Source organism: Amblyomma maculatum, chromosome 3 (genome assembly GCF_055883805.1).
Source record: "Amblyomma maculatum isolate TAMU_Amacu chromosome 3, ASM5588380v1, whole genome shotgun sequence".
Classification (NCBI taxonomy): domain Eukaryota; kingdom Metazoa; phylum Arthropoda; class Arachnida; order Ixodida; family Ixodidae; genus Amblyomma; species Amblyomma maculatum.
The window spans coordinates 22,908,277-23,052,455 of NC_139346.1; the positions used below are offsets into that span (position 1 = coordinate 22,908,277).

Below are 144,179 nucleotides of genomic sequence, written 5' to 3' on the forward strand. Positions count from 1 at the left end.
AACTACTGAAAAATTGTACTCCTGAAGGCGCAAGGCCCAACATCCAAGGCGGCCAGTAGGGTCTTTGAGTGTAGAAAGCCAACACAGTGCGTGGTGGTCAGTGACTACTGTGAATGGCCGCCCATACAAGTAAGGGCGGAACTTTGTAATGGCCCAAACTAGGGCTAAGCACTCACGTTCAGTGATGGAATAATTTTGTTCGGCCGCAGAGAGGAGTCGGCTGGCATAGGCGATGACGCGGGGTAACCCGAGCTGACGTTGTGCGAGAACGGCACCAATTCCATGACCACTTGCGTCGGTGCGCACTTCTGTGGGCGCTGACGGATGGAAGTGAGCCAACACTGGCGGACCGGTGAGGTGGGCAATAAGAGCGACGAAGGCGGCCGATTGTTCGTGGCCCCAGGTAAAGGAGACCTCTTTTTTCAGAAGCTGCGTGAGCGGACGGGCTATTTCTGCGAAGTTTGGAACAAATCGCCGGCAATATGAGCAAAGACCGAGGAAGCTACGCACGTCGCTGCTAGATTTCGGTTTAGGGAAATCCCTTACAGCGCGAATTTTGTCGGGATCCGGCTGGATGCCATGGGTGTTGACTAAATGCCCTAGGACCTTGAGTTCCCGGCGACCAAAGGTACACTTCTTGGAGTTCAACTGAAGGCCAGCTCGTCGGAAGACGCCAAGAATAGCCGAAACACGATGGAGGTGGCCTTCAAAGGTTGATGAAAATACGATGACGTCATCGAGGTAGCACAGACATGTGGTCCATTTGAGCCCGCGTAATAGAGAGTCCATCATACGCTCGAATGTCGCAGGGGCATTACATAAGCCGAAAGGCATCACCTTGAATTGGTAGAGGCCATCCGGGGTGACAAAAGCCGTCTTTTCACGATCTCTTTTGTCAACAGAGATCTGCCAATATCCAGAACGGCGATCGATGGAGGAGAAGTAGTTAGCACCATGCAGGCAGTCGAGAGCGTCATCGATCCTTGGAAGAGGGTACACGTCTTTCTTTGTTATCTTGTTTAGGTGTCGATAATCAACGCAAAACCTCCAGCTGTTGTCTTTCTTTTTGACGAGTACTACCGGAAACGCCCAGGGGCTGCTCGACGGCTCAATAATGTTGCTTGCCAACATTTTCTCTACTTCGTCCTGAATGATCCTGCGTTCGGAAAGAGCAACTCTGTAAGGCCGTCGATGAATAAGGTCGGGCATCTCCAGTATCAATACGATGTGTGACGACGGACGTTTGGCCCAGGGATCCGTGACCGAAATCAAAAATGTCGCTGAATGACCGCAAAAGGCCGGCAAGGGCGCTAGCATATTCGGGACGCAGGTCAGAGGCAACCATGGCAGAGGCACCTCCACCAAGGTGTTACGGGGTAGTTCAGCTTGTAGCAGAGGGCGGACACCGAAGACAAGGCTTTCCAACGGACGTTCTCTGTAGGCACCAGCCGATGCTGTTGAACGTCGTCTTCTCTCCAAAAACTCACGAGAGTCTTCTTCTTCTTTCCTTATGCGTATGCGTTCTTCTTTCCTTATGCGTTGCACCGCCTAATGTGACAATATATATGAACGTAACGCTAACCCACAACTTAACTGCCTAAGAAAGCATACAGCTGCAGTTAAAGGTGGGCTATCCCACCTACTTTGTCATGCGGGCACTTCCGAGAGCTAGCGCCACGGTATGTCTTCGCGCCCAATAGCAGGAATCAGCGGCGTTTAGTAGCAATATTTGCTTCACAGGAAAGGAAAGGTGGAATATCTGTCACACGTGTTCTGTGAACACCTGACCGCACCGTAAGGGAAGGGAGGAAGGTGGGAGTGAAAGCGGAGAGAAATGGTTGGTTGGTTGGTTTGTGGGGTTTAACGTCCCAAAGCAACTCAGGCTATGAGAGACGCCGTAGTGGAGGACTCCGGTAATTTCGACCACCTGGGGTTCTTTAACGTGCACTGACATCGCACAGCACACGGGCGCCTTGCCTTTCGCCTCCATCGAAAAGCTGGGTGCCGTAGTGGAGGGCTCAAGAGTAATTTCGACCGTCTGTGGATCTTGCACGACATATCACAGCACACGGACGCCTCTTCGTTTCGCCTCCATCGAAACGTAGCCGCCGGTGATCGGTACTCCGGCACAGTAGTCTGGCATCTTAACCACTGCACCACTGCGACGGGAATCAGCGGCGTTTCAAATTGGTTTACAGGAAAGAAAAGGCGCAACATGTCACAATTTTCCGTGGAAAAAAAAAGTGTTGTGACTGTAAGAAGAAGGAAAAGAAAATGCACGGGGCTGCTACTGGCTCTGTAACTGAGCCACTTCCACTGCCTCGTGTGGACAGAAGAGAAAATAAAAGAAAAAGGAGGAGAGAAAGACGCATGTCACAACAGCCGTTGTCCACCGCTGAAGCGGTGGCGTGGGTGCAATGACGGCCTAAAGCAGATGAAAATTCAGTGGCAGGCTAGCCACCGCCGCAAGCAGCGTTGACCTACCAGTCCCAGCCCCGTAGGGTCAGGAACAGCCACCCTTCACCCCCTCAATTTTCCGCGGACACCTTAACCGAGCCGTAAGGAAGAGGAAGGTGGGAGCGAAAAAAGAGAGAAATAGATGCCGTAGTGGAAGGCTTCGGACTATCGCTTTCGCCTCGCGGTACTTTAGTGGTCCAAAGTGCTCGCTATAATTTTTATTCGCTTTTTTACGCTCCTCTTGACAGAGTACAAGGACATCTTGAGGAACTTCGCTACATTTACACTGCATCAAAGCAAGTACAGAAATAATAATAATCCTACGTAGTTGTGGCTCGGGAGCAACTTTGTTATAATTTTTTGCAGGCATTTACCTAGAGACACGGGGAGTGCGATTTGTTTAAAAAGTACGCATAAAAGCTGTTTTAATGACCGGAACATTAGCAGAAGATATATCCCAAGTGCAATTTTAATGATTCAATATGAACACAGAAAAACAATATTTCATATTTCCGGGCACCTGCGCCAGCTGCCCCAGAGCCTTCAACCCCTCTCACATATGGGGAACTATTACAATACTTCAAATTAGAAAGGAAACGATACGCAGAACCACACAAAGACCTCAGCAGACAGGAGGCAGTAACCTGGAGGAACATGCAGGCTATAGACATTGTCGTGACGCTGGGGCTAAGTCGACCCGGACTTCACTTGGTAGCGTGCAGAGACTCCGGGTTGAAGAAGGATTGAATCTTCGAAGTTGGTAAAATATATACAAGCAGGTTTAATGGCACTTTGAGAAAACTTATTTACATGAAAAAGAAGGGTATATCAGCAAAATGGCAAGCGTTAAGAGTTCATAGCGAGAAGCGTCTGGATGAGCCGTTTACCCAGGGCTGAGAGCCTCATTTCGTGCTCTGCAACATCCTTAAAACCTCCCCATGTCCAGCCCCTCTCTGAAGATGCTGACCAACCAGTTCCAGGGCACGCCCCTCAGATATCGGCATCCAATCGAACACATCACTGCACTGATGGTCTGATGCACTGACTGGTCCGGTATTGTTTCGTCGGGCGTGGTCACTTGTTGGCGGGTAGAGCTTGGGAACGGCGAGGAGGTGCATTTCTATTCTTCTGCAAAGATCCGATATGGTGGTTCCGGCAAGTGGATTTCCTTCTCAGAAACCCAAGTGTACGTGCGCGCCACAAATACTGCTCCCAGCATTGTCCCTTTCCAGCAATTGCAAATCTTTCCTGCATTCCCGGGAAATCCTCTAATGGCCATATTCGTCATGCTCCTCTGTAAGTCAGCGGACGTGTCATTCCGATCGTCTTTTTTGGACAATAGGCATTCCTCACTTGACAATAGCGCTTCTCGACAGGAAGGGTGAACAGTTGAACAAAAGCATTTCCGGCTATTTCCCACAGGGCGACATTTCTTTGTATTTTTCTTGACGTTCCCTTGACAGGGCCAATTTGGCATTTGCAGGGTCGCGACAAAGCAAAGCAGGCTCACACAAAAAGATTCATGGGAACAGGCTCACTTAGAGCCCTTGCACCAACAGCACATATCCACAGCACATATCCATGCCCACAGGCGAACAATAGTACGCGCAAGTGCGGACCATGCACGGTCATAACAACATTCCCAAACCTAGCAAACTACCACAAAACCTGGCGCGAAAATTTCAAAAATACCACATGCACTGCATGCGGTGAAGTCTCGGACATCCTTCACATGATATGGAACTGCAAAGAGCAGTTAGAGAGATATAAAGCTCGAGCACTCAGCCAAGCGGAGTGGGAGGCAGAGCTGGCCCACACGGGTCTCTCTGAGCAGCGCAACCTGCTCACCAGGGCCCGGGAGGCAGCCCAAGCCAATGGTATCCTGGACTGAGGCCACCACCCACAATTTCGTTAACCAATTAAAGTTTACTCTCTCTCTCTCTTATTTATATTTGAAAGTCAACTTGTTCTTTCGACTTGTGGGGTATGGAGAAACCATTCAAAAGTGCTCGCAAACAAATACACGCTCAAACAGCAAAAACCTCATCTGCAAATCTGCCTTAATCCTTACGAGTTAACAAGAGGCCCAAAATGAACTCATTTGTTCACTGATCATCTTTTGAAAAGCTGCAAGGGCTTTGGAATATGCAATAACTATCAGGGTGTCTAGCAAACCACCATTTCAAAATCCTTGACTTTTCCAGGCTTTCCCTGATTATTTCAGGTCAAATTCCCTGACGAATGAAGAAGCTCAATAATGTAGCTGCTGATCATAATGAGCATAGACGAATAATTCCCAACAAAAAGCTATTTATTAATAATATTCTTCAATTTAAAATAGTGAAAGGCTGTTATTAGTATTAATGGCGGGTAAAAACGTCGCCAGTTTACTTAAAATTAAAAGCGCACTGATATCAGTCTCAGTAGAGCTCTTTGATACTAACAGTTGCAAAATTTCCTATAGGCCCCGTGTATAAACAAACGGCAGTTTTGATTTATCAAAATTCGAGTGTATATGGGTGCCTCGATGCAAGGCTCACTTACTAGGAAGAATTTTCGCTACTGCAAGTCTTCAACTAATTTTATTTTCCAGCTGATAGCGCATTTATCAACAATCTGAACGTTTGCAACTTAGATGCAGCTTCCTTCAATGGCCGCGGACGGCGGCACTATTGTTGTGAGGGCATGGGTGAGGACTTAAAGGGACAGAACACTGGCCAAAATATGTTATGAGATTATGGTGGAGATGAAAAGATCTTGCCTCATATAGTACAAACCGAGCACTACAATATCAAAGAAAAGAGGCTTTACAATTCTAATTTGCCATTGAAAATCGCATAAAAACAACAGAGGCGCTATCTAGCGGAGAAGCCCTAGTACTTTCAATGTAGCCCCCACGTGACTACATGTCAGCAAAATATCGCCGATTTTTGTAACTGCACATTCTTCTTTTTTCTTCTAGGAGTGCTTGCCATAATTGTTATATTTTGCACTCTCTCCAGTGCGTCCTTAAATAAAAACCACCCCTGCTTTCCCACCGCGGGGATGCTTTCAGGTTTTGCCACTATATGGTGCCACAGTGTTTGCCACTTCATGAATGAAGCTATGACAGCCACTAAAACTTTCGTCGACGAGGGCGCACATTATTGTTCCGTAACAGCATTGAGTGTGAAACTGCAAAGGACGTACTGTATGCACAAAAATGTCTGATTACTTTCTGGCGAGTGAAAGATATATTTGTTTTGGGTACATCTTTTTCTTTCGACCACCAGTTGTCATCGCGGTCGCTGCTCATGGTTACCAGCATCGGACTACATAAAAAAGGGCGCACGCATTGATCGAAAAATTCCCGGTAAAAATTATCTACAGCGTTTATATCAAAACCGTTATGGAATCCAACATTTTAGACATACATCTCTCCACTGCGGCGAAAAAAAAATCGAGACCTAAATTCCAGTGTTCTGTCCCTTTAAGGCTGAGAAAAGGCTGGGCGGAAGTTGGGCAAGGCGTCCGGCATTGAACAGGACTGAGGTAATTGAGACAAACTTTAATAACGAGGCATGGTGCCCCACTACTCAGCTTCACGTCTCCGTGCCAAAGAACATGTTCAACTGACACTCGCACACACACACTACACTAGGCTTGGCCGCTTGGCCTCGGTGGAGCTGTAAGCGGTAGAGGGCGCCAGTGGTGAGTCACTCACATCCGGCCCCTCTCAGTTAGACCAAGTCCCTTTGGTCAAGCAATGAAATGTGCCGTGAGGTGCTCACTGGGAGAGGGAGTATTCGTTCAAGCGCCCGGGTGGCCGATGTTGTCCAAATGGCATGCAGATCCACATGAAAGTGGCATGGTGGGTAATAAAAGCAGTTTTTGCTCTGTCTTCTTCACAGAAACGAACCTGCCAGTAAGCAAACTTGAGGTCAAGGTAGGCAAAGTACAACGAGCCAGCAATATCATCCATGATGTCATCCGCATGTGGAAGGGGCTGAACAAGTCACTGTCATCTTGTTTAGAGGCACACAGTTAACACAGAGGCGCTTTTTAGTACCTCTGCTAACAACCACTGCAGGGAATGCCCAAGGTCCTGAGGCTGGGAGAACGATGCCTTGGCGAAGATGTGTGCTTGTTTGATCCTCTAGGAAACGATGGTCTGAAGCAAAATAGTGGTAAGGGGATCGACTATATGGCACGGCATCAGGAAGAAGGTCAATGGCATGTTCCACACCTTCATACAGACCCAAGCCATCCTCTCCACGAGCGAATACTTCAGCACGTTTCGACAGGAGGCTTGTAATTTCTTGTTGCTCAGGCACTTGTAAGTGGCTACCAATCTGTGCGGTGGGGAAGAATAAATCAATGCAAACCTCAACTGTTGGGGAAGCAGCTTGCTTGGATTCTGAGGTGTGGCGGCAAGTGTTTGAAATACCTTCTTGGCAAGACAATGCTGCCCACAAGGACTGGTCTGGTCCAAGAAGAGGCAATCGTTGTAGGCCTGCTGGGCTGTAGTGGCCGGGCACACAGTGGTCAAAAGCTGACCCTTGAAGAAGAACAGCATTTGACATTCTAGGCAACAGTCGTTCATTGCACAGCACACTAGTGTTTGTAGGGGAATGGCGGATTTCAGTAGGCATGGGTGGTTGAAATACTAACCATGCGTGGCTTGAAGAAAACCAGTCTTCATCCAAGTGGTACAGGATTAATGACAAGGGCAGCTGCTTCAACCAAACCAGTGATGGGCCCAACAGAAATCTTCGAGCAGACGGTACCAGCAGGAATCACTGATGTTCCTCCTCCGACGACTAAGGGAGCTCTTGTCCAGGGCAGGAGGGGCAAGGAGCTGACTAGGTGGCGTGAAATTAGTGTTACTTTAGATCCACTGTCAGGAAATGCGTCGACTTAGCCAATCCTGGCAATAATGGCACTGACAAGGGCACACTGAACCAGTGATCCATCAAGGGTCTCGGAAGGGCTGCTGTGGAGAGCTGGGGAAGGATGCGCGGTAGACTTTGAAGCAGTGGATTTTGATGGGCACTTGGATGCGAGATGTCCTTTTTGACGGCACTGAAAACACACAGCGTCCACCAGGTTCTGGCCAGGGCGGTAGGCAAGGGCACTGTGCTTAGTGGAGATATTGTGGTAGCGAGCATCTCGTTGGTCTGGCGGGAGAGCTGAAATGCGCTATGGCTGGTCGGTTCTGTCTGACCAAGACTGGGAGTTTATGCACTCTGTGCTGCATTGTGGCGCTTGTGGCCTGGGTATTGGTACCATGGCACCTGAACTCTCTGTGCGCGTGAGTCGAAGAGATGAATGGCTTAATGTCTGGTCAAGTTTAGTAGCTATTTCCATATTGTTTGCCGATGATTGTGTCTTGTACAGTGTCATAGACAGTGCTTCACAACAAACTGTGTTGAATGAAAGCCTTTGTAAACTTGCGGACTGGTGTGAGGAGAGCGGTATGAAGATTAATTTTGCAAAAACTGTACCTATGTCAATAACAAGAAGAAGCCCCTTGGTTACAACTATCACATACAGGATCAGTTTATTAATTCTGTTTCAGCTGTTAAATATCTAGGGTTAACGATTACAGACAGCCTCAAATGGGACACCCACATTGACAATATTACCACGAAGACATTCAATAAGCTTTGTTTTCTTCGCCGAAAATTAAAAGGTGCTACTCGTGGCGTCAAACTTGAAGCATACCGCTCTCTAGTCAGACCAGTTCTCGAGTATGCCTCGGTAGTTTGGGACCCATGCTATAATGGAGATATTATCAAACTAGAGCGCATCCAGCGTCTTTCAGCCAGATTTATTTTTTCTGATTACCGTTCAACATCTTCGGTCTCTAACATGCTGAGTCAGCTTAAGCTAGAACCCCTTAAAGTATGCCGTCAGGTGTCTAGGCTGAAATTCTTTCACATGCTGTATAACAACAAGTCTGGTTTGTCACGTGATACCTATATTTTTGCTGCACCCCAGAGAACTAGTAGACTGAACCACTCCAAAGTAGTAAGCCCATATTTCGCCAGGACCAAACTTTACCAGAATTCATACTTTCCCCTCACAACACATCAATGGAACCGTTTGCCGCAATTTATTGTTGAATGCACCATTGGAAATATGTTTGCTGAACTGTTATTGCAGAACATGTAACCCCTCTCCTGCTTGGGCAACGCTGCTGCCTGCAGTATTTGGAAATAAATAAAATAAATATGCTGCGACTGTGGCTGGACGTTGCGCAGCAATGGTGATAGCCATATTTGCGTCGGCAATGCCTTGAAGGGCATACTCGATGCACTGAGGGTCGGTTAGGGTGACTGGGCAACCAGATATTAGCTTGAACTTCGCCAGAGAATAGTTAACAAGGCTCTCTCTATGCGTTTGCATGCGGCAAGTAACTGCCTGTTGCCACTGCAGAATGTGAACTTGTCACTGAACTGCTCTAGAAAGGCCTGCCTGAAACTCTTCCATGTTGGGCATTGGAAGCCAATGACGGATTTCCAATCAGATGCGACTCCACAAAGCTTTTCCAGGGCGACGGCGAGAAGTGTTGACGGTTCCGATGTAGTCAGTTTTCGCATACGCTCCAATTCTTCAATCCAGTGAGACACTGATATGCTGTCGTCACCACTGTATGTTGAAAGAGAAGCGGACAAATCTGGCAGAGTAGTGACTTGAACCGGGGCTGCAGGGCGCTGTGACACGTGGAGGAGTTGCTGGAGTAAACCCGTGAGCAACTCTGCTGTTTGGGCTGCATCGAGACTCATCAAAAGCGGCGCAAGGTCGGGGCGCTGGGTGGCTGTGGCAGAGTCCGGAGTAAGCAAATGGGGTGGCGTTGTGCGGTTGTCGGCGAGAAGGCGATTTATGGTGTCTTTCTTCGATCCGGCAGCGCCGAGATTTCGGCAAGCCAGCTCTTCACAAAGGTAATCTGCAGTAAAGCCCGCGAGGTCCTCCGGCGTAGCCTCGTTCCAGTTCACGAGGGGCATGGCGATTCACGGTGCAGCACAACAAGCGAAGCGGCGAAAGACGAGCAGTGCGAAGAGTTCATGCTGAGCGAGCGAGCTACTCACTCTATCAGCCGGGCAGCACAAGCAACAAAGAGGCAAGACGTCTCAGGCGAAAAGGGCGAAAGGCTTCATGGGGCGGGGAGGCGGCAATATGGCGGGCGGGAGAAGCGAACGGGACAAAGAGGAAGGCGGGTTATTTCGTGCGGGCGAGTGGGGACGTTTCCGGCACGGCTCGAGGTCGACTGCGCCAGTTGTGAGGGCATGGGTCAGGACATAAGGCTGGGCAGAAGTTGGGCGAGGCGTACGGCATTGAACAGGGCTCAGGTAATGGAGACAAACTTTATTAACGAGGCATGGTGCCCCACTACTCAGCTTCACATCTCCGCACCGAAGAACGCATTCAACTGACACTCTCACGCACACACCACACTAGGCTTGGCCGCTTGGCTTTGGTGCAGCTGTAAGCGGTAGGTGACACCAGCGGTGAGTTGCTCACAATATACATAGGCACGGCCGGTCTCGAGGGAGAGCGCGCTAAGCACGAAGGAGATTCCTCGAGACTGGCCGTGCCTATGTATATAATAGTGGCGGCACCTGCGGCCATTAAAAGAAACTGCATCTAAGTTGCAAACTTTCAGATTGTTGATAAATGCGCAATCAGCTGGGAAATAAAATTAGTTGGAAGACTTGTAGTAGCAAAAATTCTTAAAGATAACAGCCGTTGAGTTAATTAAGCAAGAGACGTGAGTCAGAACAGTCGAAAATGGTCAAAATCACATTTTTGGAACGATTATCCTTTCAAGCACCTGCACTCAAATTATTAACGCTGAATTTGGTCAGAAAATGCGATAAAATCTTTCAAAACGTCACGGCAGGCACGAAATGCCCTCCGCAAAAAAGGAATTTTGTTCGAACTTCCTGTTGCATTCGGCCGATCGCCGCCATCTTGGGCTTGGTTTAAAACTTTTCTTTGTACGCAATTTGCCTTATCTCAAAATGGCTTCGCTCAAGCAGACTGGCTGCGCGCGCCAGTTTTCCAAAGGCCGATTATGGTACTGGAATAGTACTGTAATTGCAGCTATTAACGGTGACGTATTGTGAACGGTTAGTCCAGAATTCTTCTATCCATTAAGTTTCCAGAGGGGAGGTTCAAGTATGAAAGTTGTAGTAGTAAGCGTTTGTGAGAAACCTTGTCGAACGATTTTGCATAGTCCACAAAAATAGCATCGGTCTACAGGTTAGGGTCAAGATTAGCATGTATATCATGAATAAAAGTGGCCATCTGTGTTTTGCATGAAAAGCCATTTCGAAAACCGTGTTGCCCAGGATAAAAAGTTGTGACAGTTGAGGAAGCTCATGACACTGGAGTAGATGACGTGTTCCAAGAGTTTGCATGACACGCTAGTAAGGGAAATAGGATGGTAGATAAGTGGTGAATTTTGTTTACCCAATTTGGAGACTGGAATGACCTTACCGCTTTTCCAATCCTGTGGTAGTTGACCTGACAAGAGTGACTGTGAAAAAGTCCGCATAAAAATGGCACACAAATATCCTTTGTATTTTTCAAAAGCTTTCAGTTAATAATTGTCAATACTAGCTGAAGATGAAAGTTTCATAGTTTCAATTAGGGAAGAAATGCCATATGATAAGAATACAGCAGGTGGCATAGCATGACTTATAATTGAGGATGGTGCTGAAAATGATGATGATATTTCAGTTTCTTACATAAATACGGATGAGAAAGCAGATTTAAATATAGTAGTGCACTCAGCATCAGTGAAAACTGTGCCTGACTCATCTGTAAGGGTCATTTCTGGCACCTGATGCGGATTGATAACTTGCCAGAGCTTTCTGGGGTTACTTGTGAGCATATTCGGCAAGTCCAAGTGAAAAAAAAAAGGTATGCTTGGCTTTAGAAATAGCAGCGAGATATGATCTATCAGCTTCGTGATATTTTACCCACGCAGTATGTGTTCCCTGAGACTTGGCTGAAAGGTAAAGGCGCTTTTTTTTTGTTCTCCAAATGTTTCAGTGTCTTAGTAAACCATGGCTTTTGTGAATTAGAGCAAAAACTAATTTAAAACTAATTTGGGGGATGAATCTGTTGGTTAGACTTTTCTCCAGGAATAAAACCATGATGAAAAGACTTGAAAAAAACAAAAACGCATTTGTTCATTTTTTATGGCATTGTAATTTTGTTTGTCGTAAAGACAAATTGTTTCATATTTGCAGCACCGGTTTGGCGTAAGGACAAGGCTAACGTGAATTACTTTGTGATCGCTTGCGGGTAGGTTGCGGCATAAAATGTGGTACTAAGGGCCAGAGTTACAAAAATGTGTGCAGCTGAGTCATGTGTAAGAAGCCCCAAACTGCGAGCATAAATGTTCTTCTTTATCCATAACTGGAAATGAGAGTCATTAATTGGTGCAAGTCCTGCCTTTAGAAGAATGGTGTTGCATACAAGCACTCACTAAAATAATTGTACGTTTCATAAAGGAGTCCAACCTGATCTATCCCAAAAGCGGTAGCAGATGCAAGGGGCCGAAAATGTGCGAAAGTCAGCTCTTTGCTCAAATCTCCATTCAGAGAGAGAGAGTTGTCATGAAGCGAGAGGCACACCACTGGGAACACTTGGTGTTGATCGGCACTTGTCACGAATCAACGAAATCGCCAGTCACCAGTGCGAATGCGGCTTAACACCGATCGCAGGCTTCTTGAGACAGGCAGGTGACCTTTGCTGGGGTAACGACCTTTACCATGCAAGGGCCAAATTCTCGGGTTGTTCCACCTTGGTGGCGAACCTCCCCCACCAGCACAAGATCGCCATCAACATCATAGAAGTTGACTCTCGCCGCCGAAAGATGTGCGAGGAGGTTTGAGTACCTCCCTCAGCAGAGGGTGGTACCTTGGGTGATCTCGTGCCCCACTGATTGGACTGTACAGATTGAACTTTGTTTCCCCAGCTAGAGAACTGAGGATAAACGACCGTATTTAAGTGGCAGAAATTATCTCCACCGAGAGCTCCGGTTTTCTTTAACTTGTACATATTCCACCATGTAAAAAGTTGTATAAAAACGTTTCTTCTTTACTTCTCCTCCCTGGCTGCTCTTGCTACGTCATCTCAGCTCCTCATGGCCCCGCTGCGGTGAAGCCTAGGCCCCCGATCACATCAACTGGTGACAGCAATATGGCGAGTGCTTTACTTTTTTTGGGAACCTGCCAGGTTGATAACTCTTACAATTCTATGAAAAGTTTTACCAGAACCTGTGGATTATTCTTCTGCATGTTCTTGTTAAAGCATTTCACATACCTATATTCACCTGATGTGGCTAGAATAAATCATTAAATCATCACGTGATGCACCAACGAACCAAAAGAATGAATGTTCACAGCAGTAGTTTTTGCAGCGCTACCTTGTGCCGATCAGAACAAATGTTCTACCAAAGAAGCAGTGAAATGAGAAAAGTCACATAGGCAGGGGACAGGGCTACAGGTACTACGGCTGCAAAATCATTTATTTATCTATAGTGACCACATCAGGAAGTACCACATCCAAATGTACTATAAAACAAGAATTTATTAGCTGCAACCTCTGTGCGAAATTTGAGCCCAATAAAGGAAAAGGCCAAAAAAATTTGTTCATCGATTCAGTGAGTTGCCAAAATGGCCAGAGTTGCTAACTCCTACTCGGGCTTTCGTACTAAGATGAGAAGGTGAGATCAAAATGCAGCCTTCCAGGACCCTTGGATCCTGAGTTAGCCAAGCTACACCTAGGCCATACACGCACATTCCTACAGTACAATTAAAATGGGGCTTTAAAATATGCGTCACTTGTGGCCACTTGGGCAACATACATCAGTCTTCCTCACAAGAGTGCCCCCAGCAGGTTACAGCGAGAAGACAGTGACGCCAAATATGCCTCAAGATAAACTACATCAAACTAGGGCTTTCGTGCTTCATACTAGGTTTGACCGTGTTAAACTTCAGTAATATTTTACTGGTAAATGTTCGAAGGACATAACTTGGCCAGGTCAACATCAAGCCTTCAAAAGTTCCAAATGCCCCAGAGCAAAGAAGAAACAGTTTTCACAGTGTGTTGTTTATTCAATGCATTCTCAAAAACAGCACTGGCAATCAAAAAATTGTTTGTATGAAGTGGTGTGAAATTTGCTGCTCATTCTGCAGCAACTAAGCACAATGACTGCATTCAACAATAAACCTCATTTCACTCACTGTATCATCTGGGACCTTCCTGCAGCTGACTAAATGATACTGGATGTGCCGATAAGGATCTTCCATTTTCTGAATGAGTGGAAAGGGCCTAAAATTGTGGCCATGAGGTCTACAGCAGAACATGGTAAATTGCAAGCCAGCCAGACCATGTAGAATACTCAAAGTGGCTTCTCACATGATCCATAATTCAAGGAAAACTAATAAAAATGCAAACATGAAATGTTAGCCATTTTTGGCGCAGTTCATTACTGTAGCTGGCGCCTTTAACTCCTCCTGCAGCAGCAGCTTGCCGAGATCGCTGCGCCAATTCCAGTCCTGACATCCGAAAAACATGGTCAACGCACCTCAGTGATTCACAAAGCTTTGTGCTGTGCACTGTTGCGTTTATATACCTGGATGTTCTTGACACACGTGAGGGTAGCAGCTAAGGTCCAATGAGCAGGGATAGTGGCGCATCATACAGAACTTTTCATTCGACACACTCTGCGGTCGAACAAAATGGAAACAAAGCACGCCTACACAAATCTGGGCCTGAGCGATATGCACGAAACAGCAGTTTGCAGTGCTCAGGCTGCATGTCTAGACACTGCTGTCGCCAGCCACTTGGGCTGTGACAAACGCGGGCCCACGCTCTGAGTGATCAGAGATCAGTGTTTGGCTGATAACGTCTCTTTCCTAACTATACCTGACATATCCCAGTTATGGCACCTGTAAGCATAGTCAGGTGGCACATCAAAAAGCTCTGTGGGTCCCCTGAAAAATATTTCAGTCCCTCCAAGATGCATGTTGCAGCTCAAGCTTGACCTACTTGGCAAACTTGGTCTCAGCTTGGCGGTACTCTAGGTCACCGCCAGCACAGTCTGAGCATGCCTATCACTGACAAATGAAGCTCAGACACCAGTCAAGTGCGGGTGGTCACCTTGACTGCCGTAACATTGCCATAATGGCCACTGATGCCTACGCAATAGTGTGTGAAGCAGGACGATTAAGTGCTGCGCTGCTTAATGTTGCCGCTGTAAGGAGTGCACAATGCTGTATTATAAGTTAACTCCCGTGCAGCAACCCAGATACTCAATTCACCAAGCTGGTACAAGGTACCATTTCGAATTATAGACTAAAATTTATGTTAGAATCCACGGTGCCACAAAAATGCTATCAAGTACAGTTGAACTCGGTTATATCGAACCCGGATATATCGAATTTTGGTTATATCGAACTCACGGAATATCCCCTTGAAAATCCCATGTAAAAGTATAGGAAAGTCGCGTCATATATCGAACTTAATTTCACCGGTCGTTCGATATATCGAACTCCGCACCACACACTGGAAAGTGTGCCTCCCGCAAAGACGATCGCATCATCACCCTTGACCGTTTGCCGCGTGCCGTTTTCAAGCCACGTGCGGAAGGAATGAGAGGGGACAGTTCAGCGATGGCTGGTCTGGGCAGCGCCGCGCCCATTCCCCAAAGGCGCGCGCATCCGCAGTTATTGTTTTCCGCGCGCCAACACACGACGTTTGCAAGCCATGTGCGTGGGTGTGCCCATCCTTTTGCCAAGCTATCTCTCCCCTTCAGCACGTGCTACGCGCATGCGCCAAGCCAGCTCAGCCCGTTTTCAGACAGGCGTCGACGCTTTCTCCAGCGTGTGTTGTGAACCCTCTGCGCGCGGCTGAGGTGGCTATGGTGCCTGCGGACGTTAAAAAGCGGCAGCTCTCTCTCTCTCTTTTTATTTTTTTTGCGAGTCATCCTTTCTTATCGTTGTGCTGTTCGGACGTTAAGATGCGGCAGGTTTGTTTTTTTTTCTTCTTTTTGCGGGAGTCGTTTATCCTTGCATGTATGAATCAACGAATGCACACGGTAAGCTGCTGCGATCATGACACCAGCCCCAAGCGCGGCGTGATAAATCGAACCAGGCTTGTAACGTGCAATCAAGCCATCACGGGCACTCTGCCAAGTTCGCTCCCCGCCACCGCAGGAGCTGTCAAAAGATAAACGAGCCCCAACGTTATCGCTGCTCAGCATCTTGGCACGCTGCCAAGAAATGAGCTGTGGATGAGACCACCGAAACAGAGTGACGCGCGCCATCGACATGCAAGCGAAAACGCTCGCGATTTCTGCCACGGCAACACAGAAACCTTGTTTAGAGCTGCCGCGGTGGCTCGAGCAGCGAGAGGGAGTTTGAAATTTTTCGCTCTGTCGCTGCCGCTCGTCCCTGAGATCGCTCAATCGCTTGCATGTGAGCGAGCTGGCCTTAACGCTTTTTATTTTCAATTTCTCCGTGCAAAAGTGCAGGGTGGGTTCATTATGCGAGTAGGCTGCTTACGCGACAAATAAGGTATCGTTTTTGGTATCGTAAGTGCCGTCACAAGCCGATTTGTGTATATCGAATTTTCGATATATCGAACTATTTCGCGATCCCCTTCGAGTTCGATATATCCGGGTTCGACTGTATAAGAGATTCGAATTAGCCGAGATCGCACTGGATTTAAGTCTCTTTAGGGAGAGTAGCACAGATTTAAAGATCATGAAATGTCAGGCACTATCTTAAAAAGCACTGAATAGTCAAAAGATCTCCGCACAATGACACATAAAAAATGAGATTGTGAACAAAGCACATGATATCATGACACCCAACAAAAGATGACATTGCAAACAAAAGACATCTTTGTGAAAAGCAGCCTGTCAAAATGCTGCTGCATTAGTGTCAAGGTCTCAACAGCCTCCTCTTTAGGACAGCACTTCCAATGATATATTGCACGCAAGGCATTTCGATTAATGGATTGTATCTAATGTAGATTACTTGGCTTCAAAGGTAAACAGCACACAGAGGACATAAAGTGCAGCTGCTAAGCTGAAGGCCATGAAGAGTCTGATGCACAACAACCTACATCACCTGAGCAGCTTTCGAATGTTTTGCACCGGTATGGGAATAAAGTTGCGTATCAATTCGGGCTAAAAGGCGATCCATTCTGCACTGCTTGTTTTTCCTCTATGTCATGAGTGTCCACAAGACCAAAGCACAAGTAGCCACCAAGGAAGGTTTAGTAATAAAGTGACCAAGCAAAATGAGCCTATCCCTGACATGGCCAGAGCAAGCTCCGAACTACCATGGGGCCAACTCTTTCATCTGCCACCAGTAACAGGTGAGGAAAGAGTGATAGCACAACAGAGAACACTGACTAGCTCCACCAAAGTAAAATAGATTACACTAAAATAAATATGAGTATGGAACAGCAAAGGCACAAAATGCAAAAGGGCAAATGGTGCCAAGAAATGGCATATACTGAGTACCTGTGCCTACCCCCATGGTGCTTGTGCTCCTGAGCACACAGCAGCTGAGGAAGAAAAAAATGAACTGAGTGGCTTTCTAGCATTAAGCTATAACAATAAGAAGAGCGGGGCCACTGGCTGCTCGGCATGGGAGCCATTCCAAAATCACCATCCACCGTGGCACAAAAACCCAGCAATGGCAAGTAAGATCCTACAGCTATGCATCGAATTTGGAAGGAAACCAGATGGTCACCACTTGTAGGATGTACTACCCTTCACATTAACAATGCCAATGAAATGCGATAAGCAATGCAGAGAAGATCAAGGTGACATTCTTGCATTTCACTTACACACTGTTCCAGCTCAAACCCATAAGATATAACATTTCTTGCTTGCTCACGAATTATCTTGTTTCTATTGTGCGCGTTTGCTCAAAAGTAACCCAGCAGAACTGTACTGATGCATCTCCAGCTAAAACACCCAAAATCATGGGCAATAAATATGCTTATAGAAATGTTTTTGTTGGCCTCAATATGTTCCTGCATCACACAATTTGGCCGGAACTACACTCAAATTTTTGACAAACAATAATGCATCGATGAACATAAAATATACAAGCAAACCTGAAATGGAGGAAGAGGGGTTTCCCAACTACCACTGCCACTGATGGTGCACTGCAAAGCTTCTCCTAAGGATGAAACAAATTATTATGCTTGGTTTAAGGTTTAATGTTCCATAGTCATTCAGGCTATGAGGGACGCCACAGTGGAGCGCATCTAAAATTTTGTCCACTTGAGGTTCTTTAACATGCAGTGGCATCACACACTGCACAGGTGCCAGGTCTCTTGCCCCTATCAAAAGGTGGGAAATGTGGCTGGGATTGAACCCGCATCCTTGGGACAAAAGGTTGAATGCCCAACCACTCAGCTATCACAATGGGGGAATAATGCCATTATACTAACTGAACAACATGAATACTAGCAAAAGTGCTATACTTGTACTTGGTGCCAATATGCAAGAACATTTCTACAAAGTGAAATTGTCAATGCTTCCTCTTAGGTGCTTTGGATGACATAATATGCCGGATAATGTGCTCTAGCTCTTAACTGCATTGCATCAATAAGGTTGTACAGTATTCCACACAGGTAATGCTTTTCCTCTAATTGCTGACTGCATCTGGAACTAGTACTTGCCCAATTCAGGCATTGTGCTTATCATGACCCAGAACGACAGGTATGAAAGCAAGCATAGTGTGCCGCGACTGAAGAACAGAGCAGGCTGTTTTTCCATCACCGACTCCTCCACGGCCAGGCTGCAACACAGCTGAGATTTTGTGACTCACTTTCTTTCCAATGCAAGTTGGGTAACTGAAGAATACTAGTCAAGAAGTGTCATTTCTGAGGCAGTCTACTGCATAAGCCAGGGTTAAGCTCAAACAAATTTTCTGAGATTACTGGGCCAAGCAACCATGCCACCACACCTTTCCTTAAGTAAAACTTATTACATTCAACCTTATTGGTTGGTGCGCACAAACATGGCTGGTCTGACTTTCTCATTCCTCTAGTGGCCACAGCAGCCAGGGCCTTCTTAAAACCAAGAGCATGATTATAAACGTGGCAGCTGAGGACAAGAGGTGGTTAAACTGTCAAAGAAAAAAAAATACTGTTGGCAATACCAGCAGCCAGTGGTTGCTCTGTTGCAGGAGTACCTTCCACATTTCTGAAGCTGCCTCTTTCAGATGCTGTGCGCTTCTCCTTTCGGGCCCTGGTGGGGGAGCTGTGGAATGCAGTAAACAAATGGCGAAGCAATCACAAGTCCCCGGCCACCACAGCAGCAGGTGTACATCACAGCTGGTGCACCACTGGCGGTGAACAGCGACCATCACCGGCCTCCCAGTGGAGAGCCCTTGCTGGGCTGCAAAAAGAACAGATGCCAATCCATGACACAACAATGATCAGCGCTAAGAAAATCATGCATTGCGCTGCAGCTTGTTTGCTGTCGTACCGAGATGCTGCAGCTGACACTGTTTGAGGCATTTTGTTTGTGCATGAGCTTGCTTCACATTTCCAAACGGTTTGCTACACGCAAACTGCAGTAGCAACAACTTTTCTAATCACAGACACAAGTCATCGTAGGGTAACATCCATGCAGCTTTCAATACTGACGATACCACCTGCAGCAACGTACAGTCGCCGACCGTTTTTTCGGACTTGAAGGGACCCGAAAAATGGTAAGAATAATCGAACAGTCCGAAAAATCCATGAAGCACAAAAAATCACTTTATTCAGAGGAAATCGGCTTAAAAAAGTCGCCGATTTTACCTTGCGGCAAATTTCTTTTGCTGGCGACGATTTGCGCTTGTATTTGCGCCAAAGTTGTCGTTTCGCTGTACACGCTAGACAGCAAGTTCACAGCGTTCGTAATTTGTGCAAGCGATGGCTGTGGTAGGCCGCCCGAGTCGTCGTCGGAGTCCGACTCGTCTTCAGGTTGAAGAACCTGGCGTACAAGTTCGTCGTCCGTGAGGTCCGCACACATATCGAGGCCGTCGTCCACTTCAACAAACTCGCCGAACGTGGAGCCCGTTGGAATGTCCATTCCGTTCCCGCGAAGGTCAACGATGAGGTCTTCGCCACTGTCTGCAGTCAAATCCTCAGAATCGTTGCAGTCTTCTACGTCATCGACTTCATCGGCGGAGAATCCAGCGTGCCTGAAGCAATTAGCAATTGTTTCCGCTCTCACTGCCTTCCACGCGTCAGCCAGCATGCTAACCGCCGCAAAAAGATCCGTGGCGTACTTTTTCCCGTTTTCTCAAGGGTCATGGTAGAATAGCTCCCACGCTTCTTTGACGGACCCGGCAGCACCGGCGGGGCCATGTCCACAGCCCGAGTGCGCACCACACTGCTCGTCAAACACGCAAAAATGAGGCACTTTTCGTTCAAAGCGGTGGAACCGCCGGACGCAATCACAAAACGGCCAAAGGATTGACGGCGCGCCACTCGGTTGACGCGGTCGGAGAAACTCGTGTGACAACACGGCGGACGTATGAGACAAAGCACAAAGAGATAGCTGCCCGCATCAGCGTTGGCGACAAAAGCAGGTTGACGGCGATGACAATCCGACTGCCACCTCGAAGTGGCAGAGATTGCAGGGGCCTCTCCTGGCAAAAATGGGGCACCGAAACCATGTCAAGCCAATCCAACTGCAGAGCCAATCCACCTCAATCCAAGATGGCGCTTGTTGCGCCGGCGAAAAGCCGATAAGATGGCAGATTTTGGCCTGCAGGGGACTGAAATTAGTCCGAAAAATCGAACTTTCGGACTTTTAAAGTCCGAAATATCCGTCGCGAATATGTATGCGCTTCTATGGGGTGACTGACGGTGCCTCACTGAAGTCCGAAATATCCTACAAGTCCGAATTATTGGAGTCCGAATTACCCGTCGGCTACATACGGAATCTGTTTTCCTTCCTCAATCTAAACACATTTGAAAGTCGCTAAGTGAGTGGTATTTATCACTTGGTTCAGATTTCAAAAATAATTCCAACATTTTCAACCTTCCCATTCCAACAATGCTCCTGCAGGCAGTGTCTGTAGTAAGGACTAAACTCTCCATCAACTGCTGTTCAGAAATAGCTCCATTCAGATGCCATTTTTTCAAATGCCTTTCTGCAAAAACTAAAGCTCTTCTGTCATATATGTAGTGTCCCTTTCAGCTGCACTAAAAGCTCCCTACCTGCTGCATTTCATCAATAACCACCACTGTTTCCTCTGCAGAAGTAGAAAGGGCTGACACACTGAGCGAGGCCACTTGTTTTGTAAAGTCAAAGAACTCTCGATTTTGTTGCTTCCACATGCACTCGTGCGAGTACTGCACACCACTGAGTCACTAATTATGATTGGGGTGCGTTAGTCCTTTTTCAAAACCAGGGTGAATAGCAACAATGTGCAACCCAAGGCTCTTAACTGGGCTCATTGGTTTCACATGACATAAGATGTAGTGCACAAAAAAACACACAGAAAGGAGTGGCGATAGGGCACCTGCATGCCTCTCTTTCTGTGCATTCTTTTTTTTTTTATATACTATGCACCATGTCTGGATGCTACTAATGAAGCTTTACCACTGAATCAGATATAAACAGCACTGGTAAAAATGAAAAAAAATTAATATAAAATAGCAATGTATGGATCTGCATTGGAGAAATGTGAAAGAATGTGCGTTGGCTGCTCTGTAGAAGCTCGTAGAGTGTCATCACTGAGCACTTTTGAGTGTCATGATTCAGAACTCTTGAAAGTCATGGCTAGACACTAGTCACGCTCATGGCTTTGACTTACACAAGTCTTGAATTCCATAGTCATGCACACTGAATCTCGAGATCTCCAATCTGAATGACTCATGAGAAGTAACTATGAGTCCCCCCCCATGACACTATGACTCAGATTAAACTATAATAACTCCTATGACATCACTAGGGCATTACGTGACATTTATATACCGTTTGTCATTACATACACATTACGTGACGTCACATCACACGTTACATTTTGCTTCCATGTTTTTATAAATACAGCCAAGTAAGGCTCTTACTATAGTAATTATGCAAAAGAGCGTGCTAGCAGCCGTTGTGGTAAAGTGTTACTGGATATAAAGCTATAATCGTTATACGCATTAAAAGTTACAATTAACTATAGATATAAAAGATAAAATGTCGATGTCCATTAACGAAGCATCGCCATGACAAGCTTACACGTAGCTCTCTCAAGATCCTGCAAACACTGTATGCAGGCTGGCTTTGACAAACAGCTTCAGAGACTGAACAACGCTGGCTAATCATGCCTCTTGGTAACAGCTGTATGTGAATCTTTGCTGCGAAAAAATTCCACTCATTTCCAGCGGTGATCTGCTAAGTAAACATAAAGACGAGGCCTGTGGTGGTATTTCCGTAAATGCACAAATCAGCGCACAGCATCAAGGAGACAAGCAGTCAATGTTTTCAGTACCATGTAAGGTGGAGAAAATGCTCCATGATAGATCGAGATGCGCTATCAAGCATGGACCTCGGTTTAATGAGTGCCAGTCTAAAGCCATCTGCAGAATCTTGCTCAAATCAGCCAGACTGACCACTGCTTCAACAAGAGGGCAAGTGAGCATAAACAGTGAACAAGAAATATGAAGGAACCTCCCAGATCACTGCACAGAATGCAAAGGCTGCAAACACACAGTGGAAGAGGCAAAGTTTGTAGTCAGAGAGTGAGTTTAAAGGGACATAACTATCTGACCACATGCTGAAAGCTGGGCCCATGTGCATTACCACTTTGTGCACTTTGTGGTCAAACTCTGCAAGCACAAAGTTTTTTAGGCATTCATGTTCTGCTCCTGAGAATTGGTCATATACTATCATCATGCTTCTGATTTTTCTTGGTGCCTTGTTCTGGCTCAGATATGCTACGGCCCTTGAAACATCATGATTTTGTTTGTATTTTTTTCGATGTTGTAACTTTGATATGCACCAAGGGTTGTGTTTTCCACAATAAGCTCAGCTGGTAGTAGGTGCTCTTTCTGTCCTTTTCTTTCCTGTGTTCTGGTTCTCTGAACTGTTCCAATGTACAGCATCAACCAACTAGGCCTAAAGCAAGTGCTTCTTACACAGAAGGCCATTCTATTTGCTACCCGAAAATTTCGCATATTGTCACATCCCTATAATTGCAATTACTATATATAGTACTTGCAGTTTCAACAAAGCACTTGATGAAGCTATGAACAAACAAGCCAAAAAAGCCACCCTACTCCTAAAATATTTCTCCTACCAAAACAATGGGTTTGTCCATGCTCAAAACTCTGCACAAGAAAAGCTAGAAATTAGTAGGCGAGTACTGCTACATGCTGCATGTGAGTGAATACCCTCCTTCTTCAGTCAGAGGGAATATTAAGTCCACATCAGCTGTCATGGTAAGAACTCAAAAAGAAAGTTATTCGCTCCACAGCTGCCTTTGTAGCACCAACTCCTGCCCTGAAGGGAGCAGAGGAGCGCTGCTTGTTTCAAATCGTCTGTTTTCGTCCTTCTACAGCCAATGACAGATGGTGCTGTGGGATCAACTGTGTCTTTTGGTTTGGCATGGCTGCAGACGCTTACTTGTGAGTCACTCTGACTAAAGCAAAAATGTATCCACCCTAAGTGTAAAAACAAAGAGAACTGACCCCCAAACAGTCACTGCATGCAAAATGTGAATGAAAGCAGGCCAGTGTTTCGACCTTAAGAAGCCTTTAAAGAGGGGCTCTGAGCGATACAGGAGACAGTAATGCTGTGGTTTGCACAAATTCTGTGCTGGAAAAAGGTCATAACTGCATGGGGCTGCCTATAGAGATGTTTCTTGGTGAAACAAAAGCCCACTGAAAGTGGCATTGGACAGAGCATATCTAGAGCTCCGTCTCGGCTGACCTGTGGTGGCTCCTGGTTTGGGCGTGCCTCTTCTTCCAACGGTCCGGGGTCCTCGTTCAGCAGCAGGTTGTCGCGTGATGGGTTGGCCGCATCGCCAAGCCTGGGGCACGAGCGCTAAGGAACCAGCTGACCACAACCTGCTTTCCTCACAGTGCACGCACTGCCCATGCCACTTTAACACAACACTCTAGGAAGATGAGGACATAAGACACCATGAGTGCTGTCTTCTGCTGCGCTATACTGTTGTGAAGCCATGAGCCAACAAGTACAAAAAATCCATGCTACTGACTTACTTTTCCTTTCTGAGCTTTTGCAATGACTACAAATGCACCTTCCCATGACTGTCATGCCACCACTGTGCTCTTTAGGCACAAGTAATCCACCACATAAATGGTGGCCAACCCAGCAAAAGGGTTGATCCCGACTAAGATAATGTTTGTTTTATCACGACAGATGCTGAGAACAAAAGGCAAGACAAGTGCAAGTTTTACATGTTCTGTGTGCCTGGCACATCAACAATGTACTACAAGGCCACTCCGCTGTGAGCCTGTGCTGTCTACTGTAGCACAGTAGAAATGGCATCCCTACTGCACTGCGCATAAAGATGAACCAATCAAGGTAGAAACCTGGCCTAGTCCAAAAAAGAGGAAATGTACCTCAGGAACAGTTTGCCTCATTTTGATTAGTTTTCGCTTGTATGGTTTTGACCTGATGTGCGCATGCGCCACTGAAGTGCATTTATGTACCTTTCTGTCGTAGTAAAACCTCAGCTGATGTTTAGCGCTCGTCCTGTCTTCTTCTTTCCTTGTGCTGCTCGTTTTAATTAAAGATGGACCAAACAGCTGGGAATGAGCTATGAAGTAAGGTCAAAGGCGTGGCTCAAAAAAGAACTGGGACAATGCAAGCCCCTCGATGAGTGCAAAGATCAAGCAAGGGAGGCAGTGCAGTGGAATGCAGGAGTGCGGCAGAGACAGTGGTGAGGATGTATGGCAAAGAAGCAACAATGCGGTGGCAGAGGCAAGCATGCTCTAGACGCTAGCCAGAAAAGGCATCTCTGACTACAAAATCAGTTTTGTAAATTAGCACATTATATGCACCTTGGAGGCGTGGTCTGATGGCTTCTTTCATGCTTATCTGCTTGTGGCATAGATAGTTGCATAAAATGCTGACAGCAACAAAAGCCCAGGTCTGTTGCAAGTACATGCTGCACCACAGCATTAACAGCACATCAAAAGGTGGGGTCAGTCAGCCATCTTTGTCGACCTTTTTCGTCCCTGCATGACCTTGTCAACAGGTCCTAGACTAAGCCTGCTACCAATTATAACTTCATTCATGTGCAGCACTGGTGTGTTTCCATCAAAAAGTACACATTTGTAATAACAGCATGGTAGCGGCAAGCCTGCAACCATGCCAAGTGAGCATGCATGGCTCGTGTGAGAACTTGATTGCTATCCCCACTTGTCGTGCTGCCCTAGAAGCATCTTCACACCAGGACTGACATTTTTAATCTTTTGTACCTGAAACTTTTTCACAGATTAGCATCAAAGGCCCCACATTCCAGAAACTGCAGCTTCACTTACATGCGTCATGCAGGTGGCATGGCCATGCACAAATTGATATACAAAGCAGAGCACTGGGCCAGTTTCTAACTATCAATGATGGAGACAGCACACAAAAAACGATACAACACAAGGATGGATGGCACAGGCAAGAGTGCTTGGCCAGTGGGTTGTGAGACAAATCGAGACCACATGACCTGGCTGAGATGGAAAATGGACCAGTTGGGACTCCCATGCCATGCTGACAAATTTGTATGGCTTGGATGATGCTAGTTTGTACATGCATGCTGATGAACATGTGTAAGATAACAGAGGAATGAATTTGGTGCCTACTGATTATGCAGGTAGCGCAGTTTATGCATGTGAACAGGGATCTGCAAGGGAAGCCACAAGTGGACACCATCAAAGGTGTCGCATCATATCCCTAAAGGCGGTATACTGGCCTGGCCAGAATGGCCCATCCAGGTCAAAGGATACATCTGACGGAAGTGGCACTTCTTGGTCCGGTGGAACAGCCTGGCCAGCTGGGCAAACTTGCGCCGAGATGCTGCACCAGGAAAGAACCAGTGCATCAAGGTGGGGCTCATCATAGTGCTTGTGACAGTGCATATAGTAATGCACGTATAACAATGCATATAGACGAGCATATAGAAGTGGTCAAACTTGTTCATTCGCAGCCACTCTAAGATGCTGGAAAAGCCACCCATCATCTCTGGGTACCACCTACAATGCCGGCTACCAGGACTGGGCAAGATACTTTAAAAATGTATCTTCGATACTGATACTCGATACCCCGAAAATTTGTTTTCCCCTGAAACAAAATACAGAACCTAAATCCGTTTTCGATACAGATACTGGATAGTGTATTATAGATACTTCAATACATCACTGATATACTGAATTTAACGAAAGTACTGATTCACAAAATTTGCATGACTGAAATCTCAATGTAATAAAGCTGTAATATAATTTGGGACGCTATGAAATTTTATCATATTTTTTGGAACCTTCAGTGCATTCCTATAGCGTAGTTCTTCTGAAAGGGCTGTTAAGGGGGATGTCACCTCCACTTTCACGAGCAAAAATGAATGCTAAACACCAAAAACGTGGCGTGCCAGAAAATCAGCCCCTGGACAGCATATAAAACTTGGGTACCATGCACATATGAGTAACTTTAGTGAACAGTGTTCGCCACCATAGGACTCAAATCTACCCACAGCAAACATTGCACAAGACACTGAGTCAATGCGCACCCTCGTCAAGTTTATCCTATCAATGTTTTAAACATGTTCCAAAATTGTGCTGCCTGTTTCAATCATTCATTGTACTCTTACGGTATCAGTGTTCCCCGCCTAAACGCAGTGTGAATTATTACCATTACACCTCCATCATTGCACTCTTACCTGCACATTACACAAAATTTTGTGCAGTCTTTTGCGTATCGAACCTTATATACTCGCCTCCCGCATGCATACCACAACCACTCAAGCCATCACCTACAAGTTTCCCACCCTACTTCATGCATTATCATATTTTAAGTTTATCTTTTTTGTCGCAAAGCCACAGACTGGAACGGACTTCCAAACAATATTACGATCATCACCTGCTCATCACGGTATGTTGAAAATGTAAGTATAGCAAAATGTAAAACCTCTCCTTGAAGCCTTTAAGGTAATGTAATGAAATAAGATGTAGACAGAAATCGACCCAAAAGGTGCAGTTTTGAATGTATGCAACACTAGTGTGCTTAAACCTGCTTGGTCTACAGCCATGAAGATTGTCACGAAATGGAGTCTCAATCATACTTTGTGTTTCCTGGCAGAAATGAAGAAAGTGAAATGAACACAGGCATTTCATTACCCTTTCGGTGATAATGAAGTGAATTCCAAAGGAAGGCAGGGAGTGAATGAGACTGGGCACTGGGAATGAGGTGGCTGTTGCTAGAAGAGGAACGGGTCAACTGGATATAGGAGAGGATTTTGCCCGCCAGTAGGCATACAGTAAGGCTGATGATACATGCCATCAAAAGGACAACTCCCGGCGGTTCACGTGTCTCGTACCTTTGCCCATGTTTTTTAGTCGCTCACGGAAGGCTGCATCTGTCTCCTCTGTGTGGGGAAGAGTGCCCCAGGACTCCTCGTCTGCATCAGCAGGCCGTCCTGCACCACCAGGAAGGACTCATGTTCAAGAAGGAACTATCCTTTCATCCACGGTAGGAGATAGAAGGGGCTCATAAAGCACGCAATCAATGAGATCATTAGAAGATGGTGGCCGAACCGCACACCTGGGTCTGTATCCGAGTTTGCATCATTATCAGAAGTGTTGCTATCTCCCGAGTCATTTGATTGGTGGAAACACCGGAGCCAGAAGGCGGTAGTGACATCTGGTTCTGGTGTCTTCACCTGCCAGATGACTCTAGGCCTGAAAGGTAGCGATACTTTCAATAACGACGAGAACCCGAAATACAGACCCAGGTTGGCAACACTCCTGAACGAGAATGCCAGCCACAGGGCTTCATTGCAGTTAAGTTCCCAAAAAGATAGTTCCGGTCCCTGCACTGCACACTTCATCATGAAAGTAGCAGCATGGCAAGGACGTGAAAAAGGACAAGAAAGGCTTCAAGAAGACACCATACCAACTTGCCCAAATCTCTATGCACCATTTCACCATTATGCACATTTCACTGTCATATTAGACTCAACTCCACACCACTGGCTGCAGGGTGCTAACTTGAACCAGCTGGTAATCAAGGCCTGCCTCTCACTAAACCTCGACGCAACAGTTTCGCGTATCACCCAAAATACTTGACCACCTCACGAAGAACTTGTCAGGCTAGTTGGTTCATAGCTCGATACAAGGAAAGAGCTGCACCAGTGAGACAAGGATCAAGAAGAGACAAGACGCACACACACAATAACAACTTTGCTTCATGAAGAAATACAAGTCATAAATACAGTCGCCGACCGTTTTTTCGGACTTGAAGGGACCCGAAAAATGGTCCGAATAATCGAACAGTCCGAAAAATCCGTGAAGCACAAAAAATCACTTTATTCAGAGGAAATCGGCTTTAAAAAGTCGCCGATTTTACCTTGCGGCAAATTTCTTTTGCTGGCGACGATTTGCGCTTGTATTTGCGCCAAAGTTGTCGTTTCGCTGTACACGCTAGACAGCAAGTTCACAGCGTTCGTAATTTGTGCAAGCGATGGCTGTGGTAGGCCGCCCGAGTCGTCGTCGGAGTCCGACTCGTCTTCAGGTTGAAGAACCTGGCGTACAAGTTCGTCGTCCGTGAGGTCCGCACACATATCGAGGCCGTCGTCCACTTCAACAAACTCGCGGAACGTGGAGCCCGTTGGAATGTCCATTCCGTTCCCGCGAAGGTCAACGATGAGGTCTTCGCCACTGTCTGCAGTCAAATCCTCAGAATCGTTGCAGTCTTCTACGTCATCGACTTCATCGGCGGAGATAGCTAGAGATAGCTAGAGATAGAGATAGCTGCCCGCGTCAGCGTTGGCGACAAAAGCAGGTTGACGGCGATGACAATCCGACTGCCACCTCGAAGTGGCAGAGATTGCAGGGGCCTCTCCTGGCAAAAATGGGGCACCGAAACCATGTCAAGCCAATCCAACTGCAGAGCCAATCCACCTCAATCCAAGATGGCACTTGTTGCGCCGGCGAAAAGCCGATAAGATGGCAGATGTTGGCCTGCAGGGGACTGAAATTAGTCCGAAAAATCGAACTTTCGAACTTTTAAAGTCCGAAATATCCGTCGCGAATATGTATGCGCTTCTATGGGGTGACTGACGGTGCCTCACTGAAGTCCGAAATATCCTACAAGTCCGAATTATTGGAGTCCGAATTACCCGTCGGCGACGATCTCAGCTAAAATTAAACTAAAAACTGGCACGTGAACAAGTGCGGACAAGATATCAGAGAGAGCATCATGGAATCGCAGTACTGGCAGATGAGAACATAGGAAGGATACACACACACAACTGCACTGAATTTTCAGACATATTTTGATCCCCGCTCTATATCTAACGAAAGGGTATCAACGCACAAGCACACTTACAAGACAGATATGACAATCACAGTAGCACAAGTGAAAAATGGCAAGGATGAGCCAACAATATAGGCAAAATTCATGAAGAGGTGAAAACGCATAAAAAGGATAAGAGCCAACAAACAACATGCCAAAAAATTTCAATGAGGCTATAGACAAAATCAGGTAAAAGAATGACGTAATTGATGCACCAACTAATAGGTCAAAAAGAATGAGAGGAGGAGTAAGGGAATGGTCTTTTAACATGGCTTGGGACACATGCTTTCAGTAGCCCTCCTAGAAAAACAGATCACATTCTTGTCCGGGTCAATATGATTGCTCTGCATCCCAAGCCATGTTAAAAAGACCATTCCCTTACCCCTCTCATTCTTTCTGGCCTATTAATTGTTGCCTCACTTACATCATTCTTTTACTAGGAGGGCTACTGAAGGCACACTGAGGCAGTCTGCTTTCAGGTTATCAATGATGGCAGTTTGTCATATCTTGTCACATCTTGCCATATCTGTCTTGTTGGTGCACTTCCGCGTTGATGCCCTTCTGTTAAATACAAAGCGCGGATCAAAGCATGTCCAAAATAAAATTGAAAGTTCAGCGCAGTTGTTTGTGTGCATCCTTCTTTTTGTCCTTGTTTGCCAGTGCTGCAATTCCATGATGTTCGACAAGTACCAACTAGCTCAGCAGCACACTCTGCACATCACACAGCATGGAAAAACTCATGAGCAAAAAAGATAGTCTTGACCTGGGCTGACCCAGTAAGTGAGAACAGAAATTCAATGTTTCTTTGTTTTCCGCTCTTGTCTTTGTGTCCACACACAAACCTTTCAGTGTGTATGTCAACCAACTCGCCCAACTTTCCGCTCTCCTATGAGGACAGAAACAACCATAAAGTTGTAGCGCTCAGTGACGCTGTAGAGCGCCCGCCCTAGATCGGCATTCCTAGCCGGCTAAGAAGAAAATAAAGTTGAACGGCACATGCTCGGTGCGCACGCACGGCATGGGCTGTTCGATTCAAGAAGCCTGCCACGCTGTTCCTCTTATTCTAGTGCTCTGCTGCGACCCAGTAAATTCTTTACAGTGGTGACTCCGGCCTATGAGATGACCGACCCCAGCAACCTACCGCCCTCAGACGGCTTCCACCTAATGCTACCTTGCACCCACAGGACGTCGCAGCGATCCAGCTCCGCCTGCCAACATTCTGGCCCAAGTATCTACAAATCTGGTTCGCCCAGGTGGAAGCCATCTTCCATCTGCACCATATCACCATGGAGGCACCTTGGTTTCGTCACTTACTTCCCAACCAACCTCATGAGGTGGATCAAGAGGTGGCGGATGTCATCATAAGGCCCTTGGGTGATACTCCAAAATAGCTACTTAAGCAGTGCATTCTAGACCACACCATGGCATCTGGGACTGCGCACCTATAGCCGCTGCTCACCTGCGAAGAGCTGGAGGGCGCCACCCCTCCCAGCTGCTCGATAGCATGCGGCAGCTCCTGGGCGAAAGCAACGCCGACTCGAAAGGTGCACAATTGAGATAGCTGTTCCTGCAGCGCTTGCCGCAGCCCATCCGCATCGTCTTAGCTGCTGTGGGGGACTTGACTCTTGACAGCCTCGTGCAGCTAGCTGATCGAGTCCATGCCACGATTTCTCCTTCTGTCGCCGCTCTTTCCTCTCCACCAGAGTCCTCCCTCATTTCACGATTAGAGACCATGATCGACTAGCTGGCTGGTCGCCATTTGTCTTCGCCGAAAGGTCTGCGCTCTTCCAGTTCTCGCAGTCAGCATATTTGCTGGTAATCACCAAACTTATCAACACCACGCCCGCCAATGCACTGCACGATGCAATTGGTTGGGAAATGCGCTGCGAGATCACTGACTGCGGTATGTGACCTCGCCCTTCACCTTGGCCGCCTTTTCATAGTCATAGATCGCATTTCCGGCCTGTGCTTCCTCGTCAACACTGGTGCTGAAGTCGGTGTGCTGCCGCCATCCAAGGCTGAGCGTACTTCCAAGTCACCTGGACTTACTCTCCTTGCGGCCAACTCAACCTCCATTGCCATGTATGATCTCCGGTCCCTCACTTTGGACCTTGGCCTGTGGTACACAAGATTCATTGCTGAAGTGGCGTGAGGACTCCCAGCTGTATTTGCCTACATCAACCACATCCTTGTCGTGAGTCGTACTCCACAAGATCATGAGCTTCACCTCCGGGAACTCTTTCAATGCCTCCAAGAATTTGGCTTGGTCGTCAACACTAAGAAATGTGTCTCGGCTCTTCTGAGCTCGAGTTCCTGGGCCACCACATCTCAGCGCAGGGAATTCATCCATTACTTTCTCACGTCCAAGTTATTACACTTCTCAGCACTCACTACCCTACGCAAACTCTGCGAGTTGCTGGGCCCAGTGAATTTTTCCCAGTGCTTTATCCCACACAACGCCGAGTTCCTGGGCCCAGTGAATTTTTCCCAGTGCTTTATCCCACACAACGCCAAGCTTCTTCACCCCCTGATCGACCTTCTTTGCATAACCATATCCTCCTCCTCCATGATTTCCTGGTCTCCCGAAGCTCAAGATGCTTTCATGGCTGCAAAACAAGCCCTCGCCGATTCGATTCTCCTCATCCACCCTAGGACTTCCGTGCCCACTCGTATTGTGATGAATGCTTCCAGTGTGGCCATTGGTGCTGTTCTTCAGCAGGAAATTGACTCTGAGTGGCACCCACTGGGCTTGTTTTCTCCAACCTGCCGAGACTCGCTACAGTGTATTTGGCCGTAAGCTGCTCGCCATCTACTCCATCATCCAGTATTACCACCACATCTTTGAGAGCCAGACATTTCCAGTCCACAGCAGATGTAGACACGCCTATAGAGGTAATGCTGTGAAAATGCTTCAGGCTGGCCTCAATTGGTCGATGCCTTTGATGTGCCGGATGTCACATCCGGCACATCAAAGGCATCGACAATGAGGCAGCTGATGCATTTTCACGCATTACCTCTATCGGCGTGTCTACATCTGCTGTGGACTGGGAATGTCTGGCTCAGGCACAGCTAGAAGACCCTCAGCTTCAAGCCGTGTGACCACCCCCGTGTTCTCCGTCTGCAGCTCGTGCCTCATCCGCTTGAGCCCGGATTGCTCTGGTGCGACATGCCACCGGCTTGTTGTATGGCAGTAATATTTCACGCATTCATACGTTCATGCTATCCAGCCTAATGTGTAGCCTTTTCCTACTGCATTTAAATGGCCAGTTTCTAACTAGCTTATGATGCAAGTAGAATTGGCACAGCAACCAGAGTCCTTCAATACTAGTCATGACAGTTCACCATAACACTGTGGGGGAGCTTTGCGTACTGCCAGCGGCGGCCACAGTGCGGCACTTCGTACATTATGGGATTTTGGACAGGTGGCAGAGAAGGCGGCTGGCACTGTACTTAGTATGATATGCATGAGTATATGATATGACATGATTATAGTATGATATGCTATGATATGATTATATGATATGATTCTCCCTATGTATTCACAGCAAATGGCACAAAATAGGAAAGAATGATGCAGCACCGGAAAAAATTTGTTGCTTTAGTTTCATTTCCCTCAAGTACGTTTCTGCTTTGCTTGAAAGAACTAATGGCTAGTTGAAGATACGTGTATGTATCACAGCATGGTATTCGAGCATTGCAAGGATTTTTGATGGCCTCTAGAGCCCGCCCACCCGCACATCAAAAGCGTAGCAAGTGTCGCCTAGTGCCATCAGACCTTTGAGGTGTGGAGAATGGTGTAGGCAATGAGGTTGGCCGCACAGGGTGTCTAGTTGCATACTTGTTCTTTACATGCCCGTGAAGAAGTTTGCAATGAATATGTGCTTTAGCCCCATCCTTAGTATCAGACGGCGAGTGGTCTGACTCTCAAAAGAACGGTATGCTGCTAGCAAGGGCCCTAAACCATTTCTTCGGCATTTTGAAGATGGTAAAGGACAACGTTAGAGAAATTCACTGTTGACAAGTTTCCATTCTTCAATGTGTGCATGAACACGGCAGAAAGCATATTGCATGATAGTTGAATACCTTCTGCCAATGTGGATTGGCCATCACATTTTGTGGCAATCACATCAGAAGTTAGCCACTTTGGTCGTTACCAAAGAAAATAGCAAAATCACTCAAGGGCACGTGCACGCACATTATGTTCAACTAGCAGAAGGATTACAGTTAATTTGAGATGTCAGCCGGCAGCTGGTTAAGTAGCTATGTTGCATCTCTGTAATATAAGACTTCTGTAACTTTTTTCATTTCACTTTTGAAAAATGGTCAAGCTTTCATAAATGATTGAAAGAACTCCAACTGCACTTATTTCAATTATGACAGTCGAAAGCAGTCTGCCTTGCTTTTGCAATGGTGATCCTCAAGAATGACTTGTGCAATGTGTAAAGTATACATCAAGGTATGTACACATTTATTATGAGGAACATTCTAATCTAAGCCAATAGTTTCCTTTGCGACTGTCTTAAGGCACTATTACTGTGCTCCACTCCTGTAGGGTTTGAGTTTAGCAGAGGGACAAAATCTGCATGCAAAATAAGTGTGGATAAGACTCACTGACCGGAGATGCAAGAAGCACCTAGAATGAAGGCTGAAACGCATGTATGAGAGCAGATATAAAGTTGGAAAGGAAGAAATACAATTTAGTGTAGCTTATAATTTGGGGAGAGAGTAAAACCGGTAAAAAGGACTGTGAACACGACAAAATAATGCAAGAATGAAGCTTATAGGCAGATGACCCCTCAGGAAGAAAAAATAAACATACGCAAAACAGAAACCACAGAAATGCCATTTCAAGTAAACCTTGATCCTGGTCATTTACTGCTTGCTGCATATGAATCACACATGCACTGGAACTGCCGCTGCAGCGAATATGAGGTATATACAAGATTTTAAATGCCTCATATTCACCGGAGCAGCAGTCAATTTCACTGAATGCATGATTTTGTGCATACAGACACCAAAGGCACGAAAGATGTGGCGTGAGCAGTCGCAAGTTGCAATTAGAGCAATCAGGCGGTGTATCGATATCTGGCAGCGTCCTTGAAAGACACTGAATCTGCCACAGGTTTCTGCTACAAGATGTTTCAGGAACATGGGAGAAGCCAGTGGCAGCAGTATATAGCACAGCACAAATGTTACATGCTGGCATAAAAATAAAAACTCTTGCTCCAAGGCCTGACTGGACACTAAATTGCCCTTGGTTATCCTTCCTCCTAACTTCTTTCAATGTAACATAATTTAGAAGATGATACCATCAGCATTTGCGGGTATTTTCAGACACATTTTTCCATTCTGACGTGTGCCATAGAGCACGAGTGGCAGCACCGCTCTGATGTCCCCAGACAGGCAAAGGTGCCCCTGCTCCTGTTCCTATATTAAACTTCTGTCGAACTGTCATGACCACTAAATGTTCTGAAGGATTCTTCTATAACTTTGAAAGATTTTGCCCATCCAAAGCCTATAATTCATACACCCGCTGTTTCAGTCATGCAAATAGTGTTGTGTTGTGGAGCCCTGTATGCCTTAACTGCATATGCAACGGTGACCTTAAGATATGTTGTGACAAATTTGCACCAGCAGTGTTGGTCAGACACTTTGCTTTTATGCTGTTCACCTTCCATTTGCACCTCTAAATTATATTTCGTAGCCGCTTTTTTCTTCCCAGCTGTGCATGCACGGTGGAGGGAGGCCTTCTGAAGAGAATGCTGGTGGGCAGGTGGACTATCTATTTGAAGCCCCACATAGAGAAACTGGTGCAGGAGGTGAAACCCTGGAGCCCTCCTTGACTTTAACCTCTGCACATGATATTCCACACTGCTTATACCCAAAAACATCTGTTAACTTTTTATACGCTGATAACAGTAACTACTTGTGGTCACCTCATTACAAACATTGCAACATATACACGCATCCATAAAGATGTCAAATTCTCAGCCAAGACAAAGAACATAAAACAATCTGGTTATTTGCCCGCAGCTCCATGTAAAAAGCAGCCTGTACCATAAATACTGGTGAAGCGTTTGTGCGGCACTGTTTCGAACTCCCATGGAATCTCAAGTTACAATGGAGAGAAGGCAGTGGGGTTCTTTCTCACAGTTTGATTAATGATGCAGATATATATGATGCAGCCAGACCGTCTACTACAGATTGTTACCGGCGAATGAAAAGGCAAGTAACGCACTTTCCTGTTGGCTTGAGTTTACAGCCAACTAACGTGAGTATTGTTGCAACAAGTGCTTTCATAGCGCAGGGTTCTTACACGGCCACGTGTCGGTGCGCTTATATCTTTGAGTTCGTTTCGCTTTCATTTCCAGTGGATTCATTCGCACTTGTCTTGGTATGTGTCTTAGTCATGCGATCCCTTCCCTATAAATAGCCCTGCATCTTGGAATAAAGGGGGCCTTTGTTGCTTGGAATCCACATTCTCATGCACTTCTCTTACTCTGACCACCATCGGCCACTACTTAAAGTGTCACTTGTCAATTGGCAGAGACGGACAGGATGACATACTGTGCGTCAGCCTATTGAGCTGCTGCATGCATTGCATGTGCCCCTTCTGTGCCTCTGTATCTGATCACACATACATTGCAAGAAAATAAGATGATGAAGCAAGCTGACAGTGGTGCAGGGCGGAGGAATTCAGTTTCAATCCAAGTTTATTTGCATCCATACAAGTACAGATGACGGGAGTACAGACAAAAAGCTAAACGAATTCGGCTTGACAGGGCCTGTACCTCCTACAGAAATGGCACTGTACACAATAAACAGAACACAAGATGCAATACAGTCGAACCCGGTTATATCGAACCCGGATATATCGAATTTTGGTTATATCGAACTCACGGAATATCCCCTTGAAAATCCCATGTTAAAGTATAGGAAAGCCGCGTCATATAGTTACGGGAAATATTCACAGTACGGCAGTTGTCCACACCACTGAGGATGATCACAGCACAGCACTCGCACAGCACAGCACTCGTCTGCGTCTTCTTCTTCTGGGAGTCGGTCGCACTTCTTTTTCGTCAGCACGGCCAGCGAATACCGCTCAGTAACACTACCCCCCCTCGGGAAAAGCACAGTCCCGGTGCGTTCTACGTTTGTGAAACAGAACGTGCATAATAGGGCTTCAGGCGGGGCACATGCACTATTTCAGAGGATGGCGCTCTGGACGAGGATTTCGGAGGCACAGATTCAACTTCGTATGTGACGTCTGTCACGGGGCGCAAAACTCGGTAAGGGCCTGTGTAACGGGGCAAAAGTTTTCACACAAGCCCACGCGACGGCACGGAAGCCACAGCAAGACGAGTGACCCAGGAATGTAGGGGACATCACGGTGGCAACTGTCGTACCGGAATTTTTGAGTCTTGGAATGCAGAGAGCCTGGCATGAGCTATCCGGCGGGCATCATGAGCATGGGCTACAGCATCACTGGCGTAAGTACTGGTGGCGTCTGCCGCGGGTAGTGAGGTGTCGAAGGGCAGTAATGGGTGTTGGCCAAATAACAGATAAAATGGGGAGTATCCAGCAGTAGAATGTACTGATGAATTGTAGGCGAATGTCACAAAGGATAGATGAACGTCCCAATCCCGGTGGTCGTCAGACACATACATGGACAGCATGTCTGTGAGGGTACGGTTTAGGCGTTCCGTGAGGCCGTTGGTCTGGGGGTGATAGGCTGTGGTGAATTTGTGACGGACGGAGCACGAACGGAGAATTTCGTCAACCCCTCGCGACAGAAAGCAGCGGCCACGGTCAGTTAGTAGTTCACGAGGGGCACGATGATGTAGAATCATGTTTTCTAGGAGGAAGTCAGCTACGTCTGTGGCGCAGCTGGTCGGGATGGCTCTGGTAATAGCATACCGCATAGCATAATCGGTGGCGACGGCGATCCATTTGTTCCCTGAGGCGGAAACTGGAAAGGGCCCAAGAAGGTCAACATCTACACGGGAAAACGGGTCAGTTGGTATGGGGATCGGCTGCAAATGGCCTGAAGGCAAAATTGTGGGCTTCTTTCGGCGCTGACACAATTTACATGCGGCAATATATTGCTGGACGGGGCGGTGGAGCCCCGGCCAGTAGAAGCGTCGGCGCAGGCTGTCGTATGTGCGAGATACACCCAGGTGGCCAGCCGTTGGAGCATCATGAAACTGTTCAAGGATGGTGGAACGCAGATGTTGAGGAACGACGAGCAAAAGGTCTGCGCAGTCTGGTCGCATATTGCGTCGGTATAGGGTGTTCTTGTGGAGCACATATAAGGCAAGAGATGGATCAGGTCGGTCACAGGTCAGACGGAGGATAATGGAATGGAACAAAGGATCTAGGTGTTGTTCGTCAGCAATGCTAGAAAAGGCCGACACAGACAAGACACATATGCGTCATCATCAGAATCAGTAGGACTAGGGGAGTCGACGGGATGACAGGAGAAACAGTCTGCATCTTGGTGAAGCCGGCAGGACTTGTACACGACGGAAAATGTATACTCTTGTAATCGAAGCGGCCAGCGCCCCAAACGGCCTGTAGGATCTTTGAGGGAGGAAAGCCAACACAAGGTATGATGCTCTGTTATAACAGTAAAGTGGCGGCCAACCAAATAAGGGCGGAATTTTGTAATAGCCCAAACAAGTGCCACGCACTCTCGCTCTGTGATAGAGTAATTTTGTTCGGATGTAGATAAGAGGCAGCTGGCATACGCAATCACCCTTGTGTGGCCGTGCTGTTGCTGGGCAAGTATAGCTCCAATGCCATGACCACTTGCGTTAGTGCAGAGTTCAGTATTGGCAATGTATTGATACCTGGAAACGCGGGCCCAAAGTGATGTGCTCACTGACGAAGACGACGACCGAGGAACACGGGCACGACAAAGCGTTGGGAAAGAGGACGACGCTGACAGAGTGGTCACTGCACGGCTACTGAAGTCTCAGCGTCGAGTTCAGCCCATCGCAGAGCTGTTACATTAAGTACATCCCCATAACATCTTGGTGGAGGTCGCGGGTTCGATGAGGTCGATGTCGAGGACTCGATTTCGCTTTATGAGCGTGTTAGCCAGCACAACAGGTGGGACGCCACGCTGATGCTGGCCAATGTCATCTTCTACCTTACTGGCACGGCACGCGTTTGGTTCGAAACGCATAAAGCAGAAATACCCTCCTGGGATATTTGCAAACAAAAACTCCGTGACCTGTTCGGAAAACCGGTTGGCCGCCAACTCGCCGCCAAGAGGGACCTCGCCAAACGTGCCCAGACATCTACCGAGCCTTATATTACGTATATACAAGACGTTCTGGCCCTCTGCCGAAAAGTTGATAAAGACATGCCAGAACCTGATAAGGTGGGGCACATCCTCAAAGGCATAGCCGACGATGCCTTCAATCTTCTACTCTGTCGGGACTGTGCTACGGTTGACTCCGTTTTGCAAGTTTGTCGACATTTCGAGCAGGCCAAACACAGACGCATTGCACATCGCTTCGATCGGCTCCCCAACACTGCCCCTACCTCCATAAGCGAGGATCTGCCGACCCTAAGGCAACCTTCCAACACTGAAAATGTGACACACATCGTACGTCGTGAACTGGAAGCGCTCGCTCCTGCTGCATCCAATCCGCCCTCCTCGGACAGCAACCTAGCGACGATATCCCTCATTCAAGCCGTCGTTCGTCAAGAGGTTGCCAACTTGGGCGTCCCCTATAGCCACACCGTGGAACAACACAGTTCGAGCCCCGTCCCTCCCATGGTCGCCACCGCTACACCCCACAACACCTACGCGCCACGTTACCGATACCACAATCCTGATGAGTGGCGCACCCCTGACGACAGGCCGATCTGTTTCACGTGCTCCCGTATTGGCCACATCGCTCGCCACTGCCGCAGCTGCTGGACATCACCACCTCGACGTTTTCCTTACGTGGACCGCTACTCCGATTACGGTCACCCCCGTTTCACGCCTCGTTATGAGCCGCCCCGCACCGATACTACTCCGCCTCCTCCTGTGTCCTGTTGGTCTCCTTCCCCGCCAGCCCGCCGTTCCCCTCTTCCTAGCCGCAGTTCCTCGCCGTCCTCTGCCGGCCGCTTCACAGGAAACTAGCCAATGCAGCTCCCGGAGGTGACGCTGCATTGGTATCCCGACCTGAAAATCTTCTACTGCCCATTTTTTCGCCCTGTAACCTCCTCTCCCTGTTCGCGGATGGTGTTCCCGTCTCTGCCCTCATTGACACTTGTGCCCAAGTCTCGATCATGAGCTCATCGTTTTGCCGCCGCCTCAAGAAAGTACAGACCCCCGCCGCTTCGCCCACTGTTCGTGTTGTCAATGGTAGTACTGCTGCCGTCACTGGGCAGTGCACTGCCCGAGTCACCCTTGCCAGTCATCACATCCCTGTTTTGTTCACTGTCCTCAACCAGTGCCCTCACAATGTGATCCTCGGCCTTGACTTTTAACGGCCCACTCTGCCCTTATCGACTGCTCCAGCGGCCTTCTTCATTTGGACCTACCTGTCTGCTCAGAACATCCTCCATCTGCACCCCACCTTCGCTCCACTGAGTTCGCTCGCCTGCCCCCTGACTCTGCTGTTTACCTACCTCTGTCACCTTTCCCGCCTGTGCCTGACGGTGACTATCTTGCTTGCCCTATCACCGAAGTCTTTCTTGACCGCAACGTCGTTCTTCCTCATCTCATCGTACGCGTTACACAGAACAGCACCTACCTTCCTATCCTGAACTTTAGTCTGTCACCCCAAGTTCTCCCCGAAGCAATATCCCTTGCTATCTTGTCCCCTCTCACAGACTGTACCATTTGTGCACTCACTGCTGGCTCACATTCAAGCGTCCTTCACACACCCATACTCTCCACCACAATTACCGAACACGCTCAGGATCTGCACAACCTTTTGTTATCCTTCTCCGACATTTTTGAATTTGCTGCTGGTTCTCTGGGCCAAACATCAGTTGTGACACACCGCATTGACACTGGCAATGCAAAGCCTGTACATCGGAGGCCTTATCGTGTGTCCCTTTCTGAGCGCCAAGTCATCCAGCAGGAGGTCGACAAGATGTTGGGCAACGATATCATCGAACCTTCGAACAGCCCCTGGGCATCTCCTGTCGTGCTCGTTAGAAGGAAAGACAACAGTTGGCGCTTTTGTGTCGACTATCGACATCTGAACAAGTTTACAAGGAAAGATGTTTACCCGCTGCCGTGAATAGACGATGCCTTGGACTGTTTACATGGAGCCCGCTACTTTTCCTCCATCGACCTTCGTAGCAGCTACTGGCAGATCTCTGTTGACGAACAAGACCGCGAAAAGACAGCTTTTGTCACACCCGATGGGCTTTACCAATTTAAGGTTATGCCTTTTGGACTTTGCAACGCCCCTGCTACGTTTGAACGAATGATGGACTCCTTACTCCGCGGCTTCAAATGGACGACTTGTCTATGTTACTTGGATGACGTGATTGTCTTCTCGTCCTCGTTCGAAAGCCACCTTCGTCGCCTTTCTTCCATCTTGGCACTTTTCCGCCGTGCCGGACTTCAACTGAACTCAAAAAAGTGAAGTTTTGGTCGCCACGAACTTAAAGTGCTAGGCCATTTGGTGAATGCCACCGGCGTGCAACCCGATCCCGACAAAGTTCGCGCTGTCAGTGCGTTTCCATGTCCCCGTTCACCCCGTGATGTCCGCAGCTTTATAGGACTGTGTTCTTATTTTCGCCGGTTCGTCCAAAACTTTGCCGCTGTTGCTCGTCCTCTCACCAATCTGCTGAAGAAAGGCGTTCCATTCTCATGGGGACCAGAGCAGGCTAACGCATTCTCCACCCTCATCGCCATTCTCACCAATCCTCCTGTGTTGGCCCATTTCAACCCGTCTGCCCCAACGGAACTTCGCACCGACGCCAGTGGTCACGGGATTGGTGCCATTCTTGCACAGCGACAACGCGGCCAACATTGCGTTATTGCCTACGCCAGTCGTCTCCTGTCATCAGCAGAACAGAACTATTCTATTACGGAACGGGAGTGCCTGGCTCTCGTCTGGGCCGTTGGAAAATTCAGACCCTACTTGTTTGCCGACCCTTCACTGTAATTACCGATCACCACGCCTTATGTTGGCTCTCTTCCCTCAAGGATCCTGCTGGCCGCCTCGGCCGCTGGGCACTGCGCTTGCAGGAGTATACCTTTTCCGTTGTATACAAATCCGGTCGGCTCCACCAGGATACAGACTGTCTGTCCCGTTATCCCGTCGATCCCCCTTCCTCTACTGACCATGAGTCGGACCCCTGTGTCTTCTCTATATCGAACTTTTCCCACATAGCCAACGAACAGCGGTTGGACCCAACCCTCAGTTCTCTTATCGACCGCCTCCGCACACACAGCCGTGACTCTTCCCTCGCCCTGTTCTTCCTTCATGAGAATACGCTATACCGCCGCAACATGCGACCTGATGGTGCTGAGCACTTGCTGGTCGTTCCCCAACACCTACGCTCTGCCGTTCTCGAACAAATGCACGACGCCCCTACAGCTAGTCATCTTGGTCTCTCACGCACATACGACCGCGTGCGCCGGCGTCTCTCTGGCCTGGACTCTACCGCTCTGTCCAACGTTATGTAGCCGCTTGCGACCTCTGTCAACGCCGGAAGAAACACCCTGTGCTACCACCTGGACACCTGCAGCCGATTGCTATCCCGACTGAGCCATTTTCTTGTGTTGGCCTTGACCTCCTAGGGCCCTTCCCCGAGTCCTTGTCAGGAAACAAATGGATCGCTGTGGTCACCGATTATGCCACGCGGTACGTGATCACTCGCGTCATTCCAACCAGCTGCGCCACAGACGTTGCTGACCTCCTTTTGTACGACGTCATACTACACCATGGTGCTCCCCGTCAACTACTTACCGATCGTGGCCGCTGTTTCCTTTCCCAAGTTGTTGAGGAAATACTTCGTTTTTGCTCCTTTCGGCACAAGTTCACCACTGCGTATCACCCTCAGACGAACGGCCTTACGGAGCGTCTTAACCGCACATTCATCGACATGCTCGCAATGTACGTATCCAACAGTCATCGCGACTGGGATATTAGTCTGCCATTTGTCACCTTTGCATATAACTCTTCGCGTCATGACACTGCTGGGTACTCTCCATTCTATCTTCTCTTTGGAAGAGACCCCTTACTGCCCTTCGACACTTTGCTTCCCGCCGCTGGCCCCGTCACAACCTATGCCCGCGATACCATCGCCCGAGCCGACGCTGCTCGCCAGATTGCTCGTCACAATCTCACCATCTCTCAAGAAGCTCGAAGACGCCGCTAAGACGCTCACCACCGCGATGTGCACTATCCTTCCGGATCTCTGGTGTTGCTCTGGCTTCCGTGCCGTCGTGTGGGGTTGCGTCAAAAACTTCTCCCCCACTACACAGGTCCTTACCGTGAAGTAAGACTAACCGGCCAAGAAGACGCACACAGGAAAAATCGACACAGAAAGAAAGAGGCTGGACTACCAACTGAACTTATTAGCAAGAACGGGGCTCGAATATATAGAGGCGCTCAGCCACATGACTTTTCCACAATCGCCTTCACATCCTTCCGTCGTGGAACAACAATTCACTTTCATCGTAACTCCTTTATCGTACCTACGCTTACCCAGTAATCACTACGTACATATAAAACTATAAAACAACACTATCTTTGCAAAGCTGCGTCAGAAGGAACTAAAGTCATACACAATACAAACATTCACGGTTTTTTTGTTTTGCGCGCGGGTATTAAACCACGAATCAACGCCATGATAACGGGCACACACATATCTAACAAGGCCTGGTGATTACAAAACAGATTGAATGAACTTGATTTCCTTACTTCGTAAGACAACAGAACAATCACTACAACATGCATCTCCTTTCTGTGTTATCATAAATGCTTCAAGAACTTCACGCGCTATTTTGTCGTGACTTCTGCCGAGAATCTTAATACCGTCAAGCACCGGCTCACATCTGCACTCTTTACAGTGAAGGGGCAAATTAGACCCGGTTTCATTCCTTAGGGAATTCGAGTGCTCCAGTGATCTGTCATTAATACAACGACCCATCTGGCCTATATAGACCTTGCCGCAGGTCAGTGGTACTTCATACACCACACCGACCGCACAATCCACAAAGGGTTGGCCATGCCTCTTTTCGCACTGGGGCTTCTTTTTCCGCCCGATGCGTGCACACAAACCGCTCAGCTTTCTCGGGGCTGAGAATACGACAGGCACATCATACCTGGCTGCAACCTTTTTCAGGCTGTGGGCGACACAGTGCGTATAAGGGACCACCTGTGGTCTCCCTTTTCGAGGCTTAGCGGTGGAGCTTTTCTTGCCTTTCATTTTTTTTAACAGGATGTCTTACTTCATGCAATGCACCAACTAGCCCAACAACGTGTTTTACTGTCCTTACCGTGTACTACGCCCAGTGACCGATGTGACCTATGAGATTTCACCGCTCCACCCAAAGTAACCGACTGCTACACCCACTTCCGAAATCGCACATGTCGCCCGCCTAAAGCCATACTACTCCCCCTCCACACCGCACGCCTAATATGCACCGGGACGTTGCCTTTTGCCGAGGGGGGTAGTGTTACCTGGAAACGCGGGACCAAAGTGATGTGCTCACTGACGAAGACGACGACCGAGGAACACTGGCACGACAAAGCGTTGAGAAAGAGGGCGACGCTGACAGAGTGGACACTGCACGGCTACTGAAGTCTCAGCGTCAAGTTCAGCCCATCGCAGTGCTGTTACATTAAGTACATCCCCGTAACAATATCGAACTTAATTTCACCGGTCGTTCGATATATCGAACTCCGCACCACGCACTGTAAAGTGTGCCTTCCCCAAAGACGATCGCATAACCCTTGGCCATTTGCCGCGTGACGTTTTCAAGCCACGCGCGGAGGGAATGAGAGGAGACAGTTCGGCGACGGCTGGTCTGGGCAGCGCCGCGCCCATTCCCCGAAGGCCCGCGCATCTGCAGTTATCGTTTCCCGCGCGCCAACACATGACGTTTGCAAGCCATGTGCGTGGGTGTGCCCATCCTTTTGCCGAGCTACCTCTCTCCTTCAGCAAGTGCTACGCATGCGCAAGCCAGCTCAGCCCATTTTCAGACAGGCGTCGGACGCTTTTTCCAGCGTGCGTTGCGAACCCTCTATGGCGCCTGCGAACGTTGAAAAGCGGCAGCTTTGTTTTGTTTATTTTTGCGAGTCATTCTTTCGTATCGTGCTGTTCGGACGTTAAGAAACGACAGGTTTTTTTTTTTGTTTTTTTCGGGAGTCGTTTATTCTGCATGTATGAATCAACGAAAGTACGCGGTCAGCTGCTGCGATCATGACGCCCGCCCCAAGCACGACGTGATGAATCGAACCAGGCTTGTGCAATCAAGCCATCAGGGGCACTCTGCCAAGTTCGCTCCCCGCCACCGCAGGAGCTATCAGAAGATAAACGCGCCCCGATTATCGCTGCGCAGCATCTTGGCACGCTGCCAAGAAATGAGCTGTGGATGAGATGGCCTAAACGGAGTGACGCGCACCATGGACATGCAAGCGAAAACGCTCACGACTTCTGCCGCAGCGACACGGAAACCTTGTTTTGAGCTGCCACAGTGGCTCGAGCAACGAGAGGGACGCAGTTCCAACAAGTTTGAAATTTTTCGCTCTGTCGCTGCCGCTCGCCGCTGAGATCGCTTGCATGTGAGCGAGCTAGCTTTAACGCATTTTTATTTTTTTTCAAATTCTCGGTGCAAAAGTGGAGGCTGGGTTCATTATGCGAGTGGGTTGATTACGCGACAAATACGGTATCGTTTTTTCGCATCGTAAGTGCCGTCGCAAGCTGATTTCTGTATATCGAATTATCAATATATCGAACTATTTCGCGATCCCCTCCGAGTTCGATATATCCAGGTTCGACTGTAATGAAAAAGCCTTAGTGAACATTCTATAACAAATATACATGCAGGTAAACAATCACAATAGAATGCTGCAATGAATTAAATTACAGAAAACGTATATATAAAAATAATTAAAAAAGCAGCCTTGAAATTCATTTGTATAAATAATGAGTTATTAACAAGCAATTAAATATTGTCACCAACACACGTAGCAAGCAGCACAACAACCAAGCTGGCCCTTTTTTAATCAAGCGAAACTCGAGAGAGACGAGGATGACGCTTATCCACGTGCCAAGACATTCAGCCACTTGGTGGCGCCAGAAGATGGTCAGCGGCGGGGCATTGCCCCCTTTCCAAGGGGCATCGACCCGATGCCGCTAGCGTAGGGGAATAGTAGAAAAGCGGGGCAAGTTATAGGGGAAAGTCTCTGGCTCTGGTTTGGACCCTGAAATGGTTTACCGATTGTAATATGGCTTCATTCTGGCAACGTGAACTATTTCAGATTTCGGCTGCCGAGAGGAGCGTACAGTGCCTTGTGGTAGCACTTCGTAGTTCACCGCGCTGAGGCGGCGGAGCACCTCGTAAGGTCCAAAGCTGCAGAGGCTTTTCAGAGCGCCCTCGCAACCGTATTATTGGGCTCCATACCCAGACTTGGTCGCTGGGCGTGCAAGTCACCTCTCGGTGTCACAGGTTGTCGCGCTGGGCGTCGTGTACTTGTTGGTGCCGAATTCGCTGTCAGACAAGCTGGCGTGCAGCTTCTGCGTCACAAATAAATTGGTCAGCCCCCACGACAGTGGAGGGAGCAGAATCTGGAAGAAGCATGGCATCCAGCATAGTCAAGGGTTCGCGTCCATGAACCAAATGAAATGGAGTGAAGCGTGTTGTTTCCTGGAGTGCAGTGTTGTATGCGAACGTGATGTACGGCAGAATTCGGTCCCAGTTCCCATGATCGTTGTCTACATACATAGAAATCATATCGGCAATTGTCTTGTTAAGCCGCTCAGTCAGTCCATTAGTTTGAGGATGATAGGCTGTTGTCTTGCGGTGGGAGGTGCCACTGAGTCGAAATACCTCACTCATGAGTGCCGACGTAAACGAGATTCAACAGGATAGTTAAGCGGGCGAGTTGGTGATACACCATCCAAAAAAACAGCGCGAACAAACGGGGACGACAGGAAGAAACAACAGGAACAGCGCCTGTTCCTGTTGTTTCTTCCTGTTGTCCTCGTTTGTTCGCGTTTCTTCCTGTCGTCCCCGTTTGTTCGCGCTGTTTTTTTGGATGACGTAAACGAGGTTCCTATCAGTTAAGGTGGTGCCACTGAGTCGAAGTACCTCACTCGTGAGTGCCGACGTAAACGAGGTTCCTCTGTCAGTTAAGACGACTGTTGGCACACCATGACGGAGTACAATGTTGTGAATGAAGAAATGCGCAACTTCATCTGCGGTACCACGGGCGGGGAATGGCCTTGGTCTCAGAGTAGCGGCTGAGGTAGTCAGTGGCAACCGCTATATAGCTGTTACTCATGGAGGACTTCGGAAATGGGCCCAGTAAGTCCATGCCGACCTGTTGAAATGGGAATTTCGGGGGTTCGATAGGCTGTAAGAGCCCAGCTGGTTTAATGGGTGGTGTTTTCCGCCGCTGGCACTCATGGCAGGTACGAACGTAGCGGTGCACAATGGCAGCTAGCCTGGGCCAGTAGTACTTTCGGCGTATCCATGCCAATGTACGAGAAAACCCGATGGCCGGAAGAAAAGTCATCGTGGCACGCACGAAGAACTTCGTCATGTAGCGTTGTGGGTACTACAAGCAGATAAGCAGTTTCTGTTGGACCGTAGTTCTTCTTGTAGAGCACACCATCGCGCAGGCAAAATGACGACAGTCTGCGCCTGAAGAGCTGAGGAGGAGATGACACGGTTCCTTTGATATATTCAATGAGGGGCGAAAGTTCAGAGTCAGCCCACTGCTTTCGGCATAAGGTGGACGTCGCGCTAACACCGAGGAAAGCGGAATCGTCATCGGAGCCGTCCGCGTGGCAGGGAGTAGGGGCGCGGGACAGACAGCCAGCATCACTGTGTTTCTTGCCGGACTTGTGCACGATTGTAATGTCAAATTCTTGCAACCGAAGGCTCCATCGAGCAAGCCGACCCGATGGATCTTTCAGGTTTGCCAGCCAACACAGAGAGTGATGGTCGCTCACGACACGAAACGGATGACCGTACAAGTATGGACGAAATTTCATGACTGCCTACACAACAGCGAGGCGCTCCTTTTCGGTAGTTGAATAATTAACTTCGGAACGGGACAAAGTGCGACTGGCGTAAGCAATGACACGTTCTGCACCGTCCTGCCACTGAACAAGGACCGCACCGAGGCCAACGTTACTGGCATCCGTGTGCAGTTCCGTGTCGGCCTCTTCGTCGAAGTGGCCAAGTATTGGCGTACATTGAAGACGGGACTTGAGTTCCGTGAAAGCGTTTTCCTAATCGGGGCCCGGCGTCTTTTGTCAAGCGGGTCAGAGGCTCAGCAATCTTGGAGAAATTGTTAACAAAGCGACGATAGTACGTGCAGAGGCCAAGAAATCCTCGCAAGCTTCGTTTATCCACTGGTTTGGGGAATCAAGCGACAGCAGCCATCTTCTCTAGGTCTGGGGCTAACACCTCGTGCGCTGACAATGTGGCCGAGAAATTTCAGCTCGTTAAAAGCAAAGCGGCATTTTTCGGGTTTTAGAGAGAGACCGGCAGATCGGATGGCCTCGAAGACAGCGCGCAAACGTTTCAGGTGCTTGTCGAATGTGTCCGAGAAAATCACAACGTCGTCGAGATATACGAGGCATGACTGCCACTTCAGACCAGAGAGTACAGTGTCCATCATTCGCTGAAATGTGGCAGGGGCCAAACACAGGCCAAACGGGAGCACTTTAAATTCATACAAACCGTCCGGCGTAATAAAAGCGGTCTTCTCACGGTCTCGCTCGTTAACCTCTATTTGCCAATATCCACTGCGGAGGTAAAGGGATGAAAAGTAAGTGGCATGGCGAAGGCGATCGAGGGAATCGTCTATGCGTGGCAGGGGGTACACATCCTTTTTCGTGACGTTGTTGAGGCGTCTGTAATCCACGCAGAACCTCAAGGTTCCATCCTTCTTCGCGACGAGGACAACAGGCGAAGACCAGGGGCTCGTCGACGGTTGGATAACGTCGTCCTGGAGCATTTCTGTTACTTGGCGGCGGATGGCATCACATTCTTTTGAAGACACCCGGTAAGGACGCTGACATAGTGGACGTTGGTCATCGGCAACTATAATTCGATGCTTCGTTAGTGGCGTCTGTCGGACCTTGGAGGTTGATGCAAAACAATCGCGGAACAAATTGACAAGATTCTCTATGCAGCGTTTCTCACTGGGCAGGAGGTGCGGGTTCACATCAGTCTGAATGGCTGTAGGCGTCGCATTGTCGAGGTCTGACGTGTTGGATAAAGCGTACTGGCCTGTACATTCTCCAAGTTCTTCAAAATAAGCGACCGTCGTGTTCGCCGTCAAATGTTGGGGTTCACATGTGAAGTTTGTCACTAGCACTTCGGCTTGGCCACGGACAAGTTCGACAAGGCCCCGCGCTACACAAACTTGTTGAGTTAGAAGCAGTGACATGTTAGCTTCAGCAATACCACACGTGCCGGTGCTATGATCACATTCGACTGTGACGAACTTGCTCGCACGCGGAGGGATTGTTATATGGTCGTCACAGACCCGCAACATCGTTTTCCGGAAGTCTGTGTTGCTGTCAACGGCTCGCTTGGTTGAAAACGATACCGTGAGCTGCTCCCGAAGGTCTATAACAGCACCATACTCTTGAAGAAAATCCATGCCGAGAATCAGATCTTTGCAGCACTCTTGTATTACGGCAAATATGCCAGTGAAAGTAAAACCACAGATCTCTATGCGGCAAGTGCACAAGCCAATCGGCGTCATTACATGACCACCGGCGGTACGCATCATTGGCCCAGACCAAGGCATCAGAACCTTACGGAGTGCCGTGGCTAGCTGGCTGCTCATGTCGGAGAAATCGGCGCCGGTATCCACAAGTGCGGTCACATCACAACTGTCGGTGGTTACAAAAATTTCCCCGGAAACAATGCGTTCGCAGCACGTCGGTAAGTTCATCGGATCAGGTCGTCGCTGCTCGAGCCGTCGCGTCAAATCGTCGGGTGGAGGCTGTTTAATCTGAGACGTAGCGGCGGCCCCACCCCCGGAGGTCGCCGTGTTTAGTTTTCCCGGTGAGGGGACGTGCCTCCGAATTGCCCAGAGGAGGAGTACCGACTGGACGAAGCAAAACACCTCGGAGATGTCGATCGCAACCGCCGTTGTGGTGACGTTGGCTGCATCTCGTTAGCAGCCAGGTACTCCTGAATCTCCTGTGGTCTTTCGCCATAGCGAGGTCGAGGCGCGTTTGGTGGAAATCCTCTCAAGCCTATTCTCCGGTATGGGCAATTGCGAAGAATGTGACCAGGTTCGCCGCAGTGATAACAGAGCGGCCGTCTGTTGGGCGTGCGCCACAAGTGCGCCTTGCTGATAGTGGGACGCTGGTATTGCTGCGGCTCGACGGGGCGCAGATCTTGTTGCTGCTCAATGGGACGCATGTAGCGAGGCGGTGGTCCGACAACGGGAAGCAATGGATCTGGCTCGGGGGCAGGTCGACGTAATACATCACTATAAGTCATGACGCATGGCTCCGGTTGTGGTGCTGGTGGTGGCTGCACCGCTCGCTGAATTTCATCACGGATGACGTCCACGGTAGAATAATTCTTTGCAGAGGGAGCATTCAAGTGGAGGTTTTGCAGCTCTTCGTGGATAATGCTCCTCACAAGCTCCCGCAATGCCTCGTCCCTGGCTGCTGGCATGGACGCGCAGCAGGGTGTGGCCGCTACGCTTGCCTCGCGGCCGTATTGGGTACTCCGTTCCTGCAGGGAACGTTCCATGCTGGTAGCTTCTCTCGCGAAATCTGCGACAGTTCTTGGGGGGTCGTGAATGAGGCCAGCAAACAACTGCTCCTTCACCCCGCGCATGAGGTGCCGTACCTTCGTTGCCTCAGGCATGGTAGGATCGACCCGACTGAAAAGCCGCGTCATGTCCTCGACAAACATGGCCACACTCTCATTTTACTGTTGAGACCTTGAACGAATTGCAATCTCAGCGTTTTCTTTGCGCGCACTCGAGCTGAATGTTGTAAGCAACTCACGGCGAAAGGCTGCCCAGTGGACAAAGGACGCCTCGTGGTTCTCAAACCACATCTTGGCCAAGTCTTGCAGCGCGAAGTACACATTCATTAGCTTCCGCTCGTCGTCCCATTGGTTAAATGCAGCCACACGGTCAAAACTGGCCAACCAGTCTTCCACATCCTCTAACCGGTCACCATGAAATGATGGCGGTGATCGCGGTGCGAGAAGGATGAACGGTGGGGCGTTGCTGGAAGGCTGACTTGTCTGGCTGCTCGTCGTGGATGTCATGGTTCGTAGCGGGGTGGACAGCGGTTCAAACTTAGGTTGTAGGCCTCGGAGGCGACGGCTGGCTTTATGGACAGGAGTCGCGTCCACACGTTGATGAGCAGCGTCATTGACGTCTTCGGGGGAAACGTACATGGGATCTTATCCTGCACAATCCACCAAATGTCACCAACACATGTAGCAAGCAGCACAACAACCAAGCTGGCCCTTTTTTAATCAAGCGAAACTCGAGAGAGACGAGGATGACGCTTATCCATGTGCAAAGACATTCGGCCACTTGGTGGCGCCAGAAGATGGTCAGCGGTGTGGCAATATGTTAAGCATTCATGGGGTCAGTGTATACTACAGCAAAACCAAAAAAAAAGAAGAAAAAGAATCCACAATGAGCCCATTTAAAAGAAGCGATAGATGTATATTGAGTTTCTAATGAATTTAACAAAGATGGCAGTGTGTGGCGGAACATTTGTTGACTGTAGTTACTGCGCGCTTTAGGAGCGTACCACGTTTCTCTGTGACCTGTTTTGTAAATGTTAGAATTCATTGTCAATAGAGATAAATGCTCGAAAAATTTAGTGTTCTGTTTTTTTGCGGTAGTGAAACGCAAAATACTACGATATATGGAGGTGACCAGTTGTAAGCAAAGGGCACTGAAAAGGGGCCGCATAAGGGCGTCATATGAAGAATTAGAAATAGCACGCACTGCTTTCTTCTGCAATAGAAAAAGATTTGTGATGTCAGACATTGTGGTGATTCCCCAGATAAAATGGCAGCAATTCAGATGGGACAGGAAGAGAGAGTTATAAAGCAGTTTTTTCACACTCAAGGGAAGATAAAAATCGAAGCTTTGTTAGTATTCCGACAACACAAGCAATTTTGTTAGCAACTGACTCTGTATAAAGATTCCAAAATAAGTTCTCTTGCAATACAACCCCAAGGCATTTAATGGATGGCACAATGGTGATAATCGAGGAGCCCATTTGCAAATTGCCATCAATGTGGACATTTTTGTTTTTAGGTTGAAAAAGTACAGCCTTTCTCTTTATTTATAAACAGTGAATTCAATGAACTCCATCGATTATTAAAGCAGTGTTCGCAAGAGCCAACAGGTCCCTTGCACAACCAGATGTAAAAAACTGACTTGTGTCATTAGCGTATATGATGAATTGGGCAGTGGTGTCAATATTTATTATGTCGTTAATGTAAATATTAAATAACAAAGGTCCAAGAATGCTTCACTGAGGAACACCAGAATGAATGGGTAGGTTATCTGAAAGAGAATTATTTATTGAAATCCTCTGATACCTGAACTGCAGGTAGCTTTTGATTAAGCTCAGGAACGAGCCCCTGAAACAGTAAATTTCAAGTTTCATTAGCAGACTGGTGTGGTTAATTGTGTCAAAGGCCTTTGAAAAATCGATGAAAACGCCTAGTGTGACTAAGTTTTGCTCAAATGCTTGTAGTATTAGGTCCTTTTGTTAGTAGAGCTAACTCTGTCGAGCGACCCTTTCGGAAACCGTACTGACAGTCAGTAATAATATTGTGTTTTTTGCAGAAAGCGGTCATTCTCAGCATTATTTATTTTTCTAGGCATTTTAGAAAAACAGGCAAAATGAATATTGGTCTGTTGTTAGACAGATCGTTTTTATCACCGGCTTTGACGAACACTGCAACCCTTGTGAGCTGCATGTTCATAGAAAAAGTACCGTTTAAAAAGCACAAATTATACACATGCTCAAGAACTGGATATATCATATCTAAACCGTGTTTTATGGGGCGTATTTGCAGGTCATCCACATCGCAGCTTTTACTGTTTCGCAGAGCGAATAACGTGAGATAAAGAAAAGCACCATCACAATTTCTGGAATTGAGGTACTCTGCGGAGCGTGGATCATGCAAGCTATTCATAAGGGACACAAAATAATTATTCAAAGCATTTGATAAATGCGCACCTGATGAAAGTTCTCCATTAAGTGTCAGTTCTCGTACGCCCTCCGAATGCTGACGTCCAATGTTAAGCACTGTGCTAAGGTTTCTCCATGTGATATCTGTTCGCTTTACAGCTTCGGGATTAAATAACCTGTGAAGGTAGTCCTTCTTGGCTTGTCTGAGAGCTGCAAGTCAACTTATTTTAAATTTCTTAAATTTGGATAGATGGCACGTCTCGTGTGTTAAAAAAACATTTGAATAGAGAATCTTTTTGTTTGATTAGTTTCAAAAGTGCATTGGATATTCAAAGTTTTCTAGCTTTTTTGGGGGCTTCAGTGTTTTAAGGTGAAACGATTCCGAGTAAGCCCTTTTGAAAAGACACAGAAATTACTTGTATGCAGCGTCTATGTCAGAATGATCGAGCCAATTTATTTTTAAAACGTTTGTGCGGAACTCCCCACGTATTGGGGGTATTCACTGATGTGCTGTACACGGTGCATTGTGGGTAATTGAGGCGCAGTCGGCCATTTTTGTGTCCATTAAACAAACAGGGCGAATGTACGTATTAAGTGCTGTTGTGCGGTTCTACAAGCAGTGGCATCCACAGCTATATGTTGTTCATTCAGCTATCGTAGATTGTAATAGTGTAAACAATGGAAGCTGAAGAGCTGTGCGAACGACCTCGGCATTTTAAGGTTCCCAAAGTACACACGAACAACTCCACTCGAACAATACACCTCACCGAGATGCGACTTCACGTATGGCTGGCATGGCTCAACCGCACAAGTATCATGGAATACGAGAAATGTGTGTCAGAATGGGCCGGACTGGAATCTTCTGGATGTGCCCTAGCAGCCAGCTCTTGTCACCATCTGTGCACGACTGTTCTTCACGCACTCGGAAGACACATTCCCGGTAAAAGAGCAGCGTGGCAATGTATCGCTTCCAGTCATGCGCATGCATGCAGCGTGCTGCCAACACCTCCTCGTCGTGTATTGCTGCAAAAAAATCCTTCAAAGAGGGCTCGCTAAACTTTGTGTTTGCCATACTTGCTCATTCGATCAAAAGAAGTCGGATGTTTGCATCGTCTGTGTCGGCTGCTAATCAAAGCAGACCACATGCAGATTCGACGAAGGAACGTAGGCGGGCAGAGTTGTTTTGCAGAGGTTTGAAGTACTTTATAAACTTATTTATCTCTAATAACAAATCAAGTTTAGCTTGGCCAAAACTGCGCTGTATTTCAAGAGTTTTGTTGCAAAAAGTCATTTCGAGCCTGCAAGGCAACGAGGTGGCGCCACCGGTGTCATCGCTGTGGCCTGTGGCAGCGGTTTCTTTTGCTTCTTTACCGCCACAGACGATGCAAACATCCAACTTCTTCTGATTGATTGAGGCAAGTACACCAAACAAGTTTTGTATAAAAAGATACTGACTACTGAATGCCATTTCTATGCAGAATATCAGCTACAAAAACTCAGCGGTTTAGTTGGTATAAACGTTGGACTGCATGCATGTAATTGCACAAACAGCGAGTTCGTCTGCTTCAACCGCAGCTCTTAACCCAGCCGCTTGTAAAATAGTTGCATTCTTTGAGTGGTCAGAAGGCTTGCGATTGGTTTTTTGTGACGAAGCTCGTCCTTAGGACAAGAGATTCATGAATGTCGCACATATTTATGCGTGGGCACAGGCCGACGCTTACCGTGCAGTTGCGCATATCGATTGCACACGGGTCGGTATCAAAGTTTTGTTTCGTACAGGTCTCTGTCCCCATCGCGCACACTTTGCCGATAAATCGAACTGTCACTCATGATACCGATTGAGCTTTCATAGCAACGGTGCTGGCATGAGGCAGAGTGACAGAGCAAACGAACGCGCACGAACAGCCATTGTTAATAGAAATAGGGTCAGTTGCCAAACTGGGAGCTGTTCCGAGGTGCCGCCGTCACTGGCTGCTTTGAGTGGCGCTGCAGTCAAACCAGGATCCAGCCGGTCCAATCAGTGGCTGGACTGGTACAGTCGCGCAACATAGAGTGCAATGCTCTCGTGATGTGGTTGCTGTAGTGATCGTTGTTTGTGCTGCCTATGCTTGCATACAAAGTTTATAACGGTCAAGCCGGCGAGCTGCGTGCCAGGCAGGGCGAGCGGTTACAGGAGCAACAAACATTATCATCATTACTGGTTATGCTTGTCTGTTTCTTTTTTTACCTCCATGATGCTTGTCAGTTCAGTTCAGTTGTTCAGTCGTGTCCAACTCTTCGTGACCCTATAAACCATGTCACGCCACGCTTTCCGGTCTCACTATCTTCCTAACATCACATAACTTCATCTGCAGCGCTTCGAGGATGCCATCTAACCATCGCGTTCGCTGCCTACCCCTTTTCCGGCGACCCTCAACCTTTCCCAACATCAAATCTTTCTCCAGCGACTCCTCTCTTCTCATCAGATGACCAAAGTCATCATCATCATCAGCCTGACTATACCCACTGCAGGGCGAAGGCCTCTCCCATGTTTCTCCACTTAACCCGGTTCTGTGCTAGCTGCATCCACTTGACCCCTGCGAACTTCTTAACCTCATCCGCCCACCTAACTTTCTGCCGCCCCCTGCTACGCTTTCCTTGCCTTGGAATCCAGTCTGTTACCCTAAGCGACCATCGGTTATCTTCTCTTCACCCTACATGTCCTGCCCATGCCCATTTCTTCTTCTTAATTTTTGCAGGTCAGAGGCAACCATGGCTGAGATGCGGTCCTCCGGACTATGTGACGGGACAGGTTGTGCAGGTACCTCGGCGGGACGGTGGGACAGCACTGCAGAAATAGTAAAGCTGGACAAAAGTAACAGCTCGGCAAGGAAAATGCCCTCCGGGAGAACTTGCGAAGACATGCTGAAGTTGAGTACGGGAATGTAGGTGAGGTTATTCTCGACGTGTACAATGTTATGAGGAAGGACGATGTTGCGCTGTAGAGTGACGTTGGTGATGGGGTTGACAACGTAGTCGCCGTCAGGAAGGGAGGGAAAAGGTGACATGGGCACGTATACTGCCGTCTCAGGAGGTAGGGGAGTAAATGTACTGGAGCGGAGGCGAGGTTGGGATTGGTCAGCACTAGGGTCGTGAACACAATGGGGCAGGGCTAAGCGCAAAAGTGCGGAGGCACAGTCAATGAGAGCGGAATGGGCTGTTAAACAGTCTAGGCCTAAAATCACGTCTTGAGGACAAGTAGTAAGGACAGCGAAGAGCACAGGGACGTGATGGCCGGCGATGCTGACGCGCGCAGTGCACATTCCGATGATGGTAGCAGTGTTTCCATCAGCAACACGAACTGTAGAGGTGTTAGCGGGCGTAAGGACTTTTTTGAGGCGCTGGAGGAACGACGAACTAAGGACTGAAATATGGGCTCCAGTGTCAATAAGGGCAGAAACGGAGACTCCGTCCACAAGAATGTCAATGAGGTTAGGTCTGCGTGTGGGGGTCGGCTCCGAGTTGACAGTCCGGGTCGGTAATGCAGCGTCCCTCCCGGGCACTGCACTTGCTAGTTTCTCGAGTAGTTGCCGGCGTATCATGGGGAGGAGCTTAGAGGAGGCACCGATGAGCGGGATCGACGAGCCAGTGGGGATGGAGGTCGGCTGGCACGACGGGCAGCGGGGACGGTTTCGTTGAGAGGCTGATCTGTTTGAGGAAGATAATGTCCAGGTCCATCATAGGCGGGGCGGGGCTCCGTTGGTTGGGCAGGGAAGCATCGAGGTCCATTGTACTATCGATGGTCAGCGTTGTAATAAGAGCGAGGGGCAAAGATGGTACAGCTACAGCAATAACGAGATGTGTGGCCGGCGCGGCAGCAAATGAAGCAAATTGGCCTGTCGTCCGAGGTACGCCACTCTGCAGGATTGCGGCTAAGGTAGCGACGTGGAGAAGCCTGGCTCGCGGTAGCAGCAGCCACTACAGGAACAGGGTGCGTTGGTGGTGGTGGTGGCACGGGGCTGGAAGAGATGCTGACGTTGGCAAGTTCTTGGCGAACAACGAGGGGCCTGTATCATGGCCATAGTGTCGGGTGGCGGAGACGTGAGTGGTGAAGGAGCCAAGGCCTCGAGTTCTCTCCGGATGATCCAAGTGATGTTCGCTGGATGAGAAAGCTGTAACAAAGGCGGCAGGTCAGCGCAGGATGATGTAGCCGCCGTGTTTGGAAGGCGGTCAAAGCGATGTACGAGACGGCGTTGTTTAGCTTGCTCGAATTTTCGACAGACTTGAAGTACCGAGTCGACGGTAGCGCAATCCGTACAGAAGAGGATGTTGAATGCATCATCCACTACAGTCGAACCCGGATATATAGAACTCGAAGGGAATGGCGAAATAGTTCGATATATCGATAATTCGATATACAGAAATCGGCTTGTGACGGCTCTTACGATGCGAAAAAACGATACCGCATTTGTCGCGCAATCAGCCCACTCGCATAATATACCCACCCTCGACTTTTGCACCCGAGAATTTGAAAAAACAAACAAAAAAAATAGCGTTAAGGCCAGCTCGCTCACGTGCGAGCGATTGAGCGATCTCAGCGACGATGCGGCAGCGACAGAGCGAAAATTTTCAAACTTGGAACTCCGTCCCTCTCGCTGCTCGAGCCACTGCGGCAGCTCAAAACAAGGTTTCTGTGTCGCCGCGGCAGAAATCAGAAATCGCGAGCGTTTTCGCTTGCATGTTGATGGCGCGCATCGCTCCGTTTCGGTTCTCTCATCCACAGCTCATTTCTTGGCAGCGTGCCAAGATGCTGCGCAGCGATAACGTCAGGGCGCGTTTATCTTTTGACAGATCCTGCCGTGACGGGGAGCGAACTTGGCAGAGTGCCCGTGATGGCTTGATTGCACAAGCCTGGTTCGATTTGTCACAGCGCGCTTGGAGCGGGCATCATGATCGCAGCAGCTGACCGTGAGCTTTCGTTGATTCATACATGCAAGGATAAAAGCCTCCCGCCAAAAAAAAAAAAAGCGCTGCTGCTTCTAACGTCTGCAGCCGCCATATCTTACGCTATGCCGCACTTACAGCACACCGATAAAAATGAATGACTCTCGCAAAAAAAAGGAGAGAGATAGAGAGAGAGCCACGCCAGCCGCCGCGCGCAGGGGGTTCGCAACACACGCTAAAGCGTCCGAAGTCTGTCTGAAAATGGGCTGAGCTGGCTTGGCGCATGCGTAGCTCGTGCTGAAGGAAAGAGATAGCTCGGCAAAAGAATGGGCACACCCACGCACATGGCTTGCAAATGTCATGCGCGGGAAACGATAACTGCAGATGCGCGCGCTTTTGGGGAATGGGCGCAGCGCTACCCAGAGCAGCCGTCGCCGAACTGTCCCCTCAACCCTTCCGCGCGTGGCTTGAAAACGTCACGCGGCAAACGGCCAAGGGTGATGCGATCGTCTTTGGGGAAAGCCCACATTCCAGTACGTGGTGCAGAGTTCGATATATCGAACGACCGGTGAAATTGAGTTCGATATATGACACGGCTTTCCTATACTTTTACACGGGATTTTCAAGGGGATATTCCGCGAGTTCAATATAACCAAAATTCGATATATCCAGGTTCGATATAACCGGATTCGACTACCCTTGAGGATATGCCCTATCTTGTCACTTTTTGGCATGGAGCTGTTCACTTTGCGGCACAACGAAAGAATGTCTTGAATACATATAAGCAAGGTAGGACTCCGTGGGGGATTGGATGCGAGTGAAAAGTTCTGTTTTTGCTGCGCGAGCCCGCCAAATCAGCTTTCCGAACAAGTCCTGTAGCTTTTGTTTACAGATTTCCCAGGTCACTAGCTCTTGCTTGTGATTTTGGAACCACATCCTAGCTGTTCCTGCCAAGTAGAAGATTACGTTCGCCAGCATAATGGTCGCGTCCCAGTGGTTGTTTCTGCTACAGCACTCGTACTCATCTAGCCAGTCGTCAACGTCCGGCTTGTCTTCGCCATTAAAGATAGGAGGGCGGCGGATCTTCGTGAGTACCACTGGCTGAGCCGATGTTGCTGCGATGGTAGGGGCGAGTGGTCGTTGCTGACGTCGTTGTGAGCCCAGGTAGGTGGCGGCCACTGCGAAAATCTAGCTTTTCTGTGCTATTTTGCTCTTATATTCTGGTCTGAGAGCACGGGGATCTTTAGTCACCTCCACCAAGATGATAAGTGGCAAGGTAAGGCCAAGAGAATAGTCCAAGATGGCTCCGCACACAGCACACAAAACACAGCAGCTTTAACCGGGCACCAGCCGATACTGATCGCACGTCGTCTTCACCAAAACTCACGAGCTTCTTCTTCTTCCGTCCTTATGCAGATACCAGTGCATGCACCGCCTAATGTAGCAATATTTACAATAGCTGGCCTAAGAATCCTTATTCACACCTATTTAAATATGCTTTTAGCACTTCAAAACATTTGCTCGAAAATTTTCCCCGCATAATTATCGCACCCCCCAACTTAGCATCAATTTTCCGCGAAAAAAAGTGCAAGAATTATGCGAGTAAATACGGTATGTGAAAACTTTTGCCACATTCCCGCACAACAAAAAATATGCTTTTGTCATGAATGAAAGTTAAAAATTTCAAAGTCCGCTGTAACTGCCGTAAAATCATCGATTTTATCACACTGAAAATTTTCTCCATGAAAAGTAATCCACCACCGGTCTTGACTGAGCAATTTAAGTGGTGCCTTGTGTACCCTGGAATCTGTACTATTATTAGTTCATGTTCGTGTCGGTACCATGTTTCACAAAGCACAATAACATCAAATGTCAAGCAAAACATGAAAACAAGGCACTCAGCTCAGCACGCTGTCTGAGTGTTTAACAGGAAGAAAGATGTACGTGGCTTTTTATGATAAATTTTAGTCACATCCGCAGAGTTCAGCGATTTACCAGCCATAGATATGAATGGTGGTTGGCAAAATGCTCGGATTCCTAATTCTTCATTTCATCTTATCGATGACCGCAACGCAAGATATGCACAGTACTTTCGACGTGTCTGTTTTGCACACAAAAATTTTGCCGCCCTTTGCCCACGTGTATTTCCACTCTGTTTCCTTCTTGTGCACTTGTACTGCCAGGCCCGCTGGCCATCACAGCATATTCATCATCATGTCGTTCTGTTTCTGTCATCATCATATTGTTGTAGTAATTCGCTAGTCAGCACATAATAACACCGTAGTAGCAGATTCCTGCACTGATTTTTTTTTAACTGCTGTGTGCTGCTTTATGTAACCAGTGCTGTGCATGTGGTTTGCAGACCATGCCAGGCACGATTTGGCCTTTTTGTTTTGCAGTGCTGTAGAAGGTAAATAAAGGTCTTTCTCCTCTCAAAATAATCGGACCTCTTGTATCATAGCAAAACTGTAACTTACCCTAGCTTTTCTATATACGCTGCTCCGAGTTCGCCACTACTGCACTGCACTATGCACACAGGATGTTAAAGAACCTCGGCAACCAGGAAACCAAACCTCACAACCCTGTTACCTGCTCCTTGAGCAGGCACTTATAGTTATGGAGACTGAGCAAAATCAGTGGTGGGCATGCATTTTAGTGAAAATGAGGAGCACGCACCATCATCAGGGACCAGGCCGGCGCTGCGCTCCATCTCCTGGCTCTGGATGTCTGCAAAGAGGGGCAGAGATGCAGAGAGGTGTACCCTGCCACCGGACTCAGTCGTGCTCACCCTGGTTGAGGGTGCGTATAAAGTCGCGGTTGCTCTGAAGTTGCCGCACAAATTCCTGGTTCTGCAGCAGGATGGCCATGCGCTCGTCCTCCAACAGCTGTGCGTCTGCCCCCGATGCAGACAGGTGGCGCTGTTGCCGGGCGTTCTCTGCCATACGCTGCTGCAGCACAGCTGCACTCAGCTGCTCCCCCTGACACCACACACGGCACTCACATCAGCATGCAGCCTGATGGCAATACTGCCTCCCTAAACATGCTTACTATGCTTTTTTTTCATTCGTTGTTATACAAAAACAAGTGAATAAAAGCATAATTGTGCTTGAAATCAAATAGAAAATGAATCGTTCCCAGCTGAAACCAACTGGAAACAATTACCACTCAGTTTTAACTGAGACCAATTCAATTTCTAGTTGGTTTCAGCTGAAACCAAATGATACCAGATAGGATCAACTGGTAATTGTGCCATAACCAGTTGGACAAGTTCGCATTCTTACAATGGCAACCATGGCATTTTGTACAGATGTTCAAATGCTGAAATATTGGTTGAAATTCAGGTAGAGAAGCAAATGAGACCTGTGTTGCTGCCTGTGTGGGAGGAGGAGGAGGGCTGTTAGGCTGGGGATATGGCCGGCCCAGCCGCAAGAAGCCAGGCGGCAGGGGCCCCAGCAGAGGCGGCTTCCAGGTGCGTGCTTCCTCCGAAGAAGGGGTCCCCCTGCACCACATCCAGACAGGCTCTTCACACTCCAGACAGCATTGAAGGGAACCACAATGTTTCATGAGAAGAGAACAGGTTTAGCATAGGGACTGCCTTCCCTCCTTCTTCAGAAGACTAATACATGGAGTCAAAGGACGAGCTTTTAACCCTTTGCTTGGTCCACTGCCACAGTTCCACGAGAGCACACCCCGGCACTGTGGGTCTTTTCTTCGTCCATGTCATAAAGTGACACCGTTTCCACTAGCTTAGGAGATGAGCTGCTGCTGCTCTCTGAGCCTTACCAGCATCGCTCAAGAGGAAACTACACAACAGTTGCATCTTACTTGTACTCACCTAGAGGGCTGAAACGTCGAGGATAACGAAAAGGGTTCTACTTGACACTTTCCTGTCTGCGCCTATTCACATCAATAACCTGCTATCGATGGTTTCATGATTCGAATTTTCCACCTTTCGAAGTGCTCCCTGACAAGTGGCAGCATACAGTGGGAAATAGAAGAACCCTTCTTTCAATTTCGCTTTTCGTTTTATTTTTTCAGCCATGTCGCGCCCATGCAGCTGGTCTCCAGTCAGGTGATCCGGGCTCCTTGTTTACATCATGAAGTCGACGTCGCGCGCTGCTGCTGCTTGTAAAAAGGTGCGCTTCCATGGAAATTGACAATTGACACACCTGAGAGCTTATGTTTGGACACGAACAGCAACAGTGATGATTCTGAAGATGACTTCAGCTCTTAAAACTTCAGCACCAACAGCGAAACTGCGTCAAACCGACCCGGAACGTCAACAACCATGCCCCGATAAGTTTCGCTTCCGCCTTGCTGCGCGCTGATCGAAAGAGATCAGCGTTCTGAAGGCCACAAATGTTACCTGCAAGGTGTCAACGTCCTTCTGGTGGGATTACCTGTCGCCGTCAGCACAGAGTCATGTTTTCCACTAGAAGACAGCCAAGGGTCGATCTCAGCGTAGTCAACCTCGACTACTGTTTTCTTTCCTAACCCACTAAATACTGTACACAGAAAGCTAGAATTTGCTGAAATGTTGCATTGGACCTTGTTTTAAAAAATGTATATGTTGCAAATTTTTTGTTTAATTTTTGTGTGTTTTTCTATTTTAACTACAATTTTTTCTGACAGCTCTTTTTTTCATCACTTACGCAATAGGGACCGGACAGCTGAGCGGGTGACGCCGCCTCTCAGCACATCGCTCAATCACTGGCATGCGCCAGCCCCAGCCGGCGCATTGCCAGCACATTGGAGCGTGCTGTTTGTCGTTGGTTTGTGTGGAAATTGGAAATCCTAAGGTTTAGATGATGTGCATGAATACTATATCCTCAAGAGAGCAGAAAGTTGGGCTAGTTATGTGAATATGTCCAGTGAAACGAAGTCTGGCCAAACAAGGCTGGCGAAACGTGGTGCGTTGTTGGCTGCACTGGCAGCTACGCAAACTTGTCGAACGCTTTTAAGTCGATTCATTTCTACGAATTTCCACGCAAGCATGAGTGCCGGGTGACCTAAGCATGGTTCTTTGAAAGGCAGAGGCACGAATCTACGTATTTAGTTACTGTGTGATCTTAGAAAGTGCCGAATTTTAAAAATTCCGGTTGCTACCGGATGCTTTGTGCCTTCTGTTCCTCAGGAGTGACTGCACGAGAGTCTTGGAGTCGAAGCCGCCCTCCATCTGTAGTCACTTTATTGACAATTGGAAATCGAAGTAACCCAACAGCGTAAGTTAGAACGCTAGCATTTCCAAGACTGTGTACAATAAAACCCCAGCACGGAAAAAGAAAAGGCAGGTCCACCATCGTCGTTCGGGCTGCGTTATGATCTTCAGTGATGGGCAAAGACAATGTTTGTGCACCTACTTTCGCTGACATAGTCATAGATAATTTACTTTTTTTTCTTAACAGAAAGAGCAGATAGAAGACATGAACTATTCCTATTACCCTGATCTTGTCCTTTTTCCTCTCTTTGTTTCTCAACCAATGAAAATGTGCTGAGAGCTCTGCATTGATATTCTAAGAATTTGTTAACATTTGTTTGTGGCATGTCCATTTCGCCTAATAAAATCACTTATTTCACAGCTCAATCAATACCGTACGGTCACAAAATCTGCTATCGGCTTCATATAAAAGTCGAACAAGAAAAATATACAATTTAATTTGTGGAAACGAGCATAAATGTAGCATTTTTGTTTTTAATTACGAAGGCCGTGTAGCAATTTTTTTTTTCGCATTCACGTTGCACCTGACACGGGTTTACATATTCTCTCAGCAGTGGCCATTTCCTGGCCGGCCTGAATACATGTTTCTCATTGGCGTTTTAGTAATGTGATTTCCTGATTGTGGCGTAGTAAGAGAAGTCCGTTTTACCTCTCTCAGAAATTGCTTCTATCGCCAATATAAACAGATTTAGCGGCAGTCCGGCAAGCTGCAGTGACAAAGTTGTAAAAGGAATGGCTTCCAGTTATCCCGATTTTTTTACGTGTAAATAGAAAACTACCTAGATGGTCTGTCCACTCACACTCATCAGGTATCAAGGTCAGGCATCGACCCCGCAAGTTCGTGGTACGCTGAGAAAGTAGAACACCTTAGCGAACGAGCCATCAGAAGGATTCATTTAACTATAAAATGCTCTCTTAGTTATCGGTGGCTTATCTTACAACACATCACACTGTGTGTGTGTTTTTTTTTTTTTCGATTGTATTTAACACTAAAACTAAGAGTTTTAGCTAAAACTCTTCTTCAGCGCTTGTCCGTTATTCTCCCTTCTCTGTTTGTCCCAAGTAGCCGCGCTGTTTTTTGATCTTGCAATGCACCAACTAGCTCAGATTTCCGTTCTTCTGCAGTTTATTTCTTGTACGCTGAGCTCTCCTTTTTGTTCTAATACCGCTTTTCTTCAGGACCAGGCCGCCTTGGCTTCACTAATCGCCGTTACGGCCTTCAAAGCTCGCCTGGCTACCTGGCATGCTAGACGAGGCTTGTGCCCTGTTGAGGTGCAGCTATGGTGCGGAGGACTTCTCCCGTCAAAGGGCCACAGTCGTCGGTTGTGCCGCATAATGGCATCAGAATGGTGGCACAAGCATAGGCACTACAAGGATTGTCTCTGGGTGGCCTGTGGTAGGGAGAGGCAACGTGTACGGTGCTTCAGGGCGTGGTGTGACCAAGCGAAGCGACATACGGAGTTCATGTGGTCTTCTTCACGTCCCTGGACTTCTGCAAGGACTTCTGCGAGAACGACGCCATCCGGAACTGAAGGCAAGTTATTGACAGCGCTTGTCCGTTATTCTCCCTTCTCTGTTTGTCCCAAGTAGCCGCGCTGTTTTTTGATCTTGCAATGCACCAACTAGCTCAGATTTCCGTTCTTTAACAGTTTGACAGTATTGGACTATTGCCTTCAAATGTTCAAGGCAGCTGTGGTCAATCGCATTGAACTTCTTTCATTTTACATAAACGCTGACCATTACAACTACCACTACTACGGCGCCACGGCTACATAGCTCGGCAGTATTTGATCTTCAGGCAGGTTTTGACTAGACCTAATATAAGATGAACGTGCAGTGCAGGCGCAATTCCCGTCTTCAAATCATCTTTACAAGCGCCTAACGAAGGTGTTCCTAGCGCATAGTGAAATCACGAGCGCGGCATTTTCGAGTATATAAAAGAAATATTATGCGCTGGGCGGTTTAAAAAAAAAAAACAAAAAAAAAACACACGCCCTGTTGAGGATGGCCCTTTCCTTTTTCAAGATTTTCCGGTCGAAAAATACTCCTTGCGATTACTCAAAGCTCTCAAAGCCACACTGCGAAACAATGGGTAGGGACATGTTTAAAAAATGCATCGCAGAATGAAAACGACTGCGCCGCTTAGCTGCCTCGGCATTCCGTAGCTTCAGCACTCCGCCGCGGGCGGCACTGTTCCGCCGAGGTGACGGTGGCGCCATACAACAGGCGCCCGGTCCCTATAAAGATTGTAATTGTGACTAATACAATTGTGAAGAGAATTTCCTCCTCTACAATTTGATACCATACACTCCTGTACCAAGCAAGTTTTACAAAAAAGAAAAATTTCATGACACCACCCAAAAACCACTACTTTTCTTGCGGACAGGAAAGTGTTAAGTTAAGGACAATGCAGAGTGCTAAGGAACAAAAAACGGTAGGTGTAATGTTAAGAACGTTAAGAGATATGAAGCGTGCACAGTGGGTCAGAGAATTAACTCAAGTTAATGACATTCTAGTTAAAACCAAAAAGAAACGGATATGGGGAGGGCATGTTATGCAAAGAGCGGATAATCGATCTCAGGATGAAATTGTTGTATAGCACAAACACAGGAAGGAAAGAAGTGACAGGACAGACCACTCGGCACACTCCAAGTTGATAAAAAGAGGCGTCGTAAAATCGAGCCTATCGACTACTCTGAACAAGTCCAGCCCCCATTTAGTAGGACAAAGCTTCAAGATTCAGGTGCAGCACCTCTAAAGCGCAGGCCATTCTTGCTGCGGTCAGTTGCCAAAGACTTGCCGAACAAAGGAGCTAGCAGGCAGCCCGATCAAACAAATCAAAAGAAAGTGGCAGTTATCCCATACCTGTACGCTATTTCGCACAGCCTCAAGAAGACTGGGGCCGAGGCTCACATAAAGGTGGTCTTCCTGCACCTCAAAAAGTCTCCAGAATGTGCAGGAGAGTGAATGCAGAAGATATGAACGCAGCCTGTTCGAAGAATGTCGTATAGGGAACCTGCGCTGCCCAGGGTGCGCACTTAAAATCAGACACCCAGCGCCGCCTGGTTTCAAAATGAGCAAGCGCATAGTAGGACGGAGCACGCCACTCGTCGTGCCGTGGCTATACCGCGGCTGTGCCCATCGGTGGATTGTGAGCTTTCTATTTCATGCATAATCTTTTATCACAGATTTAATGTTCTGAAGAACTTGGAGTTTCCTTTTTCCCTTTTTGATCGACTTAAAGGCGAAACCAACCTCTTCAGCTGCCTGCCAACATGGCTACGAGCTGCGGCGCCGCTGCATTATAAAAGCTATAATGTCGCTATGCGCAGGTTTGAAACGGTTTTCGTGAGTTGTTTTTTTTCCTGCTATGGGGCACTTGTAAAGTGGAGCGTCCCTGCACTGTGAATTACGTGTGCACTTTCTAGCAAATAGGACACACCTGCGTTGAAGCAACGCTAGTGGAGGATAAATATATCACAGCAAAATGAAACGACTTCCCTGCTATATTAACATTCGGTAGGATTTGGGAATACTGAGCGTGTTAAGCGCATTGAACACGTGCAGTACTTACCTACTGCCCTTTTGAGGAACAGTAATGATTCAATAGTTTCATGATAACATAATTTGTCGACCGAAACGTGTGTCGCGAAATATAATTTACCGTTATTTAAGGCGATGCTGCTGAACACGTCAGTAGAGAAACAAAGGCCTGCAGTCGCGTTGCGACACTGGACAGCGAACGACTAGCAATTGATGGGTTTTAGCGTATTTGGTTCATTTTTTGAAGTGAATAACACCGATACCCGCTGCGAAGCATAGATCTAAAAGGCTCACAGAGCTAGGATTGTAAATTTATTTATTACAGATACCTCAAGGGCCCTTTGGTGAAGGCTTTACATGAGGGGTGGGCAAATAACCTGGTGTTAATAAGACAATGTCTATGGCTTTCTTGAAATGGTCCGGGCTTGTATGAAGGATGGCACTTGTGGGAAGATTGTTCCAGTCACGAGCTGTTTGGACAAAGAAGGAGTGAAGATGGGTGATGGTGCAAGCAGGAGGCGGGTAAACGGCCTTTTGGTGGCTTGAGCGGGCTGAAGAAAGATGAGCAGGCTGAATAGGACAGTTATAAGGGAAATTGTGAAACATTTTATAGTAATAAACATAGTCGTGCAACAATACGGCATTGCTGGAGGTTAGGTAGGCATGCATTATTTTTTAGACAAGTAACACTGGTGGAGTGCAAGTAATTTGAGTAGATGAATCGAACGGCGCGGTTTTGAGCAAGTTCAATGGATTTAGTTAGGTTAAGTTGAACGGGGTCCCAGATGGCAGATGCATACTCTAATTTCGGCTGAATTAATGTTTTATAAGCTAGTAATTTAACCACTGGTGAAGCCAGAAGCAAATTACGACAAAGATAGCCGAGAGTTCTACAGTGAAACCTCGTCATAACGAACAGTTAAAAAATCGGAAAATCGTTCGCTCTATCCATAATTCGTAATATAAAATTTCGTAGAAAATACACACAAGAGCAGCAAAATTCAATCAGAAGGCACAGCAACTTGGAGGGTGCCTACTTGGGTCACGTCCATTTATTTACGCGCAAAGAACTGCATTATCGCGGCCTGCTTTTTTGCGTTGATCGTGTTCCGTATCACGCCCCGTTCCACAGTTTGCAAACACTCAACAAGGGCAAACCCACTGCTCTCAATAGCACTGCAGTGGCGGCGCAGTAAATCCAATGCAGCAAGGGCTTCTTGAGAAATCGGAATGTTCTCATCATCTGCAGGGTCAGCCTGAGCTTCGTCTGCGGGATGTTCAGAAACTTCCACAGCGATTTCGGCGTCCGTCAGTACAGCCGTGGTCGCCGCGATGTCGTCGCCGCCTACAAAGTCCTCTACAGTCATTGTTGCGGGCATGTCACCAACAAAATGCGAAAAATCGTTCCAGGCTCATCGAGTTCGTGGAGCTCTGCTTCTGCTTCGTCAGGATCGTCCCCGTCGTCATTTGATGCACGGGCCTCTGCTGGAACAAAATCTCCATGCCGAAAGGAGTTGGCAATCGTTTCGCCTTTCACGCTGTTCAATGCCGCTTCAATGCTCCCAGCAAGTCGATCTTGTCCTGCTTCATAAGAAGCTTCACGAGAGGAGTGTCAGTCTCCTCTTGTAAACTGCCTTGAAGGCCCTGATTTTATCTTGAGCTTGGTCTTTAACGTCAGTGCTGCTCTTTTTTTCACGTTCACCGCCATCACAGCACTACGCACACCCGCGCACACACACGACATGACAACCGCCGCAGCCTCCACCGAACGCTACGACGGCCACGTGCGACGCCGGTGTTAACATTGAAAACGCGAAGGATGCAAAAATCACAAAATCAAAAGCAACATTCGATCGCGCCGCTGCCGCCGCTGCTGAAGCGGCGCTGTCAGCGATTGTGAGATTTGAACGATTTCTTATGGCCTCCGAGATTACTTCCCTCGGAGGTAATAAATTTCTTTGGCTGTCCACTCCCAATGCCGTCGTGGCATCTGGCGCTGCTAGCGCCTGCAAGGTAGTCCTGAACGTTTGCTGCGCAGCACAACACACATGTAGTGCAACGAAGCCTGCCTCCTGCTATTAAAGAGAGGTAGTGCTTGGCGTCGCGAAGTTCGTAATACAGTCGAACCCGGATATATCGAACTTGAAGGGGATCGCGAAATAGTTCGATATATCCATAATTAGATATACAAAAATCGGCTTGTGACGGCACTTACGATGCGAAAAAACGATACCGTATTTGTCGCGTAATCAACAGACTCTCATAATGAACCCCCACTCCACTTTTGCACGCGAGAATTTGAAAAATAAAAAAAAAAGCGATAAGGCCAGCTTGCTCACATGCAAGCGACTGAGCGATCTCAGCGGCAGTGACAGAGCGAAAATTTTCAAGCTTGTTGGAACTGCGTCCCTCTCGCCGCTCGAGACACCGCGGCAGCTCAAAACAAGGTTTCTGTGTCGCCGCGGCGGCAGAAATCGTGAGCATTTTCGCTTGCATGTCGATGGCGCGCGTCAGTCCGTTTCGGTCGTCTCATCCACAGCTCATTGGCAGCGTGCCAAGATGCTGCCCAGCGATAACGTCAGGCGCGTTTATCTTTTGATAGCTCCTGCGGTGGTGGGGAGTGAACTTGGCAGAGTGCCCGTGATGGCTTGATTGCACAAGCCTGGTTCGATTTATGACGCCGCGCTTGGGGCGGGCGTCATGATCGCAGCAGCTGACCGCGTGCTTTCGGTGGTTCATACATGCAAGGATAAACGATTAAAAAAAAAAAAAAGTAATAATAAAATAAACATCCCCGCAAAAAAAAAAAAAAAAAAAAAAAAAACCTTGCCGCTTCTTAATGTCCGCAGCCTAGCACGATGATAAGAAAGAATGACTCTCGCAAAAAGAAAAAAAAAAAAAGAGAGAGCTGCCGCTTCTTAACATCCGCAGGCGCCATAGCCACGTCAGCCATTGCGCCGCCGCACGCAGAGGGTTCGCAACAAACGCTGGAAAAAGCGTCCCACGTCTGTCTGAAAAGGGGCTGAGCTGGCTTGGCGCATGCGTTGCGCGTGCTGAAGGAGAGAGATAGCTCGGCAAAAGAATGGGCACACCCACGCACATGGCTTGCAAACGTCATGTGTTGGCGCGCGGGAAACGACAACTGCAGATGCGCGCGCCTTTGGGGAATGGGCGCGGCGCTGCCCAGACCAGCCGTCGCTGAACTGTCCCCTCTCATTCCTTCCGCGCGTGGCTTGAAAATGTCACACGGCAAATAGCTAAGGGTGATGCGATCGTCTTTGGGAAAGGCACACTTTCCAGTGCCTGGTGCGGAGTTCGATATATCGAACGACCGGTGAAATTGAGTTCAATATATGACGCGGCTTTCCTATACTTTTACATGGGATTTTCAAGGGGATATTTCGTGAGTTCGATATATCCGGGTCCAACTAACCAGGTTCGACTGTATCCGTTTTATGCCGAACCGCGTTCGCTATGGAAAGTTAAAAATACATGTGTTTGACAAAATAATTTCGGAAGAGTTCGATATATTCAATAATTCGTAATATGCGTGCTCGTTATATCGAGGTTTGACTGTATTAGCATTGTTAATTATGCGCGTAATGTGTGTGGACCAATTATGGACCCGAGATATTAACCCCAGCATAGTTAATGCAGCTGAGGGATGAGACACTAGAACCGTTCAGAAGATAATTTGGGGTAGGGCAATTTTGCCATCTGTGGAAAGAAACAAGTGCAGTTTTGTTAGTGTTTAAGACCACCAGCCATCTATGACACCACTCTTTCAAACTTTGTAAATCAGATTGAAGAATATCGTTATCTGCAGCACTATTATTGGAACAGTAAATCACACAATCATCAGCGAATAAGCAAAAGTTTGATGAAATATTATTAGGTAAGTCATTGATGTAAATTAAGAAAAGGAGAGGACCAAGGACTGTGCCTTGCGGCACACTAGAGAGTACGTTAGAGAATGTAGATGTATGGTTGGCCACTAAAAATTGCTGACGGTTAGTGAGAAAATCTTGAATCCAGTTGAAGACGAGTGGTTAAGGATTAGTTGCGAAAGTTTCAGTAGTAGCCATTTGTGAGGGGCTTTGTCAAAAGCTTTTTCGAAGTCAATGAAGAGGACGCCAACTGGTATGTTAAGATCTACATTAGTACTTATGTCGTGAAGAAATAGTGCGAGTTGGATGTCGCATGAAAGCCCTTTTTGAAATCTATGCTGGTTGGGGTTTAAGAGCTTGACAGATGTAAGAAAATTTGTGATATGCGAATAAATAATGTGTTCCATGATTTTTGAACAGACGCTGGTTAGTGACATGACCCGAAAGTTAGTAGAACCTGGCTTAGGAACTGGAACAATCATGAGGGACGATGCCGAATGACAATGACTGCTGAAAAATATGGGATAAAATAATACTGGTGATTTCCTTTGTGCTTTTGAGCACTTCAGCATTGATGCCGTCGATGCCAGCTGATGACGTTAATTTTAATGATTCGATTAGTGTTAGGATTCCTTGGGATGCAAATGTGATATCTGGCATGATGTGATGATTATATGAGGAAACAAGCGGGAGGTTATCATCTGGCTCTCTTGTGAAAACGGAAGAAAAGGAAGACTATTTCGTGCCCAAATAAAAGACTCGAGCAATCATGATGAGTTAGCAGCATACGTGCCATGCAATGATCATTCATCACGAAACAGCTTGATCGTAAAGCGTGATACAGTCGAACCCGGATATATCGAACTCGAAGGGGATCGTGAAATAGTTCGATATATCGATAATTCGATATACAGAAATCGGCTTGGGACGGCACTTACGATGCGGAAGAACGATACTGTATTTGTCGCGTAATCAACTCACTCGCATAATGAACCCACCCTCCAATTTGGCACTCGAGAATTCGGAAAAAAAAAAAAGCGTTAAGGCCAGCACGCTCACATGCAAGCGATTAGCGATCTCAGCGATGAGCGGCAGCGACAGAGCAAAAAATTTCCAACTTGTTGGAACTGCGTCCCTCTGCCGTACAAGCCACCCACCGCGGCAGCTCAAAACAAGGTTTCTGTGTCGCCGCGGCAGAAATCGCCAGCGTTATCGCTTGCATGCCGCACTCCGTTTTGGTCGTCTCATCCACGGCTGATTTCTTGGCAGCGTGCCAAGATGCTGCGCAGCGATAACGTCGTGGCATGTTTATCTTTTGATAGCTCCTGCTGCGGCGGGGAGCGAACTTAGCAGACTGCCCGTGATGGCTTGATTGTACAAGCTTGGTTCGATTTATCACGCCCCGCCGGGGTGGTGCAGTGGTAAGACGCCCGACTACTGTGCCGGAGTTCCCGGGTTCGAACCCGACCTCGGCGGCTGCGTTTCGATGGAGGCGAAACGAAGAGGCGTCGTGTGCTGTGCGATGTCAGCGCACGTTAAAGATCCCCAGGTGGTCGAAATTACTCCGTAGCCCTCCACTACGGCTCCTCTTTCTCTCTTTCCACTTTCATTCCCACCTTCCTCCCTTCCCTTACGGCGCGGTTCGGGTGTCCACAGAGCAAGTGTGACAGTTACTGCGCCTTTCCCTTCCTGTGAACCAATTTAACTTTAACTTTATTTTTTTATTTATCACTCCGTGCTTGGAGCGGGCGTAGTCTACTGCCACAAAATCATTGGCCAGCGTGATAAAGTGGCTGCAAATGCTATTTGAAGTGAAAAATGCTAAAAGCCGGTGTCATGATCGCAGCTGACCGCGTGCTTTCGTTGATTCATACATGCGAATAAAGGGCTCCCGAAAAAAAAAAACCAAAACAAAAAACCACCGCTTCGTGACGTCATATCTTACGCTACGCCGCGCGTACAGCACAACCAGCAAAACGATAAAAGCAAACGACTCTCGCAAAAAAAAAAAAAAAAATAGATCTGCCACTTCTTAACTTCCGCAGGCGCCATAGCCACGTCAGCCGAGCCGCCGCGCGCAGAGGGTTCGCAACACACGCTGGAGAAATCGTCCGACGTTCTGTCTGAAAACGAGCTGAGCTGGATTGGCGCATGCGTAGCGCGTGCTACTGCGAACAAAGGCCGGGAAAGAGGAAAGAGAGAAATAGCTCGGCAAAAGAATGGGCACACCCTTGCGCTTCGCTCTATCGCGCTTTTCCCCTCTCGTTCCCACCGGTTCTCTCTGGTTCATTCACTCACACGGCTTGCAAACGTCACGTGCTGGCACACGGGAAACGATAACCGCAGATGCGCGCGCCTTTGGGGAATGGGCGCGGCGCTGCCCTAGCCCAACTGTTCCCTCTCATTCCTTCCGCACGTGGCTTCAAAACATCCCGCGACAAACGGCCGAGGGTGATGCAATCGTCTTTGGGGAAGGCACACTTTCCAGTACGTGGTGCGGAGTCCGATATATCAAACGACCGGTGAAATTGAGTTCGATATATGACACGGATTTCCTATACTTTTAGATGGGCTTTTCAAGGGGATATTCCGCGAGTTCGATATAACCAAAATTCGATATATGCGGGTTCGACTGTATTTACAATAGGCATTGTTCTGGATTGAACATGAAGAATATCTAACTATAGATTTGTATGTGTGCTAAAACAAATATTGCGCGAATGTTTTCAGTGATACGTCAGCCACCAAACAAAAAAATCTAACTACATCGCAAAACGCGCTTTCTGTGCTCCTGAAACAATACACCTTTTATTCGAAGCAGACGAATTATATAACTGGAGAGTTGTTTTCAAGCATGGCTCACTTACTGACCTGTTGGAAAATGGTTGAAGGGTCACTAGGAATTTGCGATAGTTTAAATCAGGAAGAATTCTGAAAGCATACCGGTTAGGGCATTACCCAACTCTTTGTGCTTCCGACAAAATGTTGAGTATTCAGTTAGGTGGTTAACTATCTCGATTTTTCATCCATAAATGATCGTAATATGCACAACAGGATGTCACTTACTTTTGCCCTTTGTTGACTTTGAGTTGCCGTCCATCTTGCCCCACTCAAGTGCATGAGCAACGCTCAACAATCCGATGCTCACGTGTGAACCTCAAGCTCACGTCCGCTCTAAAACACATTCTCATCAGATTGCGCAGATGATAAAAGCGAATAAACAGAACGCTATATGTACGCTACAGCAGGCAAAGCCACGTTATGAAGTGTAATAAGTAGTGCTCATACAAGAAGCTCAACAATCCAGTCTCCTGAATCCAGCTGAGTTCTACCGCCAATGGGTTTTGTATGACTGTGACGGAATAGAATATAAAGCAATCTATTTATCGTAACCGAGCGCTTCTAAATGCAGCAGCATGCCTTTGGTTTCACGATAAATTAGCCGCTCTTCAGCGCCTCCAGCTGTGGCAGTCTCAGCCGTTCTGCCAAGATAGTGGCACGACAGCCACTAGGCGGCGCTGACGGTATGCGGAAAACTCCAGTGCAGGTTCCCTATACTCCATACCATTGACCTGTGGTCAGCAATATATTGGCCAGACTGGGAGGTGCCTTAACAAGAGGTTAAGGGAGAATGGAAAAGATATCAGAAACAATTCAGGCAGCAAAATTACTGAGCATATTAAAAAATGCCGTAATTGTGATCATAGGTTTGATAATACAGTGGTGGTGCATAGCTGCATGATGCAATTAGGCAGAGAAATTATAGAAGCTGATGAGGTACAAGTGTGTCAGCAACTACTCAATTTCGCTATCAAAAAAGAAAGGTGAAGTATCCCACGCTGTAATAGAACTGGCTGTACGCCTTTACTTCATGCAATGAATGACGGCTTTTCAGTTGCTTTGATTTCTGCCTGTGTTTTCCTGCCGTTTCGTTTTGTTGATACAAGCAGCTGCTATATACAGTAGAATCTCGGTGATACGAACTCGGCTGATACGAAATTCAGTGTGATATAAATTCATAAAATTCCCCGGCCGAATTGCATTGCGTTCAGTAGGCAAAAAATCGGATGTTCCGAACACTTTTTCTTTTCGCTACGGGTGATACGAACTTCGGTATCACGACCGGTCGAGGCCCACGCATACACGCACAGCGAGAAAAGCGTGCGCAGCGGCGCAGCACTGATAGCACGGATCTCGCACACGCGCGCGAAAGAAGAAAAAAAAATTACAGCGGGAAAAAACCGGCTTGCCAACCCACGGCAGCAGCGAAGTTGGCGATGGAAGGCGGCGATATCTTGACCCCCCCCCCTCCCGCTCTCTCTCTTTCTCTCCCCTCCCCCCGCATTTTGTTTTTTTTTAGTTGTGCGCAAGGCCATGCGGCCCTCTCCACATTTCTCTGCCACCCCGCACGCCCCGCTCTTCCGCTTTCCGGAGTCTCCGCTGCAGCGGCAACACGTTGCTACACGTTGCTTCGTTTTCTCGTTTGTTGAGGCTGACACCACGTTGATAGCGCGTCGTTTTGTGATCATCTCGTCAACGCGAAAAGGTACATCATGCTGCAATGTCACAGAAGAGAAAGGCACTGACCTTTAAAGACAAATTGGAAATTTTAAATAAGGTGGACAAAGAGCCCAAGAAAAGGTGCACTGACATGGCCAAGGAGCTAGGCCTGCCGCTGTCAACGATCGTTGGTCAGCGCGACCAAATTATGCAGAATGTGCAGCACTTCGCGATGAATTCTAAAGAAGCCAAAACTGCCCACCATGTGAAGTTGGAAGAGGTTCTTCTAACGTGGTTCAGAGAGGTCACTGCAGCCGGCGTCAACATCGACGGAAAAGTGCTTCGTGAGAAGGCAGCGGACATCGCACTCACACTTGGAATTGGTGACTTTCAGGCCTCCGGTGGATGGATTCACCGGTTCAAGGTGCGTCATAATCTTTCCTACAAGACCGTTTGTGGCGAAGGAAAAAAAGTCGACGGCTCCGCCGTGGAAGACTGGATGACAACCACACTGCCGTCTTACATAGCGGGATATGAGGCACGTGATGTTTTTAATGTAGATGAAGCAGGGCTGTTTTAAAATCTCCAGCCCGAAAAAAGTTTGTGCTTTAAAGGCAATGCCTGCCGGGGTGGACAAAAGAGCAAACAACGTATCATAGTTTTGTTTTGTTGCAACGACGACGGATCGGAAAAGATGCCGCTGACAGTCATTGGCAAATATCAAAAGCCCCGATGCTTTAAGGCAGCCGGTCGACTGCCCTGCATCTACAAGGCGAACAAAAAAGCATGGATGACGTCTTCTTTGTTTATGGAATTCGTCACGTACCTCGACCGCAAGATGTCTTGCCACAACAGAAAAATAGTTTTGCTGCTGGACCAGTGCACCGCCCATCCAAAACAAATGACACTACAAAGTGTTAAGGTGGTGTTCCTGCCCACGAACGCAACAAGTCATTTGCAACCACTGGATGCTGGGATTATAAGGAATGTTAAGCACCATTTCAAAGCTTTGTTGGTGCGCCGCCTCCCCGCGAAGATTGAAAGGAAGAACGCGAATCTCCAGATCACTCTTCTGGACGCTGTGCATTTTCTTGCAATTGCCTGGAATCGCGTCATTCCTACGACCATCACCAATTGTTTCGCGAAGTGTGCGGTTTTCAAATCCGCTGTGGCTACTGCCTTACAAGTGCCAGACCCAATTCCCATCGATGTCTAAAATCAACTTGACGTCGACTGTTGCGTCGAGGATTTCGTCACCGCGGACAACGACCTCGCCACCTGTGGTCTCCGCACGGTTGAAGATATTGCGGAGGAAGCGTCATCACAGCCTGGCATTCCATGCAGTGACGAAGATGACGACGACCAAAGCGTTGATGACCCACCGCCGACGGCAGCAGAAACGATGCACGCCATCGATGTTCTGCGGCGCGCCGTGACCTCCGAGTCTGTGCGGGAGAAGACAGCGGTCCAATTTTTCAGTTTTCAAAACTCTCTGTTATCAGATCTCGCGGAAAAGAAAGTGCAGAGGATATACGCGATTTCTTTCAACGAAAATAAATATTTCGTACCTGTTGGAAGACTTGAAAACGGATTTTGCTCGTTTTTTGGTGATACGAAATTTCGGGTGATGCGAAAATTTTCGTCTCCCTTTGAATTTCGTATCACCGAGATTCTACTGTATAAGCGACTGATCGGACAATAAAGACCTGATTTGTTATTTAGCACTCTGTCCTGTCACTTCGTTCCTTCCTGTGTTTGGCTGTCTGCCCTATAAACCAATTTCAGTAATGCACCAACCAGCTTGCAAAAACGTTCTTGCAAGTCTCTAAGGGTAACTGAGCTCCAAGAGAAGGAAAGAGTAGCAGACGGTGGAGGAAAGTTGGCTGGGTGGAGGAGCTTAAGTTTTCGTGTATTGGATAGGCATATCTCGCAAAGCAAAATGGGAGAGGTCTCTGCCCTGCAATGAGTGTAGTCAGGCTCGTGATGATGGTGGCATGAGTGGCAAAAATTTCACTAGGTAGAAGAAGGGGCCCGATTCCATAAACACCAAGCAACTAGAGAAAGTGTGCCTCACTGCAGGATTTTGCAAGATAGGCGAAAGATGCATGATAGACGAATCGGTCCGCCATGTTCTTAGAGAAGTGCAAAATTTTAAAGAGGAATAGAAAAGCTGCCGAGGAAAAGCCTATCTGATGCTTTCCTTGTGCAGAGCAAAAGCCACCGAGCATGCATGCTAAGTGCAACTCCCCAGAAGTGAGCCTACCAATTGCAAATCAATTTTTAAAATTGTCATTCCCATGCCTCGTGGCAACTACTGGCACCAGTCTCTCGAGATAATTCCACCTTGGAACATCCTCAGGCATGTCTGACATGAATGGGAGGGGGCTGCCACTGGCTTGCCAAAGATTGTGGCAAAGAAGGCAGGGTGCATGCCAAGAAGACGTTGGTGTGTCCAGTTCCCTTCCCTTCGCTATTCTGCTGTCAAGCAATGGCCAAAAAAATGCATATGGCTGAGCCAGATTGGCTTGGTGACGCATTCTCGGGTGGAGTGCAGTGTTGGTCTATTTTACTCGATGTACGAGTTGAGAGGGAAAACATGGAGGCCGTTTTTAATTGCCAATATGCAACATATGCCAGACAAATCTTTTACGCGAGGGAGATGGGCAATTCCATATCTAACAGTACCATCGACTTTATTTAGCTTTGGTGGACATCCTTTCAGTCCACCTGTAAATGGTGTAGACAGCACCACAATGCTTTCCACCACTCAGCGCAACAAGGATGCTTTCAGTATTGACGATGAATGATGACATTTTTGTCAGCCAAATGCCCATTTAAGTACTTCATCGTAATTTTAAAGTGGTTGCAATAACAGTCACTGTTTCAAGTGAGCAGGAGAATTCTTTACTGAAGCATGAAAATCTGATGTTCATTACAATAAATTTTTTTTTCAAAGCAGGTGCTTGTTACAAGTGAGGGTGCGGTAAGATCAATAATAAATAAGTTACATCTGCAGATAAGCAAGGATTTCCAGACCACTTATTTGCTTTGCCCCAAACTCCACAACAAGAAAGTGGAACCAGGCAAAGGTGCATGCCAGCTGCTGTGATTTTTCCAGAACTTTCCGGTTCCCTGGAATGCATTTTGCAAACTGGGTGGCTTCCTCAACTGGAAGGAATCCACACTTTTGCGAGGGCAGCCCACCTTCAGAATTAGTTCTGTTAGTGCGAAAGCACTGATCCCAAGGATACGACCAAAGTGAAATATTCTCTTGCTTGTAGAGCAATTGCATAGCAATGCTGTAACAGTTACCCAGGAATAGACATGACACCGTGCCTGTATACCAACGCTATAACCAAGGTAAACCATGACCCCGCCTGGAACTTCACAGTTACAGCTAAATCGCCTCCAAAGCTAGCGTTAGCCAACTACACAAAGCTAGGCAGCAGAAAAGCAAAACCTTTTTTTCTCTTACCAGACATAATACAGCACAGCTAAACTATAATGAAGGTGGCCCCGTAGTCGGTGGCTCTACTGGGGCACCTTGTGGTGACCCAAGGTACAGAACAAGTGGGCGAACATACTTCAAGCGATTCTGTGCCAAGAGCAAAGGAAGCCAGACTTGCCCCTGGGTTGCTGCGGCTGCCGCAGCAGCAGCGGTGCAGGTGGCCTGCTGATAGGAAGGTGGCGGCGTCGGAGCAGCCGGGGGTGGGGAGTAGTGAGGAGGAGCCTCGGCATTCTCTGTGGCCTCCAGCTCAGTGCGCAGCCGCTCGTTGTCATTGTCCGTGGCCATGGCCAGCAGCTGGTCAATGCTGGCATCCACAGCGCCACCATTGGCACGCAACACGGCCTCAATCACCACGGGCTCCATTTCAGGAAACATGCTCCGGAAGTCACGCATTGCCTGTGCACCAGGGAGAAGAAAAGAACATTAATGAACCTCCTGGGCCAGGGTCACCAAGGTCAACTGGCCTTTCAGCTGGCCAGAAGCTAAACAAGCCCACCCCGTTGGGGGAGAAGGGTGTGGAAAGTAAGGTGACTGAATTGCACTGTTATTTGTACTTTCAAATTATTGCTCTCAAATGCAATATTTTTTATTCTGCTTTGCTGTTGTCTATTGGTTGCTGTACTGCTATATGCCAAGCAATAGAGTTCCCTGGCCTCGTCAAGCTGTTATAACAGCTTTTAGTCGCGGGACCCGTCCAGGATGTTTTCTGGGTAAATAAAGAAATGAAATGAAAATTGCAACAGGGCAGGAAAACATACATTGTTCTAAGCTAGCATAGGGTTCAGAACAATTTGGGCATGCGGGAGAGTGTCTCTGGTAGAGAAACCATCAGGCAGGAGTAAGGAGTGTATTTAGGCCTATGCATCGAAGAATGCATATTTACATGGTAGTGAGGAACAGGAAGCGTACGAAGAGTTTCTCTAATATTGTAATAGTGAAGATTGATTTCTTTTTTGTAGTGAAGAGTAGCGTCCCACGTGGATGGATAGGGAATCCCAGCCATCCAATGCTGAAGTTTACAGGCAAGGCACTACCTCATTGCCTGGGATTCCAGCGTGACCAGGAATCCACCTCAGTGTGACAGTGTGGGGACGAAGTTTGGTAAGAGCTTTATGTTGATCGTCCTGTAGTCCTTCGGGAATGCGACCGGTATGAATGGCACATATAGCCTGTATTGAATCAGTGTATATGCTTATATCCTGAAAGTTTAGGGGGTGCTAGTGAGAGGTCTTGAATACTGGCAACTATTGGTAGGGTCTCTAGAGTTGCTGTAGGAGGAGGATCTATGTAAGGACCGAGGGTATGTGTCACTATCTCGCTGCCGCTCTCACCCGAGTAAGCAGCTGCTCCTATGTTAGTTTGCGATGCATCTGTGTAGACGATCTTCGAATCACTAGGATGAACATGATTGGAAATGCGAGCAGAACGTCTACCTGGATTAGTATCGGCTGCACCTCTTTTTGAAATGAGGGTTACTCTGAGGTTACCGGGGAGAAAGCGCCAACTAGAATCCATCCCCGTATTTCTTGATAGTCGATTTGTACACAACTAACAGATTCAAGCCCCAAGGCACAACCACAATCAACCATTGATTTTTCTAGTGGAAACAGATGCCCCCCCATGTTGCATATTTGCTTCCCTGACGTGCAGCGGAATCACTGCTACAAATAAAGTTGCACGTTAAAGAAAATATGAACCACACTTTGCCACACACACGAAAAGCACAAACACATTCTATCTGACATGAGCACATTCACAGCTCTCGCACCCCTGCCAAAGCGCCACCACACAAAACCTGGAGAGGGTCACTTGAATAAAGAGACAGAAAACATAACTGCTAACACCAGTCGGCTGGCAAGTTTTTTTCTTTTCACATAGCTTGCCAGAGGTGTCCCCCACTTCCATTGTTAGGTCAAACACAGGACATATACGTGGTCCGTCTAGTGAGCTTCTAGCAGATGATGGACTCCATCATCTGCTTTGCTGAGAGTACTAAGCCACCACTAGGCACTGTGAAAGCTAACATCCTCACAATATTTTTGCAATATTCATCTGTGCTATACACACTGGGTAAAGCCTGAAAGCTCAAAGAAGTTCTAGACGTAAATGGCCAAAAACGAACATGACTGGAAGGTACTACAAAAGCAGTGCTTTTCTGGAGTGGAATCAGACAGCACATGCATGTTCTTATGAACCTCCGTATTAACACCTTCTCTTTCCTACAGGTGCTGCCACCATAAAGGTACTTATGTTTCATTTTGAGGGTAAGTCTGCTATCACCTTTTGCACTAGAATGCACATACACTCCTTTGGACACTGCATGCTTGACCAGGCCACTCTTTGCAATGAAATGGTGCCTAGCCCCTGCCTGTTACTTCCCAATTGATGTGCTGGACGTGGAATTTAGAACACGTGATTCCTCAAACTGCGGGGACAGCCTAAATATCAGAGACATGCAGTACGTAGCTGTGTCACCGATCAACCGTTTAGGATGTGATGACTGAGGTTCCAAAAGATGAGTCAAATGCAAGTACTTTTCTTGTGCAGTCCAGGGAAATATTCAGTGTAAAAAAATTATGAAATTTCTGCAGCAACTCAAATATGGGCTTATGTGTATTAGCAGCACTGCTGATAAGTGCCTTTTTTCTTTAATTGTGCTACCATCTGTTGGATCAAACTGGCTTACACCTTTTCTAGGAGGGAAACCGTGCTCACCATGTAGATGGAAGCACCTCTCAGAGTAGCATTACACGGCACTCAACATTCCTTGTATGTCTGCCATGCTGGCGATTCTGCTATCCAACATATGCCAGGAAACTTCTTCCACAGTCTCAGGAGGCTACACAAAACGGCCACAAAATGACGACAGGCCCCCTCAGCCATGCACCAGCAGCTTCTTGGTGAAGCACAGCCCCTCCTCCAAGGGCTGATCGCACCCAGCTCTTAGCAGTCTAGGATCCTGGTGCAGTTACTAAGACTAGACAGTGCACGTCCAGAAAAAAATAATATATAAATATGCCCCACAAACAACTCTAAAAGGTTTCTGGAGCTTAACTTAGAAGCCTCATTGGGAATACAGGCCATAAATTTCCTCCATTCGAAGCAACATGACCAGACTGGACGCGACAGCTACACATTTCAACGTATCTTCTTCATGTCTATGCTACTGTCTCTGGATACCTTTGGGAAAACCACCAGCTGGATGACCTAAACAGATGTCTTAGTGTGTGCAGAGCAGTGTCCACAAGCACAACCATGAAAGAGCAACACAAGACTCAGTCAAGTGGCATCAACAGCTTGTTCTGCTGGAGCACTGCATAAGGCCCATTCCTATTATTTTTCTTTTTTCTTCACTAGGTCACAATACACGAGTGCACTTGAAATCAATTTGTGTTGGAAAGCAATGGCCATCCATTGCCCCATGCAAGGGAAGGCGGTGCGGAACTTTTTGAAACAATCTGCCATTTCCATGGGCCATGTTAGTCCACAGCCGCTCCTGGAAAAAGTGCAGCACAAGCAACAAAGGAGTGGCCAGCCAAAAGGTCTGGCATTATGTATCTAACACAATCACCATGAAACAGGAGCATTCCTGGTGCAGTTTCCACAGCAGCAGTGTATACCCTGCAGCCCGCAACGTCTCAGCCGGGGACCCATCTCAGCTTCGACAAGGAACAACCTCCATACAGAGATTAAAAGACTGGTGCACAACTGAGCTGACAGAAGCTGAGCCTAACTGTTATGCGACAGCTCAACTCAAATTATCCCTTCTGAACAGAGGGGGAGGGGGTTACTGTGCAAGCAACAGTGGTGGCACCTGTCTGAACTCCAGCTGGGTCACAGGGGGCTGCCGCGGTGGGCTGCGGTTGTCCGCCGACAGGCGCTCTTCCGGAGCCACTTCAGCTGGGCTCGTCATGGCCACACCTGCAGCACAGGGAATCAATTAAGAAAAGCAACAAGGCTGACGACTGGGAAACTTGGTACCGATTCATCTTAAGGCCAGCCAGAAGACAGTGCGAATCTTCATTTGCCTCTTTCCTTCAATAAAATTTTCTCCTGTCTTTTCCTGTGTTCTGTCTTCTGGATGATTTTAAGATTAACAAAGGCATCCTGGCAGGAATAATTTGATTGTTTCTTTGCTTGCAGTACACCCTCACACTGGTGTATCATATGGGGAGTGAAAGCATTACACTCCCAGGAGGAAGTAGCCAAACATCATCATCAGCCAGACTATACCCAATGCAGAGCAAAGGCCTCTCTCATATTCCTCCAATTAACCCAATCCTGTGCTACCTGCATCCACATGACCCCTGCGAAATTCTTGACCTCATCCGCCCACCTAAATTTCTGCTGCCCCTACAATGCTTTCCTGCCCTTTGTATCTAATTTGTTAACCTTAGCGACCATTGGTTATCCTCTCTTCCCACTACATGCCCTGTTTCTTCTTCCTGACTTCCACTGGAATGTCATCAACTCTAGTTCTCCGTAGCAATCAAAAAGATGCACTTAAAGAATTCCCACAACAAATATATAACAAGCACTTAAAAGCAAAGCTACTAATGCATATTACGAAGAAAACAGTGCTATCACAGCATTATCATAGCTACAACATGGGAAAATTATAGGGGGTGGCACTATGGATGATGAGACACAAGAGATGAGGCAGAAGGACACAGACAGTGCATGTGCAAAGTAAAGTCACAGAAATCTATGGAAGGATACAGCACCCATTTTGCCCTGCACACCATAAAGAATGATGGAAGCATGCATCTGCAAGCACAGGCTTCTATGCAATGCCCATAGGCCCTGAAAAGGGAAAGGCCGCTGGAGAAAGGCATACCACTAAGCAGGGACATCTACACACAATAACTCATAGGCTTTGTATCTGGATTTTGCATTCATCCTACCTCGATGTTGCTGTGTACCACGGTGCCCGTGTGAGCAATATTTATATGTCTCAAACGAAAAGGTGTGTCAGTGAGAGGTCGAGAGAACAAAGCAGCTCACTGCAGGCTGCATCTAATCTAACTCAACACTGCTGCCAGCGGCTATATTGCTCCCTTGATACCCACCTACCCACTTTTTTTTCATGTTCATAGTTTTTCACTTTGTTGACAACTGGCCTCCATACCTTCTGACTACTTAAACTACTTCTGCATGGCAACGCTTATTAATTAGCAAGACTGCCAACACATAGTGAGCCCCAAAGAATTATTGCATGTTGCCTGCCATGTCTTTACTGATGACCAACCTGACTCCATGCTCCCTGTGGTATACCCTGCTTGGAGAACATGAAACTGCTCCTTGATGCTGTGCGTGCCTTGCCAGCCCTCATGGCCTTGCTGGGCCTTAATAACAAGCCCCTAAAATGCGTGGCGGCCTTTGAAAACGCACAACCACACACATTTCCATATCCAGTTTCCCGTGGAAGCAATGAACTGAACTTCCCTGCAAGTAGAAAAACATTGTACATTAAAACGGCCATCATGCAGGAAAAGCACTGCTTTCATTATGCAGGAGAAGGTTCATTCTTTCCTTCTCTCTCTGCAGAAAGAAGCTAGCATTTTCTTTGTCTTCCTCCATTTCCTAATGTACATGAAGGCACCATTATTCCCCCAGGTGGGCATTTATTTTCTATTGATTTACATACACTAAAGGTTGTCGCAAACATTACATAGGAGAGGGGGAACAGAATGGGATCTCGAAAATTTCAACATGGATTTTGTACAGACATATTTCACTGCACGCAACAACCAACACGGATGAACGATAGACAAAAAATATATAATGAACACCCTGAATTATAACACGGTTGCATTATAGCATTGTACAAAGTAACAAAATTCCTATAAAGAATGGTGTTAGGCAAGAAGACACGATCTCCATAGTACTATTCACAGTTTGCTTAGAGAAAGTACTCAGAGACTTGGAATGGGAGCAGTTAGGGATAAGGGTTGATGGAGAATATCTCAGTAGTCTGCGATTCGCTGATGGCATTGCTATGTAATTCAAGGGATGAAATGCAAAGAATTATTGATGACCTAGACAGGAAAAGTAAAAATGTAGGGTCGAAAATCAATATGCAGAAGAATAAGGTAATGTTCAACAGCCTCGAGAAGGAACAGCAATTTATATTAGGTACTGAAACACTGGAAGTAGTAGGCGAATATGTCTACTTAGGACAGGTAGTAACCGCAAATCCGGACCATGAAAGGAAACTAACAAGGAGAATAAGATTGGCATGGAGCGCATTTGGCAAGTACTCACGAATTATGACTAGCAGCTTACCAATATCACTCAAGAAGAAAATACACAACAGTTGCATCTTACCTGTACTCACCTATGGGGCTGAAACGTGGAGGCTAACCATGAGGGTCTACTTAAGTTGAGAACAACCCAGAGGGCTATGGAACGAAAAATGGTAGGGGTAACATTAAGAGATAGGAAGCATGCAGATTGGGTCAGAGAAATAACTCAAGTTACCGACATTCTAGTGGAAATTAAGAAGAAGAAATGGGCATAGGCCGAACATGTAGCGCGAAGAAAGGATAACCGATGGTCGCTCAGGGCAACAAACTGGGTTCCAAGGGAAGGAAAATGTAGCAGGGGGCAGCAGAAAATTTGGTGGGTGAATGAGGTTAAGAAGTTCGCAGGTGTCAAGTGGATGAAGCTAGCACAGGACAGGGTTAATTGGAGGAATATGGGAGAAGCCTTTGCCCTGCGGTGGGCATAGTCCAGCTGATGATGATGATGGTGGTGGCGGCGGTGATTATAATGATGATGATGTATTAGAAAGAGCACTGTTCCACTATCAACAGCTCCCAAGTAAAAAAAAAACAAACAAAAAACCCTGAGTGTAAACATGGCATCCATTGCCCGAGGAGAAAAAGAATTACACTTTCGGTAGAGGAAGCGTCACTTCTGCATTTACGGACGACTTTTCACCCTCATGACAGCTTATAAACTGTAAACAGTTTTTGGCACAACAGGTATTGGCATCAGAATGCTTGTGGTGGCGTGGCGAAACGGAAAGAAGCATTGCGAATTTCTAGTAAGACTACTGTGGACATACGGTGTCACCTCTTCATACAACCATTATACAAGAAATGGAATCCTCAGAATGGTATATAGCTTCAAGTACATGCATCATTGGCACCATTGACTGATATCACCTTCTTTGCAACGTTCTGAAGGCAGCAGCACGTGTTTTATGCAGTGTGAAAACTTTTTGTGCTGACCGCTGGCCAGCCCTCGTTTCGCCTTGTCACACTAACCACTTCGTGTATATTTACGAGCACTTGCAAGACACCGTTTTCATCCACTCAGCAAGATTCTGGATGAGCGGCCGGACTGCAGCTTTACAAGTGCACTCCGCTGCCATCAGTCGCAAGTACCGACAGGATATGCCCTCCCATATCGTCCCACCCAACCACCATGGACGAATAATAAACATTTGGTGCACCTTCGTGTTCCCGAAATACTAAAGAAATCAATGGTGCCACTTAGTGGACTCTAACAACTTACTCTGGCGCACATCTGGTCAGAATATCCTAATTATATTCCCGTATTCACCGATGGATCTGTGTCATCACAGGCATCCGCTGCAGATGTGGTCATACCAGCTCAGAAAACGACTCTACATTTCTTTTTGGGGCATACTTCTGCATCAACCACTGCTGAACTTGTAGCCATTCGGGAATTTATTCGCTACATATGTGGGAAACCCCCTCAAAAAATAGTATATATTCACGAACTAAAAGACTGCATTGCAAATTTTGGAAAACTTCTTACGACACACTGCCTATCAGTCCCTGGCAGTAAACATTATGGAGCTCCTCACATCTGCCCAGCTGCAAGGCCACAGGATAATGTTTTAACGGACCCTGCCCACTGCGGGCTCCATGGGAATGAACAGGCCGATATTGAAGCGAAAAGCGCACTCATCAATGGCCTCCAAACAGCTGTGCTTTTTTCAAGAGCGGATACGACGTGCCTTCTTGCGAATTGTATGAAGAATGCTACAGCAGCTTACTGGGCGCAGCCAGACGCCTGACACATTCGTCTAAGAAGGCTCGATCGAACATTGAAATTTTATGTTCCACGTGATATTCTGCGTCATCAGGCATGCTTGCTATATAAACTTCGTTCAAACGTGGCTTTCACGCGCAAGTACTTACATTTGATTGGACAGGTGGACTCGCCGGAATGTTCAACTTGTGGCATCCCAGAGACTGTGGACCATATATTATTGGTGTGCCCAGCGTATGCGTGCGAAAGAAGTGTGCTAGCCGCTTCCTTGAAGCGTTTGGACAAGAGGCCTCTGTCAGAGGAACTGCTGCTGGGCGCTTGGCAGGAGAAGGAGAAGGGTGTCCAGGCAGTGTGTGCTCTTTGCCGTTTTTTGTGCTCCAGCGGACTTGATTCGCACTTGTAAAGCAAGCTACTGTGCCTCTTTATGTATTTCATATGCCTTCTCCCACATCGTCACCCATCATGATCTTCTTTCTTCTCTCCTTCCCCATCCCCAGTGCAGAGTAGCAGGCCAGATTTGAATTATTCCGGCCAACCTCTCTGCCTTTTCCTTTGAATAAATCCATCTATCTCTCCTGGCCCATAGCTATGCTCCTCATTTCAGGATGCCAAGTGGCAAAACTAAAGTGGCCCGGCCCTCGAGGTTGCCTTCGGACGCTGTAGACGGTGGCTGCCTTCTATTCTCTATGCATGCAAACACTGCCTATCCCCTGCCACGATATTGCGGTTTCCGCTTAGCAAAACTTCTGTAGGGGCTATGCACTGTGGACTTTCTCTGTTCTCTATGGTGCATGTGATCAACTATGCTACGCCAGCAGTCTGAAGCTTTCCACTTGTCATAAACCTTGGCTTAGCAAAGTACTGGAGCTGACAAGCATTGGCTGGTCTTAGAACATCTCTGACAAATAGAGCCTTCCTTTGATGCTGACCTAGAAAACACGTGGAGGCATGCAAGGAATGCAAAGAACAACAAAATGAAGCATTTCCTTCTCCTATACACCTGTGGTCATTGCTAATGTCCCCATAACAACTGGTCCACCTGGAATTCGCGGGACCATTCCAGGGCAAGATACTTCTTGCTGCCATATAGGGTACACTTCAAATAGCCTTAGGCATACATGATAGAGAAGACCACATCACAGTTCACAGTACAACAACCTTAACTTAGTCCTTTTGGCATGACAGAAATGTCTGTGACGAACAACAACATGCAGTCTGTTTCTCTTGAATTTATGGAGCCCATGAAGAAACTAGGGGGTCACTACACCATACCACACCGTACCACCCGGGAATCAACTGCCTCGATGAGTGGTTCATTCAGTCCCAGAAGTCTGCATTTCGAATGGGTTGACACAGCAACACTCTAAAGTTGACAGTACAAATATTTTTGCTGCATGCCACAACACCCATATGTTACCATAAAGGAAGCAGATCTCTGGCAGATGAGTTTGCTTGAGGCTAGTTGGTGTCATACCTGCTGTCAGGCAAAGAGTATGTCAAAACAGCTTAACCACTAGACTCAACAACAAAGCCAAACGAGAAATTTCAATGCGGAAGACAAGGTCCTTATATAGTCCGAACAGCAACGGATCTACAAGGTGGGTTTGGGGAACACCTGAGCAGTTTAAATAAGTTTTCTTTGAGAAGAATGATTCAAATTCATTTAGTAGGAATAAACTTATATTCTGAATGCTAACTCAGAATTCATTGCGTGACATACTTGCACAAAAAAAAAAGTGCAGTGTGCTTCAGCAGTCAGTATTATTTAAGCTATCGCAGGTCCACACGCTTTTTAAATTTGGCTGGAGGCTAAAACACCCGAATTCTGCTGCAATTCTTTACACCTAATTATTCTGTACGTTAGTTACGCATTCACTGCCAAGGACGCATTAAGAAAGATGTGCAAGGCACCTTGCAACAAGTGTTCAACAATATTACACGTACCAAGCGTGAAGACAGAACAACCATCAATCTTATTTATGGATAGAACACGTACTTGCCTTTAAAAGAAAGGCAAATAAAAAAGGGCCCATGTGAAGAAAGCGTGCGTTATGCGAGCCTGCGGTACATGTTGTTCACCGTTTTCTCCATTACGCGACACATATGACCACAAGGATGATGCACGCAGCTGAGATGTTCAAGATGTGAATATTCTATCACAATAGGTAATTTAATACACCAATAATGCGTTCAGCTTACATGAGTACACATAGGCGACTACTCCGGCTGTCAGGACTAGCATTGAGATCAGTAAAGCCGGTAGATGTGCAAAGGAGATGTTTGTACCGCACGTAATGGAGCAGCAAGATATCGATGCTACTAGCGTATTTTTGTCACGACAGCTGCTCTGCTGACATACGTTTCAATGTGACTGTTGGTAATCACGTTATGATTCCAAGCAGTGCACTGATTTCCTCCCTGCCACGAAGTTGTGAACGTGGCTGACACCGGGTACTAGGTCAGCTCGCCAAAAGTAGGAGATGCCCGATATCCTCCCGACCGGTAAACACTCGCTGGTTACGAACGGCGCACATCCGAGGAAAGCGAAAGTATCAAGGCATCAAGAGAGCGCTGTAGTGTGGCAGTATCCAGCAGTGTCGACAACAGCCTCTCGGAAACGCTGCGCTCGTGTGCAACTCACCGCGCCGATGACGGCAGATGCCGTGGGGATTTCGCCTCGCGCCGCTCCTATCCGCGTGCCCGACTGCGCCGCACGGCCATTAGCGGCTGCCAGAGACGGACTTAATCAGTTGCGCAGCCGGTCAGCTCTAGGAACTGCTGTTGATCCAGAGCGGGATACCTCGGATCAGTGTTGATGCGGCGAAACCAACATTAAGGGGCAGAGAGCTGACCTCGTACAGTCAGCAGTCAGCCTCGACGTTCACGCAGTGCTTCGCCGAGCGCCGGTAGGTGGCAATGCGTTCAAGCCAGTTCGTATATGCGCGTCTTTTTCAAATGTAAATACACTTATCCAACATACCCTAAGGCATTAAATGTCCTGAAACTGAAAAATTGGTGCGTAAACGCGAGTGATTAATGTCATAGTTCGTCAAAAGGCACTTTCTTATCCATCGTCTGTAGCAATATGGGAAGGCGTCCATAACAGTTTGTGAATGCTGTTGCGCCTATATTGCCTGTATCTGCTGCATTCGTGTCGAGGGTGTAATTCATTTTCGAGTGGCATTTCCTCTGAAGACAAGTGTAGTCTACCTTCTTGTAAGTGCTCGTCCATTTCTTTCAACCTCTTTGCTCTGCAACAGACCGTAACTAGGAGTTGATCCTACTGTGAAACAAGCTCGCAGCATGCGGGTAGGAAATGCGCCCATAATTATATGTGTGTCAGTTCTATTCATCTGATGCCCTGTTTTCAGCGAGCAAATTCTTTACCCACAGAGCGTGATTTCTAGCTTCGAGCATATGTTAAGTGAGCATGTTAAGTCGAGAGTTACACGTAAGCTCGTCTGATCGGGGACAAACAAATGGAAAGAAAAAAGAATTGAAACTTTATATTCAGTAAAATATAGGAAATTGGCCGTCGACCAAATGGAACGACGACTGAGTGGAAAAGGGAACGTAAACGAAATAAGAAAAAAAGCAGCAAGATGTTTCAACAAGACGTTTACTGTTGTATGAATGTCACAAACCACCGCCTTTTGAGAACACATGTAAAAGTTAGGCCGGTCAAACCGTGAAGTATTTGTGTCGGTGTGCGATTGAGGAATAAGTTCAAAAAAGCTCCCTTTCTTTTACAAACAATTGAATGTTTATAATAGTAGACTGCATAATAATAGAGTACTATAAAAAAAATAAAACGCCGCGACAAGATATTGATAGGAAGACGACTAATTAAATGACAAAAGGAAAACCCGACAATGAACAAGACGTTGCGACAAAAGACCATAAAGATAGCAAAGCAAGTATTCTAGATATAATAATTATGGTCAAAAGTCACATAGAAAACACAGCGTAAAATATTACTACGTCAGGTGAAGGTTAACCAAAGCAAAAATAATGTTCGACTGAACAACAGTCTGTGGTGAAATGGAATTCTTACGGCTTTCTTGCTAGTTGAGGCGTCATAGGCTGGGTTGATCGGTAGCGGCGGCCGTACAGGTGAGAACAATGCGTCGATCGCGGGCCCGAAGAAACACAATACGCTTTCCCGGAGCGGCCGCGAGAGTGGCCCGGAAGTCTGAATCTTAGAGCGCACTGGCGCGGGCATGCTGCTGTATGCGTTTTTATGCTCTCGGCTGTCTACGCAGCGCCCGCACCAAGGACGCGCGGTCGCTGCCCCATCGACTTGTCGAATCCTGCCCATAGGAGCAGCGAGGTCCCGTGAGTTTCGTTCTATATCTGAGGTAGAAGGTCCAGCAACTTCCGCGTTATAGGTTAGGCAGCCTTGTGAACAAGGTCCTAGTACGGGAGCCAAGACACCTGATTTGTGTGTTTCTTTGTTTGATGATCCCGACTTCGCTCGCAAGCAGCGGGGATTGATGAAACGAGAAGACTTGAACATAAGCTCTTCACCTGACCAATGTTGATGCGCGCCCCTGCAGGAGAAGAGCGAAACGGACGTGGCGGGCTGCTATAAGCTCGCTTTAAGATCTATAGTTTGACTTCGAAGAAGGGCACCGTGCGGCTTCCTAGAGATGCAACAATGCAATTACATTGTTTTCCAGTTGCCCAGCGTTTTTATCCCTTTTGCTAGATAAGAGCGGCAATCGAGGTGACATGAATTTTGTTTTTCAATTAAATTTTTATATGTGGTGGACAAATTTCTCGACGCAAAGGAATGAACTTTTGCTTTGCAAGATACGCAGCAGTTTTCACCGAAAAAAAGAAAATCGTGTATCACTACAGGTGTACAACGCCATTTTTGCCATTTCAAGAAGTAAAAAATTTGGAGCCGTGCTGCTCGCGCACTGAAATTTTTTCATGCGTTATTTTTCACTCAATAAATTTATGCAACTGTTAATATAAGGAGAGTTATTAAAACATTTTTTTGCAGAAGCTGTTTTAGTAAAAAGTTGCGAACATTGCTCCAGGAACAACGCGTTGCAAATAAGTCGGTGTTTAATCCTATATTCTGGCGCGAAGCATTACGTTGTTGTCACTAAAACTTTTTGTCTCTATTATGGAGGCTGTGTTCTTGATTTCAGGCAAAATGTTTGGCTCTAGACCTTTAGGTGTTTTCTCCACAATGCATTAAATTCGGCCAGGTTTCGAAAACAGCAAAAAAAGGGGCAAGTGATTTCAATAAAAGAAGAATCTCGGATATTTTTAAATCTTCCTCAAGAACCTTCAGTAAATCAGTAATATTAGGGACTGAAAAGATGTTGCGTTATATTCCTTAAGGTTATAAAGATTATTATAAAATCGGGAGCTTGTACTGAAAATTGTCTATATGTAGCCTGGTGTTATCATCGAAACCTTTTCTCATTATTATGCTGGCCTTGTTGTTTACGCCAGCAACAATTTGTTGTTCTGGAGTCGTTCGTCTTTTTACCACACTACATAGAAATCGGCCAACATACAAATATATACAAAAAAATGGTCAATTTTTATTCAAATTCAATTTTCACTTAAATCTCGAAAACGCAATCCTCAGTTCTTCATAAATATAAGGCACTCAAAGCTTTACATTATGCAGACTAAAATTATAAAAATAAATATCAAACTGTGCACATATGTGTTTTATTCTATATAATTGATTAGGCCTTCACCTTAAGGAGTAGGCTTCAAAAATTCTAATGATTATTTGCTGCATTTAGTTACATTTTATTTTATGCAATATCCAAGGCCTCCTCAGTGATTATAAAATTGTTTTCTGCTTTTTAGCAGGGTTGATTATAGTTAAAATGAAATAAATTCGCTATTTCTTGCATTTAATGGGAAAAACGTGGTTATTTAGCTTTTGTATTCTCCTGTAACTGTTCTTTTTTATTTTGAGGTGCAGTGGTATTCAATCTAGCTTTTAATTACATTATTTCATTGTTCAGCTATAATTAAAATAATATATATTTTTTAAGACGATTTACCTCAAGTGCATATATTATATATTCTGATTCCAGGGCACGCGTTGGGGATGCGGCCACTCCTCAGATAGATGACGGGTCGCAGAAACACAAGGTAAATAATCTTTACCCGTGCATTTTACACCTTGTAAAAGCGCGGTGCTGCCGCATCGCGCAGCTCGGTTAGAAAACGAAAAGTTTCCCGCGTAAGATGAAACTTGGAGAGGGAGATTAGAGACAGTGAGAGAAAGCGCGTGGGTGAGATGGAAGGCACGTGGTGAGAAGGAAGAGAAGGCGCGTGGAGAGGAGTCCAGTGTTTCCAGATGAAGGTTGTGCGCGGCGGGAAAATTGAACTCAAATCATGTAACAGCACACTATATTCTTTTCTTTATTTCTTTTTTTTTTCGACAGAAAAGGGCAGCCGAGGCAAAAGGTTGAAAAACCGGACGATGCTTCGGCACCCAAGCAAAGTTTTACAGACCAGTGAAATAATACATTATCAATCTAGGCATATACAACCTCACACAAATAATAAACGCATATGCTACAAAAAGATTGTTACACACGCGAAACTACAGCAACAAAAAAACGTACGCAACCAAAACAAAAACCGTGTCACAGACATATACAATAGAATCATAATTGGCCATCCAGTCATAAGCTGCTAACATAGGCTATTGATTCGTTTGCTCCAACCAAGAAAATTCAACCAAAGTGTTAAGATCAACATACAGAAATCTTGAAATTTCAGATTGGAGAAAATGGAATATTGTTTGCGATTAGGTATGCTAGCGTTTGAATGTGATGCTGTTTACGGAGAAGCCAACGTTAAGATTGGTGCAACAGATGTTTGGTTTGGGCTAGTTGGTAGCGGTTTCTTAAAGACATAGCACAAAAAAGACGGAGACAACACAGATGTAGACAGGACAGGCGCTATCTTGTATAGCGCCTGTCCTGTCTACATCTGCGTTGTCTCCGTGTTTTTGCGCTCTCTTCAAGAAATTAAGATTGGGCCTGTTAAGAACAGGTTAGTGTTTGTTTGTTTTTTTGCCGTAGTTTGCTCGAACTTTAGGGTTGTGTTTCTTGTGGGTTCGAAGTTGCTGGCCCCTGACGAAAGTCCCTCGGGCGAAACGTTAACGTCGTCTTTGTTTTTACCTGTATTTGAACATGCCACCTCCTTCCAGTGGTTTTGTTTTGTGGGGTCCCAAAGCAGCTCCTAAAGAGCCACATGTAGAGCGGAGCCAGGTAGGGCCAGCGGCTCAACGCCAGCTGCTAAATAACTTCCGTTTTCTTGCCTTCTCCATCGGCGCGGTGTGCACGCCACCAATGGCCCCTCCTGCGCCTAGAGTGGGATAGTACGTCCCATAGCAATACATCTAAGCCAAAAGTTTCGAAAGCATTCTTATTTCTCGGTGCCCCTGCGATGTCGTCCCTTCGTGAAGAAAAACCGAGTGCGTACTAAACAGACTCCAAAAGTATAAAATATCATTTCAGAGGCAATGTTTTTTTAAAGCATATCGTGATACGTACGCCTGGAAGTAACCCTTGGCCGCCGGCATCGGACGGAAGCGAGACTCACGGAAATAAAGAAAGCTGTACTCTTCTCATCCAGTTGGTGAGACAGAGCGAAAGCTCAGTTACACTCGGCTGCACATGATGGAGCGAAACCTCCGTTCGATTTGGCTACACTTGGTTAGAAGAGCAACTACAGCGTTTCTCTCTAGCGAAGCAGCTCAGCACACCACATCTGCCGGGTGACCTCAAGCAGCCTGCCGCCTGCGCAACTAAGTAACCATGCACTGCCGGAGCGCCGAAGACGGCCCTCCTCCATGGCGAGACGCAGATTAAACCTACTTATATATACCTACTACACAATTATACGATCCCCCCGCTCCTTTGAAGCGAGCGGTGTAAGTCGCGTGGTTCGTCATATGTCCACAGCTGGCGAGGCAGGGTTGAGCACACGGCTAGAGTGCACTAGAATGTTTTCTAAAAATGCATTCTCAAGCCCGACTACTGTGCCGGAGTTCCCGGGTTTGATTCCGGCCTCTGGCGGCTACATTTCGATGGAGGCGAAACGAAGAGGCGTCCGTGTGCTGTGCGATGTCAGCGCACGTTAAAGATCCCCAGGTGGTCGAAATTACTCCGTAGCCCTTCACTACGGCACCCCTTTCTCTCTATCCACTTTCATACCATCCCTTACGACGCGGTTAGGTGCCCACAGAAACAAGTGTGACAGATACTGCGCTTTTCCCTTCCTGCGCACCAATTATTATTATTTATTATTCATATACTCTAGTGTGGCGCAGTGGTGGCGCATCACGTGGTATTACGTCACGACACACCCCTAGCGCTCATCTGGCTCAAGGTCAAATTATAGCAATTATACTGCCTATTCTAGGTTTTCGTTTTCTCAAAAAAAAAAAAAACGCAAAAAATACGTCGGCAAAGACGAGACGACATGCACGGACGCTGACCCGTCATCAGCAGGACGGAGGGTGGCTGATCCGCACCCTGCATGATGGGGCTGGGACAGGTGGGTCACAGCCGCTTGCGGCGGGGGCTAGCCTGCCATCGAATTTTTATCTGTTGTAAGCTGTCATTGCACCCGCCACCGCTTCGGTGGTGGACGACGGCTGTTGCGGCGCGCGTCTTTCTCTCCCTCTTTATTTTCTTTCTTCTCTTCTTTCTCTCTTGTGTCCGCATGAGGCAGTGGAGGTGGCTAAGCTACAGAGTATTACGTTCTGTTCGCGCACCAGTGGTATCGCACCGCTGCCACCAGTTATTACGTTTGTGGCTCGCGGGCTCAGCCCACTGTTGACGCCAGTTGTTACGTGCGGCTTGCGGCCCCTCGGTAGCGTTGGCCTGGCGGCTCCGTGGCTCGGCGGACGGCATCAACGGTCCCAGCAAAGACAACGAAACAACCTTTACTACAACATCATGAAGAAACGGGCAGAGCAAATCGGCATTTTGGAGCTTTCCCATGTAATGTTTTGCTTTCTGAAAGTACCTAGCTGAAAGAAAAAGAAATTTTCAGTAGCAGCGAAGCTATTCGGTCAGATATGACAAAAAATTATGCTCCTGATCAGGTTGGCTGAAGGCTACAGGCCTGATTAAAATGAGTGTGTACCTTTGATGTAGCACAGAGAGGCGGCGGCGCACCACTGGCCGCGAGGGCAGCTTTCGACCTACTTTTTATTCTTAAATGATTTCTAGAGACGGCTTACCGTAACAATTTGAGGAAAAAAAAGCAAGCGAATGTAGCCGTTTCATGTCCCGTTTAGCAGCAATGCTAATCGCGCTACAATTGTTGGGTCAGCCGATCATTGATATACTTTTTACTGCTTGAGCGGCTACTGCGGAAGTTCCCACACCTCCACTGGGGTTCCATTAAGTATCCATTATCCATTTCGGATCCATTTAATCTACCCTGGCTACTTTTGTTGGGCGACAATCAGGCAGGGTGTTCAAGCGTCCACCAGGCAATCGGATTTCAGCATTGCCTACATCACTCGACCACCTGTTTGCCGGTATGTGCGGGGAGTGGCGATGACTTGTCAACGGCGGGAGCTGCTCTGCAATTTCTCTGACTGGGCGTTAGTCGCGTTTGTCTGACGCTGCCGTCATGCTGACATCCAAATACAAGATAAAATGGACAGTTGATACCTATGAAGTAGTGACCTTAAATTATGTCCCATAATGGCCTCATCAAAAGTTGCTTTTGTCAACAATTATATAGTCCATTTCTCGTCGCAAGGTTTGCTTACTGCAAAAAATCGCTGCTATTATTATGATCATTATCCCCTTTATTATCGGCAGCAAAATCTTACGAGATGCGTGTTTAAAACAAAAAAAAATATTGTAGCGCTGTTTCACTAAATAATATTACAACCAATTTATTAGTATATCGTTGTCTTCAAGTGGGACAGGTTCTTTCATACTCAGGCGACTGAATCGAAATAGTTCTTTACCTGGCAGCATCTCGTAAATATTTGCCGCAAGAAATATCATCCGCTTGTTGCCCAAAGACTGCCGTTGTTGCACGGTTATTCAGTTTTCCCGGTCCCTACTCGACAAACACAAGTGTTCGGAACTCGCACGAAATGCTGCCAAAGCTGAATATTTTCGGTTGGGGCTTGAAATTCAGAAGCTGTTCGTCTTAGCCAAATTGAGTGAGTTGCAAGTGGAACAGTGTAGAGCGACACACGCACATACCACCGCTGTTAATCTTTTATCTTCTGGTAATCATCTCCTTTTGATTGTTACTTTTTTTTTTGTTAATGCGAGCAACTGAGTAAAAAAAAAGATTGTGCTAACCGCAGCAGCTCTTAGCAGCTAAACTGCGGCCGGCGGAAATGAAACGATCAGGGAAATGAAGGAAAGAAAGGGGCGAAAGAAGAAAGAACAGGGAAAGAAAGAACATCATTCACATCAGCTAATCTGCTTAGATACTTTGCGGCTATTCAAGACACTCTGCGTGGAAAAGACTGCAACGTGTACCCTTTTTCCTTAGAATGCCCTGCCGCCCCCACTGCTATCCCCGCGTCCCCACATACCAGACAGGAGGAGCCGCGCAGCGCGTTCCGGTCTGAGACTATTTTCCTCCTCGCCGCGAAAACGGTGTATAGGCTTGCCAGTTCACAGGGAAAGGGGGAGCCCTCACAGGGAAGGGAGAGCCCGACAAGTCTGGGCAAGACGGGATGACTCAATCGCAGGTGGCCCGACCTAAAACCCCTCAATAAACTAAAAGTAGCGCCATCTCATTTCTCCTCCTCCGGCGGCGCCGCTCCTCCTCTCGCATTTCGACCGTGGCTCCACCTACGGGGTGCGCGACTAGCGCTCGCTCTCCGGAGCAGGCGCAGGCGCAGGTCACAGCCGTCTCGATCCGCCGCGCGCGCGCCGATCGAGGCGGCCGTGCGCCGGTAAAAGCGCTGGCGCCGGGTCTCACCAAAGCATGTCAGCTTGCATTGTGTCGCAATATCTTCAGGTTAAAATATTACTCACTGCTGAAACATAATTACAGAATGTTGACTGGGATTTCCCGCCAGAATAGATTCAGCTGTGTGTCTTACACCACATGTATGCGATATCGGCGCTGGTTCAACTCGCCGTCATCTCCTTGTGTCCGTAGTTCGTCACCTTTGGCCAAACTCAGCGGCATAATTTAAACAATTTGTAACTAGGTGGCGGACAGGAACCATTTTGCAACAGTCTGTGTATGGTTTCTTTGCAGCGTTGACTGGATTGCGAGCTGCCGGTAAACTTGGGAAGTGTGGCAGCAGTTGTCTTCCATTTATTTTCAACTTCAGCTGCAGATCAGAAGTAACTAGGCTGCGGAAGCATTTTTTTTTTATATTTGGCGCTGAGACGGTGCCGTTTTCAGCTGCCATGGTGTGTCACCATACGTACACGATTTTGGCGTCAGTTTAACTTGCCTTCATCTCCTGAGTCCGTCAGCCGTTGATAAAAGTGCGCAACAAGATCGAAAAAAATTTAACTAGGCTGCGGAAGCTGCAGTCTGTGTGGTCTCTTTGCAGGTTTCACTGAATTGTAAGCTACCGTGAAACTTGAGAAGCGTGGTAGCAGTTTTTTGTAAATATTTTGCGCTGAAACGGTTCCGTTTTCAACTGTCAGTGTGTGACACCATACGTACGCGATGTGTGTGTTGGTTGAACTTGGCTTCACCACCGTGATTCTATCAGCCGCCGGCCAAAGTGCGCAACATGCTTGAAAAAAAAAAATTAACTAGCCGGCGAGAACAATTTAGCAGCAGTCCGCGTGGCAGCAAAACGCACGGCGATATGTGCCGCGCGCGCGCCCGCACCGCTGGAAAGGAGGAAGCTGCACGCCCAGCAAAAAAAAAAAAAGCGCGCGCGAGCACGTGACGGCGCTCGGCCAATGAGAGGGTCGAACGACGGAGAGCGCCGGAGAGGAGGCGGGCGGCAAACTTCACATATTGGCGCTACTTTTAGTTTATTGAGGAGTCATCTCCTCCACCTCCTGCAGACGGGCGAGGGCGACGCACTCTCCCTCGAGCTCCGGGCTTGGCCGGCGTTTGCACACAGTCTCCTTCGGATCTTCGAGGGGAACGGACGCGCGTCTTTCGCTCCCCTTCGACTAGGCGCGTTCCGCGTCAGTCGCCTCTCAGAGCTCGGCGAGAGCGGGTGCGTGCGGCGCTCGCTCCGGCGAGCTCGTGCGTTCCCGCTCTCGCCGCGCTCTAGTCAGCCTTGACCGTTAAATTGGTTAAATTGGTTCACAGGAAGGGAAAGGCGCAGTAACTGTCACACTTGCTCTGTGGACACCCGAACCGCGCCGAAGGGAAGGGAGGAAGGTGGGAATGAAAGTGGAAAGAGAGAAAGAGGAGCCGTAGTGGAGGGCTACGGAGTAATTTCGACCACCTGGGGATCTTTAACGTGCGCTGACATCGCACAGCACACGGACGCCACTTCGTTTCGCCTCCATCGAAATGCAGCCGCCGAGGCCGGGATTCGATCCCGGGAACTCCGGCACAGTAGTCTGGCGTCTTACCACTGCACCACCCCGGCGGGGCTCAGCCTTGACCGTCCCTCACGCATTCGTGCGTCCTGCTCGCCCCCTTCGGGGGTTCAGTCCTCCCTGCTCCAGCCCGCTGGTGTACATTCCCTGGGCTATCGTCCCCATCTCGCTGGCTTCTGCCAACCTTCCTGCTGCCGTGGTGCCCCGGACCCACGACTTCCTTCGCGCACCTCGTAGCTGCTGCGTGAGCGGTGCGACCCAGTGCTGCAACCGACTCCAGGATCACCGGACCCTCACAGTGCGCCCCTTCCGCCCTCGAGGCATCGACCCAGTGCTGTGCCGGTGACCTGGATTTCCCCGCGGCACACCCCTCGTTGCCTCCACGTTTGCGGCGCGCCCCTGCGTTGGACCGGGCTCATGGCTACTGCGGCGGCTTACTGCAGCTCCTCCGTGGGCGCAGCCCTGCTGGCGACCGCCAGTCTTCCGCGGACTTCACGGTCCGCGGGCCCTGACGCACCCGCGTCCCCTGCCGCTCCTGCGGTTCCCCCGCTGCTTCGCCAGCATTCCCGTGGGCCTTGTGCTTACGGCCCTCGACGCGCCGCCTTGCCAGCGGCTTCTCCAGCGTCAACGGCCGCACCTCTGCCACGGCAGAGGTAAATCAGCGGTCCTACCTGCTGCCGCCCGGATTCTCCAGCGACACAGTTTCCCGTGGGCTCCCTGCTCGCGGGCCTCGGCGCGCTGTCTACGGACGGTCTCCACAGCGCCACCCGCCGCACTGCTGCCTTGGCAGCAGTCTATCGCTGTTCCCCCTGCTGCGGCGGTTGCCCCAATCGCCGTGGTGTCCTGCTGTAACCAGCAGTCCTTCCTGTGCCTCGCAGAGGCGCAGTACCAGGCTTCGCCTGGACCACCCGCAAGCGCTGCTGCACCGGAGGCTGCGCACCGGACCACCGACCTGCCGACGCTCATCGGGCTGCTTGCTTGGTGCGGGCCACGACGACAAGACGATCTCCCCCCCCACCCCTCCCAACATCCCACTTCCCCATCCCCCGGACACCAAAAGTGCCGCCGCGACATTAGGCCGGCATAACCCGTGTCCGGTTCCCCCCCCCCCCCCCCGTGAATATCCCAAAGTTCCCAACCAACCAACACACGCACGCACACACATTTGGCGCGTGGCAGGATCACGCCGAGACTTGCCCGCGGGAGGAAGCGTTGGGCGGCCGATGAACGGCGCCGAAATGGCCGATCCGCTCGCGGTTCTGCAGTTGCTATGCGGTGGCCGCGTCAGCTGTCCCACTTGTCGGTGGCGAAATGTAACAAGAGCCAGTAGCAGGCCCGTGCATTTTTCCCCCCTTCTTCCTACAGCCACAACATCAGCGGGCCCCGCCGGGGTGGGCTGCGTTTCGGTGGAGGCGAAATTAAGTGCCGTCCGTGTGCTGTGCAATGTCAGCGCACGTTAAAGATCCCCAGGTGGTCGAAATTACTCTGTAGCCCTCCACTACGGCTCCCTTTCACTCTTTCAACTTTCACTCCCACCTTCCTCCCTTCCCTTACGGCGCGGTTCAGGTGTTCACAGAGCAAATGTGACAGGTACTACGCCTTTCCCTTTTTGTGAACCACTTTTTATTACATCAGCGGCCGTCCTTGTCGTCTCGTCTTTGTCCACGTTTTTTTTGCGCTGCTTTTTCTGAAAAGTATGTACCAAACATGCCCAACTCGCTGCATTACCCATAACTGACCCATGCTAAGCTCCCGAATGCAGTCTATCCTCTGCTACTACCGCGTCTCATTGAATTAAGCTTCTGCAGCTTCGATCGATCGCTCTGCAGGACCGTCCACTGAGGCAAGGGGCTGGTTCCTGGACGACGTCCACTGCTTTTCCGAAAGGCAAACCACGGCTTGATCGAATCACATATCGCTTCCTGCGGTTTGGTGTATAGCCAAAGGAATCAGGCTATGATAGACGCCGTGGAGAATTCCGACCATCTGCACTGACATCGCGCAGCACACAGGCGCCCTGCTTCTCGCCTTCATCGAAAAACGGCCGTGACATCGCACAGCACACGGACGCCACTTCGTTTCGCCTCCATCGAAACGCAGCCGCCGCGGTCGGGTTCGAACCCGGGAACTCCGGCACAGTAGTCGGGCGTCTTACCACTGCACCATCCCGTTGCCCCGCCGGGGTGGTGCAGTGGTAAGACGCCCGACTACTGTGCCGGAGTTCCCGGGTTCGAACCCGACCGCGGCGGCTGCGTTTCGATGGAGGCGAAACGAAGTGGCGTCCGTGTGCTGTGCGATGTCAGCGCACGTTAAAGATCCCCAGGTGGTCGAAATTATTCCGTAGCCCTCCACTACGGCTCCTCTTTCTCTCTTTCCACTTTCATTCCCACCTTCCTCCCTTCCCCTACGGCGCGGTTCGGGTGTCCACAGAGCAAGTGTGACAGTTACTGCGCCTTTCCCTTCCTGTGAACCAATTTATTCGATCCCGAATGCTTGGAAACAGCAGTCGATCGCCCTAACCACTGCGCCACAGTTGCGGTGCGCTTCCTAAAGTGGCGGCGGGGAAACCCTCTATACAAGTTTGAGAGCTCCACGAACAGAAAAAAGTATACATGTCCTTATATACAGGGTGTTCCTAATAAATTTAGCCAATTGGGCTAACAAATAAACTATTTTAGGTAGGCTTGGAAACCACTTGCATATAGCTGCCGGCAGTTTCGCGCACCATAGGCATTTTTTTTGCGATGATTTAATTCGTAATTAAGGTGATTGTTAGAATTTACTAAATATTTACTTGAGGTAATAAATGCGATTTGCAAAGTTGGAGAGCACCTTTGTAAACCCGCCTTACATTTATTTGCGATAAGCGAATCTTTTTTATTTTTTCGAGCTCCAAAGAAAGTCAGCGAAAATGAAAAAATCTATCACATGACTAGCCCATTCACGCGTCATTATTGTGGTGCTCCAAGTCGAGTGAACAAAATCAGCTGCAGCCATGACGCCACTGCCCAGTTCCAGCGGTGCGTTAGCGATGGCTGCAGTGACTTCGCCGCGCTCGCTGCAACCGTCAGTGCGCCGACTGGCTGACGCGGGCGACGAAACCATGCTTATGCTCTGCAGCGTGATCATTCACACATCGGCCAGTTTGGCCGATGTATACCTTGCCACAGATTAAGGGGATTTGATAAGTAATCCCGGTGGCACATTTGACGTACGGCTTGACTTGCTTTTTAGAGCAGCCGATGTGTGAATGATCGGGCTGCAGCTGCACAACCGTTCTCTGACAAACAGCCAAATTTACATCTACCTGCCCTCTGCCAATCGTGTGATTTCAAGCCAAAGTGTGAAACAAAGCTCACAGAAACTAGGATTTTAATCAGGACACTAAAAAGACTTATTGTCACGGACAACAGGGCTAGATGTGACTAAGACGACGGGACGAAGCTCAACCAGCAGGCAAAGTTCCGCGCACAGCACGCGAGACAACTTCGGCGTCCTTTTCTTCCAGGTGCCACCTAAAAACATCTGGGACACCAGGTGGCATTACTCCCCCTCCTAAAAAAACGAAATCACAGACTGGGCGCGAGCGATGGGCGATGCAAGTCAGTACAGAAAACGAATATAAAACAGAGGCGGTGCCCTACACAACTAAACGAGTGCATAGTACACCGCACATTACTGCGTGAAATACGGTTTCATGCGGACAACGTGCACCACCTCGGAGCGTGGTGCCGACGCGAGGTCTGCACAGTACCCGCTGGAAGGACTTCGTATGTCACTTCTGTGACACGGCGCAGAACCTTGTAAGGTCCAAAGTATCGCGACATCAGTTTTTCAGACAAGCCGGGCCGGCGCACCGGTGTCCACACCCAAATTTGCTCTCCTGGTTGGTATGTGACGTGTCGATGACGGAGGTTGTAGCGACGCGTATCCTTTCCCTGCTGTTGCTGAATGTGGATGCGGGCAAGTTGACGTGCTTCCTCGGCGCGCTGAGCAAACTGCTCAGCGTCTGGGATGAGAGGATTATCCGTGCAGCACGGAAGCATGACATCTAACATCGTCTGAACGTCGCGTCCATAGAGCAGGCGAAATGGCGTAAAACGCGTAGTCTCTTGGATGGCAGTGTTGTAGGCATATGTGACGTACGGGAGAATCTCGTCCCAGGTCTTGTGCTGGGAGTCTATGTACATTGCAATCATGTCGGCGATCGTTTTATTGAGTCTCTCCGTGAGGCCATTCGTCTGTGGGTGATAAGCAGTGGTTTTGCGATGGCTCGTGTGACTCAGCTCAAATACGTCGTGCATAAGTTGTGCCGTAAACGCCGTGCCTCGATCGGTGATTACTTGGGACGGTGCGCCATGGCGCAACACGATCTGCTGCATAAAAAACTGGGCGATCTCAGATGACGTGCCACGCTTCACAGCCTTGGTTTCCGCATACCGTGTGAGATAGTCGGCCGCGACTATAATCCATTTGTTACCGACCGATGTCAGCGGAAATGGGCCCAGAAGGTCGATGCCGATTTGGTCAAACGGTGTTCGGGGAGGCGCAATAGGTTGGAGCAAACCCGCTGGCTTGAGAGGTGGTGCCTTTCGACGTTGGCACTCACGACAGCCTCTGACGTAGCGATGAACGGCGTCAGCGAGTTTAGACCAATAATAGGCTTGACGAACTCGGGCGAGTGTGCGTGTAAAGCCCAAGTGGCCGGAGGTGGGCTCATCATGGCAGGCAAAAAGGATATCGGCACTGAGGTCGGCTGGCACTACGAGGAGGAACGCTCGGTCAACAGTGCTGGAGTTCTGTTTGTATAGAACGCTATTCCGGACACAGAAAGCAGACAGGTTTCGAGCAAATTGCCGAGGGATATCAGCAGCGCGACCCTGCAGGTGGTCAATGACAGGTCGAAGGTCCGGGTCAGCTCGCTGTCGGGTCATTATGTCTGAAGCACTCACCAGTCCAAGAAAACCGCTCTCATCGTCCGTGCTCTCATCGACTAAACCGACGGGTGCGCGCGACAGCGCGTCAGCATCTTCGTGCTTCTGGCCAGATTTATACACAATGGTGTACTCAAATTCTTGGAGGCGAAGACTCCTTCGTGCTAGGCGCCCCGATGGGTCGCGGAGGTTAGCCAGCCAGCACAAGGAATGATGATCGGTGACAACTTTAAACTGGCGGCCGTAGAGGTAAGGCCTAAATTTCATGGTTGCCCACACAACCGCAAGACATTCCTTTTCCGTAGTGGAGTAGTTTGTCTCGGCGCGGGAAAGCGTGCGGCTGGCATACGCTATTACCTTTTCGACGCCAGCTTGGTGTTGAACGAGTACAGCACCAAGGCCGATATTGCTGGCGTCGGTGTGGACTTCGGTGTCAGCGTCTTCATGAAAGTGCGCAAGAACAGGGCTTGTTTGCAGTCGGCTGCGCAGCTCCGCAAAAGCCTCTTGTTGCTCGGCGCCCCACACGAACTGTGTATCATCGCGCGTGAGGCGAGTCAGGGGGGCAGCAACTTTGGAAAAATCGGCGATGAAGTGGCGGTAGTACGTGCAGAGACACAGGAAGCGTTTCAAACTTCTCTTGTTTGCAGGAACGGGAAATTTGGCGACAGCAGCAGTCTTGTCGGGGTCTGGCCTAACGCCTGCGGCACTCACAAGGTGACCAAGAAACTTCAACTCTTTGTAGCCAAAGTGGCACTTCTCGGGCTTGAGCGTCAAGTCAGCTGACCGGAGGGCATCTAATACTGTGCGCAGGCGTTCGAGGTGTTCTTCAAAGGTTTCAGAGAATACGACAACGTCGTCGAGATAGACTAAGCAGATTTGCCATTTGAGGCCGGCGAGGACGGTGTCCATCATGCGCTGAAAAGTTGCCGGCGCTGAACATAGGCCAAAAGGCAGCACTTTGAACTCGTACAGTCCATCTGGGGTGACAAAAGCTGTTTTTTCGCGGTCCCGCTCATCAACCTCAATCTGCCAGTACCCACTCTTCAAGTCAATGGAGGAGAAGTACTGGGCGCGACGAAGCTTGTCGAGCGAATCGTCGATACGGGGCAGCGGGTAGACGTCTTTTTTAGTGATGGCATTCAGCTTTCGATAATCGGCACAGAAGCGAAGGGTCCCATCTTTTTTCTTTACCAGCACGACAGGGGATGACCACGGGCTGTTGGATGGTTGTATGACACCATCACAAAGCATCTCCTGAACTTGTGTCTAAATCGCTTCACGTTCCGTCGTTGAGATACTGTACGGCTGCTGGCGGATAGGGCGGGCGTCGTCAGGAGTAATGATGCAGTGCTTCACGAGAGGCGTTTGCCGTACTTTCGATGAGGACGCAAAGCAAGAGCTGAACTCTAGTAGGAGGGCACGTAGCTCACGATTCTGTGTGTCCGAGAGATCCGGACTAATATCAAGACGGTCAAGGGGGGGCTGCACAGTGCTAACAGCCCCAAACGTAGAACATTCAGAAACATCCGCTAAGGAGTCAGCAAACGCGATGGCAGTAGCACGAAAAAGATTCCGGGGTTCGTTGGTGAAGTTAGTCACCAGGAGATCAGACCGGCCGTCGCGGAGGTGGATGAGGCTGCGCGCTGTACAGATGCCGTGGGTGAGCAAAAGTGACTGGTTGCCTTCCGCGACCGCATGCCCGTCACGCAGTTCGTCGCAAGTAACAGTCACAAAAACACTGGCGCGTGGCGGAATCGAAACGCTCTCGGCGGAAATTCGAAGGGCGGCGCGGCGTTGGCAATTCTTGACGTCAGTATCAGCAGCTTTCTCGGTTGAAAATGTCACTGTGCGCTTTCGGAGATCGATAATAGCTCCATACTCCCGGAGAAAATCAACCCCAAGGATAACGTCACGGGAGCAGTCAGGTATAACGAGGCAGCTTACAATAAACGTGGAGCTGAGAATTTGAACTCGTGCCGTGCACAGGCCACTAGGAGTTACGACATGTCCGCCAGCGGTGCGAATCTGCGTGCCCGACCATGGTGTCATGACTTTTTTTTAGAAGCGCTGCTAGCTTCCCGCTTATAATCGAAAAATCCGCGCCAGTGTCCACCAATGCGCTAACCTTATGGCCGTCGAGAAGCACGGGTATGTCCAGCGAGAGTCGATGTTCATGCGTAGGAACTGTCGTCGGTGCCGTAAAATCCAGATCGCTCACAGGTCTCCTTGTCAGGGGGTCTTCGTCACGTCGATTGCAAGCGGCCTCGCCCCCGGAGGTCGCTATCTTTAGTTTTCCCGGTGGGGACTTGGCGAGCGTCGCTGCGCCGTCCAGGATGGCCCGCGCTGCGGCGATGGTCGGCGTGGGGACGTGGATCGTGACTGCCGCTGAGAAGTTGGCGCCATGCGCTGCTGCGCTAAGTAGTCTTCAATCTACCGGGGTCTTTGGCCTATTGGAGGGCGACGCATGTCGATGGGAAATCCGTGAAGTCCAAGGTGTCGATAGGGGCACTGGCGATAGAGATGACCTGGCTCCCCGCAATGGAAGCACTGGCGCTGGCGATTTGGGGCGCGCCACAGGTCCGCCTTCCGCTGGGGTGGTCGTCGGTTGTCGACGAACGGCTCAGTGTGTGCGGAATACAGTGAGCCTTGATCGGGTGGCGGTAATGGCGCCGAAGCAGTGGCAGGGCGTCGCGCCATATCTGCATAAGTTGGACGCAGGTACTCTGTGGGGAAAGGTTGTGGATCAGCGGACGCTACCGAGGGCTTCAACGCTTGAAGCTCTTCGCGGACAATGCTAGCTACAGAGCCGACCATCGGCTGTGGAGCACCGAAAAGCTTCTGGAGCTCTTCGCGTACAACTGAGCGGATGATGTCGCGTAGGTTCGGGGTAGCCCCGAAGGCCGGAAACGGCTCCACAACCGAAGCGGCGACCACCGGCCTGTCGTAAGTGGATAGACCGCTGCTGGAGCATCCTCTCTATTGTGACAGCTTCCGAAAGAAACTCAGCAACAGTTCTTGGTGGATTACGCACGAGGCCAGCGAACAGTTGCTCTTTAATACCGTGCATAAGGTGGCGCACCTTTTTGTCTTCGGTCATGGCCGGGTCAGAACGTCGGAAGAGCCGGGTCATGTCCTCCACATACATGGTCACAGTCTCATTATATAGAAAGGCTGGGATCAGAATGCACCAGTGGCACCTCAGTACCATTATTTAGTGGTGAAAGTTGTCTTCTGAATTTTGTTAGATAGGGAAGGCCTAGCGGGACATACTTTGCCGACAGTGTAGGGCGTTTTTTTTAGCCCGGTCAAAAATGTTTTATTTTTGTCATTTTGAAGAAGTTTCATTTTGTTGTCGTTTCGAAAAAGGAGTTGGAGTCAGCGCCTATCCTGTGTGTGTCTATTTGGGAGTTTGTATTTGTTAGCGCAGTGGAATCTTTTCCTTCATGTGAAATGCACCAACTAGTCCAGCAATGGGAGCAATTGGTTTTACTTACTGCCAACAACAACATCGGAAATGGCGGATTGCCCAGCGTGCATCGCTTCATGCAAGCCCAAGCAGAAAGAAAATGCCTGTTGCGCCCATTGGACTAGAATCCTTCGAGAGGAAGAAGAAGAAGGGTTTTTCTGACCATGTGAAAGTTATCCCCACTATGGGGACACCGCCCATCGAAATGAGAACCAAAGCGTAGGACGACGTTACGGTATTGGTCTGCATATACGTTGTCAGCCTTGCTGCTTGCGTGGCGCATATACTTCAGAGCCCGCATTTTATTACGGCCGGCCTCCCGGCGCCGGTACGCATCGCTGACCATACAAGGCAAAATTGCTTTTGAGAACAAATTAAATTATATGACTAATTATTTTGCTGAAATTCAGAGAAATGTAATGAAATTACATTATAATCCGTTACGCTGATCCAGGCTCTTCGCACGTCGTTCTTGCTTTCACGATACTTTCTCAGTGTTGTCTATCGAAGGAGCAGTGTTGCACTTTAGTAAGAGTAATTGCGAAATGAATTACGTTTGATGCGAAATTACTGTCAAAAAAGTAATTCAGTACAATTCTAAATTATAGACCGGAATAGTAATTCATCTTATTACAAATTACCAGAAAAAAATTAAATTACAGAAAGTTAATTGCTGTAATTCAATTACTGTCATGTTTGTTGCCGACCTTCACTTCACTGAGCCGCTCCGCAGTGTCTCTTCGCTGAACCGTACGCTCTACAGCGGTTGTAACCGAAGCAGTATAAAACAACAAAGCTTTCACGGAACGTTCTCTTTGGTTTTCTGGTCACCAGTATCAAATTTAGCAGCGGTTCGAAACTGATAATTTCCCATTCCGTGGTCTTTATCGGGGAGATTCACGATTGTGTGTGTTATCTTTGCGTTTCAAACAGGACAAAACATTGAACCGCCTTTTTGTCATTATCGACAAGGACCGTATCCGTGATGTGATAGGTTGGTATGTTGTAACCTCATAGGTTTGTCGAGACCTACTTTAGATTTCAGAACCCTTCGAAATATTTCTACGCACCATTTTGAAAAACGTATTTTTTTTTACACAGCAGAGAGCCCAATCTAAAGGAACGTTATATCACTGTGAACTCATCATGTTTAACGTTCACCGGAGCTGCTATTAAGAGTTGGAGCACATTTAACATTTTTTTTAACGTGATATTTTAAAGGTCCCGCTGACAAGAAAATCGGGTGTCGGTGTAGCTAGCGAAAAGTCACGGCTCTGGTAGGTGACTAGCGTTGTATCGGCGGCAATGGAGCCGATACTGGATTCATTCTAAGGACAGGGCCCGTAGCCTGATCTAGGCGAGCGAGCGAACCAGAACGTTTTTCACGCACAGAATTCGTCGTCGTGGAATGCATCTAACGTGGCCGGGAACTGACGTCTCATGACCACATGATATGGTTGGGATGGCCGGAGCTGCCATCTCGGGCTTCTCCTTACAAATGGGCAGATGAGATTAGATGCAGCTTTCCTTTGCATTTAGAGTCTGATACGCTACTCCTGACGATAAATACGACGGGTAGCCTTTCACAAACAACTGCATTAAAACGAGTATGTGTGAGCTGTTAAATGAAGAAATTGAAGGATTATGTTTTTGCTTTCATGTTTGCACATTACATATGTCATGCCGCGAGCGGTTCTGAGTATGTTTTATGATTTCCGTCCCCATATCGAAGTCGACATCAGGCTGAATACGCCCGTGTTCCGATTCCATAACCCTCCAATTACCCGCTCCTGTGCCAGCCAGTTCAGTTCAGTTCAGTCGTGTCCGACTCTTCGTGACCCTATGCAGCATGTCACGCCACGCTTTCCGGTCTCTCACTATCTTCCTAACATCACATAACTTCATCTGCAGTGCCTCGAGGATGCCATCTAACCATCGCGTTCGCTGCCTACCCCTTCTCCGGCGACCCTCAACCTTTCCCAACATCAAATCTTTCTCCAGCGACTCCTCTCTTCTCATCAGATGACCAAAGTAGCTGAGCTTTAACTTTAGAATTTGACCCTCCAATGAGCAGTCAGGGTTTATGGTTGACAATATCGACTGATTTGATCTTCTGGCAGTCCAAGGAACTCTCAAGAGTCTTCGCCAGCACCACACTTTACAAACGCGTCAATTCTTCGGCGGTCAGCCTTTTTCACAGTCCAACTCTCGCATCCATACATCACAACTGGAAAGACCATAGCACGAGTTATACGGATCTTGGTTGGCAGACTAATGTCTCTGCTCTTTACTAGGCGGTCAAGGCTAACCATTGCTCTCTTTCCCAGAAGCAGGCGTCTCCTAATTTCATGGCTGCAGTCTCCTTCCGAGGTAATCTTGGCGCCCAAGAAGAGAAAATCTGTCACAGCTTCCACTTCTTGTCCATTAATGCTCCAGGACTTGATAGGGCAAGACGCCATGATCTTTGTCTTTTTAATGTTCAGCTACTTCCACCTAAGCTCTGAAAATGCCCGAAGCTCGTTTGTGGCGTATTTAGCGTCTCAAGCGGATCATTTTATGAGGGACTTCGTAATGAAGGGCTCTATACTATTAAGACCACCTGGGGTTTTTTACACTCCACTCACATTGCAAAGCATATGGGGACCTTGTTTCTGGTCTCAATCGAAACTCGGCCACTGCGACCGGTGTCGAGCCCAGGTACCCGGCTCCATTACCTCGGAGCCGCAGAATTGCTTCCGCGGATTTACCACCCACTGCTCATGTGTCGTCATCTTGGTTAAACTTCTTTTCAAGCTACCTGTTCCAATGTAGCGTAATCTAGCTTCGAAGAGCAGGGTACAATATTTTGAATGAATAAAAATAAAGATTCCTTCTTGATCTGCTTTTCCCAGTTTCTATATGTTTCTGCACTCTGTTCCTTTTCCATTGTATTATTGCAGTTTTTTTTTCTGTATTTGCTACCTACTGTTTAAAGCTCTTCACTTCTTCCTTTGCGTCTTGCATACTTACTGCTTAGTCTCCTAGTTCAAGAAGTGATGCTTGTTGGGCGAGTTGGTGGTTCATGATGGTAAAACAGCGCATAATATGAAGGACAAAAAAGGAACACACAGACGAGACGTGCGCTGACTATCAACTATTTATTGCTTGCCATTGCCATGTATATATGGACAGAGGAACAGCTAACAAGAAAAGAAGACAAGCAAACACACTGATACAATTCAGCTCGTCGCTGGTTGCCATCGGTAAAGATACGAAAGCTCTTTTTCTGATAGTGCCAGTGATGCCACGCTCACACACCTGTTGTCTACACGTGCAATATTCATAGCCTCGATTATCTCTCTAACCTGTTTGTCCTTGTGGCGGCTGATAACCTCGATTATCTCTCTAACCTGTTTGTCCTTGTGGCGGCTGATAACTTGACTCTGTTGAAGCAATGGCACGCGTGGCTTTGGACGGCCCTGATGACCAGGCTAGGACTCGCATTGGCGACAGTGCAGGTTTAGGTGACCCTTCTTGTTCTCATTAACATTGTAGTTATGTTTTTTAATCTAGTATTTACACATCTGCCTGTCTGCCCGATATATTCTTGGCCACTAGACAACGGTATGCGGTAAACAACGCTCTCATCACAACTGACAAATCGTCTTTCATGGTCAATTTTGCATAATCATTTCTCTTGGTTAGTGCACGGATTGTTTTTTTTTTTTTTTTTTTTGCAGAGTACACACAATTTGAGTGGCGCTGAAAACAGCACTTCAACGCCTGCTCGTTTTCCAATTTTCTTTAGGTTGTGGATGGTCTTATGAATGTAAAGGATTACCGCTACTTTCCTGCGATCCCGCTGCCCGCCCGTATCTTCCTGGTTGTCTGACTGCCGTGTTTTTTTTTTTCATTTTTTTGGAGCATGCCTTCAGTCACAGACACCACTAGTGACCCAGGGTACCCGTAATCAGACAGCCGTCTAATCTGTAATGCTACGCATTCTTGCATCATGTGCTCGCATGAGCTTTTTAGCGCATTTGTCAGACAGTACTTGATAATGCCTCTCTTTACCAGCTTAGAATGCGCTGACACAGCTGGTAGTAAGGCTTTCCTTTGCACGGGGTTCATAACCCCAGCAGATATGGCTGTTATAAAATTTCAGTCGTAGATCTAAGAACTTAATAGAGTTCCCGTCGGGAGGCTCATGCGTCAAAATTATTGAGGTCAAATTCTGCTTGAAGATGTCAAGCACGCTTCTAGCGTCCGTATAAGAGTCAGCGGTAGCGTTGTCAATGAGGATCAAAAAATCGCCCACAAATCTAAAAATTTTCAATACGTTGGAACTTGTTAAAGGGACACTGCAGCACTTTTGGCAAAAGTTGGGCTTTCAAAAGAAAGCCATAGCTTTTTCATGCTGCGAACTGGAACAGCAGATTAAAATTAGGCAGAAGAAAGCAGAAATAGCCTTTTTTCAGAAGAAATACGCAGCCCGCGCGACAGGGCTCACCACGGATCGCGCCGCCGCCCGTGATTGGCCAAGACGTCGCGTGACGACATTCTGAGGACCGGGGAAGCTGGCGATGCGGCTCCTTCGCTGCGCTGGGTTGATCGCAGCTCTCTGCGGCTTTGTGAATGTCATAATGGCATGCCATTTCCACACTAATAACCATCAGGATTTTTACCGCATGTATCCGTACCAGATACTCCCACAAACGATGCAGCACTTCCGTTGTGGGGAGCGTATATTTGGCATGAAAACTTGCTTTGATTACAGTGAGGCATTTTGAAAAGTAGTGTGCGTCATTATTAATAGAAACTACATGTCCCTGAGCGAAACCTCGGCCCGCATATTCCTGGGAAGGAAGGGCAGCGAACAATGCCCTATCCGACTACCTCCGTCTCAGGCCTCTTGCCCCGCCCGAAAGGTCATTGTGAAAAATGAATCCAACGCTTGGTGTACCAAATCCTGCTTTGAATGCCAGTCGTGGTACCTTGGGGAAACGAAAGCATTTATAGAAAGGGTGAAGCAGTACACAGCTACCACCAGACAAATGAACAATAAGCGCGGTTGCGGAGCTCTGCAATGCATACGAGGCATTGACGGGGCCACTGTGCTGGAGACCAAGTCAAATACGCGCAGAATGCTGCTTGAGTCATACGACATTTAGCAGACGTTGAAAGTCTTTCTTTTTTATCGTACTGTCACAATACACGTTTAGTGAATTGACGGCTGACGTATGTTGAAAGCCAAGCTGCAGCTCCTTCGCACCCATACCTTTATGAGAGAACCGTGTTCCGAAATGTGTTTTCTTAAAAAAAGCTTCGTCGTTTTCATTTCCAACTTAATGTGCATCCCAAACAAGACAGGACTATGTAAAATGACGAGGCAGCAACGGGTGCGAAATCGCAAGGCCATGTAAGAACAACTTCGATGTGTGGTAGACGTAGCCGGTATAATAAGCAAAACTGTTTATTTATGCATCAGGTAATGGCGCCCGCTTTCGCTCTGCTTGGCGCGGTCGCCCATGCCGGGGTCTCCCGCCGGTCCGCCTGGTTAGCTTGCCGCTTGGGGCGCTGTCGTCAGTGGCGCCCACAACACCTCCCTTTCTTGAAAGGTTTGATCTCACAGGTCCAGGCGTTCTGGTCGCTTACAAACATGTCCACTTCTTGTGGTGCCTGTGTCCTGCAACGGTTGCAGGTGTCTTGCTGTACTTCTTGCTTGTCCTCTGTCGGTTTGTACAACGTAGAACCTTGGTTCTGATGTTGGCTGTGTTACCACGCCGTGTGATGCAGCTCCAGCGAGGATGCGCACCGCTGTGCCTGGTGGTAAGCGCTCTCGGCTTCATACCTTGTGCCAGGTGTCATATGATCGCTTTGCACGAGTTCTGTAGGCTTCATTATTTTGTCTGAATTCGCTGTCGTCCCACTTTGGGGCTAGCAGCTTCGAAGTGGTTGGTACTATGGTGTTCAGACGACGACCCATTAAGAGTTCTGGTGAAAACCCTTCCACGCTGGGTATGGCCCTGTAGGCAAGCAGCGCTTCGTGTATGTTGGAAGACTTCCTCAAGAGCTGCTTTGCTGTCTGCACAGCCCTCTCAGCCATACCGTTGCTCTGCGGGTAGTAAGGGCTTGAGGTTATGTGTGAGGCTCCCCAGTGATGCACTAGTTCTTTGAACTCTGTGGAAGTGAACTGCGGCCCGTTGTCTGTGCGTAATGTCCATGGAATACCGTACCGTGCAAACATTTGCTCCAAGACTAGGGCTATGTTTTTTGTAGCTGCCCTCGGCAGCTGTTCTAGCTTGAAAAATCGGAAGTAGTAGTCTACTACTACAACATACTCTTTCCCCTTCAGTGTGAAGAGATCCATGCCAACTGTGTCCTAAGGGTGTGCTGGCAATGGGGTTTGAAGCAGGGGTTCTGTTTCTGGCTTTCTGTGCTCTCTGCAAGTTTTCCACGTAGTCTTCAATGTGCTTGCCTATGCATAGCCACCATATGCATTCTCTTGCCCTCGCTCGGCACCTCGTTGTGCCCAAGTGGCCTGCGTGTAGTTTTTCCAGAACCTCTACTCTGATGTCTGGCGGGATTATTATTCTATCGCCTTTGAATAGCAGACCATCAACGAGCGAAATCTCACTAGCCACCTCGACGTACCTTTTTCAGGTCAGGTGACAACCCATGCACAATTGGCCATGATGTAGTGCAGAAAGTAGCCACTCTGGAAAGTGTTTCGTCTGACTGGATGCTTGTCCTGATTCTGTTCAGCATTTGGTTTCAAGCAGGGAGCTGTTCAAGTGCTAATTCTTCAAACTCGCGCACTGCACTCTCGAGAGTTCTTTCTTTGTTTGCTGGTTTCCCAGATGGCTTCCGGGACAGAAGGTCAGCTGTGTACAGCTTTTTGCCGGGAGTGTGGGACATGGTGTAGTCGTACTCCAAAAGGCGCATCCTGAAATGTTGAAGGCGAGGACTCAGCTCGTCAAGTAGTTTAGCCGTCAGCAGCGGTATTAACGGCTTGTGGTCCGTTTCCACGTGAAAGGTTGATCCCAGCAGGTATTTGCGGAATTGTTCGCAAACCCATGTGATTGCCAGTGCCTCCTTTTCGATTTGGGCATATCTTTGTTCTGTATCCGTAAGGGAGCGTGATGCATATGCCACAGGTAGGAGCTTTTCGTGCGACTGCTGTAGAAGTAAAGCCCCAAGACCGTATGAGGAAGCATCCACAGACACTGTGTGAGGCGACTGAGCATCGTAGTGAGTGAGAATCGGCGTCCTGCTTAAAGCTTGCTTGAGTTTGTCAAAACTCTGCTGCTGAGCTGGGCCCCAGTGCCAATCGGCGTCTTGGTGGAGCAAGTCTCTGAGAGGCTTCGTAAAGTCGCTAGCTCTGGAAGAAATTTCGCTAAGTGGTTTGCAGAGCCCAACAAAGACCTGACTTCTGACACATCACATGGTGGGTCGAGCTGGACTATGGCCCCGACCCTTTCCGGGCCGGCGCTGACTCCTGTTGAGTTTACGACGTGTCCTAAGAATGTTACTTCTGTTTGTCGAAAGGAGCACTTGTCGATGTTGAGGATAACACTTGCATCTTCCAACTTCCTCAGCACCAGCAGTAGGTTGGTGTCGTGTTCCTCAGTTGTCTTCCCTGAGACAATGATGTCATCTTGTAGACAACTCACACCACCTAGTCCTCTAGTCCTTCGAGCACACGGAGCATTTCTCGGTGGTAAAACTCTGGCGCTGTGGAGATTCCGAAGGGAAGCCTCAGGAACTGGAACCTACCAACTGGTGTGATGAAGGTTGTGTATTCGCGAGAGTCCTTGGACAGTGGCCCCCGCCAGTACCCTGCTCATGCATCTAGGCGGCTGAAAACTGTTGCACCTGCAAATTTTGCAAGACACTCGCCTACCGTAGGCATGAGCACACGTTCGCGCATTATTTGTTGGTAGAGTTGACCATAGTCCACGCAGATGCGCAGCTCATTGTTCTTTTTTCGTGCGACAACCATTGGAAAACACCACTCGGTTGCTCGCTCGATCTTCTGGATGACTCCCAAGTCTTCCATCCTTTCTAGTTCTTTCTTCACAAGTGGAAGCAGTGGAAGAGGCACGCGCCTAGGATAACTGACTACGTATGGCTCAGCATCCTTTTCGACTTTGATGCGGTACTCAGTCAACATGACTCCAAGCCCAGACGTTAGCTTTGGGTATGACGCCAAGAAGTTGGGGACATCAGTTGATTGTGCGAGAGTTTCGTCTAGCTCAAAAGGGCGTTGTAGAATCCCAAGTGTATCTATAGCTGGTCGACTGAGCAGCGGTTCTTTTAATCCTTTGATAATGAAGACTGCTTCTTGGACTTAGTGTTGCGTCAGGTGACTGTTGCATCGATGTAGCCAACAGTGCCTATCGCTGTCTAGCCTGGGCCTATCAACAGCTGTTGCGTTGACTTGATGGGTCCCATGACGGTTCTGTCGTGATGGTCGTGTGCGATTGCAGACACATTCGCGCCGTTGTCGACCTTGAAGGTAAAATGCAAGTTGTTCACGGTAGCAGTAATCCTCCACAGCGTGTTCGCTCCCACTTTGATTACGCCTAGATATAGCTCTCCGAGATCTTTTGGTCGTTGTCGGATATTCGAGGTCTCGTCCTTCGGCTTAGACATGCAGACGCGGGCGTAGTGGCCTTTTTCCCACACTGGTTGCACGTCTTGTCTATCGCGGGACACTGTCTTCGTGTGGTCAGGCACACCACCACACCACTTGCAGCGTTCGTCTCCCGTCTTGTGTGTACGTTGAGGGCGCGACTTGAAAGGCACCTTTGCTTCGTTCCGGCGAGTTTTGACGTTTATCTGGCCGCGAATGTCTCCCATGGCGAGAGCTGGCTGTTCGATGGAGCGAATTTCCTTGTGTTGAAGTTTCACGCTCTTTGAATTGCGAGCAGCTGTGATTGCTTTTTCGAGAGTGAGTTCTGCGTCAAGCTGCAGGCTCTCGCTGAGTTTTACGTCTCGCAAGCCGACCACGAGCCTGCCCCGAATCAGTTCGTCTTTGAGAGTTCCGTAAACGCATCTTTCGGCCATCTTGAACAGTTCAGTCGCAAATGCGTCGACGTTTTCATGCTGCTATTGTTTCCGAGATTTAAATCGCGCTCTCTCATAGATGACATTCTTTCGAGGTAGGAAATGCTTTTCAAAAGCACTCACCACGGCGGAGTATGATGCCATCTGTTCGTCTGTCAGTTTCAAAGCAGCGAGCACGTCCTCCGCTTCTTCGCCCATGGCGTAGAGTAATGTGTTGATTTGCGTCGTCTCGTCCTGTCCTGACTGACCGGAGATGAGTCGGTAGCGTTCCCACTTGCGATGCCATCTTGTCCAATCTTCAGGCTTGCGGAAATCGAGCTTTGTCGGCAGTTCCACAGCGAGCGGGTTGAACGTCATTCTCGGAGTGCCGCTCGCGCGCTCTTCGTTCGCGCCGCGAGTGTCTCGCATGACGCTGCGGCCGCTTACGTTGGGCTCGCTGTCCTTCTGGGTGTCTCTGCTGCGTTGGTTATCCCGCCGCTGCCACCATGTGGTAGACGTAGCCGGTATAACAAACAAAACTGTTTATTTATGCATCAGGTAATGGCGCCCGCTTTCGCTCTGCTTGGCGCGGTCGCCCATGCCGTGGTCTCCCGGCGGTGCGCCTGGTTAGCTTGCCGCTTGGGGCGCTGTCGTCAGTGGCGCCCGCCATTACGTGGGAAGGAATAAGAAGGGATAAGAATTACGTGGGAAGGGAGAAGAAGTACGGAGGATGTCAAAGTATGCAAAGAATTAAGACAAGGCTGTCCTCTATCACCGGTGCTGTTCATGCTTTATACGATAAACCTGGAACGGAGGATACAAGACAGTAACCTAGGTTTTAACCTGTCATATAGATTAGGTGGAAAGGCGGTAGAGCAGCGCCTCCCCGGTTTGATGTATGCAGACGATATTGTGCTGCTAGCTGAGAGTCTGGAAGAATTGCAAGCTCTAATTAAGTATTGCGGAGACGCTCTAGGCTTCAGTTTCAGCGTAGTTAAGTCGGGTCTGATGATTTTTAACGGCTCAACTGATCAGGGTCTTAAAATACAAGGCCTTGAAATACCTAGAGTAGCAGAATATAAATATCTGGGGGTATGGGTAAACGAAGGATTGGCATACATTGGAAAGCATGAGCAATCACTTAAGACCAAAGGGCGAAGGAATGCCCGGATAATGAAGCATAAGGCATTGTGGGGATACAATAGGTATGAGGTTTTGAGGGGTATTTGGAAAGGAATTATGGTGCCCGGATTTATTTTCGGAAATGCGGTTTTGTGCCTAAAATCAGAGGTACAGTCGACATTAGAAACAAATCAGAGATCCGTTGGACGATTAGCACTAGGTGCCCACAGCAAAACCACAAATGAGGCGATACAGGGAGATATGGGCTGGGCATCTTTCGAAGTGCGGGAAGCTCACAGTAAAATATTATATGAGGAACGCATGAGGAAATTGGACAGTAACAGATGGGCAGCTAAAGTATTTAAATACCTGTACCTAAAAAGCGTTGACTCACAATGGAGGAAAAGAACTAGGAAACTAACTAGTAAGTATGCTAGTAACAAGGACGGAGAAATAAAGAGCATTAAGCAACAGGTGAAAAACACAGAAGGTAAAAATTGGATAAATTCGGTGGAAAAGAAACAGAGTGTGGAATTATACCGAAATAGGAAAATGCAGATCAGGAAGGAAGATTTCTTTGATAACTCAAGAGGCAGTGCCCTACTTTTTGAAGCTAGATCAGGGCGCCTTAGAACACGCAGCTACAAAAATAAATTTAACAATGGAGATGACGCATGTGCTGTATGTGGAAACTCCAGTGAAACAATTGCCCATATTATACTCGAATGTAATGGTATCCATCCGGAAGTTGGTGCAGGCGCAATCACTATTCCTAAAGCTCTGGGGTTTAGAGACAACAGCGGCCGGGTGAATAAACCGGCGGTGGAAACTAGCAAAAAACGACTGGAAGATTGGTGGCTTAAAAGCAGAGAAGTGACATAATGTTAGTAATGTAGGAACAAAACTTAATAAATAGAATGCTGGTTTAGTTAACCATTCTAAATCAATAATTAAGATATAGGGAGAAAAATGAGCATGATAGCTACTGCTACCACCCCGTCTCAAACAGGACGCTCCTATATTCCATCCATCCATCCATCCCGCAACAGATGATTGATTGCATGACGCACCGAACGAAACGTCGCTGATCTCCTTATCTGAATGCGCCTATACCCAGCTGAGCGGTACACTCCTTGTCTTCTAATAGTGCTCCCGTTAGGGTTCCACAAACATATCAGGCACGTGCCGTGCTGGAAAAGATATCGCAGCCTTCACAACCTAGCTTCGACACAGCAGTGGCCTCTTCTTATTCATCTGCTAGTTCGCAAAAATCATCATTGCGTGCTACTGATGATTTGTCCATGTTTAGCATAGAAGCCGTTGCGCGAAGCTTTTGCGCAAAAAAAAAAAGAGAAAGAAACGAGACACGCGATTACAACCAAGCGCCGATGCTTTCTGACCGTCCCATCATGCGATTGCAGTCCATGAACGGATAGCAGATGACTGTCCCGACAGTTTTGTACAAGAAAACAGAAGGAACGATGTCATGGTTCAGCCATGCCTTTTTGTCAAAGCCCTATAGAAATCGCATTAGAAACAAAGTGCATGTAGTCACAGTTACGACAATGCTTCGAGTAGAATGTTTCCTTTGGTCGACTTGAATTTATCTCTCTTCTCAACAACGCCGCATTACGTCGCGAGCTTTTAATACAATGGAAGATTACATCGTCGCGTCAACAGCTGTTTGTGCATCGGAACACATGCAGAGCTGTGTTGTATCAGGTGCACAACATTAAGTTGACGTGTTTTGTACTTCCACAACGCACACAAAACGAGGAACAGCGCACGACGAAAACCCTCTCCGTTGGCTCTGAATGCCCCCGGTTCCTCACGGTGACGTCACGACGGATGGAGAAGCGAGGTTTCTTCCTGCGCTTTCCTTCTCTGTAGCTGTCACGCGGGGGGCGGGAAATTTGAATTGCGCGCTTTCAATCGACGATTGCGCAGGTGTTTTATGCATAATCGAAAAAATAACTTCACAGGCATGATCACCAAATAATCTACTTCAAAAGCCTACAGTATTGGTATATTTGAAAACAGCTGCCGTGTCCCTTTAAGCTTTTTCCAGGTTCCTATCCTGTTTTGTTAGGATAGGAAAATGCCAGCACATTTCTGTTAGGAAGATAGTGAGAGACCGGAAAGCGTGGCGTGACATGGTCCACAGGGTCACGAAGAGTCGGACACGACTGAACGACTGAACTGAAGTGATCCTTTTTTTGTGAGAAAGAAGTCGCTAAGGACAGGGGCGATGCAGGATCCAATACCAATTCCACGCTTTTGCAGGTAAAGACCCTTGTCCCAGTTAGCGAATGTTGAGCGCAAGTAAACATCCAGCAGTTCTAAAAACCCACCCACATTCACTACAGAACAGTTCTGAAATGAAACGGCTCCGAGCGCGTCAATAGCCTATTAAACACACACTAGCAGTTCATCTTGTGGCAAAGAATAAAAAAGGTCTTTGATGTCAATTGAAAATGCCAGCACATTTCTGTGTTTATTTTGCCCCAGATAGTCAACAACCTTAGCGGAATTTTTAATAAGATAGGGGTCATCTACTTTGAGCAACGCTAAATTTTCCTGCAAGAATTGCGCTAAACGTTTCTGCCATGTGTCTCTCTCCGAGATTATAACGCGAAGCGGGCATTGTGCATTTTGGCAGAAAAAAACATATCCAAGCCCAGTTTGCGTCTTTCTTGAATTTGCTTCGCGAGGTTTTGCAACCCTAAATGTTTGCATAACTTTTTTGCCGTTGTCTTAGCTTTTTTTGAGATATCCTTGGTCCTTTTTGAGGAAATTCGAGAGTTCTTTTTCTTCATTGTGAGTAGCTATTTAGGCTTTGGTGTTTAGATACTAAAGGCGTTGATCATATAATATCTTAAGCTTAGCTTCCCTTGCTTCGAATTTCGAGAGATGCCCAGCTCGTATTCCTCTACTGCCACGTTAGTGGTGCCGGGGTGCTAATCGTCCAACCGCTCCGTGATTTATTTAAACTCTCGTCTTTACCTCTGCCTTTAGACACAATACTGCATTTTCGAAAGTAATCCCCGGCAGTATTAACTCGTTCCAAATACCCTCAGCACCGTACACCAGCTCTATAACTCATTAAGACCTGCTTCATTATCTCTTCTTCCTTATGCTTCATTGCTCATTAATTACTTGCCAGACAGGCCTCTGCAATACTGCATACACACTTTGTGCTCGCTCGCCAGAGGCTGAGCGCGCTTTATTCCTTCGCAGGTCTGCCATCATGTCGGAGGATCTGCGGTCTGTGCAGGAGGTCCGTATCCAAACCACTCGCAGCGTCTGTGTTCGACGCCTGGAAGGTGGGGGGGAGGAGTTGTCTCTGTCAATGTGAACCGAAATGGGGCCCTCAAAGGAACAGCTTGGCGATACTGGCTTGGCGCGCACTGCAGACTATTTATTTTATTTATATTTGTACATACTTTCAAGGCCTGTAGGCACAGCAAAAATTAGTGGTAAAGTCACATTATTTGCAGAACGGCAAATATAATCAAGGAACTATAAGGCACTTTGAACAGCGAGCTTGAAATTGGTGCTGTCATAAATGGTGACTGAGGAGGTGGGAAGGCGGTTCCATTCAGTGATGGTTCTTGGTAAAAAGGAAGAATGGTATAAATTAGTGCGGCAAGATGGTACTTCAACTGTGTGCTGATGATCGATGCGAGAAGAGATGTAACTGGGTCTGGTGAAAAGATTTTCTTTCAGGGAAGCAATAAGGTAGTATATTCTATGCACGTATATTCTTGCGACGTATTGAAAGGTCAGGGAGACCTAATGTTTTTTTCATGGATGTTACGCTAGAATGACGTGAATAATGGCCGGGAATCTGGGCCGCATTTGGCAAGGGTTCGTTTCATTTGGAGTTAACGGCGAGGAAATCAACAGGTGACCAGGAAGCAAAAAGGCCACGCGGCGCGATGTTGCACTTGCTTGACGTGTTCGACTTACTGGCGTCGGCTACTATCGACTGGCACCCGCAAAAAGAATGTGACCGCTTGCTCAATGGCGCCCATATTCCTAGAAGGTTACTAAAGAAAGCGGGACACTGAGTCCTTTTGGTATTAAAGATACCCTGAAAAGCTGATAGCGGTGAATTCAAATACAAGAAATTCAGAGAGGTTGTCTTTGTGAGTAATCGAGTCGAGTATATGAGCGGAAAGTCTGTAATTTGCAATTTTTTTCTCCTGGACGCCGCTGGCAAACGATTAGGGCGACACCTTCAGGCGCTTTCCCTCTTCGATGACTTCAACGGGGCTTTCTGGATGCGCCCATCCATCGGACGTTCCCAGGGGTCGCGGGCGAGATGAGACGTGGTAACGAACCATCGCGACTTGTTTTATTTATTTTTATTTTGCTCACCGGCGTGCGCCCAGTGTAAGGGGAGAAAAGGAGTGTTATTTCCGATTGATATATCTTTTGCGCTAACGAACCTATACCTAGCATAATATTTTAGCATTGCGGAAAAGATTGATGGGATACATATTTCTCGTGCACAATTTCTATGCATAACAGCAGGGTATTCAGTGCGACACAGACGCACAGAAGAAAGAGGGCCCCACGGGCGCTTACTCCAACTGTTTAATCTGGGGAAAGCAGCCTTCTCTTCTAATACACACGCATACAATGTATCAAAGAAAATGCATCAATCTTGGCATGACAGAAATGTTTGCTCACCTCATATAGGAAAACCTACGTGTCACTGATGCAATTCGAACCTGCTTTTCTTGATATTGAAAGCTTCTAGAGTTTCACAAGCCGTCCTGCCTCTACCCAGGATACTCACTTCGCGGAATCGTGGCACGCAATTGGTGCAAGCCCTGCAGTGCAAAAGTCAGTTCACCCTCATTGTTTTCAATGTCCTTGCTTGTTCCCTAAGTCGGTCATTCACGCCTGTTCAATATGGGATTTTCCACAAGACAGTGGTATCTCATAGACGACACTGCTGGCGCGTTTTAGCGAACCGCTGGCAATGTCTCTTCTAACAGCTGACCTTTTGCCTTTCGCAATTATGCGACGGCATAACTGGGCAAAGCACCCAGAAATGTGGCGCAACGAACACAACCTTGTGAATTGAAAACACAACACAGGCGCACACTACCACTGTGCCTCTTGCAAGCTGATAAGGTGCGCGGCTTTTTAGTTTTGCCTAAATCTATGTACAAAGCCAAGGCAGCACGGGCCATAAACAAAAAAAAAAATTCAGCTGTAAAAAAAGGCCAAACAAGGATCAAAACTAAGGGAGTAGAACTATTGTGCAAACGTGTGAATCTGCAAAATCTTCTTACCGAGATTTCTAACAAACAGTAAAAGTGGGGCGTTGAAGGTGTATTTTTGAAATGTTAGAACACATAAGCCCAAAACACAATTTCTTTCGATTGTGAATGAAGGCAGCAGTTTTGCATCAGTAGGTTCCTTCAACGATGTTTGAATGGCCATGAAATAACTTATCTAACAAAACGCTCAGGGGACACAGCACAGTTCTTGAAGAACACATCGATCTACATTATGCCTTTCCTGTTGACGTGGAAGACTTGTCCTATTCAGTACCGCATCCTGAACTATTTGCGTTGTTAAAGCATGCATTGACGAAAGTGGGGCTGTGCCTTTACAAAACGCCGCTGGTATTTTGGTGGATCATTTTTTAGACCTTTTAGAATTTTACCTTCGCAGCACTTTCATATCTTTTGGCGAGCAACCTTACCTGCAAACCTCGCCAGTGTGGTGCAGGGCGGCCGACTACTGTGCCCAAGGATGCGGGATCGAATCCTGGCCTCGGCGGCCGCTTTTCGATGTGCACGTTAAAGAGCCCCAGGTGGTCGAAATTTCCTGTGTCTTCCACTACGGCGTTTCTCATAGCTTTAGTCGCTTTGGGACGTTAAACCCCACAAACCAAACCGTATGCCTGCAAAATAATTAAGGAATCTGAATCGGCTCTTGCATAGCCCCTATACTTCGCAACATCTTTTTATCATTTATCGATCGCTCTTTACACGATCGTTTTATCCATTTTAATATTGACAAGGTCCTTAAAGCGTTTCGCTGCATGGACGACTTTTGATTGTTTTAAACAAGCAACGGACTCTGTAGACTGAGATTACGGTTAACAGTATTTTAGATGATTTTAGACAACTTGGAGAAGGGCTAAAATTCCCTTTTGAACTACCGGATAACGGCATGCTTGAGTTTCTTGACTTGCGTTTAAAGTGTTTGTATGGGCACATATGCTGCAGCTTATTCCCCTAGAGCGCAAAAGGGTTTTTTGCCCTGATTCTGCCCACTCAAAGGTATACTGAAAAGAGGCATCGCTACTTTTTCTTTGAGTCGTCACTCCGGAAGTTGTGCGTACATGAGATGCAAGCCAACTTTAATAACCAATTTTGAAGCCGGCTTCCCTCAGTCGGTCTTAGTGCCAGTGGCGGAAACACTTCTGAAGAAGATGAAGGCTGGTGCGAACAGGAATGAACTGGCGGGAAAAGAAAGGCCTGTTGTGGTTCCATGCGCCCACAAAATTTCTCACGGCCTGAAAAAAGTGGCAAACCCGTTTAATGTACCGCTGGCACCCCCCCGGCTTGCCCAGCTACACCGCCGCATAACGTGCGAAAGCCAAATGGTCGTCCGTCAGAAGAAGCATTGCCAGCAGTTCGCTAAGTGCGCCACCAGTGTCGTCTGTGACATTTCGTTGTCGTGTGGAAAATCCTATATTGAATAGACAGAATGTTGCGTAATGACCGACTTAGGGAACGTGCAAAATATCTTTACAACAGTGAGGGTGAGCGACTTCTTTTGCACTGCAGGGCTTGCACCAATTGTGTACCTGGTTCCACGTCGTGAGAATTCTGGGTGGAGACATACATCAAACGGCTTGTGAAACTAGAAGCCTTTTATATCAAAACAGCTGGTTCGACTTGTATCAGTGACACGTCGGTTTTCCTTTCTGTCACGCCTGCTTTGATATGATTGGTGTATTTTCCTTTACACATTGTACACGTGCGCATTAGCCGAATAGCCTATATATACCATTTGCTTTCACGTGATTAAACAGTTGGAGTAAGCCCCCGTGGTTTCCTCGTTCTTGCGTGTGACTTTGTCACGCTGATTACCCTGTTATTATGTCTGACAACCAACTAGTTCAGAAGTTAGCTCTCCTAAAGCATTTTCTAATGGACGCTTGAATCCCCTCCGCAACTAGAAATCGTTAGTCTAACTAAAAATCAACTAAACATTATTAGGCTAACTTCATTAGTGCCGAACATATGAACGATCGAAATTGGTGCTCCTCGTCTCCCCCCCTCAACTCAGACCATGCCAGCGCACAAGAAACAAGGAAAGTATCGACAGAGCCCCGTCACGAGCCCCCCCCCCCCGTCCCCCCCCCCCCCCCCGCGGCTCGTAAATTATGGGGACGTCCAATGAGCGGGTGCACACAGCAAGTCACAATGACGTCACTGGGGAGGTTCGTGCGCGGGGATGTGCCGCCCAAATCGGTTGCGAGCAGTCTCCAGGAGCACTTTTTAAAAACTGCTTGCAAATTATCTGCTTAACGCGAAGCTTTCAAATTTGACCCGAATGCTCGCAAAGACCGCTTCTATGGATTTCTTGTATTAGACTATCACCGCAAATAGCATTTCAATGACCCTTTAAATAGCACCGCGGACGTGTTTCTGTCACGACCTCTGGTACCTCGTCCGCCGACGCCAGAAGCAACCCGCGACCAGACGCAGGGGACGTGCGAACAGGACGTTCAAATCAACTCTTGTAATGTACCGTTTCCGGCCTTCACTCGAGAACAAGTTAGCAGACTTCAAGCTAAGAATAGAGTAGCTATGTTCTCCAGTGCCATATGTAAGACCTCCTTCGAGCAGTCTAGATAGCGTTTATGATGCTCCGCGCATGCTTTCCTCCTGATGGTTTTGCGACATTGCCACGTGCCAGGATCGCCCCAGTGCAAGAAAATATAGGTAGCGTTGCCCTCTTTGTCAAGCCTTTGCAAGGCGCTGGTGTATTCAGTTGTCCCCCTCTTGCCCGGTGTGTCCTTGACCCTGAACGCAGCGGGACCGTACCGGTGCTTCTTCAGCGGCTACCCTTTCTTCAACCGGATCCAGTCACGTGTCATAGACGACGTAAGTATGCGCCCCACTCGTCACACCATCGCGATGTCTATTCAAACCATAGCCTGACTCGCTTTGGGACGTTAAACCCACAAAACCAAACCTAACCAAATTAAAATATATACACTATACAGTGCCAGTGCGCTGTATATTATATAGCAAGCACCCAAAGAAAAGGGAAGCGCCTGCGTGGACACTGAATTCGTCCAGGTATACACGCAACACAAAACTTAAGATGCCGCCTCAGGAGCTCACTCATAATAATTTACATTCTGTACCATTAGAGGAGTCGTGTGCAATTCACCATGTAAGACGTCTCGATTATTGTAAAAAAAAAAAAGTCGAAATGTCAGTTCTCTGTTTAACTTGCAGGAGCGACAAAGGCGTAAATATATGGAATTTATTTTTCTTGCTGTTCGTTCTCATATATCAGCTTAGACTTATGCGAAAGCCCAGGAATTATATGTGTGTGTTTGGAACCTGAGAATGCAAATCTGATAATACAGCTTTCGTGAATTTTCTGCTCTTCACAGCTAATGTCCACTTACTCCGAAGCTATTTTCTGCTTCCATTTTGAAAAGTTCGAGTATTTTTTTATTACATAGCATTCGAGAGGGGCGTGAATTCGTAAAAAAGTTGCCAGTTTTGCGCTCTTCTTGTATAGAGTTGTAGAGGGTAGCGTTAAGGACTTGGGGGTGGGTGCCCAGGCGAGACCAGTTCGCATTTAGAAAGGAGTGTGACATTTTGTCGATTAGAAGAGGGAGGAACTCTTGATGAAAAAAGCAGAGGAAAAAAGGGCTGGGATTATCTCTTTTACACAGATTACTGCGAAAGCAAAAGAAGTTGCAATTTCAGCTGTACATGTGGCGCCACCTGGGAGCCGCAGCGTCAAACTGCAAGGTTTAACTGTGGCTTCCGTGATCAGCAGTAGTCAACTGGTAGGCTTCATCGTGGAGGCCACTAGAGGCCACAAACTTGTGGCGTCATCTTGGAACCGTCGTGAAGAATATCGTGTTTTACCATACGTGGAGCCTCTTTATAATAATAGAAATCATGCACCACGGTGGCCCAGCGGCGGAGACTCTTGGCTACTGAACCCGAGTTCTCGCGTTCGAATCCACTCGGGTGTTCTTTATTTAGCGTAAATTCACTCCAAGCGGTCATGATCAGTCATTGTTTAGTCAAAGGCTCCAAGCTGGCGAGCTTGAAAGACTCGTCGGGGATAATCGCGCGTTGGAGCCACAAACTGAGTTCCAATTGTGAGGCCACGTGTTTGCAGCCTAACGAAACATTAGATAATCACAGCGACTGCACAAGAACGAAAGACAATATTCTTGGCCCATGGTAGTGCAGGGGGTAGCGTAGAGGCAGTACATCCGCCTCGTCGCACAGATGATCGTGGTTCGAATCCTGGTGACGCGCAGTTCTCCACCGCGTTCAAAAAGAAATTAGCGGTGGTTTAGTTTCGGTTAAATCTAGTGAGAAGCGGTAGCTTCACGAAGCTTTGCCAGGCTTAGCCACGTGAAGCTACCGCTTCTCACCAGGTTTCACCAAAAGTCCCCCATTTCACATACGGCTGGCGGCGGGACGTCATGACTACAGCGCCTCAACGCACGTCGCCCTCAGTGGCTGTGCACGTGACCTTTGACCTTGACTTTTGACCTTTTCCTTGTCCCCCTATCGTGTAACTTAAGGTTTGACCTTGGATAAACCTTGAAAGACATTGTGACACTTGGCTCTCTCAAAAACGCGCGTCTTTAAAATTGCGTAAATAGGTTTGGGACGCGACCTGATGCCGGTGAACACCTCCGGCAACGCACTCCTTCACCAGAATAGAATTTTGCCACCCTGGTGGAGTAATCGGCTACAACCTCCTATAACCCTGGCCCTCGTTACATAGCGGCTGTGAAGGAACTGACCACGCAGTGACGCAGCGGAGGGTGCTATGAATTCCTGGCCCCGGACCATAACCAACTTTATTACTCTTTGAGGTGCGTGTTTAAAACGCGCTGTGGTTTAATTCGACCTGCAGTGCCGCATACCAGATCAAGCGTACGCTGGGCGACGCGGAGATGAGGTTAAGTTGCGGAGTCACGTTTTGAGGGGCGCCGTCCCTTCAGAGAGACTCCTCGGACGCTTGCCGCCGTAGGAGGCGGCGTAGTGAACAGGTACGGTTGGGCTCCGGACAGGCCGCCATTAGGAAACTGACCTTGGCAACGTTTATTGCTAGAAGCTAAGCTAGTGAGGCTAGTTCAGCAGTGCCGTTCGTTGAACTAGCGGGCAGGAGATATATAATATAATAAATGGTGAGAATTTATCGTGTTATCGAGGTTTATCGCAGAAACGAGAATTCCGGGTTGGGTTCTTTGTCAATAAGCATATCGGTAGAAGGGCAGCCTAGAGATCTATGGAACGGAACACGATAGGCGTAACGTTAAGAGATAGGAAGCGAGCAGAGTGGGATAGAGAAATAACCCGCATTGATGACATTCTGGTGGAATGGAGGGGTTGGCAGAAAGTTAGGCGGGTGGATGAGGTTAGGGAGTTTGCAAGGTGTCACGATTCTGGTCCATGTACGGGTATTAAGGCTCCAGGTACACATGATGAGGTGGACGAAAGATGAATTTATACAATATTTACAGTCATGGTACAGGGCACAACAATACCGGCATGGGGGCCGAAAGTTACTGGCTTCACGCGACTGTCTTCGCACATGCAGCGACGGCCAGGGAGATTCCGCCACGTCCGCTCCAGAATCGCAGCACTGCACGCGACGGCTCTCTCGACGGTCTCGACGGGTCTCGTCCGACCATCGGCCGAGCGCCTTCTTTTATAGGGGCTAGAAAGCCGTTGGTCTTCAAACTGTCCAAACCGGACGCTGTAGTCGGCCACGGGCCAATCGAGAGCACGGGATTTCCGCCGCGGTGCGAGGAGGCGGGAGAGGAGGGCGCGCCTTCGTGGTACCGGTGGTCGTCGAGGCGCCATAATAGTCTTTTAGTTTAGCGCTACCGCTCATTGTTACCGCCTACCGCTACCGCGTGGGCATCAGTACGCATGCGCAAATAACCCCGAGGCCGACAGATGGCGCCACATTCTTGTCAAACTCCGCCGGACTCCGCACGCAGGGGCCAATCAGCGCGTGCTGTGCTCACGGCGCGCGGTAGCGGTATACGACCGCGGTAAGTGGCAGCGGCAAACTAAAAGTCTCTAATAGAGAGTTTTAGTTTACCGTGATCCGCTCCCGCGAACTGCGCATGCCCAAATCCCTTTGACGCTGATAGATGGCGCCACATACTTGAGGTTGCCCGGACTTTTCGGAAATGCGGTTTTGTGCCCAAAATCAGAGGTACAGTCGACATTAGAAATAAATCAGAGAGCCGTTGGACGATTAGCACTAGGTGCCCACGGCAAAACCACAAATGAGGCGGTACAGGGAGATATGGCCTGGGCATCTTTCGAAGTACGGGAAGCTCAGAGTAAGATATTATATGAGGAATGCCTGAGGAAATTGCACAGTAACAGATGGGCAGCTAAAGTATTTAAATACCTGTACTTAAAAAGCGTTGACTCATAATGGAGGAAAAGAACTAGGAAACTAGCTAGTAACCATGCTAGTCATAAGGACGGAGAAATAAAGAGCATTAAGCAACAGCTGAAAAACACAGAAGGTAAAAATTGGATAAATTCGATGGAAAAGAAACAGAGTGTGGAATTATATCAAAAGTGGAAAATGCAGATCACGAAGGAAGCTTTCTTTGATAACTTAAGAGGCAGCGCTCTAAGTTTTGAAGCTAGGTCAGGGTGCCTTAGAACACGCAGCTATACAAAAAGAAATTTAACAATGAAGATGACGCATGTGCTGTATGTGGTAACTCCAGTGAAACAATTGACCATATTATACTCGAATGTAATGGTATCCATCCGGAAGTTGATGCAGGCGCAGTCACTGTTCCTGAAGCTCTGGGGTTTAGAAATACCGGCCGGGTGAACAAACCGACGGTGGAAACTAGCAAAAAACGACTGGAAGATCGGTGGCTTAAAAGGAGAGAAGTGACATAATGCTAGTAATGTAGAAACAAAAATTTAATAAATAGTATGATGGTTTAGTTAACCAATATAAATCAATAATTAAATATAGGGAGAAAAACGAGCATGATAGCTACTGCTACCACCCCGTTCAAAGGGGACGCTCCTATATTCCATCCATCCATCCATCCGGCACATAGACCTGCCGCGTCGGGGCCAATCAGCTTGTGATCCCCGCCCACTCACTGTAGAGGGTTACGGTGGCGGATCGCGGATCACGGTAAACTAAATCTCTTTAATTGGCAACTGCTCGGACAAGCCCAGACACGCCAGACGTTGGGGACTCCTAAGTGCGCCGGTTCCATGCGGAGCATCGCCGGCTTGTAAGCGGCCGTCAGGTGCTTGCCCGCTCGACTCCTGTCGTCGGCCGCTGCAGGAGCACAATCACAAGGGGTTAAGTGGACGCAGCTAGCACAGGACCGGGGTAATTGGAGGAGTAGAGAGGAGGCTCTGCAGTGGTACCCCGGCTAACGGCGATGGGTGGCGTAGGAGCGTTTTCGCACTAATATTACAGACCCTTCCGCACCCACAATTCAGTGCACGGAATGTGAGGATCACGTAGGCATGTGACGGCTCACTGGCGAAAGATGAGCGACACCAAGCACTCGGATTGTCGTCGTCGCAGGTGCTGCACAGCGATGCGCCTCTGGTGGTGAGCGCTCCCACGGGTTCGGGCAAGACAGCCGTCCTTGAGCTGGCTCTGGTGCGCCTGCTGAACGGCGGAGGACAGCAGCCAGAGGAAGGGGACGGAGGCCCGAGAGCACTCTACGGTACGCCCACCAGCGGCCTGCGTGATGCGACTGGTCTGTGGTACACACAACAGTGCACACAGACGGGCTTGGTGTTTATTTTTTGAAGCCGGGAAGTTGCGCGGAGCTCGAGTGGGGGCCTCGAAAAAAAATATTAGCAGGGATTCAACTAAGGTTAAACCGAGTTAGAAAGCGTGTGTTTAATTCGGTTTAGCTGTCGGTCAGTATTTGTTTTTTTCCTCTAATTTTCGATTTGGTTACGCTGCATCATATACACAACTTAAGCAACGTTTTGACGCATACGGCGGCTTCTCCCCCTTTCCAACTCAGCGCTTCTTCGGCCGAGGCAGTAGAAGAAGCCGGCTCACTCGCCATCCTGGCGGGGTTGGACGTTTACCTTTTAGTGTTTTTATTCTTATTTTTATTTTTATTTCTCTATTTTTGATATTACATATATTTATTTATCCTTCTTGTTATTTTTAGTTGTGAGTTTATTATTATGTTCAACTAATTATGATAGATTACTATTTAATAGTATTTGCTACTAATTACCATGATAAATATCATTTTTACAAACCCTACTAATGCTTTCATTAGTGATGGTATACACGAAAGGAAAGGCGCTCCTTCTGTCTCGCACATTCTAAAGGCCGGGGTCAGACCTCCTGAAATAGTGTATTATGATGAGGAAATGAATATTTGCGCGATGTTCTCATTCATTTGTGTGTATAATTCTTTAGGAAGTGTAAGCACTGCTTTTGCTCTCATGTACATATCCATTTTTGATTGTGCTGTGAAATCCACTGCGAGATGCTGCCTGTAGGCCCCCAGGGCCCAGTCAAGCTGTCTGTGACAGCTTTTTTCCTGGTGGACCCCCAACTTGTAGGTTGGAAATAATGTGGATTTCGATTCGGATTTGGAAATGCCAAGGTTGCACTTAAGTTTGCTTAGGCGCAGTAATGCGATAGCTTTCTCTCAGTGCTGTCAATTATGCTGCTGCGTGTTCTTTTGTTTATGCACTTGTTGATTAATCAATTAATGTATTTGCTTAACTGATAAGCGCTTAACTAATTAATCTAAGCAATGAATTGATCTACCAGTTTTACAGTAACGGTGTAAGTAAACTAAACAGTTTTTTCGCTTACGTAAGTAAATAACCATTTAGGTAAATAGATTGGTTGGCTAGGTGAGTAACTAATTGACCTAATGATGAAATGGCTCAATTTCAAACTGAATAGGGGAAGTTATTGTTTTATTCGTTGAATTTATAATTTATGCAAGTCATTAACATTTCAGTGACATTATTATTGTCACTATTTACATAACTGCTTAATTTAGTATTGCATTGATTTCCTATTCGATTCAATTGATGAATGATAGTTGGGGCGGACGCGCTCTGATAATAGGCTGTTTACAAAAATCTGCCGACACACTCTCGTGACGCAACTCATGAGGGAAGAAATTTCATCGCAATAAAAAAATTCTACAAAAAAAGTACTGAAAAATTCTAGGGACTTTGGATTACTAGAATGTGATAAGGCAAGCGCCTCTATGCGCGATGGTCCCTCCTGTTTTCACTCTCACCTTCGCGATAGCGTAAGCTAACAGCCAACATACAAAGCCTCGTTTTAACCGAGCCGTATGAACCTGCCTGCGTGGCCTAGGGATACATGGGTCTTGGCTGATTCTGATATCATCCGCCCATATGAAAGGAGCCCCAGCCAAGCGTAGTGCCAGGAAGCTCTACGTCCAGTTAGTGCTCGGCAATGTCAGCTGCCAGCCACCACGTACGTAACGAAAGTGTTACGCACGGTCGGAAACGATCCGCGAGCCATTAAAGGATATCACCTTAAAATTGACATATAGCTTAGTGATAATTTGGCTGCCACGAAATCAAGGAGCGCTTTCTCAGCGATATTTGCTCCGAGATAGCACAAGTTGTGGGTTGCATCTCGGGGGAACCTGCCTAGGAGGTTTCTGACGACGCAACAAAATAAACGAATACAGCTGCGATAAGCTAGAAGACTTAATCGCTCAGAAAAAGCGTCAACGTACAAGTGAAGGACGAGTACGAGTCTAAAAAAATCTGAAATGAACGACCGAAACGGCAGCTTCTTGAGACACCTCTTTTAATTTCGGGATATGAGTTCCACAATCTCATCCAAAGTTTAATTACAGCCGGAGCCAAATCCTAGCGTGCGATTTGTATCGTGTATTTTACTACTTTACCTTTTTCTATTCTTTTTAATTATAACTTTTTGTTTTGCTTTATATATTGTTTATACGCAGGGATATTATAAAAACTACTTTATGTCTTTTCTTTCTTTTTTTGTGAACACAAGGCTCGGATCTTCATCAAACTTGCCGTCACAATCATCGTCTTAAAGAAGAGATTCTTTCTTAATGATAGTGGATTTCATCCAGTTGGTGTCACCTAATAAAGTAGAGCTTTTATTTGCTCAAAGTAACGTATTATTTGTTCATTTATTGCATAAGACAAGGAACCAATGGAACCATCTGCAACCTCAATTGTCGTAATTACCGACGCACTCCTATGAAAATCAGCGAAAAACATGTTTATTCCCTAAGGTCTTACTGTATTCGCCCCACTTATTGGGCTAACTTATTGCTTTTTTCATTTATTGTAGTGGTCATAATTCTTAAGCCTGACGGTACATGTCACTCATGCACCACCAGGAATAAATAGTATTCTCTGAAAAATGAAGGGATACCCTGAAACGAACACCGCTAACCCAACAGTTCGGCACCACCTTGGCACTTTTTTGGAGCCCAATGATTCAGGAACAATCGTGCGCGGTTCTCCGAGCCCGCTGTTGTCCGTGTATTGTAAATTCCTCTACACTCTGCTCCTCTTTTTTCTCCCACTCCGCCGCAAGGATCCCATCTCAAGGAGGCAATTACTACGACGGAAAAAAACAGTTTCCTTCTTCCTAGGTGACCATCGAGGATTGTGAAGGAAGTTAGCAAGGATTCGTTGATGGTCCGTGCATTAGCTAGAAAAGCGTATAAAGTGAGGGGAACGGCGAAATTTCGGGGTCGACTTGGATGATTCTGCAGGGCTTACAAGGCATTTTGTCCATATTTTTCCGCGAACCATCACTAAAAAAGAGGTAAGAAAGGGCGGTATGAGTGACGTGCGCACATTGCCCTTTTGCGTAATGACACGGGGTGACCCTTGCAGCATTGCGAAGACCATGCATATACGCTTACGGCAGGCAGTGCTCAGCATGCTCGAGATGCACTCTCCTCGCTCTCAAAGTTCTTTCTCAATACCGCTTCTCTACCGAGGTATCAAATATTTCATCACTACAGAAGTCTGCGGAGGGTTTTCAGACTCTTGTGGCGACACACACTGGGCATACTTCCGCGTAGCCTCCGTTTTGTAATCATCCGTCCCAGCGTAACATGGCCACACGCTCGACTGCCTTATCGATAAAACACAGCGTCACCCGAGGCATGCGTCACAGACGGCGGCTACAAAAACAGGCTGCCCGGCTGGAAAGCACGGCATAGAGAGCACGGCATTGGTTCTAGGAATAGCAGGAGGGAGTTACTAGTTTAGTTTGTAGAGCGTAATAAGTCAAGAATCACGAATACCTTCTTCAGCAAACGGAAGAACCGGAAATGGACTGCGTTCAACTCCCGCCATTATTCAAGATGTAGAGGTAATCGGGAAAGTGCGACGCAGTGACCACAGGATGGTGAGGCCCCGAATTAGCCTAAATCGGAAGAAGGAACGCAACAGATTAGTAAGAAGGAAACCCATCAACGAATTAGCGGTGAGGGGGAGGGCAGAAGAGTTCAGGATCTCGCTATAGAAGAGTTATTCAGCTCTAACCGAGGATGGCGACGATACCCTAGAAGCAATGAACAATAATTTCAGAGATATCATTACTGAGTGCGCGGTAGAAGTAGGCGGTAGGATAGTTAGAGAGGATACCGGTAAGCTGTCTAAGGAGACGAAACATTTGCTTAAAAAACGCCACTGTATGAAAGCTTCCAATTCAACAGATCAGATATAATTGACCGAGATATCAAAGCTAAGCAATAAGCGTGAGGTGGCCGATATAAGGAAGTATAAAATGGAGGAAATTGAGCATGCTGTAAAGAACGGGGGAAGCCTTAAAGCGCTAAAGAAGAAATTTGACATAGGCAAAAACCAGATGTATGCGCTAAGGGACAAGGCGGGCAACGTCATCACGAATATTAGACAAGATAGTCAAAGTAGCCGAGGAGTTTTATACAGATCTCTACAGTAGTCAAAGTAGTCAGGACCGTATTGAGATTGGCAGAAGGGAAAAACAGTCAGACGTTCCACCAGTGACGAAGAACGAGGTCAAGAAAGCATTAGAAACTATGAAAAGGGGAAAATCAGCTGGAGAGGATCAGATAACTACAGATTTGTTGAAGGAATGGGGGGGGGGGGGATATCGTGCTAGAAAAACTGGCCACCCGGCCTACGCAGTGCCTGGTGTCATCGACGATACCGGACCGTGGAGGAATGCAAACATTATCCTCATCCATAAGAAAGCGGACGCTAAGGCCCTTAAAAATGACAGACCAATCAGCTTACTGTCTGTTACGTATAAAGCATTTACTAAGGTAATCGCTAATAGAATCAGGACAACATTAGACTGCAATCAAGCCAATGATCGAACAGGTTTTCGGAAACGGCACTCTACTAACGATCATAACCATACCATCAACCAGGTGGTAGAAAAATGCTCGGAATATAACCAGCTCTTATACATAGCATTCATTGATTACGAAAAAGCATTTGACTCAACTGAAACCTCGGCGGTGATACAAGCATTGCGAAATCAGGGTGTAGACGAGCCGTACGTGAAAGTGCTGGAAGATATATATAGTGGCTGCACAGCAACCATAGTTCTGCGTAAAGAAAATAACAAAATTCCCATAAAGGAAGGTGTTAGGCAAGGAGACACAATCTTCCAAGTACTATTCACAGCTTGCTTACAGGAAGTATTCAGAGACTTGGAATGGGAGCAGTTAGGGATAAGGGTAGAAGGAGAATACCTCAGTAATCTGCGATTTGCTGATGACATTGCCTTTCTAAGAACACTGGGGATGAACTGCAAATAATGGTTGTTGACCTAGACAGGAAAAGAAGAAAGGTAGGCTTAAAAATTAATATGCAGAAGACTAAGGTAATGTTCAACAGCCTCGGGAAGGAACAGCAGTTCACATTGGGTAGCGAAGCACTGGAAGTAGTAGGCAAATATGTCTACTTAGGACAGGTAGTAACCGCAGATCTGGACCATGAAAAGGAAATAACAAGAAGAATAAGATTGGGATGGAGCGCATCTGGCAAGCACTCGCAGATTATGACCAGCAGCTTACCGGTATCACTCAAAAGGAAAGTACACAGCAGTTGCATCTTACCTGTACTCACCTATGGGGCTGAAAAGTGGAGGCTATCCATGAGGGTCTACTTAAGTTGAGGACAACGCAGAGGGCTATGGAACGAAAAATGATTGGGGTAACATTAAGACATAGGAAGCGTGCAGAGTGGGTCAGAGAAATAACTCAAGTTACCGACATTCTAGTGGAAATTAAGAAGAAGAAATGGACATGGGCAGGACATGTAGTGCGAAGAGAGGATAACCGATGGTCGCTTAGGGTAACAAACTGGATTCCAAGGGAAGGACAGCGTAGCAGCGGGCGGCAGAAAGTTAGGTGCGCAGATGAGGTTAAGAAGTTCGCAGGGGTCAAGTGGATGCAGCTAGCACAGAATCGGGTTAATTGGAGAAATATGGGAGAGGCCTTCGCCCTGTAGTGGGTATAGTCAGGCTGATGGTGATGATGATGAGAGAAAGATTGAGCACGGCCTTTTCATTCCGCTTCGGAGACGAGTGTGGCGTTAGTACGTTCGTCCGCTACCACTGTTAATCGAATAAACAGTCGTTACGTTTTTATGTTGGGATTCGTCCTTCTCCAGAAACGACATCTCATACTCTCATGGGGAAATTATAAATAAGGAGTGAAAGCTTATTAGCGATGCCGCTGCAGAGAGACTAGAGGGAACGATAATAAACGTCACTTTCAGATAACTGACTCCCCTGAAAGCCGCCGTTCTGCTCTTTAAGTCCACAGTTCTACCTGTGATAGACGTCCATGAACAAGCCTCGCAGCTTTCTGCGGTTAACCGGCGTCCGGCAAACCATTATAAGTCAATAATGTGGAAACGTAGGCTAGTTGGTTTTGACCTTCACACATTGTAGCAGGGCAACAGCCGACATGATAGAGAACGAGATGACACGCACGTATAGTGCTAGACTATTATATACATATATGTTACTACGTTAGGCATACGTCTTTGTACGTCTCCTGAATATTGAATCTCTTAATTGGAAGATACTTAAACATGAAAGTAAATGGTGTGGCTGTCCAGCTAAAGGAGGTCCGCGATACAACTGAGTTAGGAATACAATAGATCATAGCAAAAGCGGAAGCACCCGAGCATAAATTGGTCACGTTTTTCTTTTTGTTCGGGTTGGAGACTCTGTTCAGCAAATGACCCCTGTGCAGAGTTTCGTTTTCAGGGTATGGTTCTGTTCCATTTGCGCAGTGGCCCCTCTGAAGGCTCTGTGCCGCGAGCGGCTGGCCGACTGGAGCCCCAAGCTGGCCGGACTGGGCGTGAGTTGTGCAGAGTACACGGGAGACACGGACGACGACCGGGAACCCCCGCTGCGCGCACAGCTGCTGCTCACCACGCCGGTAACAAGAGCGTATATACCCTGTACAAGCGAAGCGATCTGGTTGCTAAGGGCAGCTTGACGTAGCGGATATGATAAAGCGAAATCACTGGTGACATTTAGGGGTGCACTTTGCTTCAGCCGTGGTAGGCGGAGGAGGTCGCAATAAGCCAATTAAATATGCTCGGGAACGTTTTGCCGTGATATATACAATACAAAATGGTCATTTTTTAAGCTACACCGGCTACACGAGTGTAGCGAAAAACCATTGGAGGTATAGGAGATTTGCTACACTGGTGCAGCTGGTGTAGGTTAAAATACTTCCCTAAAATATCAGCCGCTTGACGTCACTGCGTGCCCATTGCACGGGAAGGCTCAAATTCGCAGCGTTATTTGACAGTCGACCGCAGTCTGAAAAGGCTAAGCCTGAACTTGGTTGACCTGGTTTATAACTCAATTCTTTTCTCGTGAGTTGCACGGACAGAGAATGTCGACAGAGAGTGTTGACAGAGCATGTCCCCACGAACTGTCAATCATTAATATATTAGGAAATAATACCGTGTCTAATCCAGGAGTCCAACCACACCCTTCCGTTTCCCAGCCGAGCGTGCAAAGCACTACTCTAAGCCGACTTCCTGAGAACAATTTTGTAATTTGAAAGCCTAAGGACGCCGGAGGGCAATGAGCGAAAGGACATCTGCGTCCCTAGAAAGGAAATAGAAAAAAAATGTGGAGAAAATTTAAAACGCGGTCACCGAGTATAAGTTAGGGAGGACAACGAAAGCGTCTTAAAATCTGCGCATGCAAAGTTAAAAACAAAAAAGGAAAGAACAATCTCCCGTTTAGACATACTCGTGGCGTCATCTAGAGGTTGACATAAAACACCACAGTACAGTAGTCTTGTGCATGGTGTTAAAGTACACCATCGTATCGCGCGGCTCTCATCGCGGAGCCACAAATGAGGATGGAGCCTCGAATTAGCCTTGATTTGACAACGCATCGGCTGCGCAGGTTAATGCGAAGCCATTAAGAGGAACAATAAAGTTGTAGACTTGGGAAAAGCAACGAAACCCAGAAGGAGCTAATAACGGAAGTTATGATTTCGCATTTCCGTACGCGAGGAGACTTATGTGCATCCCTGTAATTCTCTTGAATTTGTTATTATTACTGCCGGCACAGACCAAGAAAATGTGTCAGTATCTTAAATATATAAAGAAAAATAGAAGAAGCAAGATATTTTTACTTTGTGATTGTGGCATGCGATTAATGTGCATTTGAAAGCGGTGATACTGTCGCATTTTGATGAAATAGCCCGCTAGTGAGGAAGGAACCGTAATGTCTTTTAAGAAAACTGGTTAGTGGACTGATTTGTGCTCACGAAAATAGTAGAACCCGGTAGCAGTGCTCAATTTAAAGCCGACGAGGAAAGGTCGACATAATGTCGCCAAAAGCAGTTACCTGGAACAATATGGGAGTAGTCGCTCGTGGTTGCAATCAGTCGAGAGAGAGGCAGGGAGGGTACCCTGCACTGGGAAGAGGAGCGAGAGAAGGGCCGAGGAGCACAGTTACAATTTGTCACTCAAGCCACTATCTTTGAGGAAACAAAACGATGCCTTGTATAGTATTTGAGGGCAGGCGACTGCTGCGGCCATGCACGGACCGAAGAATTTACCCTCTGTTAAAGGGCGAGGATCGAGATGGTCCAGAACACAACGCAGCTTTTATCTTTCGCTCATAAAAGTAGGGCACTCAAACATCGTAGCTTCCACAAGCAGGGCTGCCGGCCAACCCCATTTAGAAGGCATGTTGGTTAGTAAAACCAGCACCGCGCTATATATACAGCACATCATTTCTAGGAAAAGGAAGCACACCAGCACAAACACGAGCTGGTGCGCTGCCTTTTTTTAGAATGTCCTACCAACTCGCCCATCAGTCTGCGCTATTACAACAATTCTGCTTCGCGGCGTACTACGTTCTGTGGAAGGGGAAGGAGCAGTCCTCTGTTGAGGCTACTGTTAGCTAAATTACCCCATATTCCACGCACAAAGCGTGAACTCCAACGCCAAAGCCCTCACTCTGCCTCAACTAGATGTCCGTTGTTTTGGGCAGCATATCTGCCTAGTGATTTCCTTTGCTGCTGAGGCTGTGCTCACTCACAAATGATGTCGCCACATTTCAATTTGGCGGCATGGTACAGTTTGCGGATCTCTGCAATCAATTGTTCATGCGACCCTTGATCATGGCAACTTTAGAAAAAAGTGAAAACTGTCTAATCATGTGGCTGTTCTTCGCTGAAGACCTCAACTGCAGCGCGCATTAGCTAGTTTCGCACGAGTTGAAGAGGTCGTCTTGAACTTCATCATGATCGACCTGGACGATATCAGCACAGACCCCGAAAAACTGGTTAAGTTGATTGAGCCGTCTGTGTAGATATGTATGCGATGACGGTGGTTGAACGCAAATGATCCAACGTCATATTTTTCAGTGTAAGCAGTGATACACCCGCTTTCTTCGAAATTCCTGGAATAGAAAGAGGAACCCGCCGATTTTCATGCAAACTCCATAACCGAATCCGGTCTTGGAGCAGGAGTGAAGTGCAAAGGAAGATAAGCGCGATGAGGTTCAACGACGGGCGAATGCAGTAAGGGGCCTAATTGCCGGAAGAGCTGTAAGATGATGAAAGGCACTCTTATGAGGCGCAGTATATACAGGGTGTCCAAGCAAACATTAGCCAAGGGTTAAAAATTTAATTTTTGAAATAGTCTATAGAAACCACTTGTATACAGCTGCCAGCTATCTGGCGCACTACAGGAAATTTATATTTTGCTAATAAATAATTAATTAGTAAATAAAAGATTTTTATAATTTACGAAATATTGCGTAGCAATAAATGTGATTTGCAAAGTTGGAGAGCGCTTTCTGAAACTCCCATTTCATTATCTTCGATAAAGAAAGCCTCACGTGTATCGTTTTTTCAAGCTCTAAATAAAAGCCGCGAAATACAAAATTATCGCGTGACTGGTGCATTCGTGCACCACGATTGTGCTGCTCTTAACCGGGGTTTCAGTGAACGAAATCAGCTGCGGCCTTGGCTCCACGACCCCGTTGCAGCGGCAGGCCGATATGTCTGCGGTGGTTTCTTCGTACGCTTCAGGCAGTCGGCGCACGTGACTTGCAAGTCGTAGCGAGCTCACCGTCCTGGCCGCAACCATCGCCAACATATCGGTCTACCGCTGGGACTGGGCTGTAGAATCACGGCCGACCCAATTTCGTTCACTCAGGCGACGAAGGAGCGCGCTGCCCCCGTTGCGGCGCTGGTTACGAAGGACAACGCCGACGACGACGCGAAACGCAGGAACGAGCGCCAAACAGCATCGCTCTAAGACAAATTTTAGCATCCCCCCAAGGGATCCGCCGCACGCATCGCTAGCGCAGACGGCTTGTGCGGAAGGCACGGTCGGCGCGACGGTGTTACGGGGGGGGGGGGGGGGGGGGGGGGGCAGCGCTGCCATCGGACGATGGCGGCAGTCGCGCCGCAGGTGGATGCCTGGGCAAGAACTAAATCGCGCTTCACTACAGTCTGTGTTCTGTTTTCAACAACATGCCGAGTAAGCTTATTAGGAGTCATGTTAGCAAGATACACAGTACAGTGTATCAGCAGCTTATCGGCGCCGGCACAGCAGCAGACATGCGGTGGCCGTTGTCGCTCTGTGACGTCACTAAACATTTCAATATGGCGATCGCTGTCGGTGGGAGGAGCTTCGCGGTGTCAACTTCAGCCACTTATTTAAAGGGTGATATCAGAATCAGCCTGTCAAGACCCTTGCATTCATGTTATCCCTAGGCTACGCAGGCATGTTCATGTGGCTCGGTTAAAGCGGGGCTTTATGTTGGCTGGTAGCTTACGCTATCGCGTCATACCGATCCAGGCGTCCGTGCGGCCCCTTTCATTTGGCGCTACCTCGAACGCTGCCCCACACAGCCTACATAAGTAGACGCAGTAAAACCAGGAATCAGCGAAGTCTTAAACAAAGGCTTTCACCTTATAGCACTTTAGGGGTCCAAAGTGCCACACAAATATTTTTTTAACCGTTGGCTAAAGTTAGCTTGGACACCCGGTATGTTCTTATGGCTTCATAGCGACGTGTGTAAGTAGTAGGATGTTACCAGGCGACAAGAAGAGTTGCTGCTGTTGAAGCAAATTTAGGTAGCCGATGACGAGTACAGAGAGCTTGCGATTGTACAATTTGTAGATTCTGCATGTTCGTTTTTTTAATGGTACTAAGTATGGGAATGCTATACCGCGTTTAGCCAAACAATAGTGAACGGTACAGTTGATGCATCGATCGCACAGATGCACTTCAGACGAGCACGCCTCCGAGGTACCATTCTTCGGCAAGGAAGAATACCGGTCTTAATGCTTTCCGCGTTACCTGAAAGCACAAAATATTCAGTTAAAGAAATCTTGATGCCTCTGGTTTTTCAAATGAAAACTAAAATATGCATGCCTAGCTGTGCAAATAAATCTGAACAAGCCAACGTTTCTGCAAAAGGACTTGTCCTTCGCAGGAGAAGTGGGACATGTGCACGCGGCGTTGGCCCGAAGCTGTGCGCCCCGCACTGGTGCTGGTGGACGAGGTGAGCGAGCAGTGGCTAATTCACGGCTGGTCCTTGACACCCGGCTGCGGCGCAGGTGCAGACCGTGTCCGAGGCTGGTCGCGGCGCAGTGCTCGAGGCGGTGCTCACCAGGGCAAAGCGGAGAGGGCCTCGCCTCGTCGCTGTCTGCGGATGCGTGCAGAACGCCGCCGACGTGAGCTAATGCATGGAGATGCAAAATGTCTGAGAATTTAGAACTGCATCAACCTTTTTGCAAATTAACTTTTTCTTGAAAATTTTGAAATCTTGGAAAACAGCAGACATGACAAGAGCAGTGTGAATTTATTTCATAAAATCAACTTCAACTTTGCCAGACGATTTATAAGCAAGCTTAGGTTGTGAACCGCGCGTATCCACTATGGGCACATTGTTTGCAACGATACGGCAGGCTGCTTGTTCGTTGCTGGCGTTGTCTGTGACTGACCCACTATAGCTCACCGCTTCCGAGTGTTTCAGCCACATAGCATATCTCGGCGGCAACTACACCGCGGTGTGAATATTTTCTGAGGGTGAGCTCTACGGGCTGCTTCACTCACCGCATGTACTTCGAGCCGAGCAGATTTCGACTCGAACGTATCGACGAGATTAATCTAAGGCAGCGCCAATTTGGATTTGTCATAGAAAAGACGCAGCTCTTTTTTGGCAATGGGTATTGTTCTTCTGCAAAGTCGCCAATCCCTATTTTAATTTCAAGACTGCGTTGGTAAACAATCCTGGTGTTTGGTGTTTGCTTCACTCGCAGTAAATTTCCTTCAGCCGAAATATCTTGCACGACAACAGATGCCAAACTAGTCGCTTAGGAAATCCGTGCTACCGATGGAGCACCCGTGTCTGTTCGCAGTGCCTAATAGAAGTCCCATGGGACAGAAACTTTTCGAAACCCTGCAATGCGACGTCATGCATAGACGTTACAACGCATACAGACGATATGCCAATTGGTGTTCAGTCGTCTGTCGAGGCTTTAAATGCAAAGAATAAACGGGGGTCGCTTGCTCTAAAGAGACTGTATATGGTGACAGTGCAGTTGGCACATAGACAGTAACCGGAAATTATTAATAAAAGAAATGGCACAGTTAAGTGCACAGTAACATATCTGAATTAAATATCCGAGCAGCTAGTTTTGAAGATAAGCCATACGCTTTGGAGGATGAATGGCGACGTAATAGCAAGGGGCATCCTGCCACCACTCTTATCTGTCATGCCTATAGACGTGTGTAAGCATAACGAATATAACAGCACAAAAGAACGGGACGAAACACGGACACGGGCGATGACTAACGACTGAAATGTTATTTCTATCCAAAACACGTATATAAAGGTACAAAGAGGAGGGTGTAGCCAAGGCGATCCTGCACAATCACCGAAAAGTGTAGTCACGTCCAAAAGTAAAAACGATAAAAAATGTGAAAGGCCGAAACGACTAAACACGATAAAAACCAGGGTGTAAGAAGCCAGGACGGAAAGTAAAACCGATAAAAACACATATACACGTAGACAAAAAAGGCAAGTAAAACTGTTAAAATAACGGTGAGAATACGTGACTAAAATCGCGGCACAAGGTAAATAACAAAAAGTGGCAGAGAGAATAGAAATTCGAATTCTTTTTGCGACAAACACAGGGAGGGTGTACTCATACATTGTTCCTTTGCGCTGTGGATTTCGAAATCTGATTTCCCTGGATATCCTATCCCGTCCTCTACCAAGAATTGTGCAGTGATTGAAATCTGGGTAACAGGTTTCGTCTGGATCATCATCCTTACGTCTGGTGTCATCGGCGATACCGGAACCACGGAAGTACGCAAACATTATTTTAATTCATAAGAAAGAGGACGCTAAGGACTTTAAAAAATTTCAGAGCAATTAGCTTACTATCTGTTACGTATAAGGTATTTACCAAAGTAATCACTAATAGAATCAGGGCAACCTTAGACTGCAACCAAGCAAAAACCAAGCAGGTTTTAGGAAACGGCACTCTACTAACGATCATAACCATACCATCAACCAGGTGATAGAAAAATGCTCGGAATATAACCAGCCCTTATACATAGCATTCATTGATTACGAAAAAGCATTTGACTCAGTAGAAACCTCGGTGGTCATACAGGCATTGCGAAATCATGGGGTAGACGAGCCGTACGTGAAAGTGCACAGCAACCATAGCTCTGCATAAAGAAAGTAACAAAATTGTTATAAAGAAAGGTGTTAGGCAAGGAGACATGATCTCCCCAGTACTATTCATAGCTTGCTTAGAGGAAGTATTCAAAGACTTGGAATGGGAGCAGTTAGGGATAAAGGTAGATGGAGAATACCTCAGTGATCTCCGATTTGCTGATGACATTGCCTTGCTAAGTACCTCAGGGGATGAATTGCAAAGAATGATTGATGACCTAGACAGGAAAAGTAAAAACGTAGGCTTGAAAATCAATATGCAGAAGACTATGTTAACGTTCAATAGCCTCGGGAAGGAACAGCAGTTTACGCTATGTAACGAAGCACTGGAAGTAGTAGGGGAATATATCTATATAGGACAGGTAGTAACCTCAGATCCGGGCCATGAAAGGGAAATAACAAGGAGAATAAGGCTGGGATGTAGCGCATTTGGCAAGCACTCCCAGATTATGACTAGCAGCTTACCGGTATCCCTCAAGAGGAAAGTATACAACAGTTGCATCTCACCTGCATTTACCTATAGGGCTGAAACGTGGAAGCTAACAAAGAGGGTTCTACTTAAGTTTAGGACAACGCAGAGGGCTATGGAAAGAAAAATGGTGGGGATAACGTTAAGAGATAGGAAACGTGCAGAGTGGGTAAG

General features: G+C 47.7%; 2 protein-coding genes across 2 annotated transcripts; one reads left to right on the forward strand and one right to left on the reverse strand.

Moving 5' to 3' along the window:
• Window positions 1–18,617: 18,617 nt before the first annotated feature.
• Window positions 18,618–88,837, reverse strand: LOC146194336 (CUE domain-containing protein 1). The gene is made up of 10 exons (XM_084597351.1): window positions 88,594–88,837; window positions 81,742–81,848; window positions 78,046–78,323; window positions 60,632–60,770; window positions 60,060–60,249; window positions 59,948–59,998; window positions 27,021–27,119; window positions 25,438–25,507; window positions 23,402–23,501; window positions 18,618–18,880 (listed from the first exon to the last, which is right to left on the reverse strand). Exons 2-10 carry the CDS (start codon window positions 81,838–81,840, stop codon window positions 18,848–18,850), a joined length of 1,059 nt encoding a protein of 352 aa, XP_084453477.1. The 5' UTR covers window positions 81,841–81,848; window positions 88,594–88,837; the 3' UTR covers window positions 18,618–18,847.
• Window positions 88,838–120,257: 31,420 nt separating this feature from the next.
• On the forward strand, window positions 120,258–141,530 carry LOC146194337 (putative ATP-dependent DNA helicase HFM1). Its single transcript, XM_084596529.1, has 6 exons — window positions 120,258–120,291; window positions 125,081–125,151; window positions 129,851–129,995; window positions 136,585–136,733; window positions 141,281–141,349; window positions 141,405–141,530. The coding sequence occupies exons 1-6, from the start codon at window positions 120,258–120,260 to the stop codon at window positions 141,528–141,530; spliced, it is 594 nt and encodes a 197-aa protein (XP_084452655.1).
• Window positions 141,531–144,179: the final 2,649 nt, after the last annotated feature.

Coding starts and splice junctions, on each gene's coding strand:
- LOC146194336 (XM_084597351.1), bottom strand. CDS start 81,840: ATGACGAGCCCAGCTGAAGTGGCTCCGGAAGAGCGCCTGTCGGCGGAC. Junction 60,250..60,631: donor CCACACAGGCAGCAACACAG/GTCTCATTTGCT, acceptor GTGTGGTGTCAG/GGGGAGCAGCTGAGTGCAGC. Junction 27,120..59,947: donor CGGCCTGGTCCCTGATGATG/GTGCGTGCTCCT, acceptor CTGGTGGTGCAG/GACGGCCTGCTGATGCAGAC.
- LOC146194337 (XM_084596529.1), top strand. CDS start 120,258: ATGTCGGAGGATCTGCGGTCTGTGCAGGAGGTCC. Junction 120,292..125,080: donor GCGGTCTGTGCAGGAGGTCC/GTATCCAAACCA, acceptor CCCTGAACGCAG/CGGGACCGTACCGGTGCTTC. Junction 129,996..136,584: donor AGGCCCGAGAGCACTCTACG/GTACGCCCACCA, acceptor CCATTTGCGCAG/TGGCCCCTCTGAAGGCTCTG.